Here is a 144,179-nt window from a genome sequence, read left to right on the forward strand (position 1 = left end):
TTCCCATTCTAGCAACTGCTGTCACTTATTGATTGAGAAACTATCATTTTTGTATAAATCCTCTAAGCCAGTTTTTCCCAACATCAGTCCTCAAGGTACACTAGCACTTCAGGTTTATGGATATATGTGCTTGAGCACAGATTTTAAATCACAATAACTGATGCACTAAATAAGTAACCTATGCTCAAGTATAACTATCCTTAAAGCCTGGCTTGTTAGTGTGCCTTGAGGATAGAGATTGGGAAATACTGCTCTCAGCCAATTAAACTATTAAGTAGTACATTAAAGTAGAGATGTGTGCTGGACTATTTTTGCTGATTTTGGTTTTGGTTCTAATTCATTGACAGGAATTGGTTTTGTTTTTTGGAAAAATGCTGTGACTGATTTTTAAATTGATTAAAAAAAAAAAAGCTAAAATCAAATAGTTTGGCTTTTTTTGTTCTTATAGTATAATTTAACTCAATAAAATAAATTTCCAGTCATTTACAGTCAGTTTTGACCACCTCACAGCTCACAATATTGCTTTCATCCATTTAAGGAAAAGGCTGTAGCAAGCTGCCTGGTTACTAAGTGAAATAGCTGCGTCACAAACACATGGCAGCTTATATCACATGTATGAAACATTGCCACACAGCAGTGGCAGAAATGAAAAATGGTGCAAGATGGAATTGTCATTGGGCCCTCCCACCCCCTCCCACCCACATGTTGGATATTAAAAAGTACATGCACAGTTTAATAAACCAAGCACTCCTGTCACAGGGACTGCCACTTTTGTGGTTGAGGTGTTTGGTTTGTATGGGCCCTCACAAAACAAGCTAACAATGAACTTAAGGCAGCTAAACTAACAGTTCTGCGCTGGCAAGATGTCATCGTCACTACCATCCTCATTCTCACCCTCACCAGTGTTTACATCAACCTCACACAATATAAATTCATCCCTGCTGGAATGCACCATTATAGAAGCCTCTATACTTTGATGTAATAGTCAGTAAAGGTTTTACTCATGAAATTTGTAGTTTGTTTTGATAAACATCATCTTTTCCACATTTTAAGGAAGTAGCCTCCTACGCTGATTGCTGACAAGGTTCACAACTGTGCTGAAAACACACTGGAAGGTGGGCAGCTTAATGCAAAGCCAGTTTGTACAAGGGCTTCCAAATTGCCTTTTTTTCGTTCAAGTATTCAATGAGTCTCTGTGACATGCCTGTTTTTATGATGTCATTAAAATAATCCTCCACTATTATTTGGATGGTGACCATATTAGATGGGGTTATGGTAGAAGTGTCACTAATTTTGTGCACTTTATTTTTAGACCCGACCTGAAAATGTCAACATTTTGTGTTTACACCTTTGCATCAACACTGCTATTTGTGAAGCTGATGGCACCTTTCGTAGCAAAGTAACTAATTGTTCTTCTTATAGGGCATTATGGGGTAAATGTAACAGATTTCTTGTTTTCAGTATTGTATTAGAAATCTATAATTCAGAATTGCATCATTTTAAAGCCGAGAATATGACATCCATTTGCTTAGGCAATAAAGACCACTAATACACTCATATTAGTTTTTGGGTGTTAAACGCAGTAAAGTATTTTTGTTGGCACCTTAAATTCACTTTGACTATCCTTCCTTAGCTTTGGTATTTATAACAGATCATTTGAGGTGCAGAGAAGAAGGTAATTTTGTATGGTGAGGTGGTGCAAGTAGAAAAAGGGCTAGATGCATCATCGCTTGGAAAGTGATAAAATGAAGAGTGAAAAAGTACCAGCCAATCAGGTCCCACCTGCCATGTAAGGGTGTGGTTCATCAAATCGACAGTGTCTAGGTCGACAATGTTTAGGTCGACCACTATAGGTCGACAGTCACTAGGTCGACATGGATGGAAGGTCGACAGGGTTTCTTGGTCGACATGTGCTAGGTCGACAGGTCTAAAGGTCGACATGAGGATTTTTTTTGTGTGTCGTTTTCTTCGTAGAGTGACCGGGATCCCAAATTAGTGCACCGCGTCCCCTCGCATGGCTCGCTTCGCTCGCCATGCTTCGGGCATGGTGCCTTCGCTCCTCTACTGCTTCGCTCGGCACACTTTACCGTTCCAATCGTAGTCCACGTGGATCGTTAAGTATGAAAAAATTCAAAAAAAGATTTTTTTTTAAAAAAAAACTCATGTCGACCTTTAGACCTGTCGACCTAGCACATGTCGACATAGAAACCCTGTCGACCTTCCATCCATGTCGACCTAGTGACTGTCGACCTATAGTGGTCGACCTAAACATTGTCGACCTAGACACTGTCGATCTTCAGACCGGATCCCCCATGTAATAGGCTGTGTTTGAAAAATGGCAGTTAGGAGCTGATTGGCTGGTACTTTATCACTCTCCATTTTATCACTTTCCAAGCGATGATGCATCTGGCCCAAAATGTCTTAAAGGTACTGTGTGCCAAAAAAATGGATGTGGCCAAATGCCACATAGGGCATGACCAATGGAAATGGGGGCACATATGGGGGGGGGGGTGTGCAGATACACATATGACCCCAATAGTGCCAGATACATGTTGCCCCACAGTGCCAGATATACATTGCCCCACAGTGCCAGATATACATTGCCCCACAGTGCCAGATACACATTGCCCCACAGTGCCAGATACACATTGCCCCACAGTGCCAGATACACATTGCCCCACAGTGCCAGATACACATTGCCCCACAGTGCCAGATACACATTGCCCCACAGTGCCAGATACACATTGCCCCCAGTGCCATATATGCCCCCAGTGCCAGATACAGAAATGCCCCCAGTGCCAGATACACGTCTCCACAGTGCCAGATATGCCCCCCAGTGCCAGATACAGAAATGCCCCCAGTGCCAGATACACGTCTCCACAGTGCCAGATATGCCCCCCAGTGCCAGATACAGAGATGCCCCCAGTGCCAGATACACATGTCCCCCCAGTGCTAGATATGCCCCCAGTGCCAGATACAAAAATGCCCCCACAGTGCCAGATATGCCCCCAGTGCCAGATATGCCTCCAGTGCCAGATACAGAAATGTCCCCAGTGCCAGATATGCCCCCAGTGCCAGATACAGAGATGCCCCCAGTGCCAGATATGCCCCCAGTGCCAAATACACATGTCCCCGCAGTGCCAGATATGCACCCAGTGCCAGGTACACATGTCCTCACAGTGCCCCCCCCTTTCGCTGCTGTTTACCACGCTGCTTCTGTCCTGTGTGTTAGGGGAGGAGAGCGCAGCGTGCGCCTCTCCTGCCCCTCAGTCTCCGGCGGTGGTGTGGGTGTCTACCTTCAATTAGGCACCGATCCATGAGCCAATCAAAGCTTGCGGTCCAGCAGCCAATCAGGAGCCTTGGCTGCTGGTCCACGAGCTCTGATTGGCTCACGGGATACAGTAAAAACTTTATACAGTAAAAACTCTGTCGACCTAGCACATGTTGACCTAGAAACCCTGTCGACCTTCAAACCCTGTCGCCCTGGTGACTGTCGACCTATAGTGGTCGACCGAAACATTGTCGACCTAGACACTGTTGATTTGATGATCCACATCCATTTATTACATGTGAATGTTAATTATTATCATGTTCGGTGGAAGAAAGCTCTAGATTATCCTCTCCCTTGTAATCATCTGTGATGGAATAATACATTTATCTGAGCAACTATCCATTTTCAAATAGCAGTCACCAGTCTAGAAAGAATTTTCTACATACTCACAAATTGTACATAAGAAAAGTAAACTTCAATCATTATTTGCATGCTTTTCACTCTTGAACTGCCAGTGTTTGTGCTGAATCTTTTCTTTATTGTGTTCCATTGATTAAGCGCTACTCAGTGCAACTTCTGTAACGCTTGAGGCCCTGCATATAAAAGAGACAGAGATAAATGTTATAACACAGTAAGCAAATGAAGAGTTTTCAATATTAATAATGCGTAAAGGCTACAAACTTATGAAATAAATAAATAAATATATATAAATAAATAAATAAATAAAACACAAACTGTTAAAAAAAAACATAGACATCTCATGCCCAAGATGACACAGCTATAGCACCTTAAGGTGTGTACACACGGTGAGATCCTTGCCATGTCCGATTTTGACTTTGCGATTTCCCTTGAACTCCCCCAGAGCACAAATAGCACAGATAGTACAGATTTTGACTATCTTTGCTTGAGATTTTGTCTATGTACAATTTTGACTAAGTGCCATATAGTACACTAGGTAGTCATGATTGACTTGCCTGCCCAGTCTATCTAGCCTTACAATACCAACCCCATGGGAGCGCGCATCGGGATCGAATCTGTATCGCAAGCTGCCTAACACCTTGAGATATGCACTAACTTTTCTTAAGATTTTGACTATATAGTCAAAATCTTACAGATTTATCTCACTGTGTGTACACACCTTTAAGAGTCATTTGTGTCATTATTAGCCAGGTATTTGACATGCAGGAAAATGTATACAGTAGTCAATAATATTATCAAATAAATGCATAGCAGAAGGAGGTGTAATGTCTCATTTTTAATACAATTGTCAATAAAAAATATATTTTGGTGAGAAAGTAAGGTGCAACGGAAAGCATCTCTAACATGTTGAAGTGGACTAGAAGACAGTAAAACAGAAGGCCTTGTTACTAAAGATTACTTGACAATTTATAAATATTTACCTTGCTATTTTCTATTACTCTGCAGAGTGTTACTTATCACTGCCTTTCAAACATAGCATCTGTTAAAATGCTGTCAACTGTAGTTATGCTACTCCCACTGAACTGTCTAGAACTTTGATAAACAGACTTTCTGTGAGAAATATTTGTTTCTTTGTTTCTCCTAGAGATCAGCCTGAAGTTCCTGGCTGGATGGTAGGAGTTATTTGGTAGAAAGTGGTATATATATTGAAAGCCTGGTGGAATGGTACTGTAGCTGGTGGCTGGATACCAGGAGTTACTTGGTTGTCATGTTGTCTGCATTTTGTGTCTTCTGTGATGTAATGTTTCTTTTCTCCCAGAAAATGATTTTCCAACCTAGATCTGTGGGTTTATATATTATTTTTTTCCTAGAACTACTTAGTATTATTGAATAGAAATATTGCTGCACTCTTTTTGTAGCTGTCAGGCTAGCATCTTGCCATTAATCCTTTATGCATTGATCCAGGACACACACACAGAATTTGCAAAGTACCCCTTCCCCGATCACTGGGCTCTGCCTGCTCAAAAGGAGAATTTTATTTAAAAAAATAAATAATTAAAAATAAATGGACATCAATGGGTGGCTTGAAGGCCCCTAGGAACCATGGGCAGCACTAGACACCTGCATAGACTGAATAATCCAGCCCTGCTTACAAAAACTGTGCAAAAGTGCATGTGTAGTATGAGGTTTTCATGGGGCAAATAATGGGATTTTTATTGTTTTCATTACTATATCATTGTTTCTCATCTTGTGTTGAGGACTCAGAATTCCCTGATTACCCCATTTTCTAGTCCCTGGACAGGAGAAACATCATCTAAAAGGATTTTGATAATCCTTTTTATCTAATTCCTGTCATGTGAAACAATATTAGCATTTATGTAAACACATGTTATTTGTTTACTAGTGTAGCATGTAAGCTATGCTGTTATGTACTATGTGTCTCATGCAGAGCTGGGAGCAAGGCAGAAAACTAGTAAATTAGCATTTTAATAAAACAACGTTGTACTGTAGTGGGAGTACATTTTTAATTATTATTATTATTATTATTATTTTTAGTTATTTATATAGCTCACACATGTTCCGCAAAGCTTTACAGTGAATATTTTGCCCATTCACATCAGTGGAGCTTACAGTCTATACTCCCTACCACATGTACACGCACACACATTCACACTAGGGTTAATTTTGTTGGGAGCCAATTAACCTACCAGCATATTTTTGGGAATGTGGGAGGAAACCGGAGTACCCGGAGGAAACCCACGCAAGTACGGGGAGAATATACAAACTCTGCACAGTTAGGGCCATGTTGGGAATCAAACCCATGAACTCAGTGCTGTGAGGCAGTAATGCTAACCATTACACCATCCATACTGCCTGTACACCATCCTTACATTAAGAACGAGCATGCAAATTTAGAGATGAGAAGAGCATGTCTAACTCCTACCTAGCTTAAATACCAGAAGTATTGTACACTAATGCTAAATAAAATATATGTAATTGAATACCTAGCATTTTACATATCTTTGCAATTACAATCAAAGTAAGTAAAATGTGGTCCTTGGTTTGATGAGATCACATAAGATTTAATGCAGCTGCATCCATGTCTACATATTTTGATGCAGTCACATCTACAAAGCCCTTCACTGGTGTACATCTGTCCATCTGACTATGTAAGGACTGTGGCACACAATTTCTTCTTTGGTTGATGCATATTTATATGAATCTTTGCTTGCACCATTGAAACTGCCATATGGCAAGTGGAGATTAACTCTCTGAATATGGCCTACCATGTGCACATATCTGTGTCTATGACTAATAGTGACATACCGCATACATGCCTACTCTTCCAGATCCTGTGGGAGGCACCCATTTTTTGGAAGGTCCCCTGCAGCCCCAGAAGGGTGGGCACTCCTTCCACATTCTGTCCACTTCCTAGTGAAATGGGTATAATAGGGAGATACATACAGAGAAACTGCAAACCTGGCAGAGACGGCTGGGCTTAATGATGCAAGTAAATTCATATTGTAGGCAAGCATGACACACCCACTGCAGTCCCATAAAATGCAACATCTTTTGTGTCTGTCACTCCTCTGTTTCCTCCCAGACACTGCTTAGTTATGTCCTATATATTTCTGCTACAGTGCATCTGAATTTGTGCTGCGACTCTGTATGAACAAAATCAGGATGTATGCACGATGTGTCTGATATCACTTAAGTAAAACATCACCACCAATGCTTGATATCGCCCTCAACTATTCTGCTAACTTTTTGGATGTAATAGATGCAGTATTTGTGGAATTTGGATAAGCCTCAGCTCAACCAGAAAATCAGTCCACTATAATTGGACTATGGTGGTCATTCCGAGTTGTTCGCTCGCAACCTTTGCACACGCTAAGCTGCCGCCTACTGGGAGTGAATCTTAGCTTATCAAAATTGCGAACGAAAGATTCGCAATATTGCGAAAAGACTTCTCTGTGCAGTTTCTGAGTAGCTCGAGACTTACTCAGCCAGTGCGATCAGTTCAGTGCTTGTCGTTCCTGGTTTGACGTCACAAACACACCCAGCGTTCGCCCAGACACTCCTCCGTTTCTCCAGCCACTCCCGCGTTTTTCCCAGAAACGGTAGCGTTTTTTCACACACACCCATAAAACGGCCAGTTTCCGCCCAGAAACACCCACTTCCTGTCAATCACATTACGATCACCAGAACGAAGAAAAAACCTTGTAATGCCGTGAGTAAAAAACCAAACTTCATAGCAAATTTACTTGGCGCAGTCACAGTGCGAACATTGCGCATGCGCAATTAGCGGAAAATCGCTGCGATGCAAGGAAAATTACCGAGCGAACAACTCGGAATGACCACCTATATTGTAACATCCTAATCTTTGGAAGCTAGATATAGTGTGTGGGAAATGTAAATTTATTGTTTTTCCTGCTGTTCCTGTATATTATTGTTTCATTTGTCAAGGTCTGATTGCTTATGTGGTGAACACTGGTGCATACCAATTGATCTATCCCAGACTTATCTTGCCACTCCTACCTGTATTGGTCAAACCTTAGGACATTTGTGCCAATGCTTGCAAAAGGGTTCTCAGAGGAACAGGTTTACTTTCATTCATTTTGTCATCTTGTGCATAGTCTGCACTCTTTCTTCCACTTGGTCTTTATCAGTAAATTACAAAACATTTGCATTTCTATTAGTTTGTTCTTCATATAAGATTCAAGGCTGGACTTTGTTCTCTGTATCAATCAATTTGTAATCAGTCACCTTTACTGCAATATTGTCTTAGTAACCTCATCATGTCCTTAACACTACAAAACTGCTATTTGTAAAGTAAGCTGGATTGAATGCAACAAAGCTCATGTGTATATGCTATACATGTACATGAGGCTATGTGCTAATGGGGATATTTCAATTAATGTCAGGAAACAGAGTTTCCTGACATTAATGTCAGGCTGTCATTAATGACATCTAATGTCACAGCACAGGGTTTTTATTCAGCTGTAGGGTTTTTCTATTTAATTGCAGGACTGAAAATGGGACGTGGTGAGTTCTATAGAAATCTCTGCTTCTTTTTACTCGCAAATACAGAGCAAGTCTGATATTTCCTAAAATCGCTAATTGTAGGAAAAATCACCAGGACGTGCTCTGGGACCCAGTGGCAAAGCCACCCACAATTAATTAAGCAATTGTAGGCTTCCAATTATCTTAAATTAGTCTGTAATTACCTGCCATCCATTGCAGTCTTCTGCATCTAGCACTAGCATCGGGAGCACGGTCTTCTGCAGCAACGGTGAGTATGTGAGTATGTGTGAGATTTTGCAAGTGTGTTTGAGTGTCTGTGAGTGTGTGTAAGTGTGTATGAGTGAGTGTGTATGAACCCCAGTGTATGTGTAACCCCCCAATGTAGTGTATTCCCCCCAATAGGCAGCGGCTGTGAGAACTTTATTTCCCAGCAGTCCATGAGCCTCCAAACAGCCCCCTCCCTAGTGCAAAGATGGAGGGAAGACCACCAAGAGCTGAAGAGACCACCAGAGTGGTAAGTATCTTTTTTTTAACTTGCACCGCGGGGAGTTCAGTGCTGAAAACCCTGTTACCTCTTTTTTTAATTGCATACCATGGGCATCAGGAGCACAGATACCAGCAGTATACCAAAATTGATGGGTGTAAGGTTTTGCCTGTAAAAAGACCTTGCGCCCATTGTGCTCAATTTTGGTATACTGCTGGTATCTGTGCTCCTGATGCCAATGGTATTTTTACAGGCAAAACCTTGTGCCAAATTTAATTCCCCGCAAAGTGTTTCCAAATTGTGGCAAATCATGTAAAACACCAGAGGCGTACAGAGAACTGGCATATTTGACTTACAGATCTGTTCATGACATGGTTTTACATTAACATATAAAAGACATTCATGAAACTAGATTTAAAATGGCAATATAAATAAATGATTAATCAGGCTTGGTTATCACATATTTCTGTAAAGAATAGTATTTTTGATATAAAGGAACTGCAGCTTTTAAGAGATATAGTAGCTTAGTGAAGGACTTAGGACCTCATTCAGGATGGATCACAAATTGCGATCCAATCGGAATCTCTGCATTTGCCCAGTGGTCACATGTGCAGTGCCCATCCTGTGTATGGGGCCCACATCTACTGCACATGCCCCGCAGCCTTTGCCTGAAATATTTTGCCTGAATGACAAGCAGAGGAATTCGCAGGTGGGAGGGGTGTGACAACGCTCTGTTTCCAAGGAGCAATGCAGATGTGGCAGCATGGAAATGGGAGCATGGCGGCATGAATGGGGGCATGGTATGGGCATTATCAGTCAGCTGCATGACATAACACGCTGCCACTCTGATCAAAAAGATGGCGGCATCCCTCCTGCTGTCACATCCAGGCTGCGCCGGCAAGAGGCTTCCTAACTTTCTGTGACCACACACTGATTGCAGCGTGATCGCAATTAGTGTGGGTCGCAGATGGGAGTGTGGCGGTTAGCATGCTGGACAGCCTTGCATTGCCACCAACATGAGAGGCAAAGGCTCTTCTTACTGAATAGGGTACTTAGAGCAATAACTAGAGGTGTAGAACAGGACTAAAGGGTGACAATATCATTGCAGTGTGGCAGAGCAGTGGTGAGAGAGATATATACCTCTCAACCTTTACCACTGCAGCCCACAGGTGGTACAGTGGGACTGTGACCAAAAAGATGGCCTGTCCTCCCAAAATCAGGAAATATGCTCATACTTATTGAACATGGGAGCATATCAATATATTATACTTTCACTTAACCTTCACCTATATAAAACAAAAGTTTACACACAATGAGCACTAATCAAATCAATTTAAGCTTTTTTTTTTTTTTTTTTACCATGAAGACATTTTAATTGCCTGTTGTATAATTTTCAAAAGAAAACATCTTTTGGTTTTATTTCTGCCTTGAAACATTTTTGATAATGAATGTAAGTTTTGGCAGAGATACAGTTAATTGTATTTACAAGGTGTGTGCCTCATCTACAGGTATATTACACAGGTACAGCAAAATAACTAGGTGGTACAGTGCACTCACTGTCATAAACTTCAATTCTTCTACAAAACGGGAAGGTTAAAAAGTTACAGCATTGTTTAATCCCTATACATACAACTTTAAGTATGTTTAATCTAGACCAATAGATAGACAATAATGTATCCTGGGCTGGTCCACCCCCCTGCATATGTAATATCATGATACCATGATGAGGGGGTAGAGCTCTGGGAACAGGAATAAGCTAAGCACCAGGAGTGTCCTAATGGAGTTCTGGGTGGCTGGACATCAGCCATCTAGGCTGCAGGGAGTGATTCCAGGCCCCCTGCAAACCATATACAGATGTGTCTTCATACATCTTGTCTACATACAATACACCACATAGTGGATGATGTCTAACGTGCGTGAGCTGACAGGTCCCGTGCGTCTCTGTTAGCGTCGAGCATCGTTTTTGGCCAAAAATGCATCTTATTTGCATTGCTTTGTAAGATGCACAAGCAGAATCTGCTGATTAAAATTATATTCGTTATGCTTATATTATGTGTGCAACCACACCTGTATCTGCATACAAAATGCAGATACAGCCACGGACACACACAGAATATAGGCATGCCGCATATCATTTTAATCAGCAGAAGCTCCTTGTGCATTGTTTTGTGAATAAGTACCATTCTAGGGTAAAAAGTTGCACAAAAATACACTCAGCCCTACCAAGTCACACAACAGCATGGTGTGACTAGAAGAGTTGGTTAATATGCAGGCAGGCTATTTAAGTGCACACATCTGTACATGCGCACTAAGAAAGTGATTTTATCACCTCTAGGATCTGCACCATAGGTGGCATCACAGCTTACACACCCCTAGTTTTACAGTAGCTCTGTCTAAATCTTTATCTAAACTATCTCTTAATACAGGTTGAGTATCCCATATCCAAATATTCCGAAATACGGAATATTCCGAAATACGGACTTTTTTGAGTGAGAGTGAGATAGTGAAACCTTTGTTTTTTGATGGCTCAATGTACACAAACTTTGTTTAATACACAAAGTTATTAAATATATTGTATTAAATGACCTTCAGGCTGTGTGTATAAGGCGTATATGAAACATAAATGAATTGTGTGAATGTAGACACACTTTGTTTAATGCACAAAGTTATAACAAATATTGGCTAAAATGACCTTCATGCTGTGTGTATAAGGTGTATATGTAACATAAATGCATTCTGTGCTTAGATTTAGGTCCCATCACCATGATATCTCATTATGGTATGCAATTATTCCAAAATACGGAAAAATCCCATATCCAAAATACCTCTGGTCCCAAGCATTTTGGATAAGGGAGACTCAACCTGTAATTGCAGTTTCTTGATATCAAAGATACCATTCTTAAAGCTCTCTGGACACTTTATGTTCCATTACCTCAAACACCTGATTAAAATCAAACTGTAAGTCCTAGATAGTAAACTTTAGCTGAGGATTCTTGTGAATACTGGCCCTCATTCCGAGTTGATCGCTCGCAAGGCGAATTTAGCAGAGTTGCTCAGGCTAAGCCTACGCCTACTGGGAGTGTATCTTAGCTTCTTAAAATTGCGACCGATGTATTCGCAATATTGCGATTACAAACTACTTAGCAGTTTCAGAGTAGCTTCAGACTTACTCGGCATCTGCGATCAGTTCAGTGCTTGTCGTTCCTGGTTTGACGTCATAAACACACCCAGCGTTCGCCCAGACACTCCCCCGTTTCTCCGGCCACTCCTGCGTTTTTTCCGGAAACAGTAGCGTTTTTATCCACACGCCCCGAAAACGCCGTGTTTCCGCCCAGTAACACCCATTTCCTGTCAATCACACTACGATCGCCGGAGCGATGAAAAAGCCGTGAGTAAAAATACTATCTCCATTGTAAAATTACTTGGCGCAGTCGCAGTGCGAATATTGCGCATGCGTACTAAGCGGAATTTCACTGCGATGCGATGAAAAATACCGAGCAAACGACTCGGAATGAGGGCCACTATTCAACATAGACTGAATCTGCCCTTTATCAGGTGCAAGCTCGTTTACGTACTAGTATCAAATTTTTCTCAATCTTACAAAGTCTTTGTAACAACATGTGATTAGCTGACTTTCAAAGCACACAGGTTACAGTACATACACTAGTATCTCAGTTAGACAATGTATTGCAGCATTTTGAAAATAGTGTCACTTAAAACTATCTGAACAAAAGATTATTTTTATACTTTCTCACAATGGGCCTAATTCTGAGTTGATCGCAGCAGCAATTTTGTTAGCAGATGGGCAAAACCATGTGCACTGCAGGAGGGGCAGATATAACATGTGCAGAGAGAGTTAGATTTGGGTGGGGTGTATTCAAACTGAAATCTAAATTGCAGTGTAAAAATAAAGCAGCCAGTATTTACCCTGCACAGAAACAAAATAACCCACCCAAATCTAACTCTCTCTGCACATGTTATATCTGCCCCCCTGCAGTGCACATGGTTTTGCCCAATTGCTAACAAACATGCTGCTGCGATCAACTCAGAATTACCCCCAATATCAGATACTTTTCCAGAACACAGGCACATGCAACTTTTTCAGACAATGGCACACAAACTGTAAGTTTCCTTTTCATTATAATACGTTTGTTTGTTTGTTTGTTTGTTTGTTTGTTTGTTTGTTTGTATCATATCTATGAGGAAAGAAGAAAATGAAAACCAAAGCAAAAGATAGACGCAATCCATGCAAGGGTTATTGGGATAATAATACGTAACTTTTATTGAGTACCAATAAAATGGAAAAATGTTCTACAGTATTAATCCTATTCATTTAAAATTGGAAAATATAAAATGCACATTGGGAAACAGTCATAGGTAGGGTAACAATAGTAGACAAAAGACTCAATGGGACAATAAAAAAATACAAATAGCAAATGTGTTCCTGCCTATACATGTATATAAATGATTGGCTTTATTAAATGCCTATGTTACATTTTTTTCCTTTCAAAATGGCTATGTACTGTCTTTAAGATTTCTTGATCTGTGCCATGTGATGTTAACTCAGTGATACCCCTTTCACACCACACAAATTACCCGGTATCGACCCGGTATATTGCCAGGTCAACACGGATTGCTGAGCAGTGTGAAAGGGTCACTCCAGAAATCCCGGGTCTCCTGACCCGGTAATTCAACCTGGGTTATAAAAAGGGTTATTCTCAGGTCAGGCGCAGTGTGAATGGGTTACCCGGGTCTATGCAATCTGGTACCCGTTCATTTCTCAATGCCACCTCTGCACCCACCCCCATCCCCAGAGGGCAACCCGAGCTGGCATATTGCCGGGTCTGGGATGGCGGTGTGTAGGGTCAATTGCCGGGTCCCACCTGGGAAGGACCCATTTCCAATTCCCAAGTGGGACCCAGCATTGCGATGTGAAAGCGGTATCACAAAGGTTATTCCCAAGGTTATGATCCAAATGAAGAATGTGCCTGTAAAGATATGATGCAGGTCCTAAAACTGTATTTATGGCATTTCAATCTTTATAGCGTTTAATGTACTTTTTATTCCTTTGTTCCATTATCTATCTGGCTTGTGTCACTATTACCCCATGTGTGTGTACATTCGTTGGCCTATATATTCTGAACTATAATCTTACTCAGGTAAATACAGGTGTGCTGTGATCTGGCACATAGTGCTGTCATGTTATATTATATTAGGAGGATGCCATTCAGTGTATGAAGTTACAAGTTATCATGGATAATCCTGTTTAACCCATCTATAAGGTCACACAGGAAATACATTTGAGGGACAGGTAATCTCTCTCTGAAGATGCTACTCCACAGAGGACAATCAGGACTTAGGGTGTGTACACACGGTGAGATCCCTGCTATGTTCGATTTTGACTATGAGATTTCTCTTGAACTCCCCCAGAGCCCAGATAGCACAGATTGTACAGAGTTTGACTATCTGTGCTTGAGATTTTGTCTATGTACGATTTTGACTAAGTGCCAATTTTTTTTTTCCATAATTTTTTTTTTTTTTTATTGAAGCAATATATGCAATACATACATAAACATTCACTGTAATTCAAACCTTCGGTATAAGGGTAACATGTGAAAGCGAAACAAAGGAGAATGCAATTGAGTCCTTAGTCAAGAGACATATCTATTATAAGAGAGCAACAGTATCATATCAGCATGAAGCAAGTCCCTGGAGACCGCAGGCTCCACTGATCCAAAATCTAGCTCAGTCGATTGACCCAGACTTATACATAAGAGAAAAGAAAAGAAAAGAAGAAGGGGAAGGAAAAAAAACAAACACCCATGTCCGTACTTTCATTCCTCACCCATCCGCCCCCAAAGCCCCGAGTGACAATCAGTTTTAAAGCACAATCGGCGGATCCCCCGCAGCCATTCTAGATAGAAACCATTCTGTATTAGACAAAGAATCATGGAGCTGTTTCCTAACCGATGTCGACAAGGTCGTTATATAGCTCTCCCAAACTTCAAAACATTTTTGTACCTTAGTATCTTTTTCCAGCAAGATGCCTATCCACTCCATCCTAAAGAGATAGAATAGTTTGGCTTTAAATAATGATAAAGTAGGTGGATCCCTCGCTATCCACACCTGCAGAATGGCCTTCCTAGCCGCTATACTAACTTCCAACAGCAGCTTTTTACTGCCCAAAGAGAGGCGCTGATTCGGTGGTAAAATACCGAAAAGCGCCCACTCCGGAGACAACCTCCAATAGTTCACCAGATTGGCCATCAAGTAGTTTCTTATGTGTATCCAAAACTGTCTGATTATAGGGCATGTCCACAGGCAGTGAAAGAGATCCGCCTGGAGAGTGCCACATTTCCAACATGCATGCGTATCAGCAAGTCCTATCAGGTATCATCTATGAGGCGATAAATAAGTCTTATGTAAAATATTAAGAGACATTTCTTTATACCTGGAAGAGGGAAATAATTTACAGGCCTTAACATGTGCCGCAAGTAAGTCCGTAGTCTCAATGTCTGGGAGACAATCCTTCCAAGACATAATACCTCCCAGTCCCCTCGAGTAGTCTAGGACGTTCCGAAAGTACCCATATGCAGTCGAAATCGCCTTACGAACCCTGGGGGTTTGTTTTAGCATTCTATCTATCGGATTGTCCCAATCCCCAGGTGAAAAATATCCGATAGTAGATGAAACATAGTGTTGAGCCAAAAGAAAGGCCACAGGATAGGCCAGCAAAACTGGATATTTAGTAGTGGCCTCCTGGAATGTGAGCGGCCTCGAGCCCTGTATATCTACTAGATCACCGATCTTGGAAACACCCCCCAACCGTCATATATTGAACGGATATTGTGCCCGACCATCTTGGAAGTCAGGATTAGCCATGAACGGAAGATGTAATGATTTGTGGGCATTTAGATCAAGTTTATGTCGCATATCTGTCCACAGCTTCTTAATGCTCCACAATAGTGGGTTTCTCCTCAGCTCCTCGGACACCCCCAGAGCGCGTAGGTGCAGAAAGGTGATTAGGCCTTAGTGGTGTCCAAACTGAGGAGTATATTCCTGGATTGGGGCGATTGAGCAGAGGCTATAACTGCAGCGACCGCAGCTCTAATTCCCTTAACCGAATGTGTATTGCGAACAAAGCCAAGCTGGTGATTAGTTAAAGTGTGGGGGAGAATAGTTTGTAGCCGATCTGCCAAAATCTTAGTAAATAGTTTTATGTCGGTGTTTAATAACGTAATGGGCCTATATGAGGTCACCAATTGCGGGTCCTGTGTGGGTTTAGGGATTAAAATAGTATGTGCTGTTGTGAAGTGGTGAAAAGGGGTGCGATGATGCAAAAGGCCGTTGAACAATTCCAGCAGAGTCGGAACTACGTGAGGCTGAAGGATTTTATAAAATTAATTGGAGAGGCCGTCAGGGCCTGGAGACTTGTGCAATTTGAGTTTGGACATTGCCGAGACAAGTTCCTCCTCAGTGATAGCTCTCACCAGTAGATCCGACTGTGCACTGGTTATTGGTGGTACTACTGTGTCTGGTAGAAGTGTGGTATGAGTAAGTTCGCTGAAGGGGAGATCAGAGTATAAGTCAGCAAAATAAGATTCAAAATGTTTTAATATGGCGTGGGAGCTGGTAAGGAGTTGTCCCGAGGTCCGGTGTCTAACAGCCGTTATGAATTTGCAATTGGTTTTTTTCCTAGCCATATTTGCCAGTAGTCGACCGGATTTATTTCCCCATTGGTAATATTTATGAGAAGAAAATACCACGTCATGCTTTGCTTGCGCTAACAAATGGTCATTTAAGAGTTGCTTGGCCTGTAGATAAAGCTGCAAAGACTCCTCAGTCTGCAGGGTAAGGTGACGCTGCATTGCATCAGTTTACTCTGATTGTAAAGCGTTATAAATCGTCAAATTCTTCTTTTTCAATCTATGAACATACTCAATAATTTGACCCCTGAGAACGGCCTTTGCCGCACCCCAAAGAATAGTTGGGTGGTCCCAGTGCTCCAGGTTATCGTCTAAATAGTTGGCCCAATTAGTTATCAAAAATTTCCTAAAATCATCACAATTATAAAGATAACTCGGAAATCTCCAAATCCTGGAGCCTCCCGACTGAAGAGTTCTTTGCAGCGTCAATGTCACAGGAGCATGATCCGATATCAAAATGTTGTGGATATCAGCTTGCGCGACTTGTGTAACTAGAGAGTCTGCGACCAAGATTGAGTCAATCCTGGACCAGGATCGATGAACCCCAGAAAAGAAAGTAAATGATCTGTCAGAGGGATTGAGGAGACGCCAAATATCAGTAAGCTGTAGGGAGACTTTTAAAGTTTGGAGATGTGTCCAAAAAGAGGATCTGGAAGTGTGTGGGACAGGGCGTTTATCAATAGTAGGATCATCAACTGTGTTCCAGTCGCCTCCCAGGATAAATTGAAAATTATCGCGTTGTAACAGCTGAGAGCTTAATTCTTGGAGAAAAGCAGCTGTCTCACCATTGGGTGCGTAGACATTAACCAGTGTATATTTGTTACCCCATATTTCCACATCCAAAATTAAATAACGCCCTTCCGGATCAATAACAGAGTTTAAAACAGTGTAGTGTAGGTGTTTGCTAAATAGGATCGCCACCCCCCTAGTCTTCCTCATGTTATCTGCGGAAACACAGCTATCTAACCAAGGTGCCCGAAGAGTAGAGGAGGCGCCTGAAACCCAGTGGGTCTCTTGAAGAAATATAATTTTAGGTTTAAACCGCTTCAGGTGTGTGACAACTCTTTTACATTTAATTGGGGAGTTAAGGCCGCCCACATTCCAGGATAAAATCTTAAAGCAAGAATCCGATGAATAGGTCCTTACACCGGGATCAGTCATTAGTCTACTAACCTACACCCACCTGAGAGTGACCATCCAACGGGAATATCACGTCACAGAGTCGTCCACCTCCTTCCCAGCGAGCGGAGAGGAATGCCCAGAACCATACTGTACCATAGAGCTCAGGAGCAGACCGGGTGAGGAGGGCACGGCACGGGCAAAACAGAGAAAAACAAAACAAGAAAAACACACATTGCTTCACATAACATTTTTCATTTTTTCCAAGCCAAACTAATAACAATGCAAGTGCTGAACCACCCGGTAGCACTGGCGAGAAACCTATCAATAATAAATGCAACATTTAAATTCAAGCTGAGTAGCATGTAATGAGACCAAATGTCCCTCTCATGTGAAAATTAAACCGACTCATCGCATAGAGTATGAAATAACAATATATCTAGTGCTGGGGTGATGGATTCCCAGGATTCAACATGTGTGTAACATGGGATTTCGCAGTGGCAGGATCAACAAATAGCAATGTGCGACCATTGTCATGAATGCGCAATTTAGCTGGATACATCAATGCGAATCTAGTATTGCTCTCATGGAGTATTTTGCAAACATCCGAGAATTCCCATCTCTTCTGCGCAACAGAGGCCGAGAAATCCTGAAAAATCAAAATTACGCTTTCCCTGCACTACCAGTTGCGGGAGTTTGCGATAAGAGCGCAATACACGATCCTTCATACGAAAGTCCATGAATTTCGCAATGACTGGTCTCGGCTTCACCTCAGCATCAGGGCGAGCAGGATCAATTCTATGCACCCTTTCAATATGTGATAAGAATGGGCATCTGTAATTTCCAAAGCCAGGAATAGATTAGTCGTTATAAAATCCGACAGCTGCCTGTCTTTAACTGTTTCGGGGATGCCCACAAAGCGTAGATTCGATCTCCTATCCCTGTTCTCAAGCTCATCTATTTTCGCCTGCAAAGTTTTAAGCGAGGAATCTTGAGTGTCAGTGGAACGCTGGAGTGTGTGTATCTGGTCTTCCCCATAACTAACCCGCTGTTCTAATGAGGTGATCCGTGAGGTGTTGTGGTCAATTTTCGCAAGTGTTGAATCTAGTAGTGTCTGTATCTGTTCCAGCCTTTTGTCAATTAAAGGGATATTTTCAAGTTTCTTGTCAATTTGGGGCATGAGAAGTCGGGAGAGCTCCTGGGCCATATGCATCAAAGAGGGCTGACCAGATAGCGCCTCCATTTCCTGAGTATGGTCCCGGGAGATCCCTACCTCCGGGGGAGAGGGGGGGTTAGGTTTCCCCGCTGTGTTCTTATTCTTACTCATTCTTGTAGTGACTGAGGATTGGGAAGATCTAACCGCTGGAGTTTTATGGACATATTTGTCCATCCCCCGGTCCGTAGACCGCTATGTGCAATAAGCTGGGGACTCGTGTACAAACACACAGTAGTATATGATAATAAAACACCTCACGTAAGGGCCTGAGTCAGAAGATATGTCAGAGCTACTCAGCGATGAAACAAAAACAAAATTTAAATAGACATTAACTCACATATTATGCAGATAAAGGTACTGCAGAGACATTGCACCTCGAAACCTCCAGGTTGTAGCAGAGGTCGGGGCAAAACAACGGTGAGACACATATGAGAAATATTGTAAATTGCCCCAGAAAATAAATAAATAAACCTTTGCAAAAAGTAACAGTGGAGTAACACAGCCAGTTAAATGTATCCGAGCGTCCTAACACTAGATAACCTCAGAAATTCCTGCACAGGGGCTGCAGAAATCTCTATGAACTCATGTACCAATGCCTCGTGAGGCAACTTCAAACAGTAATAATAAGTACAGTATTAATGTTAATGGTGGGCAGATAGAGAAGGGAAAAAGTGGAGAAATAAAAGGGGAGAATCTAGCGAGATACAGAAAAAAAAATGAGAGAGAGGCCTGGGCTCCCACACCACAAGGTGAAAGGGCCAGAGCAAGGAGGAGAGGTTGAGCAATTCGACAGAAAGAGGTATGGGGTAGTACAAGAGAGGTTAGGGAGAGGTACATAACAGGCAGGTATCAATCAGTGTAAAAGGAGGCTGTATAAGTCTCGCATGTAAAGACGCAGTCCCGGGCAGCAGGACCAAGCATCCAGGGGTCAGTGGCAGGCAAGACCCCAAACAGCCACTATCTTTCAAAGTGGTGATCACTACGCCAGCGTGCACCCAAGGACAGTTCCCAGCCTCATATCTCAGCCAATATCAAGGGGTCCCAGTACGCAGGCACAGGGCTTATCCCAGCAATCACCGCCGCTGCACTATACAAGGTCTCAGTAATCCGGATGTCCAAACTCCGGCAACAGGTTCAGAGGGCTGGAGAGGGACCTCAACACCCCGGGAGCCGAGGGCAATAGCGGCCACACCCCAGGTAGCAAACGGGCTCGATTTAGCAGGCTCTCACCTCGCCCGTGATGACAGGTCCCTCTTGGGATCCTCCGCCACCGCTCAGCCGGCGGCCGTCACGGAAGCCGATCACCGCCGCGTCGCCCAGCTTCGCCTCCGGTCACTGCAGCGCAGACGTGGAAGCAGGGGGGAGCCAGGTCAGCGTCCTCCGCTCCAGGGGCCGTCTCCGGTAACCCCCCCTGCCGCCGTCAGTCGAACCTCCGTCCCTCCGTTCAGTCCCGCCTCCGGACACTGCAGTACAGCCTTGGGAGCAGAAGCAAGGGGGAGCTGGGCCAAGTCCACCGCTCCAGAGACCGCCGCCGGTGCAGCGCTGCACCACAGCCAGCTGCGGGAGTCCCCACGAGCGTCCAGGGGCAGCAGGGGCAAACGATCACCGGGGAGCAGAAGCCGCCGAGCCGCCAGCAGGACACGAAGCCTCCGCACCTTCCCAGAATAGATGGGTCACCACCAAAGGGCCGCAGGTAAAGGGAAATCCCCGCAGGGGCGGCAGGGGACGGGTATCACCGGGCCTCCACTCTTCGCGCTGGATCCCACGCCGGCGGTCATGCAGGCCGTCTCCTTGAAGGCCGAACTTCGGGGGCACACAGTCACGCTCCTACCCTTGCAGGGTATCTCCAGGTTTCCTATGATGCAGGGGTTGACAGAGAGGGTCTCTTGGGAGAATAGAGGGTTTATAGCAGGGGATGTTGGTGGATTTCCATCCTGGAAGCCGGAGCCCAGCTAAAAAGCAGTCATGCTGGATGGCCCGCCCACCGGAAGTCGCCGACTAAGTGCCAATTTTGACTATACTTTGTACTAGATTACACACTAGATAGTCAAGATTGACTTGCCTGCACATTCTATCTAGCCTTACGATACCGACCCCACGGGAGCGCGCATCAGGATCAAATCTGTATCGCAAGCTGCCTAACACCTTGAGATATGCACTAACTTTTCATAAGATTTTGACTATATAGTCAAAATCTTACAGATTTATCTCACCGTGTGTACACACCCTTAAACCAATTTCCCTGTCATTGTTCCTTTTGTTTACTGTCCTTTGTTAAACCCTGGGCTCTCACAGACAACTCGGAGCCTGACTCAGCGTGTGGTCAGCAGGAGAAGGCCGGCTGTGAGATGGAGTAGGGATATACCTGAAATGGGATCCCACCAATCAGGAACCTGTGTATCCTCCCCAGGTGAGTGCAGCATGATGGGCATTTGGAAGATTTTTAAAGAGGTTGCACAGGTCAGCTCCTCATGTTAGTCACAGGACTTTGGCTAAGGGGTGATTCTCTGCCAGGGTACCTTGTGGAATGCATCACCAGTGCTGTGTGGACTTATACGAATTTACTACTGCGTGGACTTATACAAATATTCTCATGTGGACTAAATTGCTATCACTGCTGTTTGCACTCAGTGATAGTTCTTCTGTTTATCTGTAACTTCTGTGTGGAATTGCTGTGGACCTAAATCCTCTACAGGGACTTACTATCTGGACTGCTACTTGCGTATTGTTTCTGGGCTATATTTACTTATGTTTCCTGTGTGATATCATTATCTACTCCTGTGTGCTGTGAGAAATAAACCATCACTTTGGTTTCATCGGTCTGAGTGATTAGAAGAACCGCGCATTCTCACAGTGCCAATGGTGCTTTAATGTATTTCTGATACTGTCAGGATTCCTCAGTGTGCATAAGCACATTCTGATGCCAGAAAATGATTAAATATAAATACAGATGTCAGGTGCACAAAAGTTTATTTTAAACAGCAAATATGAATGTAGTTAAGGCAAAGCTCTTGCTCCTCCTCATACACTGGGAGTCCAAATAAAAGTCTTTGGCTGCTGTGACTGTAGACAAGGCAAAACCAAACATGGCTATGAGCAGGAACACAGCAGAAATATTATAAGGCAGGCATGAAACAATACTGAACATCATGGTGCATAAAACATAATCAATGACCAGAAGTGTATGCTGGAACATGGCAGAGTCAACCATGCAGGTCTCAAGTGCAAACCATAATTGTGGATAGAATCCACCTGACACCTGACCACAGAACAGACCAGCGAAAGCTGGCATGGTGACCCCTGTTGCAGGGAATCAGGATGGATTTGTCTTTGTAATGAGTGCTACTTTAAAACATCAGACAGACACACATGGAACCTGCCAATCAGTAGCGGATCTTGCCACGGGCAAGCAGGACTTTTGCCCGGGGCGCCGCCTTCCGGAGGGCGACGCACCAGGGCAAGATCCGCTGCTGCTGTGCCCTCCGCTGCCCCCCCAGCTGCCGCTGGCCGCTGTGAAGGGAAACTAGAGTTTCCCTTCGTGGAGAGGTCCTTTACTGTGCAGTGTGCAATGACATCATCGCGTACCGCACAGCAAAGGTCCTCTCCACGAAGGGAACTAGACGCTATGCGTCTAGTTTCCCTTCGTGGAGAGGACCTTTACTGTGCGGTGTGCGATGACGTCATCGACACTACGCGTCTAGTTTCCCTTCGTGGAGAGGACTTTTGCTGTGCGGTGTGCGATGACATCATCGCGCACCGCACATTAAAGGACCTCTCCACGAAGGGCTTCACAGCGGCCAGCGGCAGCGAGGGGCAGCGGGCAGCGGGGTGCACATTTCAGAGTGCTACAGTAGTCTGTACAGGGGGCGTAAATGACCACGCCCCCTGTATGAAGCCACGCCCCCAATTGCCACCCGGGGCACGCAAAGCCCCAGAACCGGCCCTGTTGCCAATGCCTGCTGTTCTCACTCTCATTATATTTACCCCTGAGTCTTGCCAATTGCTTGAAAGAGACATTTAGAGAGACAAAATGCAAAGTGCTGGAGAAAAAAGTGCTATCAGGACTGGCATATATAACTGCTACTGTCCTGAAGACTTTTTACATGTTCAAGATAAACAGCATTAGATGCTAACTTTTACTTTATTGTGGATTACAAATACATGTGTGTAATAGAACAGTGACCACCTAACAAAAGAAGACTCCAACAAAATAATTCTTTATTCACCCATAAGCAAATGACTGATCAGTGTAGTGTTTATGGTCTTTTGCATAATACTATAAAACTATCCTATTTACTATTTTATATACATATATACAGTATATTTAGGAAATAGCAAATAGGATTGCTACCAAGCTCTTTGAATCAACTGCGTATGAGTAGCTGTGGCAGTCAAGCCAGGCTGGAGTCTGTGATAGACCTGCAAAGAAGCAGGCAGAGACTTATTTGTAGATTAGCTGCCCAAGCACAGGGGGTGATTCAGATCTGATTGTAGATGTGCTAAATTTTAGCACATCTACGATTAGTTACTCAGACATGAGGGGGAGGTCCGGCACAGGGCTAGTCCACCCCGCATGTCAGGCCCTGCCACCCCCCCCACCACCACTTTTGCACCCGACAAGTAGCTCCCTGCCTGCGCAGCCTTGCCTACCCGCCGCATCCCGTGTTGCAGCGACTGTGTGTGATGTCAAACAGCCGCCGCGGCTTGCCCTCACAATGGTCCAGACACACCTGCTTTGTCCAGACCGTACCCCACCAATGGTGATCACAGCCCTGAGATGCTTTTAGCATCTCCCTGGTCCTCCCGGGGTGCGCATGTGCACTCCACAAATACTGTGATCGCTGCTACTGCCATCTAGATGAATATCGGTATACTGTATTCCTCTAGCTGGCAATTTCCACATATTCACCCTTTGTATAAAATGTTTGCATATATGCAGACAATTTTTCATTTGAACACTTCAAACCAGGCTTGGTCATACCTCCCAACATGAGCCTCTTCAAGAGGGACAGAATGCTCTGCTCCTGGACTTCCCTCTTAATTTATGATTGTTCTGAAACACCTTTCTTATCCATTAACCTCTCCTTGAAGAGAAATGTGTATAATCACTAGAGATGAGCGGGTTCGGTTCCTCGGAATCCGAACCCCCCCGAACTTCACCCATTTTACACGGGTCCGAGGCAAACTCGGATCCTCCCGCCTTGTTCGGTTAACCCGAGCGTGCCCGAACGTCATCATCCCGCTGTCGTATTCTCGCCAGATTCGTATTCTATAAAAGGAGCCGCGCGTCGCCGCCATTTTCACTCGTGCATTGGAGATGATAGGGAGAGGACGTGTGCAGCGTTCTCTCAGTTGTGTTCAGTGTGCTGCAAATATCTGTGCTCAGTGTGCTGCAAATATCTGTGCTCAGTGTGCTTGCAAATATTTGTGCTCAGTGTGCTGAAAATATCTACATTCTCTGCCTGAAAAACGCTCCATATCTGTGCTGCATTGTAGTATATAGTAGGAGGACAGTGCAGAATTTTGTTGACCAGTGACCACCAGTATTATATCAGTACGGTACAGTAGTCCACTCCTCTACCTACCTCTGTGTCGTCAAGTATACTATCCATCCATACCTGTGGTGCATTTAAGTTTTGCGCAGTAGCAGGAGGACAGTGCATAATTTTGCTGACCACCAGTATATAATATATAGCAGTACGGAACAGTAGACCACTGCTCTACCTACCTCTGTGTCGTCAAGTATACTATCCATCCATACCTGTGGTGCATTTAAGTTTTGCGCAGTAGTAGGAGGACAGTGCATAATTTTGCTGACCACCAGTATATAATATATAGCAGCATGGTACAGTAGTCCACTGCTCTACCTACCTCTGTGTTGTCAAGTATACTATCCATCCATACCTGTGGTGCATTTTAGTTGTTGTGCGCAGTAGTAGGAGGACAGTGCATAATTTTGCTGACCACCAGTATATAATATATAGCAGTACGGTACAGTAGTCCACTGCTCTACCTACCTCTGTGTTGTCAAGTATACTATCCATCCATACCTGTGGTGCATTTTAGTTGTTGTGCGCAGTAGTAGGAGGACAGTGCATAATTTTGCTGACCACCAGTATATAATATATAGCAGTATGGTACAGTAGTCCACTGCTCTACCTACCTCTGTGTCATCAAGTATACTATCCATCCATACCTGTGGTGCATTTAAGTTGTTGTGCGCAGTAGTAGGAGGACAGTGCAGAATTTTGCTGACCACCAGTATATAATATATAGCAGTATGGTACAGTAGTCCACTGCTCTACCTACCTCTGTGTCGTCAAGTATACTATCCATCCATACCTGTGGTGCATTTAAGTTTTGCGCAGTAGTAGGAGGACAGTGCATAATTTTGCTGACCACCAGTATATAATATATAGCAGCATGGTACAGTAGTCCACTGCTCTACCTACCTCTGTGTTGTCAAGTATACTATCCATCCATACCTGTGGTGCATTTTAGTTGTTGTGCGCAGTAGTAGGAGGACAGTGCAGAATTTTGCTGACCACCAGTATATAATATATAGCAGTACGGTACAGTAGGCCACTGCTCTACCTACCTCTGTGTCATCAAGTATACTATCCATCCATACCTGTGGTGCATTTTAGTTGTTGTGCGCAGTAGTAGGAGGACAGTGCATAATTTTGCTGACCACCAGTATATAATATATAGCAGTACGGTACAGTAGTCCACTGCTCTACCTACCTCTGTGTCGTCAAGTATACTATCCATCCATACCTGTGGTGCATTTTAGTTGTTGTGCGCAGTAGTAGGAGGACAGTGCATAATTTTGCTGACCACCAGTATATAATATATAGCAGTATGGTACAGTAGTCCACTGCTCTACCTACCTCTGTGTCGTCAAGTATACTATCCATCCATACCTGTGGTGCATTTAAGTTGTTGTGCGCAGTAGTAGGAGGACAGTGCATAATTTTGCTGACCACCAGTATATAATATATAGCAGCATGGTACAGTAGTTCACTGCTCTACCTACCTCTGTGTCGTCAAGTATACTATTGTTAGGCGCCGGGGTCCGCTCGTCGGTGCGGCCCGGCGCCTAGCAACCAGGGACGCCGTGCGCGTACAGCCGCCGGCTCCCTGGCAACGCTAGACGCCGGGCGCACGGAGCCGCACGGACCCTAGCAACGGGGACGCCACTTACGGACTGCGTTTCCCCGTTGCTGGGTTCAATTTAATTAATAGATATCTGTTTTCCTGGCCATGCAGCTTGGCAGCTGTATGGCATCTAATCCAATCAGCCTTCAAACAGCTGATTGGAGGACTCCCTGTTAAATACACTTCCTGGGCTTCTCACAGACGCCGGTAATAGCTTCCTGCATGCTGAATCTGTTTGCTGTGAGTGTTTCCAGTCCTGCTGTATCCGGTCGTTCCTGTTCTCAGTTGTCCTGTACTCGGAAGTCGTCATCTGTTCCTGGAGTCCTGACTGAGCACCTTTTGAACATCCAGTGGAGTTCGTGAGTCACGGCGTAGCCGTGTGTTGCGGCTTGGGCCGCTTTATTATTTGTCATTTATTATTTGTGTTTCGGAGCTTTTGCGGAGGATTCCGCTCCCACAGATCCACTCTGGTATCCAGCGGTGCTGGGTAGGAGTACGGACTAGTGGATTTTGGTTGTCCTTTTCCCTGGCGGGTTACCGCACATACCTCAGGTTTAGTCAGTTAGCTTGTAACCCCTGGCCTGGTTGTTTAGTCAGAGGGCCCCTTGTTATCACCCTGTCTCGGATTTCCCTTTGTCTCCCATTAAGACCTGAGGGGGCATCGGAGTTGGGCAGACATAATCCGCCCTTCAAACGCGGCTGCCATGGGCTCAAGCAACCATAGTCTCGCAGGGGATTTCTGACAACATGGGCGAGACAACGGAGTTAGGGCGCCAGGGGCTACTTTCTATTCCCGCTCCCTTCCCCAGCATTCCGTTCCAGTGCTCCGGTCCTTGCAATAGGACCACCTCAGACCAGAGTGCTGGAATCATAACTTTATTACCGGCCAAACCAAAACTTAACATTAAACAGGGTTTGATTTTTTCCCTTATTCAGTTTTGTAAGAATTGTCGGCCCCATGAATCCCACTGGTTTAGGGCCAAATCCTGGCCAGCTTCTAGTTAGCCAGATTCAAGAACTTACTCAAATGGTTCAGGATCTTTCCCTTCGGGTGAAGTCGCAGGAAGATCTTTTACGAACTTCCCCGAGGGTAGTCCCTGAACCAAAAATGCACTTGCCTGACCGTTTTTCTGGTGATAGGAAGCAGTTTTTTAATTTTAAAGAGTCCTGTAAACTTTATTTTCGTTTAAGACCAATCTCCTCAGGTACTGAATCTCAGCGGGTCGGAATTATTATTTCTTTGCTCCAGGGGGATCCCCAGACCTGGGCTTTTGGTTTAAAAGCAGAGGATCCGGCATTGTTGTCAGTAGACGCCTTTCTGGGGTCTTTAGGGCTTTTGTATGATGACCCTGATAGGGAGGCATCCGCCGAGAGTCAGTTACGCGCTCTCAGACAAGGTAGAAATCCTGCAGAGGTTTATTGTACAGAGTTTCGCCGTTGGTCGAACGACTGTGGCTGGAATGACCCAGCTCTGCGCAGTCAGTTTCGCCTCGGCTTATCTGAGTCTATAAAAGACAGTCTCCTTCAGTATCCCGCTCCTGAGACGCTCGATAAACTCATGGAGCTTTCTATTAAGATTGATCGTCGTCTCAGAGAGCGGAGGGCTGAAAAAGGAGCACCTGTCAGGTCTACTCCTTGTGTATTTTCCATTCCTGAAGACATAGAGGAGCCCATGCAGATGGGTCTCTCCAGGCTGTCTCCAGAAGAAAGAGCCAGAAGGCAAAACTCTGGTCTTTGTTTGTACTGTGGGGGTAAGGGACATTTTGCCCGTAATTGTCCGAACAAGTCGGGAAACGCCTCGACCAAGTGAATTGTGAGGGGGTTCACTTTGGTCTGCAGCTTATCTCCTCGAGTAACTCCCTGTTAGTCCCAGCTAAAGTTTCCTTTGGCAGCCTCAGTTCTTCGGTGTCGGCTTTTGTTGACAGTGGAGCTGCAGGGAACTTTATGGACTTAACGTGGGCCAAGGCCTTAGGTATTCCTCAGTTAACCTTGGGTAGGTGTATCACCATGCATGGTTTAGATGGGAGTCCCTTGTCCAATGGGGTTATTTCCCTCTGTACACCCCCTGTACTACTTACGGTAGGAGCTCTTCATTCCGAAAAGATTGAGTTTTTCCTTACCCATTGCCCAGCAGTTCCAGTGGTTCTGGGTCACCCTTGGCTGGCCTTTCATAATCCCATCATTGATTGGCAGTCGGGGGAGATCTCACAATGGGGTACCATCTGTAATAAGGAATGCATTACGTTTCCCGTCAGAATAGCTGCTGCCATTCCTGAACCCATTCCCGTGGAATACCAGGACCTTGTTGATGTATTTTCCAAGGGCAATGCGGACATTCTGCCTCCCCATCGGCCTTATGATTGTGCTATTGAGCTAATTCCTGGTGCCACATTGCCAAAGGGAAGGTTATATGCATTGTCCGGACCAGAAACTGCGGCCATGAATGAGTATGTTAAGGAGAGCCTAGGGAAAGGATTTATCAGGCCATCTAAATCCCCTTTAAGTGCAGGCTTCTTCTTTGTGGAGAAGAAAGATGGATCACTCAGACCTTGCATTGACTTTAGAGCTCTGAATAAGATCTCAATTAAAAATACTTACCCTCTGCCGCTGATTTCTGTCCTCTTTGATCAGCTGCGTTCGGCTGTGATTTTTTCTAAGATTGACCTGAGGGGAGCGTATAACCTCATCCGAATCAAGTCGGGAGATGAGTGGAAAACGGCGTTCAGTACTCAGTCGGGTCACTACGAGTATCTGGTGATGCCGTTCGGCTTGTCTAACGCTCCGGCAGTTTTCCAGGATCTCATTAACGATGTGCTCCGTGATTTTCTTGGAAGATTCTTGGTCGTTTACTTAGACGATATCCTGATCTATTCTGACTCTATAGAACAACATGTTACCCAGGTGCGTCAGGTTCTTCAAAAATTACGTGAAAATCACCTTTATGCCAAGCTGGAGAAGTGTGAGTTTCATGTCACGGACGTATCCTTTTTAGGGTACATTATTTCCCCTCGGGGATTCTGTATGGAACCAAAGAAGCTCCAAGCCATCCTTAGTTGGGCGCAACCCACCAACTTAAAAGCAATTCAGCGCTTTTTAGGGTTTGCGAATTATTATAGAAGATTTATTCATTCTTTTTCCGACCTTGTTGCTCCCATTGTGGCACTGACTAGGAAGGGAGCGGATCCTACCAACTGGTCACGTGAAGCTGAGTTATCATTTCAGGCCTTGAAACAAGCTTTCGTCTCAGCCCCAGTCCTCAGACATCCCAACCCAGAATTGCCCTTCATTGTTGAGGTTGATGCCTCGGAGGTTGGAGTGGGGGCTATCCTATCTCAGAAGGATCCGGACTCTCTAGAATTACATCCTTGTGCCTTTATGTCCAGGAAATTCTCTTCCGCTGAATCCAACTGCGATGTTGGTAACCGGGAGTTACTGGCTATTAAATGGGCTTTCGAGGAGTGGAGGCATTGGCTTGAGGGAGCAACACATACCATTTCAGTATTGACTGACCACAAAAATCTTCAGTACATCGAATCAGCTAAACGGCTGAATGCCCGGCAGGCTCGTTGGGCTTTATTTTTTACTCGTTTCAAGTTTATTATCACCTTCAGGCCAGGTTCCAAGAATACCAAGGCGGATGCCCTGTCACGCAGTTTTCTTCCAGTTCATAATAACAGTCCTGTTACTCCCATACTTCCGTCTTCAGTCATTTGGGCAGGCCTCACACAAGATTTATTTACCCAGTTAAAGCAGCTTCAACATCAAGCTCCTGGAAATACTCCTGCTGGTCGTCTTTATGTCCCTGAGTTTTTGAGAGCTACTGTTTTGACTGAGTTTCATGATAGCAAAGTTGCCGGGCATCCGGGGACCTCTAAGACTTTGGAATTAGTCTCCCGCTCAGTATGGTGGCCTGGTCTTTCTAAAGACATTAAGGAGTTTGTTTTTTCTTGTCAGGTCTGTGCACAGCATAAAGTTCCCCGTTCCTTGCCCATCGGGCAACTTATGCCCTTAAATGTTCCTCTCAGGCCATGGTCTCATATTTCCATGGATTTTGTGGTAGATCTCCCTCTGTCAGCCGGATTCCGAGTCATATGGGTGGTAGTGGACCGTTTTAGCAAGATGGCCCATTTCATTGCTCTTCCCCGACTGCCATCTGCCCAGGAATTGGCAGTTTTGTTTCTCCGCCATGTTTTCAGACTTCATGGGTTACCCACTGATATTGTTTCTGATCGGGATCCACAATTCATTGCACAATTTTGGAAGTCTTTTTGTGCCTCATTAAAGATGAAATTGTCTTTAACGTCCGGCTACCATCCCCAATCCAACGGGCAGACCGAGCGAGTTAATCAATCATTAAAACAGTATTTGCGTTTGTACTCAGCCAAACTCCAGAATGATTGGTCCGAGTTTCTTCCTTTGGCGGAGTTTGCTTACAACAATTCTTGTCATTCCTCCACTAATGTGTCTCCATTCTTTTCAGTTTTTGGTTTTCACCCCAGAGCTAATTCTTTTTTTCAACATTCCTCTGTCTCCTCGCTAACCTTAACCTCTCATCTCAGACTCGTTTGGAGAAAAGTGCACCTTGCTCTCAGAAAAGCGGCATTTCGAGAGAAAAAAATTTCTGACAGGCTCCGGCGGCCTTGCACTTTTAAGGTGGGAGATAGGGTATGGTTGTCGACTCGTAACATTAAACTTCGACAAACCTCAGCTAGATTGGGCCCCAAATTTATTGGACCATTTCATATTATTAAAAAAATCGATCCAGTTGCTTTCCGGTTACGTTTACCAAGAGCTCTCCGGATCGGAAATACGTTCCATTGCTCCTTGTTGAAACCATACGTTTCTTCCAGTAGATTTCCTCGGAAGATCTCTCAGGGGAAATCACCAGTAGATGTACAGGGTCATCAGGAGTTCTTGGTGGAGAAGGTTCTCGATTCCAAATTGTCCCGGGGTCGGCTTTATTTTCTGGTGCACTGGAGAGGCTATGGTCCAGAGGAAAGGTCTTGGGTCCTGGATAAGGATCTCCATGCCCCGAGGCTCAAGAGGGCATTTTTTCGGGAATTTCCTCGGAAACCTGGCTTTAGGGGTTCCTTGACCCCTCCTCAAGGGGGGGTACTGTTAGGCGCCGGGGTCCGCTCGTCGGTGCGGCCCGGCGCCTAGCAACCAGGGACGCCGTGCGCGTACAGCCGCCGGCTCCCTGGCAACGCTAGACGCCGGGCGCACGGAGCCGCACGGACCCTAGCAACGGGGACGCCACTTACGGACTGCGTTTCCCCGTTGCTGGGTTCAATTTAATTAATAGATATCTGTTTTCCTGGCCATGCAGCTTGGCAGCTGTATGGCATCTAATCCAATCAGCCTCCAAACAGCTGATTGGAGGACTCCCTGTTAAATACACTTCCTGGGCTTCTCACAGACGCCGGTAATAGCTTCCTGCATGCTGAATCTGTTTGCTGTGAGTGTTTCCAGTCCTGCTGTATCCGGTCGTTCCTGTTCTCAGTTGTCCTGTACTCTGAAGTCGTCATCTGTTCCTGGAGTCCTGACTGAGCACCTTTTGAACATCCAGTGGAGTTCGTGAGTCACGGCGTAGCCGTGTGTTGCGGCTTGGGCCGCTTTATTATTTGTCATTTATTATTTGTGTTTCGGAGCTTTTGCGGAGGATTCCGCTCCCACAGATCCACTCTGGTATCCAGCGGTGCTGGGTAGGAGTACGGACTAGTGGATTTTGGTTGTCCTTTTCCCTGGCGGGTTACCGCACATACCTCAGGTTTAGTCAGTTAGCTTGTAACCCCTGGCCTGGTTGTTTAGTCAGAGGGCCCCTTGTTATCACCCTGTCTCGGATTTCCCTTTGTCTCCCATTAAGACCTGAGGGGGCATCGGAGTTGGGCAGACATAATCCGCCCTTCAAACGCGGCTGCCATGGGCTCAAGCAACCATAGTCTCGCAGGGGATTTCTGACAACACGGGCGAGACAACGGAGTTAGGGCGCCAGGGGCTACTTTCTATTCCCGCTCCCTTCCCCAGCATTCCGTTCCAGTGCTCCGGTCCTTGCAATAGGACCACCTCAGACCAGAGTGCTGGAATCATAACACTATCCATCCATACCTGTGGTGAATTTAAGTTGTTGTGCGCAGTAGTAGGAGGACAGTGCAGAAGTTTGCTGACCACCAGTATATAATATATAGCAGTACAGTACAGTAGTCCACTGCTCTACCTACCTGTGTGTTGTCAAGTATACTATCCATCCATAACTGTGGTGCATTTTAGTTGTTGTGCACAGTAGTAGGAGGACAGTGCATAATTTTGCTGACCACCAATATATAATATATAGCAGTACGGTACAGTAGTCCACTGCTCTACCTACCTCTGTGTCATCAAGTATACTATCCATCCATACCTGTGGTGCATTTAAGTTGTTGTGCGCAGTAGTAGGAGGACAGTGCAGAATTTTGCTGACCACCAGTATATAATATATAGCAGTATGGTACAGTAGTCCACTGCTCTACCTACCTCTGTGTCGTCAAGTATACTATCCATCCATACCTGTGGTGCATTTAAGTTTTGCGCAGTAGTAGGAGGACAGTGCATAATTTTGCTGACCACCAGTATATAATATATAGCAGCATGGTACAGTAGTCCACTGCTCTACCTACCTCTGTGTTGTCAAGTATACTATCCATCCATACCTGTGGTGCATTTTAGTTGTTGTGCGCAGTAGTAGGAGGACAGTGCAGAATTTTGCTGACCACCAGTATATAATATATAGCAGTACGGTACAGTAGGCCACTGCTCTACCTACCTCTGTGTCATCAAGTATACTATCCATCCATACCTGTGGTGCATTTTAGTTGTTGTGCGCAGTAGTAGGAGGACAGTGCATAATTTTGCTGACCACCAGTATATAATATATAGCAGTACGGTACAGTAGTCCACTGCTCTACCTACCTCTGTGTCGTCAAGTATACTATCCATCCATACCTGTGGTGCATTTTAGTTGTTGTGCGCAGTAGTAGGAGGACAGTGCATAATTTTGCTGACCACCAGTATATAATATATAGCAGTATGGTACAGTAGTCCACTGCTCTACCTACCTCTGTGTCGTCAAGTATACTATCCATCCATACCTGTGGTGCATTTAAGTTGTTGTGCGCAGTAGTAGGAGGACAGTGCATAATTTTGCTGACCACCAGTATATAATATATAGCAGCATGGTACAGTAGTTCACTGCTCTACCTACCTCTGTGTCGTCAAGTATACTATTGTTAGGCGCCGGGGTCCGCTCGTCGGTGCGGCCCGGCGCCTAGCAACCAGGGACGCCGTGCGCGTACAGCCGCCGGCTCCCTGGCAACGCTAGACGCCGGGCGCACGGAGCCGCACGGACCCTAGCAACGGGGACGCCACTTACGGACTGCGTTTCCCCGTTGCTGGGTTCAATTTAATTAATAGATATCTGTTTTCCTGGCCATGCAGCTTGGCAGCTGTATGGCATCTAATCCAATCAGCCTTCAAACAGCTGATTGGAGGACTCCCTGTTAAATACACTTCCTGGGCTTCTCACAGACGCCGGTAATAGCTTCCTGCATGCTGAATCTGTTTGCTGTGAGTGTTTCCAGTCCTGCTGTATCCGGTCGTTCCTGTTCTCAGTTGTCCTGTACTCGGAAGTCGTCATCTGTTCCTGGAGTCCTGACTGAGCACCTTTTGAACATCCAGTGGAGTTCGTGAGTCACGGCGTAGCCGTGTGTTGCGGCTTGGGCCGCTTTATTATTTGTCATTTATTATTTGTGTTTCGGAGCTTTTGCGGAGGATTCCGCTCCCACAGATCCACTCTGGTATCCAGCGGTGCTGGGTAGGAGTACGGACTAGTGGATTTTGGTTGTCCTTTTCCCTGGCGGGTTACCGCACATACCTCAGGTTTAGTCAGTTAGCTTGTAACCCCTGGCCTGGTTGTTTAGTCAGAGGGCCCCTTGTTATCACCCTGTCTCGGATTTCCCTTTGTCTCCCATTAAGACCTGAGGGGGCATCGGAGTTGGGCAGACATAATCCGCCCTTCAAACGCGGCTGCCATGGGCTCAAGCAACCATAGTCTCGCAGGGGATTTCTGACAACATGGGCGAGACAACGGAGTTAGGGCGCCAGGGGCTACTTTCTATTCCCGCTCCCTTCCCCAGCATTCCGTTCCAGTGCTCCGGTCCTTGCAATAGGACCACCTCAGACCAGAGTGCTGGAATCATAACTTTATTACCGGCCAAACCAAAACTTAACATTAAACAGGGTTTGATTTTTTCCCTTATTCAGTTTTGTAAGAATTGTCGGCCCCATGAATCCCACTGGTTTAGGGCCAAATCCTGGCCAGCTTCTAGTTAGCCAGATTCAAGAACTTACTCAAATGGTTCAGGATCTTTCCCTTCGGGTGAAGTCGCAGGAAGATCTTTTACGAACTTCCCCGAGGGTAGTCCCTGAACCAAAAATGCACTTGCCTGACCGTTTTTCTGGTGATAGGAAGCAGTTTTTTAATTTTAAAGAGTCCTGTAAACTTTATTTTCGTTTAAGACCAATCTCCTCAGGTACTGAATCTCAGCGGGTCGGAATTATTATTTCTTTGCTCCAGGGGGATCCCCAGACCTGGGCTTTTGGTTTAAAAGCAGAGGATCCGGCATTGTTGTCAGTAGACGCCTTTCTGGGGTCTTTAGGGCTTTTGTATGATGACCCTGATAGGGAGGCATCCGCCGAGAGTCAGTTACGCGCTCTCAGACAAGGTAGAAATCCTGCAGAGGTTTATTGTACAGAGTTTCGCCGTTGGTCGAACGACTGTGGCTGGAATGACCCAGCTCTGCGCAGTCAGTTTCGCCTCGGCTTATCTGAGTCTATAAAAGACAGTCTCCTTCAGTATCCCGCTCCTGAGACGCTCGATAAACTCATGGAGCTTTCTATTAAGATTGATCGTCGTCTCAGAGAGCGGAGGGCTGAAAAAGGAGCACCTGTCAGGTCTACTCCTTGTGTATTTTCCATTCCTGAAGACATAGAGGAGCCCATGCAGATGGGTCTCTCCAGGCTGTCTCCAGAAGAAAGAGCCAGAAGGCAAAACTCTGGTCTTTGTTTGTACTGTGGGGGTAAGGGACATTTTGCCCGTAATTGTCCGAACAAGTCGGGAAACGCCTCGACCAAGTGAATTGTGAGGGGGTTCACTTTGGTCTGCAGCTTATCTCCTCGAGTAACTCCCTGTTAGTCCCAGCTAAAGTTTCCTTTGGCAGCCTCAGTTCTTCGGTGTCGGCTTTTGTTGACAGTGGAGCTGCAGGGAACTTTATGGACTTAACGTGGGCCAAGGCCTTAGGTATTCCTCAGTTAACCTTGGGTAGGTGTATCACCATGCATGGTTTAGATGGGAGTCCCTTGTCCAATGGGGTTATTTCCCTCTGTACACCCCCTGTACTACTTACGGTAGGAGCTCTTCATTCCGAAAAGATTGAGTTTTTCCTTACCCATTGCCCAGCAGTTCCAGTGGTTCTGGGTCACCCTTGGCTGGCCTTTCATAATCCCATCATTGATTGGCAGTCGGGGGAGATCTCACAATGGGGTACCATCTGTAATAAGGAATGCATTACGTTTCCCGTCAGAATAGCTGCTGCCATTCCTGAACCCATTCCCGTGGAATACCAGGACCTTGTTGATGTATTTTCCAAGGGCAATGCGGACATTCTGCCTCCCCATCGGCCTTATGATTGTGCTATTGAGCTAATTCCTGGTGCCACATTGCCAAAGGGAAGGTTATATGCATTGTCCGGACCAGAAACTCCGGCCATGAATGAGTATGTTAAGGAGAGCCTAGGGAAAGGATTTATCAGGCCATCTAAATCCCCTTTAAGTGCAGGCTTCTTCTTTGTGGAGAAGAAAGATGGATCACTCAGACCTTGCATTGACTTTAGAGCTCTGAATAAGATCTCAATTAAAAATACTTACCCTCTGCCGCTGATTTCTGTCCTCTTTGATCAGCTGCGTTCGGCTGTGATTTTTTCTAAGATTGACCTGAGGGGAGCGTATAACCTCATCCGAATCAAGTCGGGAGATGAGTGGAAAACGGCGTTCAGTACTCAGTCGGGTCACTACGAGTATCTGGTGATGCCGTTCGGCTTGTCTAACGCTCCGGCAGTTTTCCAGGATCTCATTAACGATGTGCTCCGTGATTTTCTTGGAAGATTCTTGGTCGTTTACTTAGACGATATCCTGATCTATTCTGACTCTATAGAACAACATGTTACCCAGGTGCGTCAGGTTCTTAAAAAATTACGTGAAAATCACCTTTATGCCAAGCTGGAGAAGTGTGAGTTTCATGTCACGGACGTATCCTTTTTAGGGTACATTATTTCCCCTCGGGGATTCTGTATGGAACCAAAGAAGCTCCAAGCCATCCTTAGTTGGGCGCAACCCACCAACTTAAAAGCAATTCAGCGCTTTTTAGGGTTTGCAAATTATTATAGAAGATTTATTCATTCTTTTTCCGACCTTGTTGCTCCCATTGTGGCACTGACTAGGAAGGGAGCGGATCCTACCAACTGGTCACGTGAAGCTGAGTTATCATTTCAGGCCTTGAAACAAGCTTTCGTCTCAGCCCCAGTCCTCAGACATCCCAACCCAGAATTGCCCTTCATTGTTGAGGTTGATGCCTCGGAGGTTGGAGTGGGGGCTATCCTATCACAGAAGGATCCGGACTCTCTAGAATTACATCCTTGTGCCTTTATGTCCAGGAAATTCTCTTCCGCTGAATCCAACTACGATGTTGGTAACCGGGAGTTACTGGCTATTAAATGGGCTTTCGAGGAGTGGAGGCATTGGCTTGAGGGAGCAACACATACCATTTCAGTATTGACTGACCACAAAAATCTTCAGTACATCGAATCAGCTAAACGGCTGAATGCCCGGCAGGCTCGTTGGGCTTTATTTTTTACTCGTTTCAAGTTTATTATCACCTTCAGGCCAGGTTCCAAGAATACCAAGGCGGATGCCCTGTCACGCAGTTTTCTTCCAGTTCATAATAACAGTCCTGTTACTCCCATACTTCCGTCTTCAGTCATTTGGGCAGGCCTCACACAAGATTTATTTACCCAGTTAAAGCAGCTTCAACATCAAGCTCCTGGAAATACTCCTGCTGGTCGTCTTTATGTCCCTGAGTTTTTGAGAGCTACTGTTTTGACTGAGTTTCATGATAGCAAAGTTGCCGGGCATCCGGGGACCTCTAAGACTTTGGAATTAGTCTCCCGCTCAGTATGGTGGCCTGGTCTTTCTAAAGACATTAAGGAGTTTGTTTTTTCTTGTCAGGTCTGTGCACAGCATAAAGTTCCCCGTTCCTTGCCCATCGGGCAACTTATGCCCTTAAATGTTCCTCTCAGGCCATGGTCTCATATTTCCATGGATTTTGTGGTAGACCTCCCTCTGTCAGCCGGATTCCGAGTCATATGGGTGGTAGTGGACCGTTTTAGCAAGATGGCCCATTTCATTGCTCTTCCCCGACTGCCATCTGCCCAGGAATTGGCAGTTTTGTTTCTCCGCCATGTTTTCAGACTTCATGGGTTACCCACTGATATTGTTTCTGATCGGGATCCACAATTCATTGCACAATTTTGGAAGTCTTTTTGTGCCTCATTAAAGATGAAATTGTCTTTAACGTCCGGCTACCATCCCCAATCCAACGGGCAGACCGAGCGAGTTAATCAATCATTAAAACAGTATTTGCGTTTGTACTCAGCCAAACTCCAGAATGATTGGTCCGAGTTTCTTCCTTTGGCGGAGTTTGCTTACAACAATTCTTGTCATTCCTCCACTAATGTGTCTCCATTCTTTTCAGTTTTTGGTTTTCACCCCAGAGCTAATTCTTTTTTTCAACATTCCTCTGTCTCCTCGCTAACCTTAACCTCTCATCTCAGACTCGTTTGGAGAAAAGTGCACCTTGCTCTCAGAAAAGCGGCATTTCGAGAGAAAAAAATTTCTGACAGGCTCCGGCGGCCTTGCACTTTTAAGGTGGGAGATAGGGTATGGTTGTCGACTCGTAACATTAAACTTCGACAAACCTCAGCTAGATTGGGCCCCAAATTTATTGGACCATTTCATATTATTAAAAAAATCAATCCAGTTGCTTTCCGGTTACGTTTACCAAGAGCTCTCCGGATCGGAAATACGTTCCATTGCTCCTTGTTGAAACCATACGTTTCTTCCAGTAGATTTCCTCGGAAGATCTCTCAGGGGAAATCACCAGTAGATGTACAGGGTCATCAGGAGTTCTTGGTGGAGAAGGTTCTCGATTCCAAATTGTCCCGGGGTCGGCTTTATTTTCTGGTGCACTGGAGAGGCTATGGTCCAGAGGAAAGGTCTTGGGTCCTGGATAAGGATCTCCATGCCCCGAGGCTCAAGAGGGCATTTTTTCGGGAATTTCCTCGGAAACCTGGCTTTAGGGGTTCCTTGACCCCTCCTCAAGGGGGGGTACTGTTAGGCGCCGGGGTCCGCTCGTCGGTGCGGCCCGGCGCCTAGCAACCAGGGACGCCGTGCGCGTACAGCCGCCGGCTCCCTGGCAACGCTAGACGCCGGGCGCACGGAGCCGCACGGACCCTAGCAACGGGGACGCCACTTACGGACTGCGTTTCCCCGTTGCTGGGTTCAATTTAATTAATAGATATCTGTTTTCCTGGCCATGCAGCTTGGCAGCTGTATGGCATCTAATCCAATCAGCCTCCAAACAGCTGATTGGAGGACTCCCTGTTAAATACACTTCCTGGGCTTCTCACAGACGCCGGTAATAGCTTCCTGCATGCTGAATCTGTTTGCTGTGAGTGTTTCCAGTCCTGCTGTATCCGGTCGTTCCTGTTCTCAGTTGTCCTGTACTCGGAAGTCGTCATCTGTTCCTGGAGTCCTGACTGAGCACCTTTTGAACATCCAGTGGAGTTCGTGAGTCACGGCGTAGCCGTGTGTTGCGGCTTGGGCCGCTTTATTATTTGTCATTTATTATTTGTGTTTCGGAGCTTTTGCGGAGGATTCCGCTCCCACAGATCCACTCTGGTATCCAGCGGTGCTGGGTAGGAGTACGGACTAGTGGATTTTGGTTGTCCTTTTCCCTGGCGGGTTACCGCACATACCTCAGGTTTAGTCAGTTAGCTTGTAACCCCTGGCCTGGTTGTTTAGTCAGAGGGCCCCTTGTTATCACCCTGTCTCGGATTTCCCTTTGTCTCCCATTAAGACCTGAGGGGGCATCGGAGTTGGGCAGACATAATCCGCCCTTCAAACGCGGCTGCCATGGGCTCAAGCAACCATAGTCTCGCAGGGGATTTCTGACAACACGGGCGAGACAACGGAGTTAGGGCGCCAGGGGCTACTTTCTATTCCCGCTCCCTTCCCCAGCATTCCGTTCCAGTGCTCCGGTCCTTGCAATAGGACCACCTCAGACCAGAGTGCTGGAATCATAACACTATCCATCCATACCTGTGGTGAATTTAAGTTGTTGTGCGCAGTAGTAGGAGGACAGTGCAGAAGTTTGCTGACCACCAGTATATAATATATAGCAGTACAGTACAGTAGTCCACTGCTCTACCTACCTGTGTGTTGTCAAGTATACTATCCATCCATAACTGTGGTGCATTTTAGTTGTTGTGCACAGTAGTAGGAGGACAGTGCATAATTTTGCTGACCACCAATATATAATATATAGCAGTACGGTACAGTAGTCCACTGCTCTACCTACCTCTGTGTCATCAAGTATACTATCCATCCATACCTGTGGTGCATTTAAGTTGTTGTGCGCAGTAGTAGGAGGACAGTGCAGAATTTTGCTGACCACCAGTATATAATATATAGCAGTATGGTACAGTAGTCCACTGCTCTACCTACCTCTGTGTCGTCAAGTATACTATCCATCCATACCTGTGGTGCATTTTAGTTGTTGTGCACAGTAGTAGGAGGACAGTGCATAATTTTGCTGACCACCAGTATATAATATATAGCAGTACGGTACAGTAGGCCATTGCTATTGATATATTACTGGCATATTATTCCACACATTAAAAAACGGAGAACAAAATGTGGAGGGTAAAATAGGGAAAGATCAAGATCCACTTCCACCTCGTGCTGAAGCTACTACCACTAGTCATGGGCGAGATGTTGAAATGCCATCAACGTCGTCTGCCAAGGCCGATGCCCAATGTCATAGTAGAGAGCATGTAAAATCCAAAAAACAAAAGTTCAGTAAAATGACCCAAAAAAATCAAAATTAAAAACGTCTGTTGAGAAACGTAAACTTTCCAATATGCCATTTACGACACGGAGTGGCAAGGAACGGCTGAGCCCCTGGCCTATGTAAATGGCTAGTGGTTCAGATTCACATGAGGATTGAAGCACTCATCCTCTCGTTAGAAAACTGCAGTGCCACTCCTAGATGGGCCAGGTGTTTGTGTCGGCCACTTGGGTCGCTTAGCTTAGTCACACAGCTACCTCATTGCACCTCTTTTTTTCTTTGCATCATGTGCTGTTTGGGGACTATTTTTTAAATCTGCCATCCTGTCTGACACTGCAGTGCCACTCCTAGATGGGCCAGGTGTTTGTGTCGGCCACTTGGGTCGCTTAGCTTAGTCACACAGCGACCTTGGTGCACCTCTTTTTTTCTTTGCATCATGTGCTGTTTGGGGACTATTTTTTGAAGTGCCATCCTGTCTGACACTGCAGTGCCACTCCTAGGTGGGCCAGGTGTTTGTGTCGGCCACTTGGGTTGCTTAGCTTAGTCACACAGCTACCTCATTGCACCTCTTTTTTTCTTTGCATCATGTGCTTTTTGGGGACTATTTTTTAAATCTGCCATCCTGTCTGACACTGCAGTGCCACTCCTAGATGGGCCAGGTGTTTGTGTCGGCCACTTGGGTCGCTTAGCTTAGTCACACAGCGACCTTGGTGCACCTCTTTTTTTCTTTGCATCATGTGCTGTTTGGGGACTATTTTTTGAAGTGCCATCCTGTCTGACACTGCAGTACCACTCCTAGATGGGCCAGGTGTTTGTGTCAGCCACTTGGGTCGCTTAGCTTAGTCATTTAGTGACCTCGGTGCAAATTTTAGGACTGAAAATAATATTGTGAGGTGTTCAGAATAGACTGGAAATGAGTGGAAATTATGGTTATTGAGGTTAATAATACTATGGGATCAAAATGACCCCCAAATTCTATGATTTAAGCTGTTTTTGAGGTGTTTTTGTAAAAAAAACACCCGAATCCAAAACACACCCGAATCTGACAAAAAAATTTCAGGGAGGTTTTGCCAAAACGCGTCCGAATCCAAAACACGGCCTCGGAACTGAATCCAAAACCAAAACACAAAACCCGAAAAATGTCCGGTGCACATCACTAATAATCACCAATATTTGAAATTTCTGCAAGCAAAAAGCAAAGTGTTCAAATTTGTTGCAGCAGAGAAAGGGTTAATTGAAACATTTGTGTTTATGTTGGTGGAAGCTTATAGTTCATTAAACACAAGGGCCAGTATTTACTAAAAATCCGAGTTAGGTCGATTTGTGTTTTTTTTTCTAAGTCCCAATCCGGGAATTCACTAAGCACCAGTCTCGGCAGTGTCTGGTCTATTCGTAATGGTTTGAATGACAACGTTCCGAAATACGAATGAATAGACCATTGGTCAAATGCGGCTGTTATTTCATAGAATACGGGAATTCACTATTCATTCGTATTTGGGTGTTAGTCTCTGAGTGCTCAAATGCGTTCATATTTTTTTGCGATTCATTAAAAAAAGCGGCAAAAAAATAGACCTGCTTTTTTCAGTCGTGTTTACATGTGTTGCAAATAAAAAATCACTCACACCTGAATTAGGATGCCTATAAAAGGATGTTAGGCCCATTTCAATACACCTACACTCAGAAATGGCAGCAGGACTGTGGGCCAGTGATCTTTTGTGTGCTGTGGGATTCCTCAGACTCAGACATCAGCCTGTAAGTACCCAGGGCCAAGAAACTGAACATGGTCAGCAGGGTGTACAGGTTTCACGGAGGCTGCGCAGGCCTCGTTTTTTTAGGGGGCGTTTAAACTTGAACGCATTGTCCGATGATAAGGTCATACAGATGTTCCGTCTAAATCGTAACAACATTTTCCGTCTGTATGACCTTGTCAAACTGGGCCTAGACCCTGAGACAGCACGCTCTCGCCCTGTCTCAGGCCTGCACAAACTCCTGGCTGTGTTGCACTTTATGGCTACTGGCAGCTTTCAGGCTGTGTCTGGGGATGTCATAGGAATCTCACAGCCCTCATTTTCCAGAATCTTAACACAGGTGATGTATACCTAACGACCTCTTCTGTTTTGTGTTTGTTTTAATTTGTCGGTGGCCAGTTCGGTCCTAAAATCTCATGTTTATTGTTCTTTAAAATGTTCACACAGGTATTGGCTGTTTTGCAGCCCCACAACGAGGCCTCAATCTGCTTCCCTACCCAGGAGTCTCAGTGGCATGCCGTCAGGTTAGATTTCTATGAGCTGGCTGGCATGCCCAATGTGCTTGGAGCCATAGATTGCACACACATTCAGCTGAGACCACCTAGGGGCAGGCAGCACATATATACAAACCGCCATTTCGAACACTCCACAAATGTGCAGGTGGTTTGTGATGCAAATCTCAAAATAATGAGTGTTGTTGCTGGTTACCCTGGGGGCTGCCATGACTCCTTCATCCTCAGTCAGTCATCCCTCTTTGATAAGTTTGAGGACGGACAAATGCCAGATGGATGGCTGCTGGGTATGTAATTTGATATGTGTAGGCCTGCGTATACTTTGTCCAAATACAGGTGCAGATGTATTAACCTGTAGAAGGCATAAGGAAGTGAGAAACCAGTGATCTGTGCAAGGTGAGAAAGGCACCAGCCAATCTGCTCCAATATGTAAATTAACATTTAGGATCAGATTGTCTGCTGCCTTTATTACCTTGCACATATCACTGTTTTTTCACTTCCTTATGCCTTCTACAGGTTAATACATCTGCCCCACAGTGTTTTACTTATTTGTTGCTGTATCTTAACATGAATCACGTTACTATATCTGTCTTTTAGGTGATGGAGGATATGGCTGTTTCTCTTGGCTTCTAACTTGTCCCGACCTGATACCCCTGCTGAACACAATTACAATAATGCACATAAGTCCATGCGGAATGTGATAGAAAGATGTTTTGGTGTGCGAAATCTAAGTTTCGGTGTCTGGATAAGTCTGGTGGCCTTTTGTTGTATAGTCCCTCCAAGGTGACTCAAATTGTGTTCTGCTGCTGCTTTCTTCATAACATGTGTTTGCAACAACATCTGCCACATGTTGAGGAGGAGGAAGAAAGCAGCCAGCAAGCAGAGGAATTAGAGACAACTGGTGATACTTGGAGTACTGATGTAGGGAGGCAGGTTAGGCAACAAATCATCAATCGCTATTTCTAAGGTAAGCTTGGTTTGCTTATTTCATTTGTTGTGTAATCATAAATAGATGTTTTGCCTTTTTTACCAAAAACCATTACTCAGAATGTGTCTGTCTCCTTGACACATACAAACATACCCTCGCTATATGAAAAACAAATGTTGCATGTGTATTGTGTGTATGTTTAATCTCAAAACAACAGATTATGAGTGGCATGCATTAAGTCTGGATAAGTGTTCGAAAACTTGCAGTGCTAATTTCTTACAAGCCCACATCATCCATTTAGTATTTCACTTTATCATTGTGTGTAACGTCCTAATGCACAGGTTCACAAACTCGGCCCTCAGGACCACACACAGTGCATGTTTTTCTCGTAACCCAGTAGAAGCACAGGTGTATGAATTACTCACAGACATGTTAAAAGGTTCACAGGTGGAGCTAATTAGGTCACTTGTGATTCTGTGAGTAGACCTGCAAAACATGCACTGTGTGGGTTCCTGAGGGCCGAGTTTGAGAACCTGTGTTCCCAAAAAACACTCCTCAACATATAATATGTTAGCCTTGAGGAATACATGTGTCCCTATGTGTGATGCACCATCATATTTAAGACTCACAAACTTACTGTAATCTGGAAAAATGTAATTCCTAATGTTTGATGCTGTAAACTTGATGATGTGTAAGTAAATACACAGTTTGCAACACATATACATTATTATACACAGTTTTTGTTTTTTGTTGTAAAAGTACATATTTGTTTGTTTCAGCATCATGTGTAAAAACATGCTTAATAATTTAAAACACACACAAACATGTCCCAACAATACTGACATTCATTTGGACCATGTTTTTCCAACAAAACAAAGGAAACATATTACAAGCTTTTTACGCAACTCAATTGTGTTCTTCTTGTAATGTTGTATAGATAAGATAGCTAAGATATGTATCACTAACATTGTAATTTGGATTGTCTGCAGGCAAAGGGAATGATTTGAATCTAGAAAGAGTAATGATTAGAAAAAAATCAAGTGGTCAGTTTACTTCCTGCTAAAGACATTCTGCCTGGATGGCAATTATTGTATCTGCAGGCAAAGAAAATGATTGGAATCTAGAAAGAGTAATGATTAGAAAAAAATCAAGTGGCCAGTTTACTTCCTGCTAACATGTATGTGTGGCTCCATCAAAATTTCCCTCCTCCAATACAAAAAAAAAATGTTAATGAATAAATGTGCGTACTAAATTTTTTTCTATTTTAGGCCACTTATAATTAATGATGTTCGAAAAAGGGTCAAGGAGCTAAGTGTTATATTTTTTTAAGCAACAAAAACACTTGCTAACTATTTTGAGTTACTTATCACAAATGTCTAACTTGTTTTTTTTCACATTTTTTTTGGTGGCTGCTTGTCCTGCCCTTTGCCTTTAGCACTGTCATGTTGGCGTGCTCTGGTGGACCGTCTTGGTGGTGATGAGACTGGCGTGATATTTGGAGTAGTCGTACCAGAACTGCTGCTTGTTTGCTGTTGGTGCATGCATCTGAGTGTTTCATTCAGGCTAGTGAGGGTGGTATTGAGTTCACGTGTAGCAGCATTTTGATTGTCTACTATTCGGAATAAACTTTCATTAATCTTTTGATTGTTTTGAAAAATGCTCATATAACTTTGCTGTTGTCTGTGCTGTTCTTCCATTAGTCTGTGCTGTTCTTCCATTAGTCTGTGCTGTTCTTCCATTATGCGCTGTAAGTTGCCCATGACCTGTGTAATGTCTGTACGCATGAGTTCCATGGTATTGCCTATTCTGGTTGTTTGCTCATTTTGTCTACTCAGATTTCTTGATATTCTTCTGAGGTGAGATGGTAGGCTTGCAAACATTTGTGTCTGCTTACACAGGCAATCTTCATTAGTGGCCTGCTGTCTTGCCCAAATAGTCCAAAACACCTGATCAGGGCCTTGTGTTCCTGGTGTTGTTGGGCTGTGTTGTGGTGGTGGTGTGCTTTGCTGTGGTGGTGTACTCACAGGTGCTGGGGGGCTCATTCCTTGCATTAATGGCTGCATTTCTAAGATGTTTGTCTCCTCCATGTCACTGTGTTGGTGTTGTTGCGGAGGGATGCTGTTCCCAGGACTCGAAGCTGAAATGTTAAACAAATCTCCGTTAGCTATCCATATGTTTGGGAAATGTTAAAAAAATCACTAACATGGAACACATGTCATTCACTGTTGCTTTCAACTATTCTGGCTAGCAACATCATCACTCATAGCTTAAATACATTCATATGCCTGTTTGAGGCAAATGTGTGTGGTTACTTAATTGTGAAAGCAAACACTTTAGTTTTATTGTAGCTCACACATACTCCACCATAAAAACACATTGGAATACATAATGTGTTACCTTATAGCTTTGTTCAAACAAACATACTGTAGTAATGTTTTTATATGTATTTTGCAATGTTACCTCAAGCACACATGAGATTTTTGGAAAAACAAACTTACTTTTTGCAAACAAACCAACATGCTTTTTATACCCAATGTCATACTGTATGGCTCAAGTGGACATACATATCTTTACTGGATGTGGACAAGGCCATTTAGTTTGGATTCCATTTCAGCTTTTACTTACTGCGGTAAGTATTTAAGTTTTGGATGTGTTTTGACTTAATGCGGTTATGACTGATTTTGATTATGTTCTGACATTGTACACATTTTTTTCAGTTTGATACTCACAATCAAGATGAGGGGAGTGTGGATGACGTCTTGGAGGTGTGTCCAAAATTTGGAGTGGGGGTACAGAACATACGGACGATAATCTTCGTGGCGGGGTAGCCTGCTGTGTTTGTGCCGGGACATACGACCTTGCTTTCTTTTCGGCGACAGGTTTTTTGTGGTGATGTCTTACAGAAGTGCCACTTCTGCTGCTCCATACTTCTTTTGATGGACCTTTTAATGAAAGTGCAATTTTGTTATGGCCATTCCTTTACAAGCATACCCTATACTACAATGGACACTTTACCTGCTTCCGCAGCGTCATCATCATCAGATGTGATAGGAGTTACTGGCCGACGAGTAGTACTGCTTTTTTCAGACACTGTATAAAATTAATTATATTAATAAATCATGCTATTGTGTATACATCCACCCATTATGCTTATAAACATTTTTTCATTTAGAAATGCTTGGTTTTTATTTAAAACAAACATAAGGACCAGAAATAAAAAAATTAAAAAAATAACAATGACCAAAACACATATGCACTATGGCAACATCAACACAGGAAAACATGTACAGGACACTGACATAGGCCACAAGTTCAAGGAAAGGTTTTTTAAAATAAAAAAACACACAACTTCATTTTGTATTGGAAGGAAAAATATTACAGATGCAATATCTAATTTGCTCTGTGATGTGGCACTCCACAGACACATTACCACTATATGAGCAAAAACAAAATGCAGCAATTTAAAAAAAAAAAATACACTGCAGTGTGGTGTCACGGTACAAATACAAGCAAAAAATTTTTTTTTTTTAAAGTTAAATAAATAACATTATCTAAAGATGATAGTACACATGTAAGTGGTTTAAAAACCACTTTCCAGTACTCCAGCCTCTAACATGACAACGACTTTTATCAAAAAATTCAATATGGATCACTTAGATATAAAACATAGTCATAATTTAAAAAAAAAAACGCCCAAAAGGAAAACATTATTGCAGGACAATTCAGAGACACACCAAGTCCAAACTACACATGCAAAATATCTGTCTGAAAAACACATGACATACAATAAAGTAAGATGTTACATTGGCTTTTATATAAAACATTACCCAAAACAATGTATTTGCTGACACACACTTGAAGATGGGAGTAATATGCAACGTCACATGACACACATTACAAGAAAAAAAAAAAAAAGGAAATGCAAATACACATGCTCACCATTCTTCCTGGGCCTATCTGAATACCGGACATGGGTTGCAGAGACAACTTCTGGAGGTATTACACTCCGCATGGGCTCCTCATACTCCAGATAACTTGCAATATAGGGCTGCCCACCACCGGTTTTCCAAGCCGACTTAGCCTCCTTGGCCATTTTGGACTTGACACGTCGCTTTATGTCATAGTACCGTTTGCGGCACGTGTTCTCCGTCCGCTTGACCACCCCCTCACTATTGACAGCAGCAACTACTTTCGCCCACAACACCGTCTTCCTCCGTGTTGGCACCTTGGCGGACTCAGGGCCAAATAGCTGCCTCTGATACTTCATCAGCTCACGCACCAATGCCACATTTTCAGCAAAACTAAACTTAACATTCCACCCAGTCTTAGTGGTGCGTGGCTGCGGAGCACTCTGTCACTATCACTTGAGGCTGCTGCAGCAACCTCACCCACCTCCTCCACCTCACTAACACTCACCTCCTCCACCTGACCAACCTCCTCCCCCTCAGTCACACCCTCCACCTCTGAGTCACACATAATTGTGTGTCTAAACAGTTAACACAGGGGAAAAAAAAGACAAACAACACTCTCCTCCACTACCACTACACAACACACACACACACACACACACACACACACACACACACACACACACACACTGACAAGGGACTATAAATAAAAATAACTTGGACTAAAAATGAGACAAAACCACAAAATACAAGACAACAAGAATGACAAGACGACTTTCAAACACAATACCACACTCAGAAATCGCTACCACCACTCCTCTTCAAACCACAAATTCACATACCTCCCAAGCACAACCTCCCTCCTCCTCACCACTAACTAAACCCACAAGGTGCGGACAGTTTGGGGCGTATTTATATGGTTGCGCACAGACACTCCTACCATCTGAAACATAACCAATCACGAACGGGGATGAAAATCGAAACTGAAAGTGAAAATGCGGCCGCGGAAAAAAAAAAACCCTGCCGCGTTTAACTTAGGAAAAAAAACAGCAAATACAACAAAAACACGTACGCAAACGACAATGACGGCTGTAAATGTGCCAAAAAAACCGACTGGCATCGACATCGGAAAACACGAAAACCATAAAGTCAACTGCTTCGTAACTTTGCGTATATGGGGGGTCATTCCGAGTTGTTCGCTCGTTAAATTTCTTCGCATCGCAGCGATTTTCCGCTTAGTGCGCATGCGCAATGTCCACACTGTGACTGTGCCAAGTAAATTTGCTATGCACTTAGGAATTTTACTCACGGTTTTTTCTTCGTTCTGGTGATCGTAATGTGATTGACAGGAAGTGGGTGTTTCTGGGCGGAAACAGGCCGTTTTATGGGTGTGTGTGAAAAAACGCTACCGTTTCTGGGAAAAACGCGGGAGTGGCTGGAGAAACGGAGGAGTGTCTGGGCGAACGCTGGGTCTGTTTGTGACGTCAAACCAGGAAAGACAAGCACTGTACTGATCGCACTGGCAGAGTAAGTCTCGAGTTACTCAGAAACTGCACAGAGATGTCTTATCGCAATATTGCGAATCTTTCGTTCGCAATTTTAAGAAGCTAAGATTCACTCCCAGTAGGCGGCGGCTTAGCGTGTGCAAAGCTGCTAAAAGCAGCTTGCGAGCGAACAACTCGGAATGACCCCCCCATGGATTCAAAAAGTTGCATGAAAATGCACCCGATACAAAACGAGTTTAAACACTACACAAACCGACTCAAACACGAATATTAGTAAATATTGCCCAAGGTGTGTCTAATGAAGTGTTGTGTGTAGATACCTATGCAAAGAGGTAGTTAAATATAAATTAATATAGTGCATGCTGGTTATTGTAGTACCACATGTAAAATGTTTTGCTGTATTGAAAACTCTTTTGAAAATAAAGTGTGGTACAACAAAAGCAGTTGCTGTGTTATATTGTGATGAGAATACATTTGAAATCCAAGTGTTAGATGGGAAATAAAAATAACTGCTAATAGAAAAAAGTACATTTAAAATTTAAAGTGGCAGAAACCCAATTTACTTTGGGAGAAATACAAGCTGTTCTGGTGTTTATTGTGAGCCAATGAAAATGGGAAATAAAAAGGGTTACCATAGAAGGAGACTGATGTTTACAAGTGTTTACTCTCAAACTCATACCTCCCAACGGGTTCACTACGGCTGGCCGGCGGTCGGGCTCCCGGCGACCAGCATCCCGGCGCCGGGAGCCCGACCGCCGGCTTACCGACAGCTTGGCGAGCGCAAATGAGCCCCTTGCGGGCTCGCTGCGCTCGCCACGCTACGGGCACGGTGGCGCGCTACGCGCGCCACACTATTTTATTCTCCCTCTATGGGGGTCGTGGACCCCCACGAGGGAAAATAAGTGTCGGTATGCCGGCTGTCGGGCTCCCGGCGCCGGTATACTGAGCGCCGGGAGCCCGACCGCCGGCAAACAGAAGACCACCCCCTCCCAACATGACCCCCTCCAGGAATGGGACAGAATGCTCTGCTCCTGGGATTCCCTCTTAATTTAAGATTGCCGTCACCTGTGCTGAAACACCTTTCTCCTCAATTAACTAGTTCTACACAGGTGATGGCAATCATAAATTAAGAGGGAAGTACAGGAACAGAGCATTCAGTCCCTCCTGGAGAGGGTCATGTTGGGAGGTATGCAAACTAGTGCATCACATTTTGGGATTAAAGCAAGTATTTTACAGGAAGGTGATCTTAAGAAGTTTGAATCCCTGTAAGTTAACTCTTTTTCAAAGTGAGATGTTACAGAGAGATGACAACGAGACATTTAAAAAGTGGTCGAGTCAGTGGAGGTGCTTAGTGTAATATGGTGCTTAGTCTACCAGGGAAAGTCTATATTAGCATGAAAGAATATGACCATATGAATACAATTTTGCATTAAGACTGTTATTAACATTGAGCAAATAAAAATTAGTGGAAGATAAAGTGTTGCATGAGCAAGTTGTTGAAAAGTTGCACAGTAAATTGTCCACTCTAAAAATATCCCTTAAACAAGGAAAAAAAAAAAAAAACAAGAGTTATAGTTCAAGGCTCTTAAAGAGACAGAGTTTGCATCCAGCAGTTAGGCCACGCTCCTGAAAAAGTTTCTGGGCCCACCACAGGTCTCTACAACCCTGTTTGTTCTAAATCTTTCATTCTATTTGTGAACCTTTAAAGAGGTGTACACATGGAGAGACCTGTGCTTAAAATCTAGGCAATCTGACTAAATTGCTTAAAAGTTAAGCACGGATCTCTCCGTGTGTAAGCCCCACAGCGACAGCGATGCGCGGCCCAGTGCATCGCTATCGCCGGTGCTAGATTGGCCTGCATACAGGCACAATCTAGCACATTGCTCATGTCATCGTGCTGTGTGCTGAGCGGGGGATAGATGTGTGCTGAGCGGACTGTAATAGATCGCTCAGCACACATCTCTGCCCGTGTGTACTGCCCTTAAGAATTTTCTACATTTTTGCTGAAATTTGTCCTAAAACTACCTCAGATTTTCACACAATTCCTAAAAGTAGATAAAATTAACCAAACTAAACAAATGAGTAAATAAAATTAGATGTGCTCTTTTATTATTGAGGAAAATGATCCAATATCACACATACTACATGGACAAGAGAATTTGGCAACACCTGTTAATCATTGAATTCAGGTGTTTCAATCAGACCCATTGCCACAGGTGTATTAAATCAAGCATCTAGCTAATTTATTAGACAAGTGGAAGCATTTGGGAACAACAGCAACTAAACAGAAGACCATGTAAAATCACAGAGCGGGGTCAACAACTGCTAAGGCGCATGGTGCGTAAAAGGTGCCAACGCACTGCTAATTCTATAGCTGGAGAGTTTCGAACTTCCACTGGCATTAATGTAAGCACAAAAATTGTGTGGCAGGAGTTTAATGGAATGGGTGCCATGGCCATGCTGCTGCATGCAAACCTCACATCACCAAGTCCAATGTCAAGCGTCAGAAGGAGTGGTGTCAAGCACACCGAAACTGGACTGTGGAGCAGTTGAAATGTGTTCTGTAGAGTGATGAATCATGCTTCTCTGCATGACAGTTGGATTGGCGAGTCTGGGTTTGGAAGATGCCGGGAGAACGTTACCTGCCAGACTACATTATGCCAACTGTGAAGTTTGGTGGGGGAGGGATAATGGTATGAGGCAGTTTTTCAGGGTTTGGCTTAGTCTCCTTATCTCCAATGAAGGGCAATCTTAATGCTTTAGCATACCAAGACATTTAGGACAATGCTTTCACCTTTGTGGCAACAGTTTGGGGAAGGCCCTTTCTATTCCAACATATGCTCAAGTGCACAAAGCAAGGACAATAAAGACATGGGGGTATATTTACTAAGCTCCCGATTTTGATCGATTTGGTGTTTTTTCTTCTAAGTGTCATCTCGGGAATTTACTAAACCAAAATCTCGGCAGTGATGAGGGCATTTGTATTTTTTTGGAAGTCAGAGAAAAAAAATACGAATGAATACACCATCGGTCAAATGCACCTGTTATTTTATACAACTCGGTAATTTACTAAAAATTGTAATTCACAAACACTGCCGGCAATAGCCAAACACTGCCATGAAAAAATACAAATCGTAAAAAAAAGCAGTTTTAAAATAGACCTGCTTTTTTTTACCGTGTTCTGATAGACATGCACGGAGCAGTGAGATCCGTGCATGTTTATCAGTGGGAAGGGGTGTGAAAGAGTTAAAAATCAAGAAAAAAATGCGTGGGGTCCCCCCTCCTAAGCATAACCAGCCTCGGGCTCTTTGAGCCGGTCCTGGTTGAAAAAATATGGGGGACAAATTGACAGGGGTTCCCCCATATTTAAACTACCAGCACCGGGCTCTGCGCCTGGTCCTGGTGCCAAAAATACGGGGCACAAAAAGCGTAGGGGTCCCCCGTATTTTTAACACCAGCACCGGGCTCCACTAGTCAGAGAGAAAATGCCACAGCCGGGGGACACTTTTATATAGGTCCCTGCGGCCCTGGCATTAAATCTCTAACTAGTCACCCCTGGCCAGGGTATCCTGGAGGAGTGGGGACCCCTTAAATCAAGGGTCCCCCCCTCCAGCCACCCAAGGGCAGGGGTGAAGCCCGAGGCTGTCCCCCACATCCAAGGGCGGTGGATGGGGGGCTGATAGCCAAGTGTAAAAATAAGAATATTGTTTTTTTTTTTTTTTTTTGCAGTACTACAAGTCCCAGCAAGCCTCCCCCGCAAGCTGGTACTTGGAGAACCACAAGTACCAGCATGCGGTGGAAAAATGGGCCCGCTGGTACCTGTAGTACTACTACAAAAAAAATACCCAACAAAAAACAGAACACACACACCGTGACAGTAAAACTTTATTACATACATGCACACCTACATACACACATACTTACCTATGTTCACACGAGGCTCGGTCCACTTCTCCATGTAGAATCCACGGGGTACCTGTGAATAAAATTATACTCACACAATCCAGGGTAGCTTCTGTCCTCTTCTACTTGTAATCCACGTACTTGGCAAAAAAACAAACCGAAAAACCCGAACCACGCACTGAAAGGGGTCCCATGTTTACACATGGGACCCCTTTCCCTGACTGCCGAGACCCCCCGTGACTCCTGTCAAAGAGGGTCCCTTCAGCCAATCAGGGAGCGCCACATCTTGGCACTCTCCTGATTGGCTGTGCGCTCCTGAGCTGTCAGTCAGGCTGCGCACTGAAGATACAATGTAGCGCATAGGCGCTCCATTGTATCCAATAGTGGGAACTTTGCGGTCAGTGGTTGACCGCGAGTAACCTCAACCGTTGACCGCGAGTAACCTCAACCGCTGACCGCAAAGTTCCCACCATTGGATACAATGGAGCGCCTATGCGCAACATTGTATCTCTGCCGTGCGCTGCCTGACTGACAGCTCAGGAGCACACAGCCAATCAGGAGAGTGCCAAGACGTGGCGCTCCCTGATTGGCTGAAGGGACCCTTTTTGACAGGAGTCACGAGGGGTCCCGGCAGTCAGGGAAAGGGGTCCCATGTGTAAACATGGGACCCCTTTCAGTGCGTGGTTCGGGTTTTTCGGTTTGTTTTTTTGCCAAGTATGTGGATTACAAGTAGAAGAGGACAGAAGCTACCATGGATTGTGTGAGTATAATTTTATTCACAGGTACCCCGTGGATTCTACATGGAGAAGTGGACCGAGCCTCGTGTGAACATAGGTAAGTATGTGTGTATGTAGGTGTGCATGTATGTAATAAAGTTTTACTGTCACGGTGTGTGTGTTCTGTTTTTTGTTGGGTATTTTTTTTGTAGTAGTACTACAGGTACCAGCGGGCCCGTTTTTCCACTGCATGCTAGTACTTGTGGTTCTCCAAGTACCAGCTTGCGGGGGAGGCTTGCTGGGACTTGTAGTACTGCTACAAAAAACAATATTCTTATTTTTACACTTGGCTATCCATCCGCCGCCCTTGGATGGGGGGGACAGCCTCGGGCTTCACCCCTGGCCCTTGGGTGGCTGGAGGGGGGGACCCCACTCCTCCAGGGTGCCCCAGCCAGGGGTGACTAGTTAGTGATTTAATGCCAGGGCTGCAGGGACCTATATAAAAGTGGCCCCCGGCTGTGGCATTATCTCTCTGACTAGTGGAGCCCGGTGCTGGTGTTAAAAATACGGGGGACCCCTACGCTTTTTGTCCCCCGTATTTTTGGCACCAGGACCAGGCACAGAGCCCGGTGCTGGTTGTTTAAATATGGGGGCACCCATGTCAATTTTTTACCCATATTTTTTCAACCAGGACCGGCACAAAGAGCCCGAGGCTGGTTAGGCTTAGGAGGGGGGACCCCACGCAAATTTTTTCTTGATTTTTAACACTTTATTTTTTTTTTAAAGGTGCACAATGAAGCCCTGCATGGATCTCACAGATCCGGCTGAGATTCATTGTGTTAATTTCGGTAGTGTTTTACTATTCACTCCCGTAAAACACTGGCCGAAATTACGAATGACATCGACATCGGTAAAAACGAAAATGCAGAATACGACAGCATAGTAAATGTGGCATCAAAAATTCAAAAAGTTGCAAATTCACACATTCGATGTCATTCGTCTTTGAACTTTAACCTCATTCAGAAAAATACGAATTTTTGTAAATATACCCCATGGTTTGATTAGTTTGGTGTAGAAGAACTTGACTGGTTCACACAGAGCCCTAACCACTAACCCATCGAGCACCTTTGAGATGAACTGGAACGGAAATTGCGAGACAGGACTAATCTTCCAACATCAGTACCTGACCATATACTGTAAATGTTATACAGAATTAATGGGCACAAATTCCCACAGAAACACTCCAAAATCTTGTGGAAAGCCTTCCAAGAAGAGTGTAAGCTGTTTTAGCTGCACAAGGGGATCAACTGAATATTGAAGTATATGTATTTGAATACGTCATTACAGTTGCTTTTGGTGTAATGGTCAGGCATCAAAATACTTCTGTCCATATAGCGTATCTGTGAGTGGCAAAAGTATGTGAACTTTTGCTTTCAATATCTGGTATGACTCCCTTGTGCAGCATTAACTGCATGTAAACATTTCCAGTAATAGTTGATTAATCTTGAACATCAGCTTGAAATAATTTTTACCCCATTCCTGCATACAAAACAGCTTCAACTCTGTTATGTTGGTGGGTTTCTTCCTGTGAACTGCTCACTTCAGGTCCTTTCACAACATTTTGATTGGATTAAGGTTATGATTTTGACTTGGCCATTCCAAAACTTAAAATGTATTCTTCGTTAAACATTATTTGGCCAAATGCCTTGTGTGCTTTGGGTCACTGTCTTGCTGCATGGCCCATGTTCTTTTGAGATGCAGCTCATGGACGGGGTCCATTCAATTTGTCGACTGTCAGGATCCTGGTGGTTGGGATACAATTCTGCCAGCCAGAATCCTGGCTAAACAGGACTATTTCCACTCATGGTTGTCAATGACACTCATAGAGTAGGAATAGACACTGTGGCGACCAAAGCGAGCCACTGAACCCGCAGAATGGCGAGCGCAGCAAGCCCACAATGGGACTCTTTGCGCCTGCCCTGCTGCCCGCATTCTGGAGGGTGGGATGCCGCTGTCAGGAAATGGATTGCTGGCACCCCATCTGCTGGTAAATCGTATGAATTCCTCATGGACAGATGTCCTGACATTGGGCCTGATTCAGAAAGGATAGAAAATTCTGCCAATCAGCAGAATTTGCTATCCTTTGGATCGCAAGCTGGGGGCTGCCCATCGCTGGGCAAGGCTGCCCAGCATGCTGACCGCCGCCTCCCCCAGTTTAACAAGCAGAAATTGTGAACGCTTCTCAATTTCTGCTTGTTAGCAGAAACCGTGAAAGCCTCCTATCGGCGCAGTTTAGCTGTGCCCGCAGGAGTCCTGCCACCATGTTGGTGATCGCAGCGGCTGCATGTGAAGTAATGCAGCCGCCATAAACATGTCCCCGATACCCCCCCCGTTTGGCTGCCTCTGTCCCAGTTCACGCCGCACCGTCCCAGCAATGCTCCATCTCCTCCCTGGAAATGGAGCATTGACCTTGCCCTGCAACCCCGTGACCCTGTCCCCCCTGACCCACAACCACCTCTGCCTGATTGACAGGCAGAAGCGATTGCGTTTTCTGTGGCCTCCACTGCTGCGCTTGCTCCCGCATCTTTTTCTCAAAAATTGCGGTTGGATCGCTTACGCCATTTATCCTCTAGAGAATTGTCCCACCAATGATGGCAAGGTGTGCTCGACCATATGCAGCAAAACAGGTCCAAACCATGATACCACTACCACGGTGTTTCACAGATGATATGAGGTTTTTATGCTGGAATGCAGTGTTCTCCTTTCTCCAAACATAATGCTCTATTTTCGACTAATCTGTCCACAAAACATAATCTCAGTGATCTTTAGCAAACTGCATACAGGCAGCAATGTTCTATTTGGAGCTAAGTGACACAAGTGTGCGGCACAAACACCTGGCCTATCTAGGAGTGGCACTGCAGTTGCAGACAGGATGGCACTTACAAACACTAGGCCCCAAACAGCACATCATGCAAAGAAGAAAAAGAGGTGCAATGAGGTAGCTGTATGACTAAGCTAAGCGACACAAGTGTGCGGCACAAACAACATGGGATGTGCTGGAATTTGCCCAGATGTAATATACCCGATATTGGTGGCACAGGAGAGCGTACCCCTAAACCACACACACACACGGCAAAGTGTGTAAAATTAATTTGGATAATAATAATAACCCTTTTGTCAGCGTCCAGAGTCTTACCGGTATGCTGGGGCCATGGGGCTGGCTTCTCTGGCGGTGTGCGGGCAGCGGCGGAGGTGGGCTGCTGCACTGGGTCTGTGGGCAGCAGTGGCGGCGGTGAGGGGTTCCGCTCGTGGCGGCGAGACGCCGCTACAGCGGGTCGCTCTTGCTGAGCCGTTGCTAGGAGACCAGAGGCAGTGAGCAATGTGGCTTTGCAGAAAGGTCTGCATTTCTGGGCGCCGCCATGTTGGAGACCAAGTTTTAAGCATAGTTCCTGTTTCCTGTTTTTTCCAGCCAAACCAGGGGAAGCTCTCCCTATAAAAGTGGTCTGGATTAGGACAGGGACGTCAGTGCTTCAAGTTACAACCCTGTTGTAGGTGCTTTAGCCTGTGCTCCCAGGATCCTTGTCATATTCTGCTTACTCCTGATCCTGCTTGGTCGGTTCTATGTTGCTGCTGCAGTCCTGCCGTTCCTAACCTGCTACTGCCTGTGGAAGCGCTCCTGGAAAACCCGGTCCAGTAAGACTCTTTGGGCACAGTCGGCCCCGGGTCTTCTGCCTCGTCTTTCAAGCCACACTCCACAGATCTACGTCACCAGATCTACGTGAACCACCGACCACAATCTGCAGATTGTTATCTTTTGCCTCATCCTCCAAACCACAGTCCACAGTCCTTGTCTCCAGCCACGTCTTCAACTACCATCCACAGTTCCACAGTTCATTATCTACAGTCTCGTCTTTCAAATTACAGTCTACAGTTCTTTGCCTCCAGCCATGTCTTTTAACCATCGTGCTCCAGCCACAGTTCTCTACCTCAGCCCTGTACATAATAAATACTATTCATTGACTCTCAACCCCACCTATGTTCTTCATTGCTCCGTGTCCCATGCGAAGGAACTATATCCAACCCCCTCATCTTGTTCACCCACAGCCAACTACCTCCTCAGGCAAGTCTCAGCTGCGAATCCTCAAACTTTGCTAGACGTGACACCTTTTATTTGGAGCTATTTTAATAATATGCAGCACAGGTGCACGTACCCCAACACCACACAGGGCAAACCCTGTAAAAATTATTTGGATAATAATATGAGTAATGTATATAACCCTTTTATTTGGAGTAAATAATATACAGCACAGGACACCACCACTGGACTTATGGCAGCACAAGACACCAACACTGGACAAATGCAGCACGACAGCACCACTGGACTGGACTTATACGGCAGTACCGCTGGACTTATACTGCAGAACCCCTGGAGTTGTAAGGCAGTGTCAGACAGGATGGCACTTTAAAAAAACTAGTCCCCAAACTGCACATTATGCAAAGAAGAAAAAGAAGTGCAAGATGGAACAGTCCTTGGGCCCTCCCACCCTTATGTTCTATAAACAGGACTGGCGCACTTTAACAAATCATTAATTTCAGCGACAAGGTCTGTCACACGACTGTGGCTGAAATGACTGGTTTGTTTGGGCCCCCACCAAAAAAGAAGCAATCAATCTCTCCTTGCACAAACTGGCTCTACAGAGGCAAGATGTCTACCTCATCCTCCGATTCCTCACCCCTTTCAGTGTGTACATCCTCCTCCTCACAGAGTATTAATTTGTCCCCACTGGAATTCACCACAGGTCCCTGTGTACTTTCTAAACATTCTTTCGGAGTACACACTGGAGGGGGGACAACTTAGGTAAAATAAAGCCAGTTTGTGCAAGGGCATCCAAATTGCCTCTTTTTCCTGCCTGTATACATACGGACTGTCTGACATGCCTACTTGGATGCTGTCACTCATATAATCCTCCCCGATTCTTTCAATGGTGACAGAATCATATGCAGTGACAGTAGACATGTCAGTAATCGTTGACAGGTCCTTCAGTCCGTGACCAGATGTCAGCACTCGATCCTGACTGCCCTGCATCACCGCCAGTGAGTGGGATAGGAATCCTTTTCCTCACAGCCCCAGTTACGGGAGAAAATGAAGCTGTTGACAGGTCACGTTACGCTTGAGTTGACAATTTTCTCACCAGCAGGTCTTTGAACCTCTGCAGACTTGTGTCTGCTGGACAGAGAGATACAACGTAGGCTTTAAACCTAGGGTCGAGCACAGTGACCAAAATGTAGTGCTCTGATTTCAACAGATTGACCACCCTTGAATCCTGGCAAAGCGAATGAAGGTCTCCATCCACAAGTCCCACATACTTTGCGGAATCGCTCTCCATCTTAGCTCCTCCTTCAATTTCCCCACCTGCTTATGCAAAAGCCGGATGAGGGGAATGACCTGACTCAAGCTGGCAGTGTCTGAACTGACTTCACGTGTGGCAAGTTCAAAGGGCTGGAGTACCTTGCACAAGACGGAAATCATTCTCCACTGCACTTGAGTCAGGTGCATTCCCCCACATTTGCTTATATCATAGGTGGATGTATAGGCTTTAATGGTCTTTTGCTGCTCCTCGATCCTCTGAAGCATATAGAGTGTTGAATTCCACCTCGTTACCACCTCTTGCTTCAGGAGATGGCAGGGCAGGTTCAGGAGTGTTTGCTGGCGCTCCAGTCTTCGGCATGCGGTGGCTGAATGTCGAAAGTGGCCCGCAATTTTCAGGCCAACAATAGCATCTCCTGCACGCCCCTGTCATTTAAAAAAAAAATCTGCACCACCAAATTAATTGTATGTGCAAAACATGGAACGTGCTGGAATTTGCCAAAATGTAATGCACGCACAATATTGGTGGTGTTGTCTGATATCACAAATCCCCAGGAGAGTCTAATTGGGGTAAGCCATTGTGCGATGATGTCCCTCAGTTTCCATAAGAGGTTGTCAACAGTGTGTCTCTTATGGAAAGCGGTAATACATAGCACAGCCTGCCTAGGAACGAGTTGGCATTTGCGAGATGCTGCTACTGGTGAAAGTGCTGTTGTTGCTGCGGGAGGCAATACATCTACCCAGTGGGCTGTCACAGTCATATAGTCCTTAGTCTTCCCTGTTCCACTTGTCCACATGTCCATGGTTAAGTGGACAGTGGGTACAACTGCATGTTTTAGGACACTGAGGACACTTTTTCTGATGTTTCTGTACATTCTCAGTTTCGCCTGACTAGTGAAGTGGAACCTAGATGGGATTTGGTACCGGGGACACAGTACCTCAATCAATTCTCTAAGTCCCACAGAACTAATGGCAGATACCGGACACACATCTAACACCAACATAGCTGTCAAGACCTCAGTTATTCGCTTTGTAACAGGACGACTGCTGTCATATATTATCTTCCTCACAAAGGACTGTTGGACAGTCAATTGCTTAGTTGAAGTAGCACAAGTGGTCCTCTGACTTACCCTCTGGGATGACGATCGACTCCCAGCATCAACAACAGCAGCGGCAGCAACATTCCTGACTGAGAAGGAAGTTGACGTTGAGGGAGTTGGTGATGTGGCTTGCAGGAGTTTGGTTACAAGAAGAAGAAGGGATTTAGGTGTCAGTGGACTGCTTATGCTCGTACCCAAAGTTTCACAACTTGACACTGACTTCTGATGAATGAGCAGCAGGTGACGTATAAAGGAGGATGTTCCTAGGTGGTTAACATCATTACCCCTACTTATTACAGATTGACAGAGGCAACACACGGCTTGACACCTGTTGTTCGGATTTGTGGAGAAGTAATTCCACACCGAAGAGGTTGCTTTTTTGGTATTTTGCTCAGGCATCACAATGGGCTTATTCATCCCACGGACGTCAGATGTCTCCCCCGGTGCTTGATTTAAACAAACTATATCACTATCAGAATCCTCCTCGTCAACTTCCTCCTCAGTGCCAGCAACACCCATATCTTCATCCTGGTGTACTTCAACAGTGACATCTTCAATTTGAATATCAGAAACTGGACTGTGGGTGCTCCTTCCAGCACTTTCAGAGGACGTGCAAATGGTGGAAGGAGCCACCTCTTCCTGTCCAGTGTTGAGAAGGTCAGGCATCGCAACCGCTGACACACTTGGTCTCTCCTTGGGGATTTGTGATACCATCTTAGAACGCACAGTTCTTTTCTGTGCTTTTGCCAGCTTAACTCTTTTCATTTTTCTAGCGGGAGTATGAGGGCTTCCATCATCATGTGAAGCTGAACCACTAGTCATGAACATATGCCAGGGCCTTAGCCGTTCCTTGCCACTCCGTGTCGTTAATGGCATATTGGCAAGTTTACATTTCTCCTCAGACCATTTAAATTAAATTCTTTGAATCATTTTACAGAACTTTTGCTTTTTGTATTTGACATGCCCTCTACTATGACATTGGGCATCGGCCTTGAAAGACGACGTTGATGGCATTTCATCGTCTATGTCATGACTAGTGGCATCAGCTTCAGCATTAGGAGGAAGTGGTTCTTGATCTTTCCCTATTTTATCCTCCAAATTTTTGCTCTCCATTATTTTTCTGGAGTTATATAACACAATATGCAGCACAGGAGAGTGTACCCCTACACCACACAGGGCAAACCCTGTAAAATTATATTTGGATTAAATGTTAATGACCCCTTTGTTTGGAGTAAATAATATACAGCACAGGACACTACCACTGGTCTGATGCAGGACAACACAGCGACACAATAAGGGACTTATTATACAGCAACACTGGACATATGGCAGCAGAGGACACCACCACTGTTACTGGTCACTGGACTGACTGATGCACAGGACACTACCACTGGTCTGATGCAGGACAACACAGCAACACTGTAAGGGACTTATACAGCAGCACTGGACACATGGCAGCAAGACACCACCAGTGTGACTGGTCACTGGACTGACTGATGCAGCATAAGACACTACATTGGACTGTGCAGCACAAGACAGCACTAAAATCGCCACCCCACTTTCCCGCCCACACAGACACTGAAGATGGAGACACGTCCTCTTACTACACTCTCCAGGACAGGAGTGAAAATGGCAGCGATGTGCGGCTCCTTATATGGTATCCAAACCCCGCGCGAATCCGACAGCGGGATGGTGATTTTTTGCCTTGTTCTGGTTTCCGAGTCAGGTGGAAACACCTGAGCCAGGCTTGGATCCGGGCTCGGCACGTGAAGTTTGGTAGGGTTCGGTTCTCTGAGAACCGAACCGGCTCATCTCTAATATATACATACATATAATTAAAATGTCATAGTTAGTGGGGGGGTTTTATTATTCTATTTAATTTGCTATCAACAAAAGAGGGTCTGAAACAAAACAATAAAAATACAAATATTAGGCAGGTGGGGGGTGGCCGTTACTGTTGTGCCTAGTGGCACCCTCACCCTTAAATCCAGCCCTGCTCTTAACATGATCTTTGTTGGTCGACCACTCCTGGAGAGGCTAATAGTGGTCTGAAATTTCCTTCTTTTGACTGTTGTTTGTAAAGTCCAAACTCTTTAGAGATGTTTTGTAACCTTTTCCAGCCTGATGAGCATCAACAACTCTTCTTTTGTGGTCCTTAGAAATCTCTTTGCTCATGGCATGATACACTTCCACAAACATGTTTTGTGAACATCAGTCTTTGAAAGAGCCCTGTTCTTTTAAAAACACAGGTTCTCCACTCACACCTGATTGTCATCCCATAGATTGAAAATACCTGATTCTAATTTCACCTTCAACATATCTGTTAAGCATAAAGGTTCACATAGATTCAGATATGTGATATTGGACCATTTTCCTCAATAAAAAATGAGCACGTCTAATTTTTTTTGTCTCATTTGTTTAATTTGGTCCTCTTTATCTACTTTTAGGACTTGTGTGAATATCTGAGGTAGTTTTAGGTAAAATTTCAGCAGAAATATAGAAAATTTGTAAGGGTCCAGAAATACAATGAAAGATTTAGAATAAACAGGGGTGTAGAGAGCTGTGGCAGGCCCAGGTACTTTTTCAGGGGTGTGGCTTAATTGCAGGATGCATAGCCACACACCCTTATGCAAATTAATGGATAGGGTCAAATCCAAAGGGGGGCACAATCAATGTGATCACTCCCCCCTACCCACGCCCTGCACAAGCAAAAGAAACTGCTGCTATTCCTGCTGCTGCTAAGTTCCTTCCTGCAACCCTACAGCACAGCCAGCACACAGCAGCTTGCGCTCTTTTGAGAATGAACTGAAGCTGCTGCTGACAGGTAAGGAGGGGGGAGGAGTGGCGGTGGACCTAAACCCTCTTCCATCTGCCTCAGGCATGGGTAATTAGTACCTGCTCCCCCCACTCAGTGAAAGAGAAATAATTGGTGGAAGTGCAACAGAGTAATTTGGATCTTCAGCAGGAAGTTGGAGAATTAAATAAATTTGTAAAGGGACATCAAAGTGACACAGAGCACACACAAGTGAAAAAAGGTTGGCTTTAGCTTTGGTGGTAAAAGAAAAAGACTCTTTAATTCTGTTCACAAAAGCAAAACTGAAAGTGTGAATTAGAGAGAGATTCCCTGGATGAAAAGCTTTGTCAAGTAAAAGAGAAATATCTCCAAATGCTGCATACTCACACTCAGCGGGAGAAAGACTGTGAGGAAAAAGACATGTGAACTTCGCTGATAGAACATGTTGAAATTGTTCATCCTATTTTCAAGGTTCAAAAAGCATATGCTCAAGAAGATCCAAGAGGTATTAGCCTTATTGAGGTGGAAGACAGTCATCAAAATCATGAGATTAAGTTTATGATATGAATGGAAAAAACATTTCAGCATGCTATATGGACAAGAGAATCCAGAGTCTGAGAGTGGCAGTACCAGTATGTCCTCTGACATATGGCCAAGGGTTGAAGATTATGATGCTGGTGGCACTCAGGATGATAGTGGCTCTTTGAAAGAAGATGAGTTACCAATGAAGTATGCCAGTAGCTGTATAGTGCTTCAAGGCTGAATGTTAGAGATGATATAAGCAGAAGTTGGCCAATGGGTATGTCTTTAAGAGGTTTAAGCAAGAGACATCTTTATTCTGTTAAAAAGAAACAAATACATAGCCGTTCTTTCTCTGAACCAGCAGATTCTGAGGAAAGGAACTTGCTTGATTTTGATGAAGTTGACAAGAGTGAATAGAATTATGTTACTGTACTTTGGGAAAATTTACTTCAAGATCTTAATGACTGACATGGTACCCAAGGATGAGTCTCAAGTACTGCTTATAGAATCAAAGATTTCAAGTGGCACCATAAAATTAGGAAAAAAGTTAGAAAAAAAGCAAATCACAGAAATTTGAAAAGAAGTTCACCACAAATCACAAGAGCCTGGATGTAGATCTTGGATGTGGTGGATGACCCTCCTGAGAAAAGTGAAGAGGGACTTCACCATGACTTGTCCCATATCACTCAACAAAGGGTTTTTAGCTGGGGATGGGGATATGTAGCAGTATACAGGTAAATTGCATTACTGACACATGTATACTCTGTGCAGCAGGAGGGATCAGCCTACACCGGGCAGAAAAGGCAGGTATGAGAACACCTACTGTAAATGCTGCAATGGAGAGTCAGTCTGGAAGACTCTGCAGTTGGGACAGGCTGTAGCCTTTGTATCCTGCCCAAGTAGCGTTGGGAACGTCAGTCAGAGCTCAGTATGCTAGGAAGCTACTGAGGGCCAGGAGGCCTCAGCCTATACCTGTAGGAGACAGGGAAGGCTATCAAACTCTGGGACTGAGCTACATGTTGCTGACAAGAAGCTTGGCCAGTGTGCATTGAATGTGAGTAGGCTTGGAGGCCAGTCCAGACCTGCATGTGGCAGGGTGGACTGCCAAGTTGTGTGAATGATCTGTGTATGAGTAGCTGTTGCAGCCAAGCCAGACTGGAGCCTGTGATAGACCTGCAAAGAAGCAGGCAGAGACTTTGAGAGACTTTATTAGTAGACTACAGTAGCTGCCAAAGGATAGACAGGGTCGAGGAAATGAGTCAGTTCCCTGAATAGGGGCTAGGTGTTTGTTGTTTTGTTTCATTCATGCAGCAAGTTAAGCACCATTCCATTTATTTACCAGAAAAAATGTGTTTGGAACCTGATTAAGCACCTAGACCAGTGGTTCACAAACTTTTTTAAATTACAGCGCTTTAGAGTATCAGCATTTTTGTCACAGCACCCCTAGGATAAAAAAAAAATGTCATTGATAAATTTGGAAAAAATATAAAATTAAGTAAATTGTGCCTAACTGTCATCCTTATGATCAGTTATGTGGTGGTGTATAGTTGTGCTTCTGATTATCCACACGACTGGCATCCACTTGCACTGGTTTTGCCTATCACTTCGACCATGAATAATTTGATTAGAGTCATGTGGCACCCTATGGTGCCTAGGCACACACTGACTTAATGTAGACACTGCACTAACACCCCTCCCCCATCTACTGAGCCAATTACCCCAATTCATAAATGTATATATATATATATATATAGTGACAGGAGAGATACATTGCCACCTGTAAGCTATACACAGGGTCCTGGGGGTAGATGGGAAGTGTGGATGGACTAGGTTCCCATCCATTTGGCCCAGACCAGGTCTTATAGGCTTCTTAGCCCAAGAAGCTGCTTCATCAGCCAGCATATGGGTTCTGGGTTTAAAGCAGAGTCTCTCCCATGAGTCAGGGCTCCTGAAGGCAGTTAGTGTCCAGGTGATAGGCTTACTAGGGACAGTGGGATCCGGAAGACCGGGGCACTAGTGTCAGGATGCCGGGACCTGAAGAGTTCCTTATTTAGTAAGAGGGAGTGAGGCAGGGCCTAACCTCCCTGGTTGTTTATATGTTTATACTAAAGACAGTGATCTTTGTTTTATGTGTATCTTTGTTTTTGAGCAACCTGAATAAAAGGTATTTGTTGTTTTTGCACAAGCCTTGAGTCGGTCACTGGTGGAATTTTTGTAGCAGAGCACATTCTAGCAAGACTCCTTTTACAATATATATATTGTAAAATAAATTTGCACATGGGGAGTTGGGAACAGAAATATATCTATAACAATAACCCCTTTGCACATAATTTAATTCTTTTTAAACAGTACATTGATGATATTATGATCATCTGGAAAGGTACGGAAGAAACTTTTCTGCAATTAATTTCGTATATTAGTGATAATGACTATAATTTAACATTTACTTTTTAAAAAAGTCTGGTGGAAATTGACTACTTGGACCTTGTTCTGCGAGGGGAAGGAAATAGGATTGAAACAATGAACTTTATCAAGAAAGTGGACTCCAATTCATATGTACATTATAAGAGTGGCCATGCTTCTCATTGGAAGACTAATATCCCTTATTCCCAATTTTACCGAGTAAAGAGATTTTGTAGTAAGGATGAACACTCTGAACAGCAAATTCAACTGTATGCCAAACGTTTTGAGGATAGAGGGTATTCGAAGAGTTTGACAGAGGATGCTATAAGAAAAACTGTTTCAAAACCCCGAGATTAACTGCTCTTATATAAAAATAAGGATGATCACGGCAATGACATTAGCTTCATTACCCAGTACAATGACCGTGAGAAAGATATAAGAAGAATCCTCACAAAACACTGGAACCTATTAAAAATGGATCCTATCTTAGATGGAATTTTATCAGAAAAACCAAGAATTATATTCAAAAAAGCAAGAAGCCTGAAGGATCAACTGGCACCCAGCATGCTCACTATGAAGAAAGTAGAAATGAGAGGAATCTTTGACAGTCAATTAAAAGGGTTTTTCAAGTGCAACCACTGTAATATTTGTAAATTTGCACATCCCAACACACACACGATCATGAATTTTAATGACTCTACTGTAGGTCATTCCCTGTCTCAGATTTTATAAATTGTAATACCACCTGGGTAATTTATGTTTTATAAAGTGCATGTAACCTCAAATATGTGGGCAAAATGAAAAGACCGCTGAAAATAAGAATCCAGGAACATGTAAGAAGTATCAGAAACAAAGTCGATACACATACCATTCCAAGACATTTTAAATCCTTTCATGCCTCAGATACTAGCTGCCTCAAATTCAAAGCTATTGAACTGGTCCAGCTAGGCCCAAGAGGGGTGGATCATGAAAACAAATTATCCAAACGGGAAATGTACTGGATCTTTGAATTGAATACATTGTCTCCACACGGTCTGAACGATAGTTATGAAATAGTACCCTTTTTATGAGCCTTTTACACTTCTATGAAACTAAGCCTTTTAGAATTCCTCATTTTTTATACATCACCATGTTTTTAATATTATTTTTTAAGATGTCTCCACGGTATTTGTTTTTATTCATTATATGTATTTATATTATCTGTGCTCGATTTTATTATCATTTATGCAGACGATTTTATCTGAATATGGTCCTCTATGTATTGTCTATTGAATGAGGGCTACAATAAGATGGCGAACGCTGGTGTGATTTCCTGGACACGGCCCACCTTCGTTCTGGCCGAGGAGGCGGCACTGTTACCGCTGTATCCCTCGTACTGATGGAGGTGGGACGGGACGGGACTTTAACCAGCACATAGAATTACTACCGCTCACACTGCAGAGGTGACGTCACGCGGTAAACAACGCGTTGACATGGCAACGATAGTTGGATGAGTGGCTGCAGGATGTCATGATGCTCTCGGGAGAATATGGCAACAGGGAGTAATGTTTGTTTGTTATGCCACCCCCGGAAGTGATGCAAGAATAACGCGGAAGTGGTGGCAAAAGGAAGCAATGTTAGTTTATTATGCTACCCCCAGAAGTGATGTAAAATAACCCGGAAGTGAGTAAAAATAAGCAGTGAGGCGGGAAAACACACCTCCCAATTATCCCATTAAAATGGGTATAAATAAATGCATAGAGGAACAGGACATCACACTCCTGATGAAGTCCAGGCCTGAGATGCCAGAAGGACGAAACGCGTTGAGTACTATTGACCAGATTCTATCAACTGTATACCAGATAAACTACCTTTATATTTATTTCATGTACGGGCATTTTATATATCTTGTAAACCATTAAATTTGTGTTAAACGTTATCACACTATTTTGGTTACTTTCTTTCCTATTTCCATGTGTGAGATCACCAAGTACTAGAAGGTCCTTGTGGTTTGGGAACTGAATATGAAGCCTGTTCAAACTAATCCAATCTGCATCGTGTGTGCTTAAAAAGTGGTTTTATCCACTTTTGACAGTACTTGTGCATTACAAGGGTGTCATTTTAACTGGTGAAGGCTCAAAAGATATTTATATACTACACTAGAAGGCGCTGTTTTCACTTTTTTCCAGATCCAATAAGACAGACCAATTGAACATCGGTCACCAGGATTACGGCAGCCTGCCACCCTTTAAACAGGGAGTGCGGACTAGAGACAGAAAATCAGACATAGTTGTCTTAGGACTAAGAATCTTCTTGACTTACTTATTCGGTGCAGCGCTGAGTGCCACCTATATACTGATATATATATAAATATATATACAGCAGTGTGAGCACACAACAAACTATACACACTCTTTGTGGAACTACAAGTCCAATGTCGAGCCGCTCATTTCAAACACAGACCGGTGCTTCTATCCAAGTATTGAATTAAACCTTCCTTGGTCTGTGAGCACACTGGAAACACCAGCTGTCGTCCTCCCAATTACCCGACTCCAATCGGGAACAAATTAATCTGCAAGATGAAGATGAATGGAGGCGCCAATAGTGCATTGAAAGGATAAAAATTTATTAAAACATTTCTTACAGATCACAATGATTTAAAATGCGTACCAGAGGTGGCAGTAAGACCACTGCTAGTGTATAAAATACCAATGATCCCCAAGGGGCAAACATCATCGGCAGTGGCCACACTGGTTCTCGCCAAGCACAGCATCCCTCCCACTACCGGGCCTGCACTCAGACCAGTGGACACTTACTTAAGGTATGTTCTTACACTGTACACACACACACACACACACACACACACAGTATATGAGTTATTGCATTTAGAAGTGTGCTGAAGTAGTTGAAAATTTACACTTTCTGCCTAATTATATTTAAAGAGGTGCTGCATCAGCTGAAGTCAAGCAAAATATTAATTGACAAGTGAAACACAGTTTGTTGGTTATTCAGCATAGATATTTATTTATTTATTTCATTAACAGTTATTTATATAGCGCACACAAATACTGTAGCATTTTACAGAGAATATTTGAATAGTGTTAATTATATACAATTATATACATATATACATTATGGCCCTCATTCCGAGTTGTTCGCTCTGTAATTTTCTTCGCATCGCAGCGATTTTCTGCTAATTGCGCATGCGCAATGTTCGCACTGTGGCTGCGCCAAGTAAATTTGCTAAGAAGTTTGGTATTTTACTCACGGCATTACAAGGTTTTTTCTTCGTTCTGGTGATCAGAGTGTGATTGACAGGAAGTGGGTGTTTCTGGGCGGAAACTGACCGTTTTATGGGAGTGTGTGAAAAAACGCTGCCGTTTCTGGGAAAAACGCGGGAGTGGCTGAAGAAACGGGGGAGTGTCTGGGCGAACGCTGGGTGTGTTTGTGACGTCAAACCAGGAACGACAAGCACTGAACTGATCGCACTGGAAGAGTAAGTCTCGAGCTACACAGAAACTGCACAGAGAAATCTTTTCGCAATATTGCGAATCTTTCGTTCGCAATTCTACTAAGCTAAGATTCACTCCCAGTAGGCGGCGGCTTAGCGTGTGCAATGCTGCTAAAAGCAGCTTGCGAGCGAACAACTCGGAATGAGGGCCTATATACAATCGATGTCCCCTATCGCGCTGTTCACACCAGTTAGTGTTTTACCGGCTAAACCCGACTAAACTAATAGGATCACTTTTCACATATTTCAGCTCGCCACCCCTGAAAGATGTGAGCTGAAATTTAGATGCCGACATCCAATCGCGCTCGAACGGAGCTACGTCTGAATTGCTCCATTGGGTGCCATGTAGTGGCTGCCAGCCACAAATATATTTGAATTTCACCCTGAGATTGAAAAGCTGGTGGAGTCTTTACCTGTCAGGAGGGATTGTCCACTCTACTGCAAGGTCCACTCTACTCTACTCTATCAACTGCAAAGTACCGCTATACCTATTTTATCTGTTCTCACACTTCAACTTCAAAATGAGGATATGAAATTTGAAGATATAAGGAGATAAACAGGAGAGAAACAGAAGGACATCAGCCTACCTTCCCCACCTCCACAAAAGAACTGCAATCAACATACTACAGTGAGTTACCTACCACCAACGCCTGCCACCTGCACAGCCTGGACACTGACCTCCCTGTCTGATTAAGTAACAGCCCTACTTTTCTCACACATTGCTTTCTGCCCCTCAGTTATACTATCTACATCCACTGTGTAACCATCTTAGTCTTTCCGTTCCCTCCATTACTTCCCAAGAAATCCTGTTTGCACTGTCTCTGCTTTTACAACACCCCCTTCTCATTGTTCATTCTATATTACACCCACCCCATTCAATATTCCTCAGAATAACACTAATGTAGTGGAATTATGGCTCCCCAGTCCTGTCCCATACCAATCCTCACTGCTAGGTCTCACCCTCCTCCAATTTCCAGACCACCCACAAGCATTCAGAACCCAGTCAACCTGATCCCCATCTCCCCTGTCCCCTCCCTTCCTTTCTCCTGTGCACTCTGGAACGCTAGACCAATCTGTAACAAGCTGCCAACTATCCATGACCTCTTCATCTCCCACTCTTTAAACCTTCTTGCCATCACTGTAACCTGGCTCTCCTCCTCTGACACCACCTCCCCTGCTGCCCTCTCCTACGTAGGCCTCTCCTTCACCCATATGGTCAGACCTGATGACCACCAGGGTGGAAGCATGGGCATCCTTCTCTCCCCTAACTGCACCTTTTGTGTCATCCCACCTGAGCCCTCCCTCACCTTCTCCCCTTTGAGGTCCACACTATCCGCCTTTTCTACCCCATTCACCTCCTTGTGGCAGTGATATAACACCCCCCTAGTCACTGTTCCACACTTTCTCTCCTCCGACCTCCCCTCTATCATCCTCGGTGACTTTAACATCCCTATTGATATCACTAATGCTGCTTCCACTAATCTCGCTCTTTCCACCTAATTTTGGACTTTCTCAATGGACCTCCACCCCTACTCACAATCTCGGCCACTCCCTCGACCTTGTCTTCACCCACCGATGTGATCTCTCTGATTTCTCAAACTCATCCTTCCCTCTCTCTGACCACCATCTGCTTTCTTTCACCCCCTCATCCTCCCATCCACGCCCAGACCCACCATCACCAGACGCAATCTCTGGTCTCTCTATGCCGCTATCCTACCATCCATCGAGGACTTTCCTCTCTCCTCTATCCACTATGACTTGTCTCAAACAGTCAGCCTCCTTCTATAACCCTACCCTAACCACTGCTCTCGACTCTGTGGCCCCCCTCTCCTCTGTCCCCCTCCACTGCTCCAAACCCCAACCCTGGCACACCAAACGAACCCGTTTCCTTACAAAAATGTTCACGTTCTGCAGAACGCTCCTGGAGGAAATCTCACTCTCTGGCGGACTTTCTCCATTTCAAGTTTATTCTCTCCTCCTACAGCTCTGCTCTTTCCCTCGCCAAGCAATCCTTTTTCCAGGTACTCATCTCTACTTATTCCTCCAGTCCACGCTATCTCTTTGAAACTTTCAACACTCTCCTTCACCCCCATCCTCCTCCCCTCCCATCCTCCCTCACTGCAAATGACTTTGCCTCCTTCTTCATCTCCAAAATTGATTATATGCAACACGACATCTACTCCTGTCACCCCTCTGTTGCCCCCCACCCCCATCATCCCTCCCCTCCATCTATCCTATCCTGTCCTCCTTCCGTCTCACTTCAGACAAGGAAGTCCACTCCCACATCTTATCCTCCTGTCCTCCACCTGCCCCCTGGACCCCCTTCCCTCCCTTCTTCTCCGCTCCCTCTCCCCCACTGCCTGCTCCCACCTGGCTCACCTCTTTAACTTATCACTCTCTACCGGCATCTTCCCCTGACAATTCAAACGTGCTCTGGTCTCATCTATTCTCAAAAAAAGCAACCTCGACCTTCATCACTCACTAGCTACCACCCCATCTCTCTTCTCCCCTTCGCCTACAAACTACTTGAACGACTGGTTTACAGCCGTCTCACAAGCTACCTCTCTGACAACTCCATCCTCGATCCACTACAATCTGATTTTCGCCCACTCCAGTTCACTGAGACTGCCCTGGTGAAAGTCACCAATGACCTGCTTTTGGCCAAATCCAGGGACCACTTCTCTCTGCTCATCCTTCTGGACCTCTCTGCTGCTTTTGACACTGTGGATCACCCTCTCCTCCTCCACACACTCCAAAACATTGGCCTATCTAGCACTGTCCTTGACTGGTTTTCCTCAAACCTCACCAACCGCTCCTTCTCTGTATCTGCCTCTGGCACCACCTCACACCATTCCATCCTTCCTATTGGTGTCCCTCAGGGTTCTCTCCTAGGTTCCCTTCTGTTCTTCCTGTACACTTCTTCCCTGGGTGCACTCATTAACTCCTTTGGCCTTCAATACCACCTCTATGCTGATGATACTCAACTCTACATCTCCTCTCCTGATCTGTCACCCTCTTTCCTCTCACATGGTTTCCAGCTTCCTCACCGCAATCTCCTCCTGGATGTCTGGACCCTCTCTGAAGATCAACATGGACAAAGCTGAACTCATCATCTTTCCCCCACCCAGAGCAACATATCATACCAATATCTCTATCACGGTTGACAACACCGTAATCTCCCCCGTTCCCCAACTCCGCTGCTTGGGCGTCAATCTAGACTCCTCCCTCTCCATTGCAGCCCATATCCAAGCTCTGGCACAATCCTGTCGGTTCCAGCTACGCAACATTGCTCGCATCAGGTCATTTCTCTCCCAGAGTGCAACTAAACTTATCATCCACTCACTGGTCATCTCACGACTTGACTACTGCAATGTTCTCCTTACCGGCCTCACTTGCTCCCATCTTGCTCCCCTCCAATCTGTCCTGAACTCCGCAGCTAGGCTTATCTTCCTCTCCCACCGCTCCTCATCTGCCACTCCCCTTCGACAAAATCTACACTGGCTCCCATTCCCCTACAGAATCCTCTTCAAACTCCTCACCCTCACATACAAGGCCATCTCTAATTACACTGCTCCCTACATCTCCAACCTCCTCTCCCTTCATACTCCCTCCTGTCCCTCTACGGTCGGCCAATGACCATCACCTCTCCATTGCCCTGGACACTGCTTCCCATACTTGAGTTCAAGACTTTACCCGTGCTGCACCCCTTCAGTGGAATTCTCTCCCCGCTCCATTAGACTCTCACCGACCTTGCAAAGCTGCAAATGGGCACTAAAAACCCACCTATTCATCAAAGCATACCCTCCCGATGCATAACCTATGTCACAACTGAGGGTTTTGGCTGACAGGAGAAAGCCTCAGTTGTAGGGGCTGCGAGGAACTTAAACCGGGGAGGTTTAATCAGACCCCTGGACATGTAAGTGTTAAAAGGAAACCCGAAGGTGCGACCATGACAACCAAGTAAAAGTCAAAATTAAAGTTTATTAACAGACTCCGTGTAAACAAACAGCATTCAAGGTAAATAATGGCAATGATAAATAATATGATTCCTGGAGCACTCTGACCATGAAATGGTTACACAGGACACTGGTAGGTAAGAACAGCTGGTACAGTCCTTAGATAGAATAACCTTACCAGGCCTGGCTGTAGTAGTGAAGATATCCAAGGAACATGCCAGTAGATGGAACAGATAAAGTTGGTAACTTGAATCAGCTGTTGTAATTGCTGGATGGAACCAGCCAGGTGGTAAGACACGGAGTGGATGCGGAATGGAATCAGCCAGATGATAAAGTCACTGAATGAATGCTGGGTGGAACCAGCCAGGTGATGAAACACGGAGTGAATATAGTAAGATGCTAGGGAGCGTGGAAACAGAGGAATTGAAGGATGATTACCGGTGGTAGTGGATACTGCTGGAAGCAGATGAAATAGCTGGAAGCTGGAAACTGGATCAGCCATGGAGGACTGCAGAGTCAGGCTGCACCGCAGGATGGTAGGCAGGTGCGGGTCTCTTTGGTGGATGCTGGAGACAGGAGCTGGAACCTGGAAACACAACCACAGGAGAGAGACTGGAACAAGGTATGACAAACAAAGCACTGACGATTTCCTGGCCCAGGCACAGGATACTTATACCTGCAGCAATGCAGACATTGGCTGGGCAATTATGCAGATTTCCAGAGGCAGTGGATTGGAGGAACTGAAACATATGATTGGATCCAACATGGCTGCGCCCATGTTAGAACTTTGAGGGAAAACTGGTTTAGGAAACCATGTGGAAACATAACTGCAATGGCGGCGCCGGCCGCAGAGGACAGGAGACGCCAGACTGAGAAATGTATGCTGATACTCGTGGATGACAACGGAGGCCGCGGCAGGCATGGAACACCACACTGACAACCTGCACCTATAACACAGGAGCGGCGGCGGAGGCCGCGGAGAACGGGAGACGCCATGCAGGATTCAAACATGGCGCCGCTATGACAGCATCTCAGCGCGACAGGAGGAACGCGCAGCATGTGGACACAGATGAGATCCGGCCTTGGAACGCTGAGCGAGCCTCAGGAGACATCTGAAAGGCAGGTAATGGCGTCCAGATACCCGGATCGTGACAGCACCCCCCCTTTAGGAGTGGCCCCAGGACGCTTCTTAGGCTTTAGAGGAAACTTCGAGAGGAAATTCTGGACCAAGGCATGAGCATGGACATCAGACGCATTGGTCCAAGAGCGTTCTTCAGGACCATAGCCCTTCCAGTCAATAAGATACTGCAACTGACCGTAACGGAAACGTGAGTCCAGAATCTTGGCCACCTCATACTCGATTCCCCGTTGAGTCTGAACTTTAGGAGTTGGAGGAAGTGCAGAATGAAACCAATTCAGGATCAGCGGTTTCAACAGGGAAACATGGAATGTCCTGGGTATTTTCAAGAAGGGAGGTAACTGGAGTCTGTAAGCAACAGGATTGATGACTTGTTCAATTTTAAAAGGATCGATGTAACGAGGAGCAAATTTCATGCTGGGAACTCTTAACCTCAAATTCTTCGTGGATAACCATACTCGATCACCCACCTTGAGAGCAGGAACCACTCTATGCTTCCTATCGGCAAACTTCTTGTACCTAAATGAGGCTTTAAGCAGGGCTGCGCGGACATTCTTCCAGTTGTTTGAAAACTGACGCAAGGTGACATCCACTGCTGGAACAGAAGTTGCTGGAAGCGTTGGAATTCTGGGACCTTAGGGTGAAATCCATAGTTGATGAAGAATGGTGTTGAGGAGGATGAGGAATGGTATTGATTGTTGTGGCTAAACTCGGCCCAAGGAAGGAGTTGAACCCAGTCATCTTGGGAGGAAGACACATAAATGCGGAGGAAGGCCTCCAAGTCCTGATTCACCCTCTCGGTTTGACCATTGGTCTGAGGTTGGTAAGCTGTAGAAAACTTTAACTTGACTTGGAGGGCTTGACACAAACTTCGCCAAAATTTGGCTACAAATTGTACTCCACGATCGGAGATGATCTCTTCAGGAAGACCGTGAAGTCGGAAGATCTCTTGGATAAACACTTGGGCCAACTTGGAAGCTGACGGGAGACCGGTGAGGGGTATGAAATGTGCCATCTTGGTGAACCGGTCAACTACCACCTAGATGGTATTAAACTTATTGCATATAGGCAGATCTGTAACAAAGTCCATCGACAAATGGGTCCACGGTCGACTGGGAACAGATAATGGAACCAGTTGCCCCGCAGGAGACTGGCGGGGAACTTTGTGTTGGGCACACTTTGGGCAAGAGGTAATAAACTCCTTGACGTCCTTCTTCAGAGTTGGCCACCAGTAGGACCTAGAGATAAACTCAAGGGTTTTCTGAATGCCTGTATGTCCGGCAAAACGGGAAGCATGGGCCCAATGCATGAGCTTCTTCCTTAACACCGGCTTCACAAAACTTTTCCCTGGTGGGGGCGTAGAGTCCATCCCTACCGTGGAGAATGCCAACGGATTAATAATAGGATGCTTGTCTGAAGACTCTAACTCGTTTTCTTGCTCCCATGAGCGGGAAAGGGCATCGGCCTTGCGATTCTGAGAGCCCGGACAGAACTGGAGTTTAAAGTCGAACCTGGAAAAGAAAAGTGCCCATCTGGCCTGACGGGGGTTAAGACATTGTGCGCCTTTCAGGTATAAAAGATTCTTGTGGTCGGTAAGTATCGTGATTGAATGAGAAGCTTCCTCCAACAGATATCTCCACTCCTCAAGAGCGAGCTTGATGGCTAGCAACTCCTGGTCGCCAATGGCATAGTTGCGCTCAGCTGGGGAGAACTTCCGGGAGAAGAAACTGCAGGGATGTAGATGGCCATCTTTAGCCCTCTGGGATAACACCGCTCCTACTCCAACGGAGGAGGCATCCACCTCTAAGATGAAAGGAGAGTCGGTGTCGGGCTGTTTCAGAACTGGTGCAGAGATGAAATGTTGTTTTAGAAGATGAAAAGCTTGCGTAGCTTCTTCAGACCACTTGGACAGGTTAGCACCCTTCTTGGTTAATGCAGTGATAGGCGCCACAATGGTGGAAAAGTCTCGTATGAACTTTCTGTAATAATTGGCGAACCCTAAGAACCTCTGGACCCCTTTGAGGGTTAAGGGTATCGGCCAATTCTGGATTGCTTGTAGTTTCTCAGGATCCATCTCTAGTCCGGAACCGGACACAATGTAACCTAGGAACGGAATGGATTTAACTTCAAAGACACATTTCTCCAATTTGCAATAGAGATGATTGACACGGAGACGGGACAGAACCTCCTTTACCCAGAAGCGATGTTCCTCTAGATTATTGGCAAAGATGAGGATATCATCTAGATAAACCATGACATGGCGGTATAAGATGTCTCTGAAGATCTCATTCACGAAATGCTGGAAGATAGCTGGAGCGTTGCTCAATCCGAAGGGCATGACGAGGTACTCATAATGTCCATCACGGGTGTTAAAAGCGGTCTTCCACTCGTCACCCTCACGGATCCGGATGAGATTGTAGGCACCCCTCAAATCCAACTTTGTAAAGATGGTTGCTCCGCTGACTCTATCGAAGAGCTCTGTAATCAAAGGTAAAGGATACCGGTTCTTGACGGTAATGTCGTTCAGACCTCTGTAATCGATGCATGGTCGCAGACCACCGTCCTTCTTCTTAACGAAGAAGAAGCCTGTGCCAGCTGGAGATGAAGAAAGTCGGATAAAACCTTTCGCCAGGTTCTCTTTGATGTACTCCTCCATGAAGTGCGTCTCAGGCAGAGACAACGGGTAAGTTCGGCCTCGAGGTGGAACCTTCCCAGGAATGAGATCAATTGGGCAGTCCCATTCTCTATGAGGAGGAAGGATATCAGCAGAAGCCTTACTGAACACGTCCGTGTAGTCTTGATATGGAGGAGGTGGAACATCAGACGACCTGGGGAAAGAAGAACAAACAGGAAGCACTTTGGACAAACAAGTCTTAGCACAGGAGGGACCCCATGCTAGTATTTGCGTAGTCGTCCAGTCAATCGATGGATTGTGGAGACGGAGCTATGGAAGGCCCAAAACCACTGGATGTGTGGCTCTTGGAATCACTAGGAAGGAAATAAATTCTGCATGAAGAACTCCCACTCTCAGACGAACTGGTAGAGTCCTTAGAGAAATAACTGCATCAAAAATCTTGCTGCCATCTACAGCAGTTAAGGAGATGGACGAAGGAAGTCTCTCGGTGGGTAGGGACCACCGTTTAACATAAGCTTCGGTTATGAAATTCCCAGCTGCTCCGGAATCAAGGAGGGCAATGACGTTCCGGTAACGTTGAGCAATTTGGAGCGAGACTGGGAGATTACAATCATGAGGAGATGGAGAGGAGATCATTACTCCTAGCCGGCCCTCTCCTTGGCGAGCTAGGATTTGGAGTTTCCCGGACGTTTGGGACAGGCATTGATAATGTGAGACGGAGCTGCACAATAGAGACAGATAGACTCAGAGAGACGTCTTCGGCGCTCAGCGGGAGATAGACGGGAACGGCCAATTTGCATGGGCTCATCCTTGGATGGAGACGGTTGACGAAGAGGAGGAGCAGAAGATTTTGGAGCAGACGATCTTCCTCGCTCGGTTGCTCTCTCTCTGAAACGTAGATCAACCTTCGTGCAAAGAGAAATTAGCTCATCCAACTTAGAGGGCAAGTCTCTGGTAGCTAACTCATCCTTGATGCGTTCTGATAAGCCATGCCAGAATGCAGCATACAGGGCCTCGTCATTCCATGCCAGTTCGGATGCCAGGATTTTGAACTGTATGAGATACTGTCCCACAGTACGTGTTCCCTGGCGTAAACGGAGAATCTCAGTTGAAGCAGAGGTTACCCGGCCTGGCTCGTCGAAGATGCGCCTGAATGTTGCCACAAAGTCCGTATAGGAGGACAGCAGGGGATCAGACTTCTCCCATAAAGGTGATGCCCAGTCAAGGGCTGAGCCACTGAGAAGGGAAATGATATAGGCAATTTTAGTACGGTCGCTGGGGAAATTGCTAAGCTGAAGCTCAAAGTGAATTTCGCATTGGTTAAGAAATCCCCTGCAGAACCTTGGAGATCCGTCAAACTTTGCTGGCGTTGGGAGATGAAGACGTGGAATGGAAATGGGTAAGGTGGGTGGGGTTACAGCTGGTGTCACTGTAGTGGACGCACCGGATGTGCCAGGTCCACGGAGGGTCGTTTGAATCCCATCCAGCCGCGTAGAGAGATCCTGGAGACAGCGAATGATGTGGCCTTGTGCAGCCTCCTGATGTTCGAGTCTGGCTGCCAGTTCTTGCATTGGCCTAGCCGCTTGATCCTGGTCTCCGGCTGGATTCATAAGGTCAGTGCTTACTGTCACAACTGAGGGTTTTGGCTGACAGGAGAAAGCCTCAGTTGTAGGGGCTGCGAGGAACTTAAACTGGGGAGGTTTAATCAGACCCCTGGACATGTAAGTGTTAAAAGGAAACCCGAAGGTGTGACCATGACAACCAGGTAAAAGTCAAAATAAAAGTTTATTAACAGACTCCGTGTAAACAAACAGCATTCAAGGTAAATAATGGCAATGATAAATAATATGATTCCTGGAACACCACACTGACAACCTGCACCTATAACACAGGAGCGGCGGCGGAGGCCGCGGAGAACGGAAGACGCCATGTTTGAATCCGCTATGACAGCATCTCAGCGCGACAGGAGGAACGCGCAGCATGTGGACACAGATGAGATCCGGCCTTGGAACGCTGAGCGAGCCTCAGGAGACATCTGAAAGGCAGGTAATGGCGTCCAGATACCCGGATCGTGACAACCTAGTCCTGAGGCTGCTCCTCCATCCCCCTGCCTCATGCCTTAAACATCTTGACTTTGCTTACATACTGCCATCAGGCTACCTCCCACTTGCTTGCACCGCATGTCATCTGTCTGTCGCCCCTTCCCACTAGATTGTTAGCTCTTCAGAGCAGGGCCCTCTTTCCTCTTGTTGTGAAATCCCTCTCTTCGACACATTTCACTCGCAGCTCTTTCTTAATCAGTGACCATCTTTACTCGCTTTTTCTCCTGCTGGTCAAGGCTCAACTCCATCTATGGCCACCAGCCCCAAGTAGTATGATGGTTACTCCCTCGCTACGCTACTTACATCTTAGCTGTATTATGTTTTGAGAATTGTGGGGCTCTTTGTTACCTGTACTCTATTTTTGTTATTTATTTACTGTAATTCTAAGTTTTGTCTCCCTATACTGTCCTTTGTACGGCGCTGCGAAACACTTGTGGTGCCTTATAAATAAAATTAAATAATAATATTAACCCGGAATACCACATATACTGTACATGGGCACTCGCTGAGGTTGGAGGAGAGAAAATTCCGTACAAATCGTAGGAAGGGGTTCTTCACCGTAAGGGCAGTAAAGATTTGGAACTCCCTGCCAGAGAAGATAATAATGGCAGACTCTGTAAATGCATTAAAAACGTATTGGACAGTTTCCTAGCTGAGAAAAGTATCCAAGGCTATAACATTTAATATATTGACATTAAGTATATGGGTGTGATACGAAATATAGTTGTCAATAGGTATGAAACCATTATTTCGGCTGGTGCATTATAATGTGCACTGCTTAATACAGAATACAGGTTGAAGCCGATGGGCTTTTTGCCTCTTTTCAACCTCATTAACTATGTTACTATGTTACATGGCTGCCAGAGCATGCTGGTATTTATAAAACTATAAGCTCAACATGGCATGGAAACTCAGACCTGTTGGGACGTTTAGTGTCACAGAATAAAAATATAAAAAAAAAAAATTAAAAAGTGTTTTATTTTAATACTCTCTTTTTCCAATCTCTGATATACATAAATTCATGATATGCATTACTTTTCATATTCCAGCTTTTGGTTCTTAAACTAAAAGGCAAAAAAATGTCAAGGGTACATACTAATTATGCCTGTGTTTTGTTTTTGTTTTTTTCTGGTAGCAATGCAACAGATAAAAATGCTTTAGTGTCCTATAATATATTGTTAAATGTTAGTATATTGGATAAATGGGTTGGTGTCAATATCCTGTTGCAAAGGATGCCGACAGTCAGAATGGCTAAAGTAGCATCCAGACATTCATATTTTGGTTAGTTTTTTAACTCTAATCCTAACTATAATCCTAACCCTAAACCCATATACACATCCTAACCCACCCCTCCCGCAGCCTAACCCTAACCGTCCCACCCCTGCAGCATAACCCTAACCCTCACCCAGTGTCTAGCCCTAAGCATAAACCTAACCCTAACCCTAGCCCCAATACTTACTGTCGGGATTCTGACCATTGGAATGCTGCTGTCAGCATTCTGGCCATCGGGATCCTGAGCGCTGGTGTACTAACTACACCCCGGATAAATCAGTGGTTCTCAACTCCAGTTCTCAAGTACCACCAACAGGATACGTTCTGCATACAGTATGTGCTTAATCATGTGCAGAGTCTATTTTGCTGGGTCAGTTAATATAAAATCTGCTTCCACAAAAATTCTAAACACTTTGCCTGTTTGGTGTATTTGAGGGATGAGGTTGAAAACCTCTGGTATAAATTGTTAATTTGTAATCATTCTTTACTGCATCCCAGTTTTAGAGTTCAATCAACATGGCTAATACATAAAAAATACTTACCATGGAAGTCGGTGAGTAGCTGAGGCCCAGACTTTAAAAATAAGAATTAGGCTGTGTTAACACTCTGCCATTACAGCTCAGGTTTAAAGGATATCCATTCTTGAGAATATGGACTCAACATGGATATCCTTCAAACCTGGACTGTAATGGCAGAATCTGGGGAACTCTGGTCCAGAGTGAAGAAGACTAACATTACTGTATAAGTGCATCACCCACCTAAACTTTGTACACTATAACACGTGAGGTAAAATGCCCTGTTTTTACTTAGTGCATTGTAAAGCAGTTCTAAGAATTTATAGTTTAATAAGTGGAAGTAGGGACAACGTTAAATGTAAATGAATCATGATTATGGTGATTTTGTGCCTTTTGTACATCAGGCCTATTTGTTTTTTCAGAATCATGGTATTTCTACAAAATCAGGAGGCAGAACAAAAGCTTGACAATGTATAATCTCATTTCAAATTCAAGTGAAATGATGTAGAAGGTAATACATTTCTAAAGGCACCCGTCTAGTTAATGCTTCCTACGTGCATGCAGTGATCCATATAAATCCATCATGATCAATATTATCTCTTGTGGAATAAGTTGAAAAAAAGTGTTCAAAACAACATGAAGAACAGTCAATTACCATTTTTAGAGTGTTTCTATTTTAAATTAGGAATAGTGTTTCACATTTAGTAAAATGTATAATTATGTTATTTAGCTATAGCAAGTTAAAAGACAAGTAACCAATTAGAGCAATTAATCTATGTTGTAAATGATATGACACTAGGAAGAACCTCTGTGCTTTTCAGCACTGGTGCTAATTTTAATTAGCAGAGGACTGCTCTCATTTGTTTGACCTACAGCTACTGAATGCAATTGGCTCAATACTGAGTAATATAATACAATGGTCTAGAAACTATAATTGTTAACATGTAATGAGTGGGGGGTGCCAATGTGCTTGCTCCACTTCCATGCTGCTTGGCTGCTATTGATGCTTATGAGCAGTTGGGAAGGCTGCACTATAGATACACCAAGCACCTATGAGTCATACTGTATGGAACTAGATGCCAGGGCTGCCCAAGACACTCTAAGATTAATAAGACTCTGAGACTTTATTTAAATTCTGTATATTATATGCATCACAGAATCAGCAAAAAACTCTCATTCTGTAGCGCACTAGAGACTCTAGACCAGGGGTAGCCAAAAGGTAGATTGCGATCTACCGGTAGCTGATGGAGCACACATCGGTAGACAGTGACCAACTTAACTAAACGTAACCAGCTCCCAGCAGTGCGGCGCCCACTGTGAGGAGTCCACCGCCGCTGCTTCTCTTCCTCTGACCGCCTGGCCTGCCTGTCGTGGTGTGCTGTCATAGGAGCTGCTGTTCCACCTGGCTGCCTGCTCGGTAGGTAGTGTTTGGCGGTGTTATTGAAGTTTTATATGGGGAAGGGGGAGGAAGAAGAAACAGGGTCTGAGAAAATTTAATGTTTTATTTATTTTGTGGGATACATACAATTATTTTTTTTATTACTTGTATGGGGCAATTTTACTGTGTGGGGGCAATGTATTTTTACTACTGTGTGGGGGCCAATGTGTTTGAGGTTTTTACCAATTTGTGATTTCGGGTGAGACAGTCCATACACCCTCTGCAGCGAGGAGGTCGTGTCCCCTTTTTGTTATGCCTTGCCCCCTTTTTGGGCATGCATCTGTGGTGCGCGCTTTTGTCCCACCTAGGTAGATCGTGAAAGCTTTTCAGCTTTCAAAGTAGATCGCCAAATCCAAAACTCTGACCACCCCTGCTCTAGACCATACCTCCCAACTGTCCTGATTTTGGCGGGACAGTCCCATTTTTCACGGTCTGCCTCCTTGTCCCACCTGCGGGTCACACACAGATATGCAAATGCCGCTGATCAAATTAATCAGTGTAAGTTAGTAATGCAGATGTTTTGTTGCTCCCGGTTGTTTGAATTATGTGATTAAGATTTACATTTTCAGTGAGAAAGTCACTCCACTCGTCCAAGTCACCCAGGACCTGACTTGTTGAAAATGGCCCTTTCTGGCATGACTGAAGCCACACTGTATAAGGACACATTTATATTACAGATGAGCGGGTTTGGTTCTTTGAGAATCAAAACACTCCCCCAAACTTTCAGATCCGAGCCCGGCTCGGTTTTTCGCATCCAACTTGGATCCGAAAATGAAGCAAAACGTCATCATCCCACTGTCGGACCTCGCGTGTTTTGGATTCTATATATAGTCCCGGTGGTCGACGCCATCTTCACTCCAGACTAGGAGAGTGTAGCGTAAGGACGTGTTCCTTCTGTGCTGTATTCTGTGCTGTAATCAGATAGGCAGGTTAGGGAAGGGGGGCAGGAGAGCAGAGGAGTTGAAGCAGGAGAGTTGAGTTAACTGGGGTGCTGCTTGTGTAGGTGTGCTGTGACTGTCACTGTGTTAGGGCTCTGCATAGTAGACAGTGCACTGCATATAACTTACTGTGGCTGTGTACAGGACCAGATGTTGTTCTCTGTATGTAAGGGGCTGTGTACTGCCCTACACTACTGCTATATATCCTCTGTATGTGATCCAAAGCAAAAAATATATTCTGTTTGTGCGTCACTCTGACTACTAGTATAGCGGCTGCTGTACACTACTGCTATATATCCTCTGTGTGTGATCCATAGCAAAAAATATATTTCTATTGGTGTGTCACTCAGTGACGACTACTAGTACTGCCGTACACTACTGCTATATATCCTCTGTGTGTGATCCAAAGCAAAAAACATATTTCTATTAGGTACTGTATTTGAAAGGGGTTCTCTGTCTGCTGTATCTGAAAGGGGTGATCTGTCCGTCCATCCAAGGGCTCCGCCCCAGTGTAAAATGAAAATAATAAAAGCTAAAAACAAAAAGCGTAAAATCATAATTATAAAAAAAATACATTTTTTATTTGTTTGTGCTGTACCACAGTGTACTATACAATTTTTATTTTATTTTCATTAGTACTGTGACACTGTAACCACCGGTGTGTGATATAAAAAATACTTCTACATATTTTTTACTCATTTGTGTGACACTGTAACCGCAGTGTGTGATATAAAAAATAATATATATATTTATTTTAATTAATATTTTGTGCTGTGTCATCCCAGTATACATTCATCTAGGGGCATTGATGTTTCTATAATGGCCCCCATTTTAAGCGCCGGGACCTACAATCGCAGCAGAAATTGTCGCCAAAATGGCCACGGTGCATCCGGATAATGGCGAGTGCCATGTTTCCGGAGACCTACGCATGCGCAGTACACTCCGGCACAATGCCGGAGTCTACAGCGCCATACAGAGGAGGGGGCCCACCCGGAGGTGCACACGGGCCCCCTGCTCTGTAGAAACACCCAAATTAAAATACATCTTTTTTTTTTTTTAGATTTTATGCTGTATCCTCCCAGAATACATACAGGCGTGCTCCATCCATTTCAGGGTGTGGTGTCAGTAGCTCATATTCTTATTATAATTTACCGTACTATTTTCATAACTCTTCTTATCGCCACATTGTAATTAATTCAATTTAATATTATTAATAATATTTTTTTTAATTAGATACATTTAAATTAAATGAATATAAATAAACTCTCCACACTCATATAGTGAACTTTCTACATATTGAAGATATATTGGAGGAAATGAAGAATTTGATGCTAAATAAATAAAATTAAATAAATTCCATTAAAATAAATTAAAAGTAAAATAAATTAAATAAATTAAATCTAAAATGTTGTCTTTTTTTATTCTTCTTTGCCTTACTCATCTTTCTGTGAACTGACATCTTGAGCCTTGCCTAATGTGTCTTTTTTATATACATTCTTTGTTTAAATATTTTGTCCTCCCAGTACATACATCCAAGGGCTGCTGCTGCTCCGTCCAGCTACCTTGGTGCATCCTTTTGGCCTAAACTGGATAAAAACAATATTGTGAGCTGTGAGGTGTTCAGAATAGTCTGCAAATGAGTGGGAATGCATGTTAATGAGGTTAATAATATTGTAGGAACAAAAACACCCCCAAATTATGTTATTTTAGTGGTTTTGGTGATTCTGTTATTTTAACGTTTCTGGTGATTCTTTCGAAAAAAGCCAGATCCAAAACCAAAACCGCAAGGCTGGTTTTGGCAAAACCAATGCAGATCCAAAACACAAAACTCGAAAAATACCTAATTTGTATGTGATCATATATAATTACTCTCAGAGCCGGCCCTAACCAATATGGTGCCCTAGGCAAGATTTTGGCTGGTGCCCCCTAATACTGCCACTAGTTCCGCCTCTGACCCTGCCACCCTTTCCCAGTACCATCACCCCTCACCCATAGCAGTCCTTATTTTGGTGCTCCTACACCCTATATTTTAAATAGGAACAGTGTGCACATTCGGCGCGCAGCCCAAAAATGTGTGTTTTGCTGGCCAGGGGCATAACAATACAATAGTACCCACAATTCAAATTACGCCACACTGTATTGCAACTATTCACAATTTATCATGTGATAGTGTCCCTAATTCATGTTACATCACACAGTAGTACCACTTTACCTTATATACGTTACTTCTCACAGTAGTGCCCCTTATTCACATTACATCACATTGAATTGCTTCTTATTCACATTACACCATACCATATTGCTCTTTATTCACATTAGACCACACAGTAGTGCCTTTTCTATACATTGCGCCACACAGTAGAGCACCTTATACATATAAGGAAATACATCAGTAATGCATTTATACACATAATACCATTGTAATGCCCCTTACTCATATGACACACATTATTAATATCCTTATAAACATAATGCACCTTGCACATTATGCCAACCTTTATTAATGCCCTTATACACATAATGTCCCTTACACATATGCCACACATTATTAATGATCTTATACAAATAATGACACACATAATGTCCCTTACACATATGCCGCACATTATTAGTATCCTTATACACATAATGACACACAAAGTGCCCCTTACACATTTGCCGCACATTATTAATGCATTTATACACATGACTCGCATAATGCCCCTTACACGTATGCCGAACACAATTGCACAACCAACCCGCTCACACACACAGCACTCACACAGCTGCTAACACTGATCTCTGCCTTTGCTTGGATATAGATGTGTCCTCATACATCTTGCCCAGAGGCGTAGCGTGGATCAACGGCACCCGGAGCAAGCTCACATCACGGCACCCCCCCGCCCAAAAAAAACAACACATAGATCCTGACATGGAAAAAAGCATTGGATCCCACAGGGAAAAAAACCGCAATAGCCTCCACACCTAGAGAGGGCACCAGGGCTGTATGTGCTGCCAATAATGCTATATATATATATATATATATATATATATATATATATTTATTAGAGATGAGCGGGTTCGGTTCGTCGAGATCCGAACCCCCCCTCTGAACCTCACGTGGTTTATACAGGTCCGAGGCAGCCTCTGTTCTTCCCGCCTAACACGCAAAACCCGAACGGGGGAAAACGTCATCATTCCACTGTCGGATTCTCGTGAAATTCGGATTCCATATAAAGAGCCGCGCGTCACCGCCATTTTCACTTGTGCATTGTCAATTGAGCGGAGAGGATGTGGCTATGTTCTCTGACTGAAGAGCTCAATATCTGTGCTCAGTGTGTTGCATTGTGGTGACCACCAGTACTATATAGTAGTACAGTACAGTACAGTAGGCCATTGCTGTATCTTGCAGCTCCGTGTCAGACTCAGTTCTAGTATCCTGATCAGTGCTCAATATCTGTGATGCATTGTGGTGACCAGTATATAGTAGTACAGTGCTGCATTGTGGTGACCACAAGTATATAGTAGTACAGTACAGTAGTCCATTGCTGTATCTTGCAGCTCCGTGTCAGACTCAGTTCTAGTATCCTGATCAGTGCTCAATATCTGTGCTGCATTGTGGTGACCAGTATACAGTAGTACAGTGCTGCATTGTGGTGACCACCAGTATATAGCAGTACAGTACAGTAGGCCATTGCTGTATCTTGAAGCTCCGTGTCAGGCTCAGTTCTATTCTCCTGATCAGTGCTCAATATCTGTGTTGCATTGTGGTGACCAGTATATATAGTAGTACAGTGCTGCATTGTGGTGACCACCAGTATATAGTAGCAGTGCCGTAACTAGACATTTTAGCGCTGTGTGCAAGAAACGGCATCGGCGCCCCCACCCCCAGCTAAATTGGGCAGTGCGCGCCGTAGGCGTGCATTTTTTATAGGGGCGTGGCTTCGTGGGGAAGGGGTGTGGCCACAATATAATACCAGTTCATATTATGGTGCAGAGTAGTCTCTATTATTCAAATTACGCCGCACAGTAGCGCCACTACACCAGGTAGAGCACCTTTTTACACATCACGGCAGACAGCGTCCCCTTTTTACACATCACGGCAGACAGCGTCCCCTTTTTACACATTACGGCAGACAGAGCCTCCTTTTTACACATTATGGCAGACAGCGTCCCCCTTTTTACACATTACGGCAGACAGCGTCCCCTTTTTACACATTACGGCAGACAGAGCCCCCTTTTTACACATTACGGCAAACAGCGTCCCCTTTTTTACACATTACGGCAGACAGCGTCCCCTTTTTACACATTACGGCAGAGTCCCCCTTTTTACACATTGAGGCAGACAGCGTCCCCCTTTTTACACATTATGGCAGACAGTGTCTCCCTTTTTACACATTGCGACAGACAGCGCCCCCCCTGTTTACACATCACGGCAGACAGAGTCCCCTTTTTACACATTACGGGAATTAAAATAGTTTGAAACGTTGCATATACCTGCTTCCTTATGGATTTTGTCATACTGAGTGCCGCCTCCATGGATGCTATGTTGGACCTTCTGTAAGAGGTACCTAGGATGGCAGTGTGGACAGTTATTGTTTATATTGGTAGTGCTGCCACAAGATTTTCAAAATACTGACAGCGGCATCCTGGAGATTAAAATCCCAACACTTGCTAGTTATGTAAAATAACCCTGATCCCTAACCTCCCCCCCCCCCATAATCCAAACCCTCCCCAGTGGTGCCTAACCCTAACCCCCCCGTTCCCGCAGCCTAACCCTTCCTCCCCCGCAGCCTAATCCTAACCCTCCCCCCCCCTCCCCCCCAGCCTAACCTCTCCCCCCAAAATAGTAATTTGGACCCATCCTGTAATGCTACACTGGTTCCCCAAGCCCCTCTGTTCATAATGGAGACTATATAGCATTTAGATATAGTGTTACACAGAACCCAACCATGTAGAAGACCCCCCTGCTGAGAGGATGCAGAGCCAGTAAGATATAAAGAGGGATAAACACTACTTAAGGACCTGCTGCAGGGGTGGTGGATGATAGGCTTGGCTCCTCTCTGCACTGCAGTGAGTCAGGATGGCAGGTTATTCAGTCTGCTAGATCTCACTTTGGTATCAAGGGACAGTATGCAAAGTACTTGCCACTTTTCAAGTGTATTCAAACACTGTTGAATACACTTGAATAGTGGCAAGTATTTTGCATACTGTCCCTTGCTCACAGCATGAGTGAGATCTTGCAGACAGGCAGAATGCAGAGGAGCTGCCCAGCAGCCAGCACAGTAAAAATTGGGTGTATTGTAATTTGTAATGGGCAGTTGGATTTAGGGGGTGCACTTATCATCCTATGTGTGTGTATCCCTTCAGCCAGTGTTAAATCTAGATCAATTCTATGTCCCTACTACTACCCCTCCCCCCCTGCCATGTGTCCCTATAACTACCCCACCCAGCCACTACTAATAATGGTATCAACCCCACCCCAGCTGCCATATGTCCCTACAACTACCACCACCCAGTCCCTAATACAACTAGTCACCCCCACCAGCCATGTGTCACTACCACTGCAATCACCCCCACCCCGCCCCCAGCAGCCGTGTGTCAATACGCTAACTCCTGGCTGCACAGGGGCAGGGAAAGCAGACGCCGGACTCTGCCAGGGAGCAATGCTGCGGTGCTATCATCGTGTATACCCACCGCCTGCCGGTCCCTGCGCACCTACTCACCTCTTCTCTCTGCCGCGCTGAGATCCGAGGCGGGGACACGCATGGAAGGGGTTGCGGGAAGCAGCTCAAGCATTACCGCGGCCACCAATGATTGGTGAAATATCTCCGCCACGGGTGAAGGTCCCGCCCCCCTCCACTTGCTCCAGCAGCTACGTGGCCTCCTTGTACAGGTTTGAGGTTGGTCATCGGGACGGGAGGGATGGGGGAAGTGAGGAGGAACGCGGTCACTGGTGGGAGGCAGAGCTGACACTCAGGCACTGGCGCTATCTAGTATAGATAGCTGCAGGTTGCGCCCCAGCTCATCCTGCGCTGTGTGCAAGGCACACAACGCACATAGCTAGTTACGGCTCTGTATAGTAGTACAGTACAGTAGTCCATTGCTGTATCTTGCAGATCCATGTCAGACTCAGTTCTATTCTCCTGATCAGTGCTCAATATCTGTGCTGCATTGTGGTGACCAGTATATATAGTAGTACAATGCTGCATTGTGGTGACCACCAGTATATAGTAGTACAGTACAGTACAGTACAGTAGTCCATTGCTGTATCTTGCAGCTCCGTGTCAGACTCAGTTCTATTCTCCTGAACAGTGCTCAATATCTGTGCTGCATTGTGGTGACCAGTCTATATAGTAGTACAGTGCTGCATTGTGGTGGCCACCAGTATATAGTAGTACAGTACAGTAGTCCATTGCTGTATCTTGCAGCTCCGTGTCAGACTCAGTTCTATTCTCCTTATCAGTGCTCAATATCTGTGCTGCATTGTGGTGGCCAGTATATATAGTAGTACAGTGCTGCATTGTGGTGACCACCAGTATATAGTAGTACAGTACAGTAGGCCATTGCTGTATCTTGCAGCTCCGTGTCACTTCTAGTATCCTGAGCAGTGCTTAATATCTGTGCTCAGTGTAAGTGCTGCATTGTGGTGACTAAAAGTCCAGTGTCTTGTGCTGCATCTTGATGCTGTAGGGTGCTGTGGTAGTGTCCTGTCACTGTGCATAGGTCATCATCATTCCAGTCACAGTGGTATCTGGTATCTATCTAGTGGTATCTAATTCCAGACATTACTGCCATCTAATTCCAGATATATTACTGGCATATAATTTCACACATTAAAAAATGGAGAACAAAAATGTGGAGGGTAAAATAGGGAAAGATCAAGATTCACTTCCAGCTAGTGCTGAAGCTGCCACTATTCATGGCAGAGACAATGAAATGCCATCAACATTGTCTGCCAAGGCCGATGCCCAATATAGTAAAGAGGATGTAAAATCCAAAAAACAAAAGATCAGTAAGATGACCCAAAAATCTAAATTAAAAGCGTCTGAGGAGAAGCGTAAACTTGCCAATATGCCATTTACGACATGGGGTGGCAAGGAACGGCTAAGGCCCTCTCCTATGTTCCTCATGACTAGTGGTTCAGCTTCACATGAGGATGGAAGCACTCATCCTCCCGCTAGAAAAATGAAAAGAGTTAAGCTGGCAAAAGCACATCAAAGAACTGTGCGTTCTTCTAAATCACAAATCCCCAAGGAGAGTCCAATTGTGTCGGTTGCGATGCCTGACCTTCCCAACACTGGATGGGAAGAGGTGGCTGCTTCATTTTCTCCCTCCACTGGAGCTGCCAGGAAAAGGATACCATTTCAAAAACCACCCGCTGGCGGTGATGCAGGGCAGTCAGGAGCGATAGCTTACATCTGGTCCGGACTGAAGGACCTGCCAACGATTACTGACATGTCGTCTACTGTCACTGCATATGATTCTGTCACCATTGAAAGAATGGTGGAGGATTATATGAGTGAGAGCATCCAAGTAGGCATGTCAGACAGTTCGTACGTATACTGGCAGGAAAAAGAGGCAATTTGAAGGCCCTTGCACAAACTGGCTTTATTTTACCTAAGTTGCCCCCCCTCCAGTGTGTACTCCGAAAGAGTGTTTAGTGCACCCAGTAACCTTGTCAGCGATCGGCATAGGAGGTTACTTCCAGAAAATGTGGAGAAGATGATGTTCATCAAAATGAATTATAATCAATTCCTCCGTGGAGACATTTACCTGCAATTGCCTCCAGAAAGTACACAGGGACCTGTGATGGTGGATTCCAGTGGGGACGAATTAATACTCTGTGAGGAGGGGGATGTACACAGTGAAAGGGGTGAGGAATCGAAGGATGAGGAGGAGGTGGACATCTTGCCTCTGTAGAGCCAGTTTGTGCAAGGAGAGATTGATTGCTTCTTTTTTGGTGGGGGCCCAAACAAACCAGTCATTTCAGCCACAGTCGTGTGGCAGACCCTGTCGCTGAAATGATGGGTTTGTTAAAATGTGCATGTCCTGTTTATACAACATAAGGGTGGGTGGGAGGGCCCAAGGACAATTCCATCTTGCACTTCTTTTTTTATTTATTTATCTTTGCATCATGTGATGTTTGTGGCCAATTTTTTTAGGTGCCATCCTGTCTGACACTGCAGTGCCACTCCTAGATGGGCCAGGTGTTTGTGCCGCCCTCTTGGGTCGCTTAGCTTAGTCATCCAGCGACCTCAGCGCAAATTTTAGGACTATAAATAATATTGTGAGGTGTGAGGTGTTCAGAATAGACTGGAAATTAGTGGAAATTATGGTTATTGAGGTTAATAATACTATGGAATCAAAATTACCCCCAAATTCTACGATTTAAGCTGTTTTTGAGGGTTTTTTTTTTTTAAAAACACCCGAATCCGACAAATTTTTTTAAGGGAGGTTTTGCCAAATCTAAAACACGGCCGCGGAACCGAATCCAAAACTAAAAGACAAAACCTGAAAAATGTCCGGTGGACATCACTAATATATATATATAATAAAATTACCACCCACATGCCTTTTTACAGGTGTATTGCCAATATGAAACACGGAGACTGCCCTTCCCCTTGCAGACACACACAGGCACATGCACACAGACTGTACATTACACATACTGACAGCCCCCCTCACACAAACACTCAGACTGCACCTGCTGCCCTGGACATGAACTTGAGTCATACAAAAGCCCCTTCCATGCCACCGCCTCGTACACCACCTGCACCCGATCTCCTGGCAGTAACGGAGCCGGAAGCTGCCGCCGGGGAGACTTGTCCTGCTCACTTGCACCTCCTCCTTCTTCTTCTCCGTGAGCTCGGCGGCTGCTGTTGGTGGGCTGCATGTTGAGGGGTGGGGAGTCACTCTCTCTGCGCCGCACTCCGCTGGTCCGAAGCAGTCATCCGTCCTCCGCTGCTCTGAGTCTGGCGTGTCGCAGGGTGACTCACAGCCACTCCTCACTGAGCCAAGCACCGAAGCCTGGCCAACTCAGTCTGTATCAGAGGGGGGGAAATCAGTGCACTGCAGTAACAGATTGGGTTTAGCAGGGGGGGTTTCTGAGCGCTAGTGGCTGCCTGGCGCCCCCTGAAGTTTCTGGCGCCTGGAGCTTGCGCTCCACCAGAACCGCCCTCCCTACGCCCCTGATCTTGCCTCATTGCACCATGCAGCAGGAGATGCCTGGCATGAGTTAGCTGGCAGCTCAGTTAACGTCCGGTGCCTTTTTTTTTTATGAAAATGCATCTAATTTGCATTGCTATATGACTAGGATGCACAAGCAGCTTCTGCTGATTAAAATAATATGCAGCATGCCTATATACTGTGTGTGGCTGTATCTGCATACAAAATGCTACACACAGAATATAGGCATGTTGCATATCATTTTAATCAGCAGAAGCTGCCTGTGCCCCTAGGCATACCAAATACCCTAGGCAATTGCCTGATTTGCCTATGCCTAGGGCCGGCTCTGATTACTCTATATCAAATCAGTTAGTAGTCTCTTCATTGGCTCCCTGCTCTCTATAGTTCAGTGAACTCAGTATTCCAGCGCTGATTATTGGTACAGTCATACTGTTTTGTGGCATGTCTGACTGTCACTGCATTTTAGTGAAATTATCTCTGGGTATCCGGAGCGGTAAGTATAATTATGGGTGCAGAGTGTGCCGTGTGGGCCCCAATGGACCCAGGGGCCTGTGAGCACCACACACCCTGCATACATTCTAAACACGACAATGTTATAAGGGCAATCAAGTACCAGTGAACAATTTCCATTGTATGGATACTAGACTGCAATTCCAGGATGGCTCGGAACAATCCCTGCAGTGTTCAGTTCTGGGACTGGTTTTGATTTAGTACAGATTGCAAATTTAGCATATTGACTTTGATGAATTTAGGTCCCCATATTAGTATAACTGTATGGGGATTGCGGGCCAGATCAGGAGTGAAATGTAAGCAGGAGATATTCATGATATCTCCTGCATTACCTTTCTAATAAATCGTCCTGACCCTTAATGTCTACAAAAGTAAGTGAAAAAGTTAATTTTCACCTGCTTTTGAATAAATTAAGTGAAGAATGGATCCCTAAACCAAAGTACCATTTCTAATAAATAAATTGTTAAAATTGTTGTACAATTTATCCTTTTAATTAAGTGTTTTTTGACTCATCAAAGTTTATAACTAAATTAGACACGGGAAGTCTGTGGGCATTAATCACAGTTGTTAGCAAACCAAAAATACTTAGAATTGGACAAAACCATGTTGCACTGCATTTGGGGTAGATGTAACACATACTTGCCTACTCTCCCGGAATGGCCGGGAGGCTCCCGAAAATCGGGTGACCCTCCCGGCCCCCCGGAAGAGCAGGCAAGTCTCCCGATTCGCGGGGTCCCCCTGCCCGTCCGCCCACTTAGTGTGTAAAGTGGGCGGTCCGGGCAGTTGATGACGCGATTCTTGCTGAATCGCGTCATCATAGCCACGCCCCCTGCAGTGTAATGCCGGTGATCGCGGCATTACAGTGTGGGGGCGTGGCTTAAAGGCAGTGTCATCGTGACTCCACCCCCGTCCCACCTCCGGCCCACCCCTTCATCCACGTCACAGCCTCCCCCGCCCGCCCTCTGAGACGACCTGGCTGCTCTCTCCCGCAGAGAGCAGCCAGAATGTAGGTAAGTATGATGTAACATGCGCAGAGTATTGCAGTAAAGATGTATGAGGACATATCTGTACTTGAATGGATTCCATTTTATCCAAAATCATTTCAGAGAAACCAAATATTGTCTTTGGGAAACTTAGAACCTGAGGAATATTAGTGCCATACATGCTAAAGCAGGCCCAGGCCTATCCTAAATGATATAAAGGAATCCTTATGCAAGAATTTATAAATCTGGCCACTGCAATGTCTGCGGACGTGATCTCCAAATATTCTATGAACACAGAGCTAAGAAATTCTAAAGGTGTTCATATGTGGTACTACGGCTTCAGTGAACTATGCAGAAAAAAAGGATATACCAACCTTAGTTGGAAAGGTGCGCTAGTGGTGTATCTCCAATTTTATGTGTAAGCATCTGCCTGAAATAGGTTAGTCACACCTACAATACCACATACATACAAACCAACAATAAGATCAGATGGATTATCTTAATATCAGTGCGTTTAATAAAAATTCATATAAATGATAGTGATGAGCGGGTTCGGTTTCTCGGAAACCGAACCCCCCCGAACTTCACCCATTTTACACGGGTCCGAGGCAGGTTCGAACCTTCCCGCCTTGCTCGGCTAACCCGAGCGCGCCCGAACGTCATCATCCTGCTGTCGGATTCTCGCGAGATTCGGATTCTATATAAGCAGCCGCGCGTCGCCGCCATTTTCACTCGTGCATTGGAGATGATAGGGAGAGGACGTGGCTGGCGTCCTCTCCGTTTATTGTTGAACTTAATTGCTTTATTGCTTAATTGTGGGGAGGACTGGGGAGCAGCTGTTAGGAGGCGTACAGTGCAGAGTTTTGCTGATCAGTGACCACCAGTTTTATCCGTTCTCTACCTGAAAAAAACGCTCCATATCTGTGCTCAGTGTGCTGCATAATATATCTGTGCTCACACTGCTTAATTGTGGGGACTGGGGAGCAGCTGTATTATATAGCAGGAGTACAGTGCAGAGATTTGCTGACAGTGACTACCAGTATACGTTGTCTGCCTGAAAAACACTCCATATCTGTGCTCAGTGTGCTGCTTTATTGTGGGGACTGGGGACCACCAGTATAATTAATATTATATAGGAGGAGTACAGTGCAGAGTTTTGCTGACCAGTGACCACCAGTATACTATATATAGCAGTACGATACGGAAGGCCACTGCTGTGCCTACCTCTGTGTCGTCATTAATTATACTATCCATCTACATTCTATACCTGTGGTGCATTTTAGTTTTGCAGTTTGCTGACACAGTGACCACCAGTATACTATATATAGCAGTACGATACGGAAGGCCACTGCTGTGCCTACCTCTGTGTCGTCATTAAGTATACTATCCATCTACATTCTATACCTGTGGTGCATTTTAGTTTTGCAGTTTGCTGACACAGTGACCACCAGTATACTATATATAGCAGTACGATACGGAAGGACACTGCTGTGCCTACCTCTGTGTCATCATTAAGTATACTATCCATCTACATTCTATACCTGTGGTGCATTTTAGTTTTGCAGTTTGCTGACACAGTGACCACCAGTATACTATATATAGCAGTACGATACGGAAGGCCACTGCTCTGCCTACCTCTGTGTCGTCATTAAGTATACTATCCATCTACATTCTATACCTGTGGTGCATTTTAGTTGTGCGCAGTATATATAGTAGTAGGCCATTGCTATTGATACTGGCATATAATTCGACACATTAAAAAATGGAGAACAAAAATGTGGAGGGTAAAATAGGGAAAGATCAAGATCCACTTCCACCTCGTGCTGAAGCTGCTGCCACTAATCATGGCCGAGACGATGAAATGCCATCAACGTCGTCTGCCAAGGCCGATGCCCAATGTCATAGTAGAGAGCATGTAAAATCCAAAAAACAAAAGTTCAGTAAAATGACCCAAAAATCTAAATTGAAAGCGTCTGAGGAGAAGCGTAAACTTGCCAATATGCCATTTACGACACGGAGTGGCAAGGAAAGGCTGAGGCCCTGGCCTATGTTCATGGCTAGTGGTTCAGCTTCACATGAGGATGGAAGCACTCATCCTCTCGCTAGAAAAATGAAAAGACTTAAGCTGGCAAAAGCACAGCAAAGAACTGTGCGTTCTTCTAAATCACAAATCCCCAAGGAGAGTCCAATTGTGTCGGTTGCGATGCCTGACCTTCCCAACACTGGACGGGAAGAGCTTGCGCCTTCCACCATTTGCACGCCCCCTGCAAGTGCTGGAAGGAGCACCCGCAGTCCAGTTCCTGATTGTCACGATCCGGGTATCTGGACGCCATTTCTTACCCATCAGATGCCTCCTAACTCTGGCTCAGCGCTCCAGGACCGGATCCCATCTGTTATCCTGATGTTTACATTCCTGTATCCTCTCCTGTCACTCTGAGACGCTGTCACAGTAAACGCCATATTACACCTGGCATGGCGTCTCCCGCGGCCTCCGCCGCCGTCCCTGAGCTTCTGCATGCAGAGTGTCTGAGTGGCGATTACGTCAGCCGCGGCCTCCGCTGTGTCCGCGTGGTTGGATGTGCACCTGTCAGCTTGGCGCCTCCTGTCTCCGGTGGCCGGCGCCGCCATCACTGTTTTCATTACCACATGGATTACAAACCAAACTTCCCTCCAAGTGTCTGCATGGGCGCAGCCATCTTGGATTCTGTCAGCTGATCATTTCCACCAATCTGTTCTCAGTATTGATAATCTGCATAATTGCCTAGCCAATCCCTTCCTTGCTGCAGGTATAAATACACTGTGCCTGAGCAAGGAAGGCGTCAGTGCTTTGGTTGTCAAACCTAGTTCCTGTTTGTCTCTCTCCTGTGATTGTCTTCCAGGTTCCAGCTCCTGTCTCAAGACTTTCTCCATAGAGACCCGCACCAGCATTCCACCTGCGGTGTAGCCTGACTCTCCGATCCATTGTGGATTCATCTGTTTCCAGCTACAACATTACCTGCTTCCAGCCCAGCTTCCAGCAGAGTACAGCTTCTCTTAAAGGGCCGGTGTCCTTTCTACAGTTTACCACTCTCCACCGGTATTATTATTTCTCCGCTCTCAAACTCTACATTTCATTCATATTGCATCGCTCTCAAGCTTCATTTATTATTTAACTGGTTCCAGCCAGTATCCACTCCGTGCCAACATCTGTCTGGTTCCAACCAGAACCCACAGCAGCTATTTTATTTACAGCAGTCCAGCTTTCCCTGGAACACCAGCTGGTACGATCCTGGGCTTTCTTCATTGCTACAGTCGGGCCTGGTAAGGACTTTCCAACTCGCAGATAATAAGAACTGTCTCATACTACCAGAGCTCTGTGGCCCCTGCCACCCTGTAGTACCCAGGAACTGTATTATTTCTCTGCTGATTTTATGTTTCTTTTACTGCTACTGTGATGCATGGAGTTTGTCATAAATAAACATCATTGACTTTTATTCTAGTTGTCGTGGTCACGCCTTCGGGCGGTTATTCTTCATGTTACTTACATGTCCAGGGGTCTGATACAACCTCCCAGGTTCCGGTACATCTCAGCCCCTACAACTGAGGCTGCCTCCCGTCAGCTCAGGCCCTCAGTTGTGACAGTAAGCACTGACCTAATGAATCCAGCCGGAGACCAGGATCAAGCGGCCAGGCCGATGCAAGAACTGGCAGCCCGACTAGAACATCAGGAGGCTGCACAGGGCCACATCATCCGCTGTCTCCAAGATCTCTCTACTCGGCTGGATGGGATTCAGACAACTCTCCGTGGATCAGGCGCGTCTGGTGCGTCAACCACAGTGACTCCAGCTATAACCCCACCCACCTTACCCATTTCTGCTCCACGTCTTCATCTTCCAACGCCAGCAAAATTTGACGGATCTCCAAGATTCTGCAGGGGATTTCTCAACCAGTGTGAGATTCAGTTTGAGCTACAACCTGGCAATTTTCCCAGTGACCGTACAAAAATTGCCTACATTATTTCTCTTCTCAGTGGCTCAGCCCTTGATTGGGCATCACCGTTATGGGAGAGGTCCGACACCCTGCTATCTTCTTACACTGCATTCGTGTCAACATTCAGGCGCATCTTCGACGAGCCAGGCCGGGTAACCTCAGCTTCATCCGAGATTCTCCGTTTACGCCAGGGGTCACGTACTGTAGGACAATATCTGATACAGTTCCAGATCCTGGCATCCGAACTGGCATGGAACGACGAGGCCCTGTATGCTGCATTCTGGCATGGCTTATCTGAGCATATTAAAGATGAGTTAGCTACCAGAGACTTACCCTCTAAGTTAGATGAGCTAATCTCACTCTGCACGAAAGTTGATTTACGTTTCAGAGAGAGAGCAACTGAGCGTGGAAGATCATCTGCTCCAAAATCTTCTGCTCCTCCTCCTCGCCAACTGTCACCAACTAAAGATGAGCCCATGCAAATTGGCCGTTCCCGTTTAACTCTTGCTGAGCGCCGAAGACGTCTCTCCGAGTCTCTCTGTCTTTATTGTGCAGCTCCGTCTCACACCATTAATGCCTGTCCCAAACGTCCGGGAAACTCCAAATCCTAGCTCGCCAAGGAGAGGGCCGGCTAGGAGTAATGATCTCCTCTCCATCTCCTCAAGATTGTAATCTCCCAGTCTCGCTTCAAGTTGCTCAACGTTATCGGAACGTCATTGCCCTCCTTGATTCCGGAGCAGCTGGGAACTTTATTACCGAAGCCTATGTTAAACGGTGGTCCCTACCCACCGAGAGACTTCCTTCGTCCATTTCTTTAACTGCCGTGGATGGCAGCAAAAATTTTGATGCAGTTATTTCTTTAAGGACTCTACCAGTTCGTCTGAGAGTGGGAGTTCTTCATTCCGAACTTATTTCTTTTTTAGTGATTCCAAGAGCCACACATCCTGTGGTCCTGGGCCTTCCATGGCTCCGTCTTCACAATCCTACAATTGATTGGACGACTACGCAAATCCTGGCATGGGGTTCCTCCTGTGCTGAGACATGTTTGTTTAAAGTATTGCCTGTCTGTTCTTCCTCCCCCAGGTCGTCTGATGTTCCACCTCCTCCATATCAAGATTTCACGGATGTGTTCAGTAAAGCTTCTGCTGATATCCTTCCTCCTCATAGAGAATGGGACTGCCCGATTGATCTCGTTCCAGGGAAGGTTCCACCTCGAGGCCGAACTTATCCGTTGTCTCTGCCTGAGACGCATTCTATGGAGGAATACATTAAAGAGAACCTAGCAAAGGGGTTCATTCGACCTTCTTCTTCTCCAGCTGGCGCAGGCTTCTTTTTTGTAAAGAAGAAAGATGGTGGTCTGCGGCCGTGCATCGACTACAGAGGTTTGAACGACATTACCATCAAGAACCGTTATCCTTTACCCCTGATTACTGAGCTCTTTGACAGAGTTAGCGGAGCTACCATCTTTACAAAGCTGGACTTGAGAGGTGCGTACAATCTCATCCGGATCCGTGAGGGTGACGAGTGGAAGACCGCCTTTAACACCCGTGACGGACATTATGAGTACCTCGTCATGCCCTTCGGATTGAGCAATGCTCCAGCTGTCTTCCAGCATTTTGTCAATGAGATCTTCAGAGACATTCTATACCGTCATGTCGTGGTCTATCTAGACGATATCCTCATTTTTGCCAACGATTTAGAGGAACATCGTTTTTGGGTTAAAGAGGTTCTGTCCCGTCTCCGTGTCAATCATCTCTATTGCAAATTAGAGAAATGCGTCTTTGAAGTCAAGTCCATTCCGTTTCTAGGATACATTGTGTCCGGTTCCGGACTAGAGATGGATCCTGAGAAACTACAAGCAATCCAAAATTGGCCGGTACCCTTAACCCTCAAAGGGGTCCAGAGGTTCTTGGGGTTCGCCAACTATTACCGAAAGTTTATACGAGACTTTTCCACCATTGTGGCGCCTATTACTGCTTTCACTAAGAAGGGTGCTAACCCGTCCAAGTGGTCTGAAGAAGCCATGCAAGCATTTCATCTTTTAAAACAAAGGTTCATCTCTGCGCCTGTTCTGAAACAGCCTGACATCGACTCTCCTTTCATCTTAGAGGTGGATGCCTCCTCCGTTGGAGTAGGAGCGGTGTTATCTCAGAGGGCTAAAGATGGCCATTTACACCCTTGCAGTTTCTTCTCCCGGAAGTTCTCCCCAGCTGAGCGCAACTATGCCATTGGCGACCAGGAGTTGCTAGCCATCAAGCTCGCTCTAGAAGAGTGGAGGTATCTGTTGGAGGGAGCTTCTCATTCAATCACCATACTTACAGACCACAAGAACCTTTTATATCTGAAAGGCGCACAATGTCTCAACCCTCGTCAGGCCAGATGGGCACTTTTCTTTTCCAGGTTCGACTTTAAACTCCAGTTCTGTCCGGGCTCTCAGAATCGCAAGGCCGATGCCCTTTCCCGCTCATGGGAGCAAGAAAATGAGTCAGAGTCTTCAGACAAGCATCCTATTATAAATCCGTTGGCATTCTCCACGGTAGGGATGGACTCTACGCCCCCATCAGGGAAAAGTTTTGTGAAACCGATGCTAAGGAAGAAGCTCATGCATTGGGCCCATGCTTTCCGTTTTGCCGGACATACAGGTATCCAAAAAACCCTGGAGTTTATCTCTAGGTCCTATTGGTGGCCAACTCTGAAAAAGGACGTCTTGGAGTTTATTGCATCTTGCCCAAAGTGTGCTCAACATAAGGTATCCCGCCAGTCGCCTGCGGGGCAACTGGTTCCACTATCTGTTCCCCATCGACCTTGGACCCATTTGTCGATGGATTTTATTACAGATTTACCCATGTGCAACAAGTTCAATACCATCTGGGTGGTAGTTGACCGGTTCACCAAGATGGCACACTTCATTCCTCTCACCGGTCTTCCGTCAGCTTCCAAGTTGGCTCAAGTATTCATACAAGAGATCTTCCGACTCCATGGTCTTCCTGAAGAAATTATCTCAGATCGAGGAGTTCAATTCACAGCCAAATTCTGGCGAAGTTTATGTCAAGTCCTCCAAGTCAAGCTAAAGTTTTCCACGGCTTACCATCCTCAGACCAATGGTCAAACCGAGAGGGTGAATCAGGACTTGGAGGCCTTCCTCCGCATCTATGTGTCCTCCTCTCAAGATGACTGGGTTCAATTACTTCCCTGGGCCGAGTTCTGTCATAACAACCAGTATCATTCTTCATCTGCTTCAACACCATTCTTCACTAACTTTGGATTCCACCCTAAAGTCCCTGAGTTCCAACCGCTTCCAGCAACTTCTGTTCCCGCAGTGGATATCACCTTGCATCAGTTTGCCAATATCTGGAAGAGCGTACGATCAGCTCTGCTCAAGGCATCGTTCAGGTACAAGAAGTTTGCGGATAAGAAGCGTCGAGCAGTTCCTGCTCTCAAGGTGGGTGATCGGGTATGGTTATCCACGAAGAATTTGAGGTTAAGAGTTCCCAGTATGAAGTTTGCACCTCGCTATATCGGTCCTTTCAAGATTGAACAAGTCATCAATCCTGTTGCTTACAGACTCCAGTTGCCTCCCTTCTTAAAAATACACAGAACATTCCATGTTTCCCTGTTGAAACCGCTGATCTTGAATCGGTTTCATTCCTCACTTCCTCCAACTCCGAAAGTCCAAACTCAACGAGGCGTTGAGTATGAAGTAGCCAAGATCCTGGACTCTCGTCACCGTTACGGTCAACTACAATATCTTATTGACTGGAAGGGTTACGGCCCTGAGGAACGTTCATGGACCATGCTTCTAATGTCCATGCTCCAGCCTTGGTCCGGAGATTCCATTCCAAGTTTCCTCAAAAGCCAAAGAAGTGTCCTGGGGCCACTCCTAAAGGGGGGGGTGCTGTCACGATCCGGGTATCTGGACGCCATTTCTTACCCATCAGATGCCTCCTAAGGCTGGCTCAGCGCTCCAGGACCGGATCCCATCTGTTATCCTGATGTTTACATTCCTGTATCCTCTCCTGTCACTCTGAGACGCTGTCACAGTAAACGCCATATTACACCTGGCATGGCGTCTCCCGCGGCCTCCGCCGCCGTCCCTGAGCTTCTGCATGCAGAGTGTCTGAGTGGCGATTACGTCAGCAGCGGCCTCCGCTGTGTCCGCGTGGTTGGATGTGCACCTGTCAGCTTGGCGCCTCCTGTCTCCGGTGGCCGGCGCCGCCATTACTGTTTTCATTACCACATGGATTACAAACCAAACTTCTCTCCAAGTGTCTGCATGGGCGCAGCCATCTTGGATTCTGTCAGCTGATCATTTCCACCAATCTGTTCTCAGTATTGATAATCTGCATAATTGCCTAGCCAATCCCTTCCTTGCTGCAGGTATAAATACACTGTGCCTGAGCAAGGAAGGCGTCAGTGCTTTGGTTGTCAAACCTAGTTCCTGTTTGTCTCTCTCCTGTGATTGTCTTCCAGGTTCCAGCTCCTGTCTCAAGACTTTCTCCATAGAGACCCGCACCAGCATTCCACCTGCGGTGTAGCCTGACTCTCCGATCCATTGTGGATTCATCTGTTTCCAGCTACAACATTACCTGCTTCCAGCCCAGCTTCCAGCAGAGTACAGCTTCTCTTAAAGGGCCGGTGTCCTTTCTACAGTTTACCACTCTCCACCGGTATTATTATTTCTCCGCTCTCAAACTCTACATTTCATTCATATTGCATCGCTCTCAAGCTTCATTTATTATTTAACTGGTTCCAGCCAGTATCCACTCCGTGCCAACATCTGTCTGGTTCCAACCAGAACCCACAGCAGCTATTTTATTTACAGCAGTCCAGCTTTCCCTGGAACACCAGCTGGTACGATCCTGGGCTTTCTTCATTGCTACAGTCGGGCCTGGTAAGGACTTTCCAACTCGCAGATAATAAGAACTGTCTCATACTACCAGAGCTCTGTGGCCCCTGCCACCCTGTAGTACCCAGGAACTGTATTATTTCTCTGCTGATTTTATGTTTCTTTTACTGCTACTGTGATGCATGGAGTTTGTCATAAATAAACATCATTGACTTTTATTCTAGTTGTCGTGGTCACGCCTTCGGGCGGTTATTCTTCATGTTACTTACATGTCCAGGGGTCTGATACAACCTCCCAGGTTCCGGTACATCTCAGCCCCTACAACTGAGGCTGCCTCCCGTCAGCTCAGGCCCTCAGTTGTGACACTGATAGTCAAATTGAAGATGTCAGTGTTGAAGTACACCAGGATGAGGATATGGGTGTTGCTGGCGCTGGGGAGGAAATTGACCAGGAGGATTCTGATGGTGAGGTGGTTTGTTTAAGTCAGGCACCCGGGGAGACACCTGTTGTCCATGGGACGAATATGGCCATTGACATGCCTGGTCAAAATACAAAAAAAATCACCTCTTCGGTGTGGAATTATTTCAACGCAAATGCAGACAACAGGTGTCAAGCCGTGTGTTGCCTTTGTTAAGCTGTAATAAGTAGGGGTAAGGACGTTAACCACTTCGGAACATCCTCCCTTATACGTCACCTGCAGCGCATTCATCATAAGTCAGTGACAAGTTCAAAAACTTTGGATGACAGCAGAAGCAATCCACTGACAACTAAATCCCTTCCTCTTGTAACCAAGCTCCTGCAAACCACACCATCAACTCCCTCAGTGTCAATTTCCTCCTTACACAGGAAAGCCAATAGTCCTGCAGGCCATGTCACTGGCAAGTCTGACGAGTCCTCTCCTGCCTGGGATTCCTCCGTTGCATCCTTGAGTGTAACGCCTACTGCTGCTGGCGCTGCTGTTGTTGCTGCTGGGAGTCGATCGTCATCCCAGAGGGGAAGTTGGAATACCACTTGTACTACTTCCAGTAAGCAATTGACTGTCCAACAGTCCTTTGCGAGGAAGATGAAATATCACAGCAGTCATCCTGCTGCAAAGCGGATAACTGAGGCCTTGGCAGCCTGGGTGGTGAGAAACGTGGTTCCGGTATCCACCGTTAATTCAGAGGCAACTAGAGACTTGATTGAGGTACTGTGTCCCCGGTACCAAATACCATCTAGGTTCCATTTCTCTAGGCAGGCGATACCGAAAATGTACACAGACCTCAGAAAAAGAGTCACCAGTGTCCTAAAAAATGCAGTTATACCCAATGTCCACTTAACCACGGACATGTGGACAAGTGGAGCAGGGCAGACTCAGGACTATATGACTGTGACAGCCCACTGGGTAGATGTATTGCCTCCCGCAGCAAGAACAGCAGCGGCGGCACCAGTAGCAGCATCTCGCAAATGCCAACTCGTTCCTAGGAAGGCTACGCTTTGTATCACCGCTTTCCATAAGAGGCACACAGCTGACAACCCCTTACGGAAACTGAGGAACATCATCGCAGAATGGCTTACCCCAATTGGACTCTCCTGGGGATTTGTGACATCGGACGCCACCAATATAGTGCGTGCATTACATCTGGGCAAATTCCAGCACGTCCCATGTTTTGCACATACATTGAATTTGGTGGTGCAGAATTATTTAAAAAACGACAGGGGCGTGCAAGAGATGCTGTCGGTGGCCCGAAGAATTGCGGGCCACTTTCGGCATTCAGCCACCGCGTGCCGAAGACTGGAGCACCACCAAACATTCCTGAACCTGCCCTGCCATCATCTGAAGCAAGAGGTGGTAACGAGGTGGAATTCAACCCTCTATATGCTTCAGAGGATGGAGGAGCAGCAAAAGGCCATTCAAGCCTATACATCTGCCCACGATATAGGCAAAGGAGGGGGAATGCACCTGAACCAAGCGCAGTGGAGAATGATTTCAACATTGTGCAAGGTTCTGCAACCCTTTGAACTTGCCACACGTGAAGTCAGTTCAGACACTGCCAGCCTGAGTCAGGTCATTCCCCTCATCAGGCTTTTGCAGAAGAAGCTGGAGACATTGAAGGAGGAGCTAAAACAGAGCGATTCCGCTAGGCATGAGGGTCTTGTGGATGGATCCCTTAATTCGCTTAACCAGGATTCACGGGTGGTCAATCTGTTGAAATCAGAGCACTACATTTTGGCCACCGTGCTCGAACCTAGATTTAACACCTACGTTGTATCTCTCTTTCCGGCAGACATAAGTCTGCAGAGGTTCAAAGACCTGCTGGTGAGAAAATTGTCAAGTCAAGCGGAACGTGACCCGTCAACATCTCCTCCTTCACATTCTCCCGCAACTGGGGGTGCGAGGAAAAGGCTAAGAATTCCGAGCCCACCCGCTGGCGGTGATGCAGGGCAGTCTGAGCGAGTGCTGACATCTGGTCCGGACTGAAGGACCTGCTAACGATTACAACATGTCGTCTACTGTCACTGCATATGATTCTCTCACCATTGAAAGAATGGTGGAGGATTATATGAGCGACCGCATCCAAGTAGGCACGTCAGACAGTCCGTACGTATACTGGCAGGAAAAAGAGGCAATTTGGAGGCCCTTGCACAAACTGGCTTTATTCTACCTAAGTTGCCCTCCCTCCAGTGTGTACTCCGAAAGAGTGTTTAGTGCAGCCGCTCACCTTGTCAGCAATCGGCGTACGAGGTTACTTCCAGAAAATGTGGAGAAGACGATGTTCATCAAAATGAATTATAATCAATTCCTCCGTGGAGACATTCACCAGCAGCAATTGCCTCCAGAAAGTATACAGGGACCTGTGATGGTGGATTCCAGTGGGGACAAATTAATAATTTGTGAGGAGGGGGATGTACACAGTGAAAGGGGTGAGGAATCGGAGGATGATGATGAGGTGGACATCTTGCCTCTATAGAGCCAGTTTGTGCAAGGAGAGATTGATTGCTTCTTTTTTTGGTGGGGGCCCAAACCAACCAGTCATTTCAGTCACAGTCGTGTGGCAGACCCTGTTGCTGAAATGATGGGTTCGTTAAAGTGTGCATGTCCTATTTATACAACATAAGGGTGGGTGGGGGGGCCCAAGGACAATTCCATCTTGCACCTCTTTTTTCTTTCATTTTTCTTTGCATCATGTGCTGTTTGGGGACAATTTTATTGAAGTGCCATCCTGCCTGACACTGCAGTGCCACTCCTAGATGGGCCAGGTCTTTGTGTCGGCCACTTGTGTCGCTTAGCTTTGTCACACAGCGACCTTGGTGCGCCTCTTTTTTTCTTTGCATCACGTGCTGTTTGGGGACAATTTTTTTGAAGTACCATCCTGCCTGACACTGCAGTGCCACTCCTAGATGGGCCAGGTGTTTGTGTCGGCCACTTGTGTCGCTTAGCTTAGTCACACAGCGACCTTGGTGCGCCTCTTTTTTTCTTTGCATCATGTGCTGTTTGGGGACAATTTTTTTGAAGTGCCATCCTGCCTGACACTGCAGTGCCACTCCTAGATGGGCCAGGTGTTTGTGTCGGCCACTTGGGTCGCTTAGCTTAGCCATCCAGCGACCTCGGTGCAAATTTTAATACGAAAAATAATATTGTGAGGTGTGAGGTGTTCAGAATAGACTGAAAATGAGTGTAAATTATGGTTATTGAGGTTAATAATACTATGGGATCAAAATGACCCCTAAATTCTATGATTTAAGCTGTTTTTGAGGGTTTTTTGTAAAAAAACACCCGAATCCAAAACACACCCGAATCCGACAAAAAAATTTCAGGAAGGTTTTGCCAAACGGGTCCGAATCCAAAACACGGCCGCGGAACCGAATCCAAAACCAAAACACAAAACCCGAAAAATGTCCGGTGCACATCACTAATATTCATAAACATGATTTCATATGGTGGATCTATTTATCTGAGTGTGAAATGCAACTTGCTATTGTCTGTATGTGAGTCAACAAATATCCTTACAAGCTTGCACAATACATATATAATATTACGCATATAAAACACAGGGATTTTTTTTTTTTTGAACTGTATAAAGTAGTGATGTGCACCGGCAGGGCCGTTTCTTGGGGCAGGCGAGCAGTGCAACCGCACTGGGCGCCCGCCGCGGCACTAACTGTGGCTCCCTGCTTCCCCCTCCTATTTCTCCCTGAGTAACCCGCTCGGGGGGGCGGAGTTTCATGGAATGACGCGGTTGCGTCGTTACGTCACGACGCAACCCCGTCACTCCGCGAAACTCCCCCCCCCCCCCCCCCCCCGAGCGGAGTACAGAGGGGGATCCAAGTTAGGAAGAGGGAAAGGCCGGCGTGAGGAGCGACTGGTGAGGCGGGCCGAAGAGCGGTAATCGCCTCTGTAAGTATTCTCTCTCTCTCTCAATGTGTAAAATGGGGACACCTGCCGTAATGTGTGAAATGGGGACTCTTGCCTGCCGTAGTGTGGGGATTTAATGTATCAAGGGCATTGCGGTGTGTGGCATAATATGGTGCAGGGGGCGCGAGCAAGTTTTTTTTTTTTCATCTAGGTGTATGTGGGGGGCACATTTTTTTATGTAATGGGGGGGCGCATTTTTAAATCTCGCACTGGGAGCCAAATTGGCTAGAAAAAGCCCTGTGCACCGGACATTTTTCGGGTTTTGTGTTTTGGTTTTGGATTCGGTTCCACGGCCGTGTTTTGGATTCGGACGCGTATTGGCAAAACCTCCCTTAAAAATTTTTGTCGGTGTGTTTTGGATTAAATCATAGAATTTGGGGGTAATTTTGATCCCATGGTATTATTAACCACAATAACCATAATTTCCACTCATTTCCAGTCTATTCTGAACACTGAACACCTCACAATATTATTTTTAGTCCAAAAATTTGCACCAAGGTCACTGGATGACTTAGCTAAGCGGCCCAAGTGGCCAGCACAAACACCTGGCCCATCTAGGAGTGGCACTGCAGTGTCAGACAGGATGGCACTTAAAATAATTGGCCCCAAACATCACATTATGCAAAGATAAATTAAAAAAAGAGGTGCAAGATGGAATTGTCCTTGGGCCCTCCCACCCACCCTTATGTTGTATAAACAGGACATACAGACTTTAACAAACCCATCATTTCAGCGACTGGGTTTGCCACGCGACTGTGGCTGAAATGACTGGTTGGTTTGGGCCCCCACCAAAAAAGAAGCAAGATGTCCACCTCCTCCTCATCCTCCGATTCCTCACCCCTTTCACTGTTTACATCCCCCTCCTCACAGAGTATTAATTCGTCCCCACTGGAATCCACCATCACAGGTCCCTGTGTACTTTCTGGCGGCAATTGCTTGTAAATGTCTCCATGGAGGAATTGATTATAATTCATTTTGATGAACATTATCTCCACTTTTTCTGGAAGTAACCTCCTACGCCAATCGCTGACAAGGTTACCGGCTGCACTAAACACTCTTTCGGAGTACACACTGGAGGGGGGGCAACTTAGGTAAAATAAAGCCAGTTTGTGCAAGGGCATCCAAATTGCCTCTTTTTCCTGCCAGTATATGTATGGACTGTCTGACATGCCTACTTGGACGCTGTCACTCATATAATCCTCCACCATTCTTTCAATGGTGACAGAATCATATGCAGTGACAGTAGACGACATGTCAGTACACGTTGGCAGGTCCTTCAGTCCGGACCAGATGTCAGCTATCGCTCCAGACTGCCCTGCATCACCGCCAGCGGGTGGTTTTGGAAATGTTATCCTTTTCCTGGCAGCTCCAGTGGCGGGAGAAAATGAAGCAGCCACCTCTTCCCATCCAGTGTTGGGAAGGTCAGGCATCGCAACCGACACAATTGGACTCTCCTTGGGGATTTGTGATTTAGAAGAACGCACAGTTCTTTGCTGTGCTTTTGCCAGCTTAACTCTTTTCATTTTTCTAGGGGGAGGATGAGTGCTTCCATCCTCATGTGAAGCTGACCCACTAGTCATGAGGAACATAGGAGAGGGCCTTAGCCGTTCCTTGCCACTCCGTGTCGTAAATGGCATATTGACAAGTTTACGCTTCTCCTCAGACGCTTTTAATTTAGATTTTTGTGTCATTTTACTGAACTTTTGTTTTTTGGATTTTACATGCTCTCTACTATGACATTGGGCATCGGCCTTGGCAGACGATGTTGATGGCATTTCATTGTCTCAGCCATTACTAGTGGCAGCAGCTTCAGTACTATGTGGAAGTGGATCTTGATCTTTCCCTATTTTACCCTCCACATTTTTGTTCTCCATTTTTTAATGTGTTGAATTATATGCCAGTAATTTATCTGGAATTAGACGGCAGTAATGTTTAGAATTAGATACCACTAGATAGATACCAGTTACCACTGTGACTGGAATGATGATGACCTATGCACAGTGACAGGACACTACCACAGCACCCTACAGCAGCAAGATGCAGCACAAGACACTGGACTTTTAGTCACCACAATGCAGCACTGACACTGAGCACAGATATTAAGCACTGCTCAGGATACTAGAAGTGATACGGAGCTGCAAGATACAGCAATGGCCTACTGTGCTGTACTACTATATACTGGTGGTCACCACAATGCAGCATTGTATTACTATATACTGGTCACCACAATGCAGCACAGATATTGAGCACTGATCAGGAGAATAGAACTGAGTCTGACACGGAGCTGCAAGATACAGCAATGGACTACTGTACTGTACTACTATATACTGGTGGTCACCACAATGCAGCACTGTACTACTATATATTGGTCACCACAATGCAGCACAGATATTGAGCACTGATCAGGAGAATCGAACTGAGTCTGATACGAAGCTGCAAGATACAGCAATGGACTACTGTACTGTACTACTATATACTGGTGGCCACCACAATGCAGCACTGTACTACTATATACTGGTCACCACAATGCAGCACAGATATTGAGCAATGATCAGGAGAATAGAATTGAGTCTGACACGGAGCTGCAAGATACAGCAATGGACTACTGTACTGAACTACTATATACTGGTGGTCACCACACTGCAGCACTGTACTACTATATACTGGTCACCACAATGCAGCACAGATATTGAGCACTGATCAGGAGAATAGAACTGAGTCTGATGCGGAGCTGCAAGATACAGCAATGGACTATTGTACTGTACTACTATATACTGGTGGTCACCACAATGCAGCACTGTACTACTATATACTGGTCACCACAATGCAGCACAAATATTGAGCACTGATCAGGATACTAGAACTGAGTCTGACACGGAGCTGCAAGATACAGCAATGGCCTACTGTACTGTACTACTATATACTGGTGGTCACCACAATGCAGCACACTGAGCACAGATATTGAGCTTTTCAGGCAGAGAACGTAGCCACATCCTCTCCGCTCAATCGACAATGCACGAGTGAAAATGTCGGCGATGCGCGGCTCTTTATATGGAATCCGAATCTCGCGAGAATCCGACAGCAGGATGATGACGTTTTCCCCCGTTCGGGTTTTGCGTGTTAGGCGGGAAGAACCGAGGCTGCCTCGGACCCGTGTAAACCACGTTAATTTTGGGGAGGATCGGATCTCGAATAACCGAACCCGCTCATCTCTAGTATAAAGCTACTTCCTGAAGAACTCTGGAAAAAATAGGATTTAAGTACCATGGAGGTATAGACGGTTCCACAGGAGCCTTCGGCACTTTAAGACTTTTTAACAGTGTGAACTGGCTCCTCCCTCTATGCCCCTCCTCCAGGCCTCAGTATAGGAACTGTGCGTGAGGAGACGGACATTTTCGAGAGAGGAATTACTATTAAACTTGTGGCGAGATTCACACCAGCTCACACCATACACAAAAAACATGTCAGCTAACATGGCCTTTAACATAACTCATGCCAACCAGCATGCATAACACAACAGCAACAGCTGTTAACATCTGAACACATGAAAACTGTGCAAAAAAAGAGAAAACGTAATCAGCAGGAAAAATGAGCACTGGGCGGGCGCCCAGCATCCTCTATGGACTACGAGAAAAGGATTTACTGGCAGGTAATTAAAATCCTATTTTCTCTTACGTCCTAGAGGATGCTGGGGTCCATTTAAGTACCATGGGGATGTACCAAAGCTCCCACTACGTGCGGGAAAGTGCTAATGTTCCTGCAGAACTGACTGACCAAATTTAAGGTCATCAGCAGCCAAGGTGTCAAACTTATAAAACTTAGCAAACGAGTTTGCACCTGGCCAGGTAGCTGCTCGGCAAATTTGCAATGCCGAGACACCCTGGGCAACCCACTTTCCTTGTAGAGTGGGCTTTTACCGAAGTCGGTAACAGCAATCCTGCCATGGAATGAGCGTGCTGAATTGTACCCCTGATCCAGTGCGCAATAGTTTGCTTAGAAACAGGACAAGCAATCTTGTTAGGGTCATAAAGGACAAAGATTCTGTTTTCCTTATCCGAGACATTCTAGCAACATAAGTCCTCAACGCTCTGACGACATCCAAGGACTTTGAAACAGCTGAGGTGTCAAAAGCCACTGGCACCACCAATGGTTGGTTGATGTGGAAAGAAGACACAACCTTTGGAAGAAAGTGCTGACGAGTTCTCAGTTCAGCCATATCTTCATGAAATATTAAATAAGGACTCTTGTGTGACATAGCTCCTAACTCAGACACTCGTCTGCCTGAAGCCAAGGCCAACAGCATGACCACTTTCCAAGTGAGAAACTTTAACTCCACCTCTTGCAGAGGCTCAAACCAATCTGATTTAAGGAACTGCAGCACCACGTTAAGATCCCATGGCGCCGCAGGAGGCACAAAGGGAGGTTGGATGCGCAGAACCCCCTTCACAAACGTTTGGACCTCAGGAAGGGAAGCCAACTGTTTCTGAAAGAAAACAGACAAGGCCAAAATTTGGACCTTGATAGACTCTAATCTCAATTCAGCATCCACACCCGCCTGTAGAAATAGGAGAAGTCGTCCTAATTGAAATTACACTGCAGGAGACTTCTTGGATTCACACCAAGATACATATTTTCTCCATATACAATGGTAATGTTTGGACGTTACCCCTTTCCTGGCCAGAATAAGTGTGGGAATGACTTCAGTGGGAATACCCTTACGGGCTAGGATCTGGCGCTCAACAGCCATGCCGTCAAATGCAGCCACGGTAACTCCTGATAAACTAACGGCCCCTGCTGAAGCAGGTCCTCGCGAAGAGGAAGAGGCCAAGGATCTTCCAGTAGTAACTCTTGAAGATCTGGATACCAAGCCCTCCTTGGCCAGTCTGGAGCAATGAAGATTGCTCGAACTCCTGTTCTTCTGATGATCTTGAGAACTTTTGGAATAAGTGGAAGTGGAGGGAATAGATACACCGACTGAAACACCCACTGGGTCACCAGTGCATCTACTGCTATTGCTTGTGGGTCTCTTGACCTGGAACAATATTTCAGAAGCTTCTTGTTGAGGCGTGATGCCATCATATCCACTTGAGGAACGTCCCAACGACTTGCCACCTCCGCAAAGACTTCTGGGTGGAGGCCCCATTCTCCTGGATGGAGATCATGTCTGCTGAGGAAGTCTGCTTCCCAGTTGTCCACTCCCGGAATGAAAATCGCTGACAGAGCTTTTGCATGCCTTTCTGCCCAGAGGAGTATCTTTGTCACCTCTGCCATTGCCGCTCTGCTTTTTGTTCCACCTTGATGGTTTATGTAAGCTACTGCCGTTACATTGTCCGACTGGATCTGTATGGGACAACCTTGAAGAAGGTGTGCCGCTTGATGAAGACTGTTGTACACAGCTCTCAACTCCAGAATGTTTATGTGAAGGAGAGATTCTTGACTTGAACATCTCCCTTGGAAGCTTTCTCCTTGCGTGACTGCTCCCCATCCTCGGAGACTTGCATCCGTGGTCACCAGGATCCAGGCCTGAATCCCGAACCTGCATCCCTCCAGTAGGTGAGAAATTTGTAGCCACCACAGGAGCGAAATTCTGGCTTTCGCTGACAAGATTATCCTGTGATGCATGTGGAGATGCGAACCGGACCACATGTCCAGTAGGTCCCACTTGAAAACCCTGGCATGGAATTGGCCATATTGTAGCACCTCGTAAGCTGCTACCATTTTCCCCAGCAGGTGAATGCATTGATGAATTGATACTCTTCGTGGTCTCAAAATTTGTTTGACCATGCTCTGGATCTCCTGAGCTTTTTCCACTGGTAGAAATACTCTCTGTACCTCGGTGTCCAGTATCATTCCCAAAAATTATAATCTCATTGTCAGTTCCAACTGAGATTTTGGAAAGTTAATGATCCAACCGTCAGGGATAATGCTATGTTCTGGAGTAGCTTGTCCCTGGATCTTGCTTTTATGAGGAGATCGTCCAAGTATGGAATTATGTTGACTCCTTTCTTGCAAAGGAGAACCATCATCTCCGCCATCACCTTGGTGAATATTCTCGGAGCCGTGGAGAGCCCGAATGGTAATGTTTGGAATTGGAAGTGGCAGTACTGAACCGCAAACCTCAGGTATGCTTGATGTGGTGGGTAAATGGGGACATGCAAGTAAGCATCCTTGATGTTGACTGACACTAGAAATTCCTTTTCTTCCAAGCTGGAAATCACCGCTCTCAAGGACTCCATCTTGAATTTGAACCTTTTCAAATACAGATTCAGAGATTTTAGGTTTAAAATCGATCTGACCGAGCCATCCAGCTTCGGCACCACAAACAGGCTTGAATAAAATCCTTGGTTCTTTTGTTGGGCAGGAACCAAGGAAATTACTTTGTCTAGACAAAATTTGTTTATTGCGTTCAGGACATTTGCGCTGTCCTGAGCAGAAACTGGCAAGGCTGATTTGAAAAATCGGCATAGGGGAAGGTCTTGAAATTCCAACCTGTAACCTTGGGATACTATCTGTAGTATCCAAGGATCCAGATCTGAGTAACCCAGACCTGGCTGAAAAATAGTAGGCGTGCCCCCACCCAATAGCACTCCCGCAGGGGAGCCCCAGCATCATGCTGTGGCTTTTGCAGAAGTTGTTGCTGACTTCTGCTCCTGGGAGCCTGATGGTGTTGTAGATTTTCTACCTCTCCCTTTTCCTGTGAAAAAAGGGGTACTCTTAGCCGTTTTGTACTTGTTGGGCTGAAAGGACTGCATAGTATGAGAATTATATACTTTTTTAGCCGGTGCAGCTGCCGACGGCAGTAATGCCGACTTGCCAGATGTAGTAGTTGATATCATGACATCCAGCTTCTCATCAAAGAGGGCCTCACCATTGTAGGGGAGTGCCTCAATATTTCTTTTGGATTCTGCATCAGCATTCCATTGGCGGATCCAGAGGGCCCTGCGCGCTGTAATCGCCATAGCAGAGGCCCTTGAGCCCAGTAAGCCAACGTCCTTCATAGCCTCCACTAAGTAACCTGCAGAATCTTTGATATGACCTAGAATTTGCAGCATGTCATCTTTATCGACCGTGTCAATATTAACAATCAAGTTATCTGCCTACTTTTCAACTGCGTTACCTACCCATGCAGAAGCAATTGTGGGCCTGAGCAACGTACCCGTAGCAACATAGATGGACTTTAAAGTCGTCTCTAACTTGCGGTCAACAGTTTCTTTTAACGAAGCTGACCCTGGGGCAGGTAAAATAATTTTCTTCGACAACCTAGAGACTGAGGTGTCTACCATTGGGGGCGACTCCCACTTACGCCTGTCCTCTTCAGGGAAAGGGTACGCTACCCGCAACCTTTTAGGAATAGCAAACTTCTTTTCCGGGTTTGCCCAGGATTCCTCAAAGAATGCATTTAAGTCCTTAGATGGAGGAAAGGTCACCACCTGTTTTTTATTTAATTTAAAATAATCTTTTTCCTCAGGTGCAGGTGTTGTGTCAGTAAATTCTAACACCTCTTTTATAGTGACTATCATAAATTGAATGCTCTTAGCCAGTTTGGGGTCTACCCCCCTCAAATCCCAAGTGTCGACCTCAGTGTCGGAATCTGTGTCAGTGTCCCTTTGCATAATTTGAGCCAGAGATCTTTTCTGGGAACTGGAGGGGTCCCGAGTGGATGACGTGGAGGAATCAGCAAACAGTGCATCCTCCACAGACTGTCTCCAATACTTTGTCTGTTGTTCAGACTCAGAGAATTTCTTTGCCAGTTTAGCCATATTACTCTGCAACTTTCTCACCCACACCGGCTCAGAACACTCTTGTGCCTCCAAAATGGGTTCCTCCGGGGAAGAACTTTCTCTAGACATTGCACACACGTGTACAGTCACACCACTCACACACAGGGGAGCTATTGGGGACAGATCTACCCTAATGTCTGTCAGAGGGACCCAGAGGGAATTGCCAGCTCACACCACGTGCCCTATATGTATTGCATACAATAAATATATATATATACCACAACGCTTTTATCCAATATGAAGTCTGCAGACCTCAATACACTATGTGCTCCCCTCCCCTTCTATAATATCCTGGTACTTGTATCAGCGATGTGTGAGGAGAAGCAGCGTTCAGGATCAGCGCTCCGGTGTCTCTGTGAGGAGAAAATGGCACCAATTGAGTGTTACTAGCAAGTCTGAGGAGTAGCCCCGCCCCCTGTAATGGCGCGGTTCAGCCTCAGTAAATACAATATTTATACTGTCAGGGGTATGTACACCAGCAGCTCCCATGTGTGTACTGTTATGCCAGTGAGAGTAAGGATTTCAACATGTCCCCCAGAGCGCCCCCCCCCCCCCCCACACACACGCGCTCTGCACCCTGTGCTGAGAGACATGTTTGTGTGCAGCGTCCCGTGCTGCGCTGGTACCGTAATGCCACCACGATGACCAGAGGACCCCTCTCTGCAGGTTTCCGGTGAATACTCACCAGCCTTCTGACTTCTGGCTCTGTTAGGGGGTGGCGGCAGTGCTGTGGGAGTGAGCAGCAGCCAGGCAAGGGCTGTGTTCAGTACTCTTCAGGAGCCAATGGTGTCCTGCCAGCGGAAGCAGAGCAATTGAACTGAGAAGTTGGTTCCTACTTCCCTCCCTAAGTCCCACGAAGCAGGGAAGCTGTTGCCAGCAGCTTCCCTGTAAAATAAAAAATCTAACAAAGTCTTTTCCAGCAGAACTCTGTAGAGCTCCACTGGTGTGCATCCAGTCTCCCGGGCACATTTTCTAAACTGAGGTCTGGAGGAGGGGCATAGAGGGAGGAGCCAGTTCACACTGTTACTTAAATGGACCCCAGCATCCTCTAGGACGTAAGAGAAATGGTGTGGTGACCATTTCCCAGTGATTTGTGCATATGCAGTCGAAAAATGGCTTGGAAAATGGCCGGCACTCAAGTTTTACAGAAACCTGCACATGTGCAGTAGATTCTGGTAAAGTTTGTCGCGGTAAGAGAGATGCCGGCCAGGTGAGCTAAGCCTGGCAGCTGCTGGAAGATCAGCTGGCAGCTTCTCTGACAACATCAGACTGGACTTTCTCTGAAATGGTCGCATCTGATGCAACCATGTCAGGGAAAGCCCAGCCTGGAGTAGTCGTATTTGATGGGGTGTGGTACATAGGGTCGACCACACTTAGGTCGACGGTGTCTAGGTCAACTACTATTGGTCGACAGTAACTAAGTCGATACCTAAAATAGGTCGACACAAGCATTAGGTCGACATGAGTTTAAAAAAAAATGTTGGTGTCGTTTTCTTCGTAGAGTGACCGGGAGCCCCAAGTAGTGCACTGTGTACCGTCGAATGGCTCACTTTGCTGGCCATGCTTCAGGCGAGGTGCCTCACTCTGCTACCGCTGTGCTCGGCACAGGTTACCGTTCTCAATTGTAGTCCACGTGGATCGGAAAGCATGAAAAAGTTAAAAAAACAAAAATAATTGTGAAAAACTCAAGTCGCCCTTTTGTCATGATGACTTTACTTGTTGCCTTAGGTCCAGCAGGCCTTGCACACGTGATCAGCGATGACTTTATTTGTTGCCTTAGGTCCAGCAGGCCTTGCACACGTGATCAGCGATGACTTTACTTGTTGCCTTAGGTCCAGCAGGCCTTGCACACGTGATCAGCGATGACTTTACTTGTTGCCTTAGGTCCAGCAGGCCTTGCACACGTGATCAGTGATTATATCAAGAGTCCATCTCTGAAAAAAGGCATAAAATATAGACCATAAGATAGTGATGAGTGGGTTCGGTTTCTCGGAAACCGAACCCCCCCGAACTTCACGCTTTTTACACGGGTCCGAGGCAGACTCGGATCTTCCCGCCTTGCTCGGTTAACCCGAGCGCGCCCGAACGTCATCATCCCGCTGTCGGATTCTCGCGAGGCTCGGATTCTATCGCGAGACTCGGATTCTATATAAGGAGCCGCGCATCGCCGCCATTTTCACACGTGCATTGAGATTGATAGGGAGAGGACGTGGCTGGCGTCCTCTCCGTTTAGAGTAGACTAGAGAGTAGTAGAGACACTTGATTTACTAATTTTGGGGAGCATATTAGGAGTACTACTTGCTGATAGTGTGACCAGTGACCACCAGTTTAATTAATCCGTTCTCTGCCTGAAAAAAAACGATACACAGTGTGACACAGTCACATACCATATCTGTGCTCAGCCTCAGTGTGCCCTCAGTGTGCTGCATCATCTATGTAATACTGTATATCTGACTGTGCTGAGTGCTCACTGCTCACACAGCTTAATTGTGGGGGAGACTGGGGAGCAGTTATAGCAGGAGTACATATTTTAACAGTGCACACTTTTGCTGCCAGAGTGCCACTGCCAGTGTGACTGACCAGTGACCACTGACCACCAGTATATTGTGATTGTCTGCCTGAAAAAGTTAAACACTCGTCGTGTGGTGTTTTTATTCTATAAACGCATTCTGCTGACAGTGTCCAGCAGGTCCGTCATTATATAATATATACCTGTCCGGCTGCAGTAGTGATATATATATATTTTTTATATCATTATCATCCAGTCTATATTAGCACTGCAGCAGACGCAGTACGGTAGTCCACGGCTGCAGCTACCTCTGTGTCGGCAGTCGCTCGTCCATCCATAATTGTATACCACCTACCCGTGGTGTTTTTTTTCTTTCTATCTTCTTGATACTAGTAGCTTACTTTAGGAGTCTGCAGTGCTGAGCTGACAGTGTCCAGCAGGTCCGTAATTATATAATATATACCTGTCCGGCTGCAGTAGTGATATATATATATTTTTTATATCATTATCATCCAGTCTATATTAGCAGCAGACGCAGTACGGTAGTCCACGGCTGTAGCTACCTCTGTGTCGGCAGTCGCTCGTCCATCCATAATTGTATACCACCTACCCGTGGTGTTTTTTTTTTTTCTATCTTCTTGATACTAGTAGCTTACTTTAGGAGTCTGCAGTGCTGAGCTGACAGTGTCCAGCAGGTCCGTCATTATATAATATATACCTGTCCGGCAGCAGTAGTGATATATATATATATATATTTTTTATATCATTATCATCCAGTCTATATTAGCAGCAGACGCAGTACGGTAGTCCACGGCTGTAGCTACCTCTGTGTCGGCAGTCGCTCGTCCATCCATAATTGTATACCACCTACCCGTGGTGTTTTTTTTTCTCTATCTTCTTGATACTAGTAGCTTACTTTAGGAGTCTGCAGTGCTGAGCTGACAGTGTCCAGCAGGTCCGTCATTATATAATATATACCTGTCCGGCAGCAGTAGTGATATATATATATATTTTTTATATCATTATCATCCAGTCTATATTAGCAGCAGACGCAGTACGGTAGTCCACGGCTGTAGCTACCTCTGTGTCGGCAGTCGCTCGTCCATCCATAATTGTATACCACCTACCTGTGGTGTTTTTTTTTTTTCTATCTTCTTGATACTAGTAGCTTACTTTAGGAGTCTGCAGTGCTGAGCTGACAGTGTCCAGCAGGTCCGTCATTATATAATATATACCTGTCCGGCTGCAGTAGTGATATATATATATACTTTTTATATCATTATCATCCAGTCTATATTAGCAGCAGACGCAGTACGGTAGTCCACGGCTGTAGCTACCTCTGTGTCGGCAGTCGCTCGTCCATCCATAATTGTATACCACCTACCTGTGGTGTTTTTTTTTTCTATCTTCTTGATACTAGTAGCTTACTTTAGGAGTCTGCGGTGCTGACAGTGTCCAGCAGGTCCGTCATTATATAATATATACCTGTCCGGCTGCAGTAGTGATATATATATTTTTTTTATATCATTATCATCCAGTCTATATTAGCAGCAGACGCAGTACGGTAGTCCATGGCTGTAGCTACCTCTGTGTCGGCAGTCGCTCGTCAATCCATAAGTATACTAGTATCCATCCTTCTCCATTGTTTACCTGAGGTGCCTTTTAGTTGTGCCTATTAAAATATGGAGAACAAAAATGTTGAGGTTCCAAAAATAGGGAAAGATCAAGATCGACTTCCACCTCGTGCTGAAGCTGCTGCCACTAGTCATGGCCGAGACGATGAAATGCCAGCAACGTCGTCTGCCAAGGCCGATGCCCAATGTCATAGTACAGAGCATGTAAAATCCAAAACACCAAATATCAGTAAAAAAAGGACTCAAAAAACTAAAATAAAATTGTCGGAGGAGAAGCGTAAACTTGCCAATATGCCATTTACCACACGGAGTGGCAAGGAACGGCTGAGGCCCTGGCCTATGTTCATGGCTAGTGGTTCAGCTTCACATGAGGATGGGAGCACTCAGCCTCTCGCTAGAAAAATGAAAAGACTCAAGCTGGCAAAAGCACAGCAAAGAACTGTGCGTTCTTCGAAATCACAAATCCACAAGGAGAGTCCAATTGTGTCGTTTGCGATGCCTGACCTTCCCAACACTGGACGTGAAGAGCATGCGCCTTCCACCATTTGCACGCCCCCTGCAAGTGCTGGAAGGAGCACCCGCAGTCCAGTTCCTGATAGTCAGATTGAAGATGTCAGTGTTGAAGTACACCAGGATGAGGAGGATATGGGTGTTGCTGGCGCTGGGGAGGAAATTGACCAGGAGGATTCTGATGGTGAGGTGGTTTGTTTAAGTCAGGCACCCGGGGAGACACCTGTTGTCCGTGGGAGGAATAGGGCCATTGACATGCCTGGTGAAAATACCAAAAAAATCAGCTCTTCGGTGTGGAAGTATTTCAACAGAAATGCGGACAATATTTGTCAAGCCGTGTGTTGCCTTTGTCAAGCTGTAATAAGTAGGGGTAAGGACGTTAACCACCTCGGAACATCCTCCCTTATACGTCACCTGCAGCGCATTCATCATAAGTCAGTGACAAGTTCAAAAACTTTGGGCGACAGCGGAAGCAGTCCACTGACCAGTAAATCCCTTCCTCTTGTAACCAAGCTCACGCAAACCACCCCACCAACTCCCTCAGTGTCAATTTCCTACTTCCCCAGGAATGCCAATAGTCCTGCAGGCCATGTCACTGGCAATTCTGACGAGTCCTCTCCTGCCTGGGATTCCTCCGATGCATCCTTGCGTGTAACGCCTACTGCTGCTGGCGCTGCTGTTGTTGCTGCTGGGAGTCGATGGTCATCCCAGAGGGGAAGTCGTACTCGTAAGACCACTTTTACTACTTCCACCAAGCAATTGACTGTCCAACAGTCCTTTGCGAGGAAGATGAAATATCACAGCAGTCATCCTGCTGCAAAGCGGATAACTGAGGCCTTGGCATCCTGGGCGGCGAGAAACGTGGTTCCGGTATCCATCATTACTGCAGAGGCAACTAGAGACTTGTTGGAGGTACTGTGTCCCCGGTACCAAATACCATCTAGGTTCCATTTCTCTAGGCAGGCGATACCGAAAATGAACACAGACCTCAGAAAAAGACTCACCAGTGTCCTAAAAAATGCAGTTGTACCCAATGTCCACTTAACCACGGACATGTGGACAAGTGGAGCAGGGCAGGCTCAGGACTATATGACTGTGACAGCCAACTGGGTAGATGTATGGACTCCCGCCGCAAGAACAGCAGCGGCGGCACCAGTAGCAGCATCTCGCAAACGCCAACTCTTTCCTAGGCAGGCTACGCTTTGTATCACCGCTTTCCAGAATACGCACACAGCTAAAAACCTCTTACGGCAACTGAGGAAGATCATCGCAGAATGGCTTACCCCAATTGGACTCTCCTGTGGATTTGTGGCATCGGACAACGCCAGCAATATTGTGTGTGCATTAAATATGGGCAAATTCCAGCACGTCCCATGTTTTGCACATACCTTGAATTTGGTGGTGCAGAATTTTTTTAAAAACGACAGGGGCGTGCAAGAGATGCTGTCGGTGGCCAGAAGAATTGCGGGACACTTTCGGCGTACAGGCACCACGTACAGAAGACTGGAGCACCACCAAAAACGCCTGAACCTGCCCTGCCATCATCTGAAGCAAGAAGTGGTAACGAGGTGGAATTCAACCCTCTATATGCTTCAGAGGTTGGAGGAGCAGCAAAAGGCCATTCAAGCCTATACAACTGAGCACGATATAGGAGGTGGAATGCACCTGTCTCAAGCGCAGTGGAGAATGATTTCAACGTTGTGCAAGGTTCTGCAACCTTTTGAACTTGCCACACGTGAAGTCAGTTCAGACACTGCCAGCCTGAGTCAGGTCATTCCCCTCATCAGGCTTTTGCAGAAGAAGCTGGAGACATTGAAGGAGGAGCTAACACAGAGCGATTCCGCTAGGCATGTGGGACTTGTGGATGGAGCCCTTAATTCGCTTAACAAGGATTCACGGGTGGTCAATCTGTTGAAATCAGAGCACTACATTTTGGCCACCGTGCTCGATCCTAGATTTAAAACCTACCTTGGATCTCTCTTTCCGGCAGACACAAGTCTGCTGGGGTTCAAAGAACTGCTGGTGACAAAATTGTCAAGTCAAGCGGAACGCGACCTGTCAACATCTCCTCCTTCACATTCTCCCGCAACTGGGGGTGCGAGGAAAAGGCTCAGAATTCTGAGCCCACCCGCTGGCGGTGATGCAGGGCAGTCTGGAGCGACTGCTGATGCTGACATCTGGTCCGGACTGAAGGACCTGACAACGATTACGGACATGTCGTCTACTGTCACTGCATATGATTCTCTCCCCATTGAAAGAATGGTGGAGGATTATATGAGTGACCGCATCCAAGTAGGCACGTCAGACAGTCCGTACTTATACTGGCAGGAAAAAGAGGCAATTTGGAGGCCCTTGCACAAACTGGCTTTATTCTACCTAAGTTGCCCTCCCACAAGTGTGTACTCCGAAAGAGTGTTTAGTGCCGCCGCTCACCTTGTCAGCAATCGGCGTACGAGGTTACATCCAGAAAATGTGGAGAAGATGATGTTCATTAAAATGAATTATAATCAATTCCTCCGTGGAGACATTCACCAGCAGCAATTGCCTCCACAAAGTACACAGGGAGCTGAGATGGTGGATTCCAGTGGGGACGAATTGATAATCTGTGAGGAGGGGGATGTACACGGTGATATATCGGAGGATGATGATGAGGTGGACATCTTGCCTCTGTAGAGCCAGTTTGTGCAAGGAGAGATTAATTGCTTCTTTTTTGGTGGGGGTCCAAACCAACCCGTCATTTCAGTCACAGTCGTGTGGCAGACCCTGTCACTGAAATGATGGGTTGGTTAAAGTGTGCATGTCCTGTTTATACAACATAAGGGTGGGTGGGAGGGCCCAAGGACAATTCCATCTTGCACCTCTTTTTTCTTTCATTTTTCTTTGCGTCATGTGCTGTTTGGGGGGTGTTTTTTGGAAGGGCCATCCTGCGTGACACTGCAGTGCCACTCCTAGATGGGCCAGGTGTTTGTGTCGGCCACTAGGGTCGCTTAGCTTACTCACACAGCTACCTCATTGCGCCTCTTTTTTTCTTCGCGTCATGTGCTGTTTGGGGAGTGTTTTTTGGAAGGGCCATCCTGCGTGACACTGCAGTGCCACTCCTAGATGGGCCAGGTGTTTGTGTCGGCCACTAGGGTCGCTTAGCTTACTCACACAGCTACCTCATTGCGCCTCTTTTTTTCTTTGCGTCATGTGCTGTTTGGGGAGTGTTTTTTGGAAGGGCCATCCTGCGTGACACTGCAGAGCCACTCCTAGATTGGCCAGGTGTTTGTGTCGGCCACTAGGGTCGCTTAGCTTAGTCACACAGCTACCTCATTGTGCCTCTTTTTTTCTTTGCGTCATGTGCTGTTTGGGGAGTGTTTTTTGGAAGGGCCATCCTGCGTGACACTGCAGTGCCACTCCTAGATGGGCCAGGTGTTTGTGTCGGCCACTAGGCTCGCTTAGCTTACTCACACAGCTACCTCATTGCGCCTCTTTTTTTCTTTGCATCATGTGCTGTTTGGGGAGTGTTTTTTGGAAGGGCCATCCTGCCTGACACTGCAGTGCCACTCCTAGATGGGCCAGGTGTTTGTGTCGGCCACTTGGGTCGCTTAGCTTAGCCATCCAGCGACCTCGGTGCAAATTTTAGGACTAAAAATAATATTGTGAGGTGTGAGGTGTTCAGAATAGACTGAAAATGAGTGGAAATTATGGTTATTGAGGTAAATAATACTTTGGGATCAAAATGACCCCCAAATTCTATGATTTAAGCTGTTTTTTAGGGTTTTTTGAAAAAAGCACCCGAATCCAAAACACACATGAATCCGACAAAAAAAATTCGGTGAGGTTTTGCCAAAACGCGTTCGAACCCAAAACACGGCCGCGGAACCGAACCCAAAACCAAAACACAAAACCCGGAAAATTTCCGGTGCTCATCACTACCATAAGATACTGTAGGGTAAAACCATATAAAGAACGGTGTGACATGCAAGGTCGACCACACTTAGGTTGACAGTGTCTAGGTTGACCACTGTTGGTCGACAGTAAGTAGATCAACATAGTTTCTAGGTCAACAGGGACTCTTGGTCGACATGTACTAGGTCGACATGACAGAAGGTCGACATGAGTTTTTTCACTTTTGTTGGTGTTGTTTTCTCCGTACAGTGACAGGGAACCCCAATTAGTGCACCGTGCCCCCTCACATGGCTAGCGTGCTTCGGGCAAGCTGCCTCGCTCCGTTTCTGCTGCGCTCAGCTCAGCTTACCAATCCCAGCTTTAGTCCACATGGATTGTAAAGTATGAAAAAGTTCAAAAAATGAAAGAAAAAAAAAATCATGTTGAACTTTTGTCAGGTTGACCTAGTAACCATGTCGACCTAATGCATGTCGACCAATAGTAGTCGACCTAATGCATGTCGACCTACGTGTGATTGGCCTAGAGAACGGATACCATCTGACAGGGGTTAAGAGCAAACTAGTTCACTATACAGTAAATATTGGATTGTGAACACTTTTAGACATTGTGTGTATGTGCTTGTGTACATGTGGGTTGGGATTGATTTGCCAGAGGTCGGGATGCCAACTGTGTCATCCTGGTAGTTTGATTCCCAACATGGGAGGGTAAATTTACTTACCTCTCCACACAGCACCTAAACCTAACCCCGCCTCTTCCGCCAGCCTAACCCTAACTCCACCCCCACTCCACCCCTCGCTGCCTAACCATAACCCTCTCCGTGGGGTGCCTAAACATATCCCCCCCACCCCGGAGTTTAAACCTAACATCCCTTCCCCGGGGCGCAGACTAACCCTAGCCCTTCCCCTACATTAGGGGTGGGCAACAGGCGGCCCGCGGACCGATCCTGCCTGGCCCGCTGTGCCCCACCAGAGTGCAATGACAAGCGGCCCGAGGGGAGTTAAAAACTGCAATATGGGTTTAGGGGAGGGGGGGGACAGGGGGTAGGGACTGTCTGCCGTAATGTGTAAAAAGGGGGCGCTGTCTGCCGTAATGTGTAAAAAGGGGACGCTGTCTGCCGTAATGTGTAAAAAGGGGACGCTGTCTGCCGTAATGTGTAAAAACGGGACGCTGTCTGCATAATGTGTAAAAACGGGGGCGCTGTCTGCCGTAATGTATAAAAATTAGAGATGAGCGCCTGAAATTTTTCGGGTTTTGTGTTTTGGTTTTGGGTTCGGTTCCGCGGCCGTGTTTTGGGTTCCACCGCGTTTTGGCAAAACCTCACCGAATTTTTTTTGTCGGATTCGGGTGTGTTTTGGATTCGGGTGTTTTTTTCAAAAAACACTAAAAAACAGCTTAAATCATAGAATTTGGGGGTCATTTTGATCCCAAAGTATTATTAACCTCAAAAACCATAATTTACACTCATTTTCAGTCTATTCTGAATACCTCACACCTCACAATATCATTTTTAGTCCTAAAATTTGCACCGAGGTCGCTGTGTGAGTAAGATAAGCGACCCTAGTGGCCGACACAAACACCGGGCCCATCTAGGAGTGGCACTGCAGTGTCACGCAGGATGTCCCTTCCAAAAAACCCTCCCCAAACAGCACATGACGCAAAGAAAAAAAGAGGCGCAATGAGGTAGCTGTGTGAGTAAGATTAGCGACCCTAGTGGCCGACACAAACACCGGGCCCATCTAGGAGTGGCACTGCAGTGTCACGCAGGATGGCCCTTCCAAAAAACCCTCCCCAAACAGCACATGACGCAAAGAAAAAAAGAGGCGCAATGAGGTAGCTGTGTGAGTAAGATTAGCGACCCTAGTGGCCGACACAAACACCGGGCCCATCTAGGAGTGGCACTGCAGTGTCACGCAGGATGGCCCTTCCAAAAAACCCTCCCCAAACAGCACATGACGCAAAGAAAAAAAGAGGCGCAATGAGGTAGCTGTGTGAGTAAGATTAGCGACCCTAGTGGCCGACACAAACACCGGGCCCATCTAGGAGTGGCACTGCAGTGTCACGCAGGATGTCCCTTCCAAAAAACCCTCCCCAAACAGCACATGACGCAAAGAAAAAAAGAGGCGCAATGAGGTAGCTGTGTGAGTAAGATTAGCGACCCTAGTGGCCGACACAAACACCGGGCCCATCTAGGAGTGGCACTGCAGTGTCACGCAGGATGTCCCTTCCAAAAAACCCTCCCCAAACAGCACATGACGCAAAGAAAAAAAGAGGCGCAATGAGGTAGCTGACTGTGTGAGTAAGATTAGCGACCCTAGTGGCCGACACAAACACCGGGCCCATCTAGGAGTGGCACTGCAGTGTCACGCAGGATGTCCCTTCCAAAAAACCCTCCCCAAACAGCACATGACGCAAAGAAAAAAAGAGGCGCAATGAGGTAGCTGACTGTGTGAGTAAGATTAGCGACCCTAGTGGCCGACACAAACACCGGGCCCATCTAGGAGTGGCACTGCAGTGTCACGCAGGATGTCCCTTCCAAAAAACCCTCCCCAATCAGCACATGATGCAAAGAAAAAGAAAAGAAAAAAGAGGTGCAAGATGGAATTGTCCTTGGGCCCTCCCACCCACCCTTATGTTGTGTAAACAAAACAGGACATGCACACTTTAACCAACCCATCATTTCAGTGACAGGGTCTGCCACACGACTGTGACTGATATGACGGGTTGGTTTGGACCCCCCCCAAAAAAGAAGCAATTAATCTCTCCTTGCACAAACTGGCTCTACAGAGGCAAGATGTCCACCTCATCTTCACCCTCCGATATATCACCGTGTACATCCCCCTCCTCACAGATTATCAATTCGTCCCCACTGGAATCCACCATCTCAGCTCCCTGTGTACTTTGTGGAGGCAATTGCTGCTGGTCAATGTCTCCGCGGAGGAATTGATTATAATTCATTTTAATGAACATCATCTTCTCCACATTTTCTGGATGTAACCTCGTACGCCGATTGCTGACAAGGTGAGCGGCGGCACTAAACACTCTTTCGGAGTACACACTTGTGGGAGGGCAACTTAGGTAGAATAAAGCCAGTTTGTGCAAGGGCCTCCAAATTGCCTCTTTTTCCTGCCAGTATAAGTACGGACTGTGTGACGTGCCTACTTGGATGCGGTCACTCATATAATCCTCCACCATTCTATCAATGTTGAGAGAATCATATGCAGTGACAGTAGACGACATGTCCGTAATCGTTGTCAGGTCCTTCAGTCCGGACCAGATGTCAGCATCAGCAGTCGCTCCAGACTGCCCTGCATCACCGCCAGCGGGTGGGCTCGGTATTCTGAGCCTTTTCCTCGCACCCCCAGTTGCGGGAGAATGTGAAGGAGGAGATGTTGACAGGTCGCGTTCCGCTTGACTTGACAATTTTGTCACCAGCAGGTCTTTCAACCCCAGCAGACCTGTGTCTGCCGGAAAGAGAGATCCAAGGTAGGCTTTAAATCTAGGATCGAGCACGGTGGCCAAAATGTAGTGCTCTGATTTCAACAGATTGACCACCCGTGAATCCTTGTTAAGCGAATTAAGGGCTGCATCCACAAGTCCCACATGCCTAGCGGAATCGCTCCCTTTTAGCTCCTTCTTCAATGCCTCCAGCTTCTTCTGCAAAAGCCTGATGAGGGGAATGACCTGACTCAGGCTGGCAGTGTCTGAACTGACTTCACGTGTGGCAAGTTCAAAGGGCATCAGAACCTTGCACAACGTTGAAATCATTCTCCACTGCACTTGAGACAGGTGCATTCCACCTACTATATCGTGCTCAATTGTATAGGCTTGAATGGCCTTTTGCTGCTCCTCCAACCTCTGAAGCATATAGAGGGTTGAATTCCACCTCGTTACCACTTCTTGCTTCAGATGATGGCAGGGCAGGTTCAGTAGTTTTTGGTGGTGCTCCAGTCTTCTGTACGTGGTGCCTGTACGCCGAAAGTGTCCCGCAATTCTTCTGGCCACCGACAGCATCTCTTGCACGCCCCTGTCGTTTTTTAAAAAATTCTGCACCACCAAATTCAAGGTATGTGCAAAACATGGGACGTGCTGGAATTTGCCCATATTTAATGCACACACAATATTGCTGGCGTTGTCCGATGCCACAAATCCACAGGAGAGTCCAATTGGGGTAAGCCATTCCGCGATGATCTTCCTCAGTTGCCGTAAGAGGTTTTCAGCTGTGTGCGTATTCTGGAAAGCGGTGATACAAAGCGTAGCCTGCCTAGGAAAGAGTTGGCGTTTGCGAGATGCTGCTACTGGTGCCGCCGCTGCTGTTCTTGCGGCGGGAGTCCATACATCTACCCAGTGGGCTGTCACAGTCATATAGTCCTGACCCTGCCCTGCTCCACTTGTCCACATGTCCGTGGTTAAGTGGACATTGGGTACAACTGCATTTTTTAGGACACTGGTGAGTCTTTTTCTGACGTCCGTGTACATTCTCGGTATCGCCTGCCTAGAGAAGTGGAACCTAGATGGTATTTGGTAACGGGGGCACACTGCCTCAATAAATTGTCTAGTTCCCTGTGAACTAACGGCGGATACCGGACGCACGTCTAACACCAACATAGTTGTCAAGGACTCAGTTATCCGCTTTGCAGTAGGATGACTGCTGTGATATTTCATCTTCCTCGCAAAGGACTGTTGAACAGTCAATTGCTTACTGGAAGTAGTACAAGTGGGCTTACGACTTCCCCTCTGGGATGACCATCGACTCCCAGCGGCAACAACAGCAGCGCCAGCAGCAGTAGGCGTTACACGCAAGGATGCATCGGAGGAATCCCAGGCAGGAGAGGACTCATCAGAATTGCCAGTGACATGGCCTGCAGGACTATTGGCATTCCTGGGGAAGGAGGAAATTGACACTGAGGGAGTTGGTGGGGTGGTTTGCGTGAGCTTGGTTACAAGAGGAAGGGATTTACTGGTCAGTGGACTGCTTCCGCTGTCACCCAAAGTTTTTGAACTTGTCACTGACTTATTATGAATGCGCTGCAGGTGACGTATAAGGGAGGATGTTCCGAGGTGGTTAACGTCCTTACCCCTACTTATTACAGCTTGACAAAGGGAACACACGGCTTGACACCTGTTGTCCGCATTTCTGGTGAAATACCTCCACACCGAAGAGCTGATTTTTTTGGTATTTTCACCTGGCATGTCAACGGCCATATTCCTCCCACGGACAACAGGTGTCTCCCCGGGTGCCTGACTTAAACAAACCACCTCACCATCAGAATCCTCCTGGTCAATTTCCTCCCCAGCGCCAGCAACACCCATATCCTCCTCATCCTGGTGTACTTCAACACTGACATCTTCAATCTGACTATCAGGAACTGGACTGCGGGTGCTCCTTCCAGCACTTGCAGGGGGCGTGCAAATGGTGGAAGGCGCATGCTCTTCACGTCCAGTGTTGGGAAGGTCAGGCATCGCAACCGACACAATTGGACTCTCCTTGTGGATTTGGGATTTCAAAGAACGCACAGTTCTTTGCGGTGCTTTTGCCAGCTTGAGTCTATTCAGTTTTCTAGCGAGAGGCTGAGTGCTTCCATCCTCATGTGAAGCTGAACCACTAGCCATGAACATAGGCCAGGGCCTCAGCCGTTCCTTGCCACTCCGTGTGGTAAATGGCATATTGGCAAGTTTACGCTTCTCCTCCGACAATTTTATTTTAGGTTTTGGAGTCCTTTTTTTACTGATATTTGGTGTTTTGGTTTTGACATGCTCTGTACTATGCCATTGGGCATCGGCCTTGGCAGACGACGTTGCTGGCATTTCATCGTCTCGGCCATGACTAGTGGCAGCAGCTTCAGCACGAGGTGTAAGTGGATCTTGATCTTTCCCTAATTTTGGAACCTCAACATTTTTGTTCTCCATATTTTAATAGGCACAACTAAAAGGCACCTCAGGTAAACAATGGAGATGGATGGATTGGATACTAGTATACAATTATGGACGGGCTGCCGAGTGCCGACACAGAGGTAGCCACAGCCGTGAACTACCGCACTGTACTGTGTCTGCTGCTAATATATAGACTGGTTGATAAAGAGATAGTATACTCGTAACTAGTATGTATGTATAAAGAAAGAAAAAAAAACCACGGTTAGGTGGTATATACAATTATGGACGGGCTGCCGAGTGCCGACACAGAGGTAGCCACAGCCGTGAACTACCGCACTGTACTGTGTCTGCTGCTAATATATAGACTGGTTGATAAAGAGATAGTATACTCGTAACTAGTATGTATGTATAAAGAAAGAAAAAAAAAACACGGTTAGGTGGTATATACAATTATGGACGGGCTGCCGAGTGCCGACACAGAGGTAGCCACAGCCGTGAACTACCGCACTGTACTGTGTCTGCTGCTAATATATAGACTGGTTGATAAAGAGATAGTATACTCGTAACTAGTATGTATGTATAAAGAAAGAAAAAAAAACCACGGTTAGGTGGTATATACAATTATGGACGGGCTGCCGAGTGCCGACACAGAGGTAGCCACAGCCGTGAACTACCGCACTGTACTGTGTCTGCTGCTAATATAGACTGGTTGATAAAGAGATAGTATACTCGTAACTAGTATGTATGTATAAAGAAAGAAAAAAAAACCACGGTTAGGTGGTATATACAATTATGGACGGGCTGCCGAGTGCCGACACAGAGGTAGCCACAGCCGTGAACTACCGCACTGTACTGTGTCTGCTGCTAATATATAGACTGGTTGATAAAGAGATAGTATACTCGTAACTAGTATGTATGTATAAAGAAAGAAAAAAAAACCACGGTTAGGTGGTATATACAATTATGGACGGGCTGCCGAGTGCCGACACAGAGGTAGCCACAGCCGTGAACTACCGCACTGTACTGTGTCTGCTGCTAATATATAGACTGGTTGATAAAGAGATAGTATACTCGTAACTAGTATGTATGTATAAAGAAAGAAAAAAAAACCACGGTTAGGTGGTATATACAATTATGGACGGGCTGCCGAGTGCCGACACAGAGGTAGCCACAGCCGTGAACTACCGCACTGTACTGTGTCTGCTGCTAATATATAGACTGGTTGATAAAGAGATAGTATACTCGTAACTAGTATGTATGTATAAAGAAAGAAAAAAAAACCACGGTTAGGTGGTATATACAATTATGGACGGGCTGCCGAGTGCCGACACAGAGGTAGCCACAGCCGTGAACTACCGCACTGTACTGTGTCTGCTGCTAATATATAGACTGGTTGATAAAGAGATAGTATACTCGTAACTAGTATGTATGTATAAAGAAAGAAAAAAAAACCACGGTTAGGTGGTATATACAATTATGGACGGGCTGCCGAGTGCCGACACAGAGGTAGCCACAGCCGTGAACTACCGCACTGTACTGTGTCTGCTGCTAATATATAGACTGGTTGATAAAGAGATAGTATACTCGTAACTAGTATGTATGTATAAAGAAAGAAAAAAAAACCACGGTTAGGTGGTATATACAATTATGGACGGGCTGCCGAGTGCCGACACAGAGGTAGCCACAGCCGTGAACTACCGCACTGTACTGTGTCTGCTGCTAATATATAGACTGGTTGATAAAGAGATAGTATACTCGTAACTAGTATGTATGTATAAAGAAAGAAAAAAAAACCACGGTTAGGTGGTATATACAATTATGGACGGGCTGCCGAGTGCCGACACAGAGGTAGCCACAGCCGTGAACTACCGCACTGTACTGTGTCTGCTGCTAATATATAGACTGGTTGATAAAGAGATAGTATACTCGTAACTAGTATGTATGTATAAAGAAAGAAAAAAAAACCACGGTTAGGTGGTATATACAATTATGGACGGGCTGCCGAGTGCCGACACAGAGGTAGCCACAGCCGTGAACTACCGCACTGTACTGTGTCTGCTGCTAATATATAGACTGGTTGATAAAGAGATAGTATACTCGTAACTAGTATGTATGTATAAAGAAAGAAAAAAAAACCACGGTTAGGTGGTATATACAATTATGGACGGGCTGCCGAGTGCCGACACAGAGGTAGCCACAGCCGTGAACTACCGCACTGTACTGTGTCTGCTGCTAATATAGACTGGTTGATAAAGAGATAGTATACTACTAATATTATATATACTGGTGGTCAGGTCACTGGTCACTAGTCACACTGGCAGTGGCACTCCTGCAGCAAAAGTGTGCACTGTTTAATTTTAATATAATATTATGTACTCCTGGCTCCTGCTATAACCTATAACTGGCACTGCAGTAGTGCTCCCCAGTCTCCCCCACAATTATAAGCTGTGTGAGCTGAGCAGTCAGACAGATATATAATAAATATAGATGATGCAGCACACTGGCCTGAGCCTGAGCAGTGCACACAGATATGGTATGTGACTGACTGAGTCACTGTGTGTATCGCTTTTTTCAGGCAGAGAACGGATATATTAAATAAACTGCACTGTGTGTCTGGTGGTCACTCACTATATAATATATTATGTACTCCTTGCTCCTGCTATAACCTATAACTGGCACTGCAGTAGTGCTCCCCAGTCTCCCCCACAATTATAAGCTGTGTGAGCTGAGCAGTCAGACAGATATATATAATATTATATATAGATAATAGATGATGCAGCACACTGGCCTGAGCCTGAGCAGTGCACACAGATATGGTATGTGACTGAGTCACTGTGTGCTGTGTATCGCTTTTTTCAGGCAGAGAACGGATTATAAATAAAACTGGTGGTCACTGGTCACTATCAGCAAAACTCAGCACTGTACACTACTGAGTACTCCTAATGCTACCCAAAATTAGTAAATCAAGTGTCTCTCTAATCTATTCTAAACGGAGAGGACGCCAGCCACGTCCTCTCCCTATCAATCTCAATGCACGTGTGAAAATGGCGGCGACGCGCGGCTCCTTATATAGAATCCGAGTCTCGCGATAGAATCCGAGCCTCGCGAGAATCCGACAGCGTCATGATGACGTTCGGGCGCGCTCGGGTTAACCGAGCAAGGCGGGAAGATCCGAGTCGCTCGGACCCGTGAAAAAAAACATGAAGTTCTGGCGGGTTCGGATTCAGAGAAACCGAACCCGCTCATCTCTAATAAAAATGGGGGCGCTGTCTGCCGTAATGTGTAAAAAGGGGACGCTGTCTGCCGTAATGTGTAAAAACGGGGGCGCTGTCTGCCATAATGTGTAAAAGCGGGACGCTGTCTGCCGTAATGTGTAAAAACGGGGGCGCTGTCTGCCGTAATGTGTAAAAAGGGGATGCTGTCTGCCGTAATGTGTAAAAAGGGATCTCTTTTTGAGTATTTTGTGTGTGGCCCTCGAATATTCGCTGGAAGTGTTAAGCGGCCCCCCAGTTGAAATAATTGCCCACCCCTGCCCTACATCCTAAACCTTACACACCCCCTCTAACCTGGCTTACCTCTCCGGCATGGAAGAGCATTCAGGATCCTGGCTGTTGGGATTCCTGCGCCGGGCTGGAGATCCTATTCGGGTTGACCAGATCACGTGTAAGCACCACATAACAGGATAGCTTTGATAGCCTATACACTTTGCTAAGAGAAATACTGGAGTTTTACTGACGTATATCATTAACAACTGTTCTATTTTTAGTCTGCTGTAACACTCATGAAGGATTAAACTATCTGTAGTTGTCCATTTCTGACCCAGAGGACATTCTTACATCTAATATTTCTTCTACTCTATCACTGTCTTATTACAGTAGAAGCAATCACACTTCTTCCCTTGCACGATTAGAGAGGAGATTACAAAAGTCAGTGGTCATATGCTTCAAACAGATGAATTTCATTTAATCCCCATAAATGAAATTGCATCTGGAAAATATAAAATGCTGCTGGGTTCTGAAAGAAAAGAACTTGTTATACTGTAAAGGGTCATATCATGTCACTGTAACCTTTTATTGTGAAAGAGAGGTGTAATGTTCAGTTTAAGTTAGTGTCAGCTGTCTACTTCAGGAAATTCACGGCTGTATGACAAATATTTTGCAAAAATGTTTCCCATTTTCTATTCTTTGCGCAGTCTTAATTATTAATACATTATATTCTAATATATGATATCAATTATCACTCCTATAACTTTTTAAACTGTTTTTTTATCTTTATTTTCTTTATGGTCTTTATTTAGTTTAGTGCAAGGTAATGGGTATATATAATCTGTAGACTATAGTGACGCTGAAATCTCTCTCTAAATCCAATGTGTGGCTGTTTCCAAGCCATTAAATAGTAGAGCCCAGTATAAAATAATATAATAGCAGAGCCTCCAACATAAAATAATAGCATATTCTTTGCTTTCTTATTTTGACATAATCCTATGGAAATATTGAATTCATGAGTATACATGTAGAAAAGCCTATGTACTGAAAAAACTGTTCCAGAGAATGGAAGTCAGAATAAAGTAAGATCCAATAAACCCACCTAGATAATAACTGGGTAGCCAGTCAGAACCTCTTTTGCACTGCGCATCCAAATCACAGATTAGCTACAGCCTTTGGATGTAATAAGAAAAATGAGTGATGGTAGGGTCACACCATTGAGTGATACAAACCCTTGTGTACTCTTAATACCTTAATTTGCAAAATGTCTGAAAACAACCCCAGCAAAAATAAAAGATGGATGTGATATCAATAAAGTATATATATATATATATATATATACTTTATTGATATCACATGCTCTTTACTTACAGCACCGACTAGCGATAATTATTTTATCATGCTTGTGATTAAAAGTTATATTTTAGTGTTATCTGTGTTACATCAAGGTTATTGGTTATTGACAATGTATATGTGACGCCTGCTTTTAATATTTGTACCGAATGCAGCACTTTTAGACATTAGTGTTTTGTTTTCAATTATTCTGTATTGGAGCCAGTTGCCTAGGTAACCTGACGCTACTTCCGGTCCAGACACTCTAGGCGTTATTAAGTTTTGTTGCTATGGTGACGCTATGTCACCGCTAATTTCTGTGTGCGACCATACCTATCTAATGTTATACTATGGATATTAGTGTTTGTTTCAGACATTTAATTTTGATGCACACATTTATTCCCTAATGTTATTGGTTGCCCAGGTGATTTTGATGTCACTTCCGGTCCCAGCATTGACGGCAGTGGCGGATTTAGTGGGGGGCGATTAGGGCGAACGCCCCCCCTACACATACCAGCACCGGGATGGTTGACATTCTAGGCAAAAAAAACTGCCTCTCCCCTCCACCAGAAAAATGTATTAAAATAATAGAAGTGTTCTTCTTGTAGTTGGTGTTATTGCCGGTGTGGGAACAGACTGGAGAGTGGTGCAGGGCGGCGGGGGAAGGGGAGAGATATCTGAAGAGTGACACAGTGCAGCTACAGCCAATCTGTCCGTCGCGATGAGCGTAAAGGGAGGAGGGTGTGTGGTCAGAACAGAGGACGGCGGGGACAGGCGACAGCGATTGTGTACAGTGCTGCCTCTGCCGTCCCTTTTCTGTCTCCTCACACTGCAGCATGTGGGCCGACGGACTCCAAAATACAGTATGTGTCAGCATGTATGCCCCCCTCCTAGCTAAAGTGTCTCTGTACCATGTCTCCCCCCTCCCCTCCTAGCTAAAGTGTGTGCCATGTCTCCCCCCTCCCCTCCTAGCTAAAGTGTCTGTGTGCCACATCTACTCCAACCCCTCCTAGCTAAAGTGACTGTGTGCCATGTCTCCCCCCTCTTCCCCTAGCTAAAGTGTATGCCATGCCCCCTTCTAGCTAAAGAGTCTGTGTGCCATGTCTCCCCCCTCCCCTCCTAGCTAAAGTGTCTGTGTGCCATGTCTCCCCCCTTTCTCTTAGCTTAAGTGTATGCCATAAACCCCTCCTAGCTAAAGTGTGTGTGAGCCACATCTCCCCCCTCCCCTCCTAGCTAAAGTGTGTGTGTGCCACGTCTCCCCCTAGCTAAAGTGTCTGTGTGCCATGTCTCTCCCCCTCTTCTACTAGCTAAATTGTATGCCATGCCACCCCTCCTAGCTAAAGTGTCTGTGTGCCATGTCTCTCCCCCTCTTCTCCTAGCTAAATTGTATGCCATGCCACCACTCCTAGCTAAAGTGTCTGTGTGCCATGTCTTCCCCCTCCCCTCCTAGCTAAAGTGTCTGTGTGCCATGTCTCCCCCCCTTCTCCTAGCTAAAGTGTCTGTGTGCCATGTCTCCCCCCCTTCTCCTAGCTAAAGTGTGTGTCTCCTCTTGTACCGTCCCAGTGCCCCCCTAGCTGAAGTGTATGTCTGCTCTTGTACCGTCCCAGACCCCAGTATATATGTAACCATGCCCCCCTGCCCCAGTATGTTTGTCACCAAATCCCTCTCCTGCCCCCTTATTTGTCACTATGTCCCTTAAAGCCCCAGTGTGTATTTCGCCATGTCCCTCCAAGACAGGGACAGCTTGATGGCCATTTGAGTGGAGTGGTGGGACACATGACTGATCTGACAGAGGACCTCCAGTCCAGAAGCGGACCTCGGAAAGCGAGACCTGGGACACAGAGTGCAGCCGAGAGCCGGTCGGAGGTGACAAAAGAGCCACAGGCCCGCAGCTTGGGGTGAGATACTGTTTAAGCCCTTCCGCTGCAATACTCTGCCTAACGAAGTATTGTACGCTGCCACAGTGTACAGTTAATAAGGGGGTAGGATTCCCCTTGTCCCCAGTGCCTGCATTATTTCGGCTCATACCGTGTACTATAATGTTAATTTCGGCTCATTTTGTGTGCTATAATGTGAATTTCGGCTCATACAGTGTGCTATAATGTGAATTTCAGCTCATACCGTGTACTATAATGTTAATTTCGGCTCATTTTGTGTGCTATAATGTGAATTTCGGCTCATACAGTGTGCTATAATGTGAATTTCAGTTCATACCGTGTGCTATAAGGTGGATTTCAGCTCATACCGTGTGCTATAATGTGAATTTCGGCTCATTCTTGTGCTATAATGTGAATTTTCGGCTCATTCTGTGTGCTATAATGTAAATTTCGGCTCATACTGTGTAATACAATGTGAATTCCAGCTCATACCATATGGTATAATGTGTATTTTTGCTCATTCTTGTCACGCTCGGCGTAAGTTGGGGTTCCAACAACCGAGTTTTGGCTGAGGGGACAGCTACCTGTGAGGAGAGTAAACGAGGTGGCTGAATGTAATTCCTCCTCATGGGGTGGAAGCCTGACTATGTGTTAACGTTGGCCGGAGGGCGTAAAGAAAAGGAGGACTTCGTAGGAAGATAACTGTAGTTTTAATGAATAATCAGGCTGTACACGAATATTGGAGCAATTGAAGAAACTGGAAGAATTAGGGTCTATGGTTAAATGACTTGAAGAGTGAAGCTGAAGAACTCCGGTAAAGAAGAAATTAAGACTGTGTTTTATGATTAAAAGATGAGGCTGAAGAACTTGGACTTTGTAGAAATGAAGACTGTGGTTTGTAATTGAAAGACAAGGCTGAAGATCTTGGACTTTGAAGAAATGAGGACTGTGGTTTGTGATTGAAAGACGAGGCTGAAGAACTTGGACTTTGAAGAAATGAAGACGTCTGCGGGAACCGCCGTTAGCACCTGGAGCTCCTCTACGACCTGGGACCCCATGAGCGGTTCCACGAGTGGCAGCAGACTTAGACAGCAGGACTGCAGCAGCGTTTAGGTAACCGATGGATGAGAGCAACCAGGACCAGGGAACCAGAAGTAACCTGGGAGCACAGAGCTGGAGAACTTTTCACAAGGAGGTAACATGACGCACTGGCACTCTCCCTCTGAGCCAGCCCCCTTTTGTAAGGGGAGAACACGCAGGATTGGCCGGACACAGATTGGAACTTCATTGGTAATACTCTGGTCTCCAACATGGCTGCCCCCAGCACAGGAGACATACTTAGCTGTTAGCACACAGCTTTAGCCAGCTTCTGTCTCTGACACACTATACTGTGTCACCACTAGAGGACCTTACCGCAGCGATCCCCGCCGCAGCGCCCGGCCCTTGGCAGCCGCACATCCATCCAGAAAGTCCCGCTGCCAGAAGCTCCCTGCCGCCACAGCTGTGCCAACCAGCGGGATGGTAACCCGCGGGAGCACCCGCCGGAGGTAAGGCTCCGGAGCCTGACAGTACTTCCCCTTTTTAGGGAGGGCTCTGAACACCCTTGTGCTTTCATCAGATTCTTGGTATGAAAGGCCCAGACTAATCTTAGAGCGTGGACGTCCTCTTCAGAAACCCAGGACCTTTCCTCCGGTCCATATCCCTTCCAATCAATAAGATATTGGAGACGACCATATCTTTTACGACAGTCAAGGATCCTATGAACTTCAAATTCTTCTCCCAGAGCAGCTTGCACCTTGGGAGGTCTAGGGAGTGCAGCCCAAAAATGGTTAAGTATGAGAGTCTTCAGTAAGGAGATGTGAAATGCATTTGGGATCTTCAAGTATGAAGGCAACCCCACTTTGTATGCTACTGGATTCAATACTTTTTCAACAGGATATGGTCCAATGAATCTGGGGCAAATATCTTGGGAGGGACCTTGAGTCTTAAGTTTCGATTAGAAATCCAGACTTCATCACCCACTTTGAGACTAGGGACAGCCTTCCGTTTCTGATCTGCAAAAAACTTGTATTTATTGGACATTATTAGCAGAGCCTCATGAACTTGTTTCCACATCTTAGTGAATTGCTGAAGGGCTAACTCTGCAGCAGGTACTTCGAGAGCTGGAAGAGATTCGAAAGCAGGAACACGTGGATGAAGTCCATAATTCATATAAAAGGGTGTGGAATGAGTAGCGGAATGGTAGAGATTATTGAGAGCAAATTCAGCAAATGGAAGATAGTCCAGCCAATCGTCCCGAGAAGAAGACATACAGAGTTGTAGGAAAGTCTCTAAGTCTTGATTCACTCTCAAAGTCTGGCCATCCGTTTGGGGATGGTATGCAGAAGAGAAACTTAATTCCATTCCAAGAGCTGAACTCAGTGCTCTCCAGAATTTAGCCACAAACTGAGGCTCTCAATCGGAAACTATCTCTTGTGGAAGTCCATGTAACCGGAAGATGTCTGATATGAACATTTTTGATAGTTGTGGAGTGGTTGGAAGACCTGTGAGTGGGATAAAGTGTGCCATTTTGGAAAATCGGTCCACAATGACCCAAATGGTGTTTCATCCTCTGGAGACAGGTAGGTCAGTTATAAAGTCCATGGAGATGTGTGTCCAGGGTTTTTGTGGAACCGATAGTGGATGAAGAAGACCCGATGGTGATCCTCTTGGACTTTTATGTTGGGCGCACTTTGGGCAGGCAGCTATGAATTCCAAAACATCCGTCTTAAGATGAGGCCACCAATAGGAGCGTTGGATGAACTTAAGAGTCTTGAGGCTACCTGCGTTCCCCGTACACGGTGAGGTATGAGCCCATGTGAGCATTTTTTTCCTGAGTTCTGGTGCAGCTAAGGTTTTTCCCGGTGGCGGAAGCGGAGTAGTACGAGTTGCAGCAAAGGAGGCAGGATCTAGGATTAATTGTCTGTCCAGAAGATCTGTGGACTCATCTGAATTCAATGAACAAGAGAGTGCATCTGCTTTCCGATTAAGAGACCCTGGACGATAACTGAACTTGAAAGAAAAATGTGGGAAGAACAGTGCCCACCTGGCTTGCCGTGGGTTTAAATATCGGGCGGTCTGAAGATATAAAAGATTTTTGTGATCTGTGGTTACTGAGATTGGGTGCTGAGCTCCTTCCAGTAAGTACCTCCACTCTTCAAAAGCAAGTTGGTTTTATGGCAAGCAATTCTTGTTCTTCAATGGCGTAGTTTTGTTCTGCCGGAGAGAATCTTCAGGAAAAATAAGCACAAGGATGAGCTTTCTGATCCTCAAAGTACTGGGATAAGACGGCCCCCACTCCTACTGAAGAAGCATCCACCTCCACCTGAAAAGGACGACTGAGATCAGGTTGCTGAAGGATAGGAGCAGACATGAAGGCTACTTTTAGAAACAAAAAGGCTTTTAGTGCCTCAGGTGGCCAAGCTGCAGAATTAGACCATTTTCTTGTTAGTGCTGTAATCGGGGCAATGATGGAGGAATAATGTTTAATAAACTTCCTATAGAAATTAGCAAAGCCTAAAAAATGCTGGATTCCCTTCAGAGTGGTAGGAAGGGTCCAATCTCTGATTGCTTGGACTTTGGCAGGATCCATCTGTAATTCCCTTCCGGAAATGATGTAACCTTCGGAAGACAGAGTACGGAATTGGATCACGTACTGGGCGACGGAACGGGTTCCCTGACGCAGACGCAGAATCTCCAAAGAGGCAGAGGTGGTCCGGCCTGGCTCGTCAAAGATTTGACAAAAAGTTGCCACAAATTCCAGGTAGTTCGAGAGTATGGGATCAGTTCTCTTCCATAAGGATGAAGCCCAATCCAGAGCTGGTCCGGTCAGAAGTGAAATGATGTTTGCTATTTTGGTCCGATCAGATGGAAAGTTAGCTGACTGAAGCTCAAACTGGATCTCGCATTGATTGAGGAACCCTCTGCTTTGCTTTGGACTACCGTCAAATTTACTGGGTCGCAGTAGTTGTAAATGAGGAACTGGAATCGACACTAGAGGATTAGGTGCTGGTGGATTGGAAGCTGGAACTGAAGTCCGAGATGTGGAAATGGCTGTGTGAAGAGAATCCAAATGAGTGGACATATTCTGCATGAACTGTACAATCTGTGCCTGCATGGCCTCCTGTTTATTTAGACGAGACCGATTATCCACAGAGGCATCACCCCCGGTAGCCTGCTCACTTGTCGGGTCCATTGGGCCAGTGCTTACTGTCACACTCGGCGTAAGTTGGGGTTCCGACAACTGAGTTTTGGCTGAGGGGACAGCTACCTGTGAGGAGAGTAAACGAGGTGGCTGAATGTAATTCCTCCTCATGGGTTGGAAGCCTAAGTGTTAACGTTGGCCGGAGGGCGTAAAGAAAAGGAGGACTTTGTAGGAAGATAACTGTAGTTTTAATGAATAATCAGGCTGTACATGAATATTGGAGCAATTTAAGAAACTGGAAGAATTAGAGTCTATGGTTAAATTACTTGAAGAGTGAAGCTTAAGAACTCCGGTAAAGAAGAACTGAAGACTGTGTTTTATGATTAAAAGACGAGGCTGAAGAACTTGGACTTTAAAGAAATGAAGACTGTGGTTTGTAATTGAAAGACAAGGCTGAAGAACTTGGAATTTGAAGAAATGAGGACTGTGGTTTGTGATTGAAAGACGAGGCTGAAGAACTTCGGCTTTGAAGAAATGAGGACTGTGGTTTGTGATTGAAAGACGAAGCTGAAGAACTTGGACTTTGAAGAAATGAAGATGTCTGCGGGAACCGCCGTTAGCACCTGGAGCTCCTCTACAGCCTGGGACACTGTGAGCGCTTCCACGAGTGGCAGCGGACTTAGACAGCAGGACTACAGCAGCGTTTAGGTAACCGATGGATGAGAGCAACAATAGGAAATTTTAGAAGTGAACGGGAGGGGCATTTCTAAGTAGGAGGAGCTATGATTAGGGGGAGAGTCATAATTCTTAACCCCCCCCCCCCCCTAAAAGTTAAGTATAGATCCGCCACTGATTGACAGTGCCGTTATGCCTTAGTGGTATGATGACATTTTGTCACTTCCGCTTCCTCTACTCTATGCGTTCCAGTATGCGTGGAATGCATAAGCACTTCCTGTTTGATAGTTTTGAGGCGCGCTGTCATCTATACAGCGTTTATATTGTATCTAAGTTATCTGACTCCACTAGGAGTGCTTAATTGCATTGTGTATTGTTGTTTTAGTCATATGTGTGATCTGTTGCTACTATTCCTGTGTAGTTTTACTTACACTTCCCTATCGGTAAGTACTCAGGATGTGATGTCAATGGGAGTGTCTATGTCTCTAATTGCAGCTGGTATAAATAATCAGGCATGTGTCCATGCTGTTCATGCTGCTCCTGATGTCCTGTTCCATTTTAAAACCTAAGGATGTCTTGAAAAAGATCATTGTATTTGATCAGAACGTCGACCTGACCTGTAAGCTGCAATACTGTATGTCTTAATGTTGAATAAAATGACCTTCTGATGCTTCTTTTTAATATTGGTGAGTGCCCTTTACAAATGGACTATTTTTGGATTTCTCTCCTTGGAGCTGAGCACCACCTGGCTGGCTCTATGATGTGCAGTTTTGTGCAGATTTACAAATATATATATACTTGGAACTTCACGCTCCGAGCCCGGATCCAAGTCTGGCTCGATACTTCCTGACAGAATTGGAAACCAGAATGGGGCTAGACGTCATCATACCGCTGTCGGATTCTTGCGAGTTTTGGATTCCATATAAACAGCCAGTGTGTGGTGACTTTGAGTGGGTTCATTGTGTGCTCTGTAGGGGTGCTGTTCCTGTCACTGTGGTGTCCATATGCTGTTAGGGGTGCTGTCCTGACTGTCTCTGGTGTTTCAGGTGCTGTTAGGGGTGCTACAGCTGTACATGGGTGCTGTTGTCCTGGCTATCACTGTGTTGTATAGGGAGCAAGGGCACTGTCCTCCTGTATGCTGTGAAAATACAGAGGTGCTGGCCCTGTCTTGTATGCTGTAAAAATTCAGGGGTGCTGTTGTTAAAATAAAAGTACACTGTCCATGTATGCTGTAAAAATTCAGGGGTGCTGTTGTTAAAATAAAAGCACATGTCCTGTATGCTGTAAAAATTCAGAGGTGCTGTTGTTAAAATAAAAGCACACTGGTCCTGTTTGCTGTAAAAATACAGGGGTTCAGCTGTTAAAATAATATTACACTGGCCCTGTATGCTGTAAAAATTCAGGGGTGCTGTTGTTAAAATAAAAGCGCACTGGTCATGTATGCTGTAAAAATAAAGGGGTGCTGCTGTTAAAATAATATTACACTGGCCTTGTGTGCTTTCAAAATTCAGTGGTGCTGTTAAAATAAAAGCACATTGGTCCTGTATGCTGTAAAAATACAGGGGTGCTGTTGTTAAAATAATATTACACTGGCCCTGTATGCTGTAAAAATTCAGGGGTGTTGTTGTTAAAATAAACGTACTCTGCCCTGTCTGCTGTAAAAATGCAGGGGTGCTGTTGTTAAAATAAAAGCACACTTGTCCTGTATGCTATAAAATTCAGGGGTGCTGTTAAAATAAAAGTACACTGGCCCTGTGTGCTGTAAAATTCAGGGGTGCTGTTTTTAAAGTAAAAGCACACTGGTCCTGTATGCTGTAAAAATTCAGGGGTGCTGTTGTTAAAATAAAAGCACACTGGTCCTATATGCTGTAAAAAATACAGGGGTACTGCTGTTCAAATAATATTACACTGACCCTGTGTGCTGTAAAAAATCAGGGGTGCTGTTATTAAAATAAAAGCACATTGGTCATGTATGCTGTAAAAATACAGGGGTGCTGCTGTTAAAATAAAAGTATACTAGCCCTGTATGCTGTAAAATACAGGGGTGCAGTGAAAATAAATGAGGAAGTTGATGATGAGGATTTTCTGATGGTGATGTGGTTTGTTTGAATAAGGCACAAGAGGAGACAGTTGTTGGCCATGGGATGAAAAAGCCCATTGTCATGCCTGGGCAAAATACCAAAAAAGCCACTTCTTCAGTGTGGAATTATTTCTCCACAAATCCAGACAACAGGTGTTAAGCCATCTGTTGCCTTTGTCAATCCATAATAAGTAGGGGTAAGGATGTTAACCACCTAGGAACATCCTCCCTTATACAGTACACCAACTGCAGCGCATTCATCATAAGTCATTGTTAAGTTCAGAAACTTTGGGTAATAGCGTAAGTAGTCCACTGACATCTAAATTATGTGGTTTGTTTGAATATTATTTCTCTGTGAGGATGAGGATGTAAACACTGAAGGGGAAGGGGGAATCTGAGAACGAGGACAACATCTTGCCACTGTAGAGTCAGTTTGTGCAAGGAGAGATTAATTGCTTATTTTTTGGTGAGGGCCCAAACAAACCAATCATTTCAGCCAAAGTTGTGTGGCAGATCCTGTCACCGAAATGATTGGTTTGTTAAAGTGTGCATGTCCTGTTTATACAACATAAGGGTGGGTGGGAGGGCCCAATGACAATTTCATCTTGCACGTCTTTTCTATGCCACATCATTCCAGGGGTGTTACCCTATATGTGGTGCTGCCCTTCTACCCTATCAGTCCAGGGGTGCTTCCCTACTGCCATTTAAGTCCAGGGGTGCTGTTGCCTGTCTGCTATGCTTTGTAATTCTCCAGGGGTGCTGCCTATGCTGTATAAATCCAGGGGTGCTGCTGTATAATTCCAGGGGTGCTGCTGTACTTGATCCTAGGTTTAAATTAAAGCCTACAGCAGATATGAAACAAACTTCAACATCATAAACAGATTTGTGAAAACATAACCGCGAATGTGGAAATGGAAATTGCAATTTTGATGAAGTGTTTTCCAATGAAACCACATTTGTGGCCAAAGTCAGTGTGACTCAGAAGAAACTGAGGTGGTCATTCCGAGTTGATCGCAGCCAGCAACTTTTTGCTGCTGCTTTGATCAATAGTCCGCGCCTATGGGGGAGTGTATTTTATCTTAGCAGGGCTGCGATCGCTTGTGCAGCCCTGCTAAGCAAAAGAAAAAAAATTCACTCAAAACAAGACTAGGCCTATACCTACTTACCCTCTGCGATGGATCCAGTGATGATGAGCTCGGCTTTGGTGTCACTCCTCCACCCTCCGTTCACCTGGGCAAGCCTGCGTTTTACTTACCTCGCCCTGAAAATGGCTCCAAACGGTCCGGATCCGCCCTGCACCGCCCTCTTCCTGTCAATCTTGTTTGCGGTCCGTCCTGCGACCGCTTTCTTCTTTAGCCACAACGTAACCCGACGCCCCCTGTCGCTTGACAACATCACGCATGCGCACTGCGGCCGCTGCGCATGCGCATTCTGCACCTGTTCACACCGCAGCGAAAAAACGCTGCGTGCGAACGGGT

The sequence above is a fragment of the Pseudophryne corroboree genome, chromosome 5 (assembly GCF_028390025.1).
Source record: "Pseudophryne corroboree isolate aPseCor3 chromosome 5, aPseCor3.hap2, whole genome shotgun sequence".
NCBI classification, from domain to species: Eukaryota; Metazoa; Chordata; class Amphibia; order Anura; family Myobatrachidae; genus Pseudophryne; species Pseudophryne corroboree.